Raw genomic sequence first — 144,179 nt, forward strand, 5'->3', positions numbered from 1 at the left:
TTTTGTGGGCTAGTTGTATTTAGTCCATATCCATCAAAATCTTTCCTAACCATTGTCGGGGGTGGGGGATTTGATGTGTGTGTGTGTGTGTGTGTGTGTGTGTGTGTGTGTGTGTGTGTGTGTGTGTGTGTGTGTGTGTGTGTGTGTGTGTGTGTGTGTGTGTGTGTGTGCGTGTGTGTGTGTGTGGGTGGGGGTTGTGGCTAATTTTCTTTTTTTTTTTGACGGGGAGAATCCCACACATTCTGTGGGATACAATTCTAACACTGACCTCATCAACCACCTCTGATCCTACAAAATGGCAGAGGAAGTAAGTTATCTTTGATTTGACCCCAAGTGGCTGTCTGAGAAGATCATTCTTCACAATAGAATTAAAATCAGACATATTTTAGGTCAATAGTAAATCAGAGACTCAATTAACAATATTTTCACTAATACATGGTATTATTTAAAATGTTGATATTGCAGAGATATTGTAAATTTTACATTGGTATATTTTTCGCTACCCATGATATGCATGTTTATGTTCTCAGGTCAAAACGTGAATTATTTAATTTTCATAATGCAGGTAGTGGCATATCGAGTGGGTTGAAACAAATACACAGTGGGTCAGACAGCATCTGTGGAGGAAATACACAATGCTTTGAGTCAAGATGCTTCTTCAGACAGGTACATGGATCGGAAAAGTTTAGAAGAATACGGTCTAGCTGTGTACAAATGGAAAGAGCTTAGAGTGTGCATCTTGGTCGGCATGGACGAATTGAGCTGAAGCTCTGCTTCCTTGCAGTTTCACCCACTCAGTTCTATATTTTCATGTTTTCTACCATGGAAGAAGCTGTTTCTGAATCTGGTGGTGCGGGCTTTCAAGCCTTTGTAACCTCTACCCTAATGGAGAAAAGAGAACAGAGAATGGACTGAGTTACAAGATGTCTTTAATCATGTTGGATGCTTTCCAGAGGCTGTGTAACATGTAGATGGAATCAATTGGGGGTGTGGGGGGGAAGTTAGTTTGCTGTTGAACTGGCCTGTGTTCATAACTCTCTGCAATGTCTTGCGGTCTTGGACGAAATAGTCGCCAATTCAAACTGTCATGCATCCCAATCGGATGCGTCAATATCTGCAGTCATTGGTAAGAGTCATTGGAGACAAGCCAAATTTCCTGAGTCTTTTGACGAAGTAGAGGTGTCGTTGTGCTTTCTTGGCCATAGCATCCACGTGGTTGGATCAGGGCTAATTGTTGGTGATATATACACTTCACATCTTGAAGCTCTTGACTATCTCAAGGAAGCATGGTTGATCCCCTGCTCTATCATCTCTACATCATGACTGCGTAGCCAAACAAAGCTCCAAATTCGTCAATGTTACCAGCTTTGTTGGATGATTAGAAGTGGGTAATGTTAAATCAGAGTACATCAAAAAATCAGGTTGAAGGTTGCCAGAACACCAATCTTGCAAAATTAAATAGTTTATTGTTAACTTCAGGAAGGGAAGGTTGGGGATCCATGAATGTGTGTTCATTGGCAAGAATCAGTGGAGAGACTCAACAGCTTCAAGTTCCTGGGCGTGAACATCTCTGATGACCTGTCCTGGCCCCAGCACATTGATGCAGTCACAAAGAAAGGAAACTGCTCCAGTAGACCGAGTGTGCGGGTGGACCAGACTTTGGAAATGGCACCAAAACATGGCGGCGCCTGCATGTGTAAATATGCAAAAAGAATTTCACTGTGCAGGTGCTCATGTGAGAAATAAAGCTCAATTTAACCATTGAAAGAAAGATCATCAATGCCTCTAATTCCTTAGACATTTGGGGAGAATCGGCAAGCCACTGAATGGTCTTCAAATTTCGACAGGTGGAAATGATAGTAACTGGTTGCATCATGGCCTGGTGTGGAAAATTAAATGCCCAACAACAAAAGGGAGTTGTAGAAAGAGATGGGCATTGCCCGATCCATCACAGGTACCGACTTCCTCACCAATTAAGGGATCTACAGGAAACACTGGCTCAAGAAGACTACTAAAAACATCAAAGATCCATACTGCCTTGGCTATGCTGTAATTTAACTGCAATGATTGGGAAGCAGGTACAGGTCTGAAAACTGTTATCTCCAAGTTCAGGAACACCTCCTTCTCATCTACCATCAGGCTCTTGAAACACACTGCACAATCCTAACTACAACCCTACCTCAGTACCAAACTACTGTGACTTTAGTAAAGGTTGCACTAGGCACTTTGGCTGGCATTATCATAGCATGGTTATCTAATATAACAAATAATTTATTGCATTATTGTTTTATTGTATATTTATTTGTTGTGTTGCTGCGTTAATACGTCAGTAAAGCTGCAGCAAGTAAGAATTTCACTGTTCCTTTCCCTGTGCATATGACAATTAAACACTCTTGACTCTCGAAGTTATTGTTTTGTTTCAGTTATTGACTTGTTTAAGCTAGTATTTAACTCATCGGGTTAATTCAGCATCTCTGGAAACATGGATAGGTGATATTTTGGGTTGGGACCCTTTAAATGGTTATTAAGCATTTCTGGAGGACATGGATAGACAGGTTCAGACCCTGAAGAAGAGTCCAGACCTGAAACGTCGTCTATCCATGACCTCCAGAGATGCTGCCTGACCCTCCGAGTTACTCCAACACTTTGTGTTTTTTTTGTAAACCGTCATCTGCAGCTCCTTGTATCTGTTATTGTTTAAGTGCCTGGATATTGTTGTTAGTTGATTATGAGAGTGTAGAAAAGATGTACAAAGATGATACCAGGACTTGAGGATCTGAGCATTAGGAAGAAATTAGGCAAGCTAGGACTTTATTCCTTGGAGCCCAGGAGGCTAAGGGTAATCTTCTAAAGGTGTATAAAATCATGAGGGGGATTGAAAGGGTGAATGCGCAGTCTTTTGCCCAGGGTAGGGGAATCAAGAACCGGAGGACATAAGTTTAAGGTGAGAGAGGAAAGATCTAATAGGAACCTGAGGGCAACTTTTTCACCCAGAGGGTGGTGGGTATGAAATGAGCTATCGGAGTGGTAGTTGAGACAGGTACAACAATAGCATTTCAAATTCGGTTTAACTTGCAGTTTCTTCGTACAGCATTTAAAAGGACACTTGGACAGGTACATGAATGGGAAAGCTTTCGAGGGATATGGGCCAAATGGGACTGTTGCAAAACCTACCTTAAGTGTCGCTGCAGATATGTCCAAGCCCGTGTGTGCGATTTTGGCGCCGTTGAGAGGTGGGCGGGTTTAAAACGCGATTTTCCCTAGGCTATTCAAATCGAGGCTGTTTCAAACTTAGTTGTTGATGAAAAATCGCTGGGAGATTATTTCGCTGGAGCTATTTTTAAATTTAATTGGCTAATTTAATTGTTATAGTAGGTTAAAAATTATCCTCTAAACCCGCGACCGCCGACAACGGGACGGATCTCATACAGGGGACAATGGAAGGTAGGTTGTTTATTTTTACATTAAAAAGGGCTTCTTAAGATCCATTTATACAAAGTTTTATGTTGCGAGTAGCCACATTAAATCCCGCAGTATTTTTCTGGGCATTTGGGGTACAAATTCACCGCAATGGGAACGTTCTAAACCAGTGCATTCCACAGAGTTCCACAGGATCCCACTCGAAAGCTGATTTAAATGGCCATTAATTTACAGCAATTGAACACTAAATTCCTTCCATTTAGCCTATAAATTAATGTAAATGAGATTTAAAAATCATGTTTTATTGTGAATTCTTTGTGAATGTTATTTGGACACTTAGGCTATTTAAAAATGTTAATCTTTTCTTAAGAAATGGATAGATGTTTAGATCTAGTAATTGAAGTTTGGAATTAGCTACAATTGGGTAACTAACTAATTATATACTTTAATTTCAGGTCATCCAAGTAAGATGGTTTCATATTTGTTTCAGAATGCTTCAATCTATAATAACTGAACATTTCTTTCAGTTCTCTTAATTTTTAAGAAAGTTATAGCCATTTCACTGTCAATCACAGCTTTTGTGTTACTGGAAAATCAATAGGGAACAAGATGCTAATTTCCGAGTATGAAAATGGCCATAACTTTTTTAATACTGAAGATATGAAAGTGAATTAGGTGTCAAATTAAACTTATTTTTTGTGCTTTATCTGATAGGATAAATTGCAGACTTGATTTTTAAAATCTCAAAATGTTGTAACATTGCTACCAAATGGGACTGGCTTTGATGGGACATAGTGGTTGGCATGGACAAGTTGGGCCGAGAGGTCTGATTTCGTGCTACATGACTATAATTGTGCACATTACCTCCACAGTGTCCATGTAGCGAGGGTGACTTGCATCGAAAGCACATTGTTTTGGTGATAGCGCCACAAGCAGCTGGTGCTTGACATGGCAGCAAATCCCTGGCAGGGGCGCATGCTCAGACCTCCCCACGTCATGGTGCGGGAGAGAAGGAATGCTCCGTTGCCTGGTAACAGACCCAGCCCTGACCTGTCGCCATGGTTACGGCCGCCCCTCGCGCGGTTGCCATCGTTGCCACCTCGCCTGACGCATGCGCCCTTTGAACCGTGCAAATCCTCGACCTCACCAAGATGGCGGCCGCCCGGTAACCAGGGAGCCGCGTTGGCGCCTTAGTAACGCGGGCCGCGGCTCGCACCATGAAGCCGAGCAAGGTAAGAGAAGCGTGAGCGAAGGAACTGCAGATGCTGGTTTACACCGAAGATAGACACAAAATGCTGAAGTCGCGATCCGTAACGTCACCCATTCTTTCTCTCCAGAGATGCTGCATGACCCGCTGCGCTACTCCAGTATTTTGTGTCTATCTTCAAGGTAAGAAGAGGCAGATCTGAAAGTGGGAAAATCCGCTGGCCATTCTGAACGGTGGCAGCGCAGGTCGGGGTTGAGGAAGAGGCAGTGGCGGGAGGCAGACCGGAGCGATCCTCGGCTGGCGGCCTGATCTTTTATAAACCAGCATCTGGCGTTTCTTGCATCTGAATCTGACTCTAATCTCCCTTAAATAAATGTCCTAAATAAATGTCCGGCAGCAACCATAATGAGGCCAGGCTCGTTCCCCCCCTCTCTCTCTCTCTGCAAGACTGGTCTCGATCAACCCAATCGATCCAATTTGTGATCCCAGCTACAAAGACAGATGTGTACAGCAATTCGTTCTTCCCCCGCACAATTAAAGCATGGATAATCTCCACCCTACTATAGTTACCCAACCAGATGCAACTAAATTTAAAGCTCTTTCTTCCCAATAACCCTTTCTGGCTTAAGCCCTCCCTTAACCACCTCCAGTTTAAATTCCATTTGGAATATTTTGGAGGACCAAGAAACCAAGAAACCAAGAACCAAGAACCCAACTACATAATGAGTTACAGAAACATAGAAAATAGGTGCAGGGGTAGGCCATTCAGCCCTTCGAGCCTGCACTGCCATTCAATATGATCATGGCTGATCATCCAAATCAATATCCCATCCCTGCCTTCTCTCCATACCCCCTGATCCCTTTAGCCACAAGGGCCACATTTAACTCCCTCTTAAATATAGCCAATGAACTGGCATCAACTACCTTCTGTGGCAGAGAATTCCACAGATTCATCACTGTGTAAAAAATGATTTTCTCATCTCGGTCCTAAAAGATTTCCCTCTTATCCTTAAACTGTGTCCCCTTGTTCTGGACTTCCCCAACATCGGGAATAATCTTCCTGTATCTAGCCTGTCCAACCCCTTAAGAATTTTGTAAGTTTCTATATGATCCCCCCTCAATCTTCTAAATTCTAGCATGTACAAGCCGAGTCTATCCAGTCTTTCTTCATATGAAAGTCCTGCCATCCCTGGAATCAGTCTGGTGAACCTTCTCTGTACTCCCTCTATGGCAAGAATGTCTTTCCTCAGATTAGGAGACCAAAACTGTACGCAATACTCCAGGTGTGGTCTCACCAAGACGCTGTACAACTGCAGTAGAACCTCCATGCTCTTATACTCAAGTCCTTTTGCTATGAATGCTAACATACCATTCACTTTCGTCACTGCCTGCTGCACCTGCATGCCTACTTTCAATGACTGGTGTACCATGACACCCAGGTCTCGTTGCATCTCCCCTTTTCCTAATCGGCCACCATTCAGATAATAGTCTACTTTCCTGTTTTTGCCACCAAAGTGGATAACCTCACATTTATCCACATGATACTGCATCTGCCATACATTTGCCCACTCACCCAACCTATCCAAGTCACCTTGCAGCCTCCTAGTATCCTCCTCATAGCTAACACTGCCCCCCCAGCTTCGTGTCATCCACAAACTTGGAGATGTTGTACTCAATTCCCTCATCCAGATCATTAATATATATTGTAAATAGCTGGGGTCCCAGCACTGAGCCTTGCGGGTACCCCACTAGTCACTGCCTGCCATTCTGAAAAGGACCTGTTTACTCCTACTCTTTGCTTCCTGTCTCTATCCACATCAATACTGAACCCCCAATACCGTGTGCTTTAAGTTTGTATACTAATCTCTTATGTGGGACCTTGTCGAAAGCCTTCTGAAAGTCCAGATATAACACTGGTTCTCCCTTATCCACTCTACTAGTTACATCCTCGAAAAATTCTATAAGATTCGTCAGACATGATTTACCTTTCATAAATCCATGCTGACTTTGTCCAATGAATTCACCACTTTCCAAATGTGCTGCTATCCCATCTTTAATAACTGACTCCAGCATTTTCCCCACTACCGATGTTAGACTGACTGGTCTGTAATTCCCCTTTTTCTTTCTCCCTCCCTTTTTAAAAAGTGGGGTTACATTAGCTACCTTTCAATCCTCAGGAACTACTCCAGAATCTAAAGAATTTTGAAAAATTATCACTAATGCATCCACTATTTCTGCGGCTACTTGCTTCAGAACTCTGGGATGCAGCTTATCTGGCCCTGGGGATTTATCGGCCTTTAATCCATTCAATTTACCTAACACCACTTCCCGGCTAACCTGGTTATTGCACAGCCCCGTCGAGTGAGTGCGTCCCGCAATGTCAACACCCACAAGGACCAGTCTCTTTAGAAACAATAAAAAATAGGTGCAGTAGTAGGCCATTCGGCTGATCATCTAAAATCAGTACCACGTAATCACTACCCCGTTCCTGCTTTTTCCTCATACTCCTTGATTCCTTTAGCCCTTAGAGCTAAATCTAACTCTCTCTTGAAACAATCCAATGAATTGGCCTCCACTGCCTTCCATGGCAAATAATTCCACAGATTCACAACTCTCTGGGTGAAAAGTTTTTTTTTCACTTCTCAGTCCTAAAAGGCCTACCCCTTATTCTTAAACTGTGACTCCTGATTCTGGACTCCTCCAACATTGGGAACAATTTTCCCTGCATCTAGCCAGTCCAATCCCTTAAGAATTGTATATGTTTCTATAAGATACCCTCTCATCCTTCTAAATTCCAGTGAATATGTCCAATTGATCCATTCTTTAATCAAATGTCAGTCCCGCCATCTTGGAAATTAACCTGGTGAACCTACGCTGCTCTCCCTCAATAGTAAGAATGTCCTTCCTCAAATTAGGAGACCAAAACTGCACACAATGCTCCAGGTGTGGTCTCACCAGGGCCTTGTACAACTGCAATAGGACCTCCTTGCTCCTATACTCAAATCCTCTCGCTATGAAAGCCAACATGCCAATTGCTTTCTTCACTGCCTGCTGTACCTGCATGCTTACTTTCAGTGACTGATGTACAAGGACACCCAGGTCTTGTTGCACCTCCCCTTTTCCTAATCTGTCACCATTCAGATAGACACAAAAAGCTGGCGCATCTCAGCGGGACAGGCAGCATCTCTGGAGAGAAGTAATGGGTGACATTTCAGGTTGAGACTCTTTTTTTTCAGAAGGGTCTCGACCTGAAATGTCACCATTCCTTCCCTCCAGAGATGCTGCTTGTCCCACTGAGTTACTCCAGCTTTTTGTGCCTATCTTTGGGTTAAACCAGCATCTGCAGTTTCTTCTTACACCATTCAGATAATAATCTGCCTTCTTGTTCTTGCCACCAAAGTGGATAATCTCACATTTATCCACATTATACTACATCTACCCACTCACCCAACCTATCCAAGTCACCCTGCAGCCTCATAGCATCCTCTTCACAGCTCACACTGCCACCCAGCTTTGTGTCATTCAAGTATAGATTACCGACCAAGGTGTCCCACCTGCCTATTTAGGCCATATTCAGTTGTCCAGCTGTTATCAGGCAAGTGAACCTTCCTATCATAACTAGAGAGCAGTCCTGAACTACGATCTACCTCACTGGCGACCCATGGACTATCTTTGATTGGACTTTACTGGTATTATCTTGCAATAAACGTTATTTCCTTATCATGTATAAACATGGTCTGATTAGGAACAGTCAACATGGATTTGTGCCTGGAAGGTCATGTTTGACTAATCTTCTTGAATTTTTTGAAGAGGTTACTAGGGAAATTGACAAGGGTAAAGCAGTGGATGTTGTCTATATGGACTTTAGTAAGGCCTTTGACAAGGTTCCTCATGGAAGGTTGGTTAAGAAGGTTAAACTGTTGGGTATAAATGCCGGAATAGCAAGATGGATTCAACAGTGGCTGAATGGGAGAAGCCAGAGGGTAATGGTGGATGGCTGTTTGTCGGGTTGGAGGCAGGTGACTAGTGGGGTGCCTCAGGGATCTGTGTTGGGTCCTTTGTTGTTTGTCATGTACATCAATGATCTGGATGAAGGTGTGGTAAATTGGATTAGTAAGTATGCAGATGATACCAAGATAGGGGGTGTTGTGGATAATGAAGAGGATTTCCAAAATCTACAGAGTGATTTAGGCCATTTGGAAAAATGGGCTGAAAGATGGCAGATGGAGTTTAATGCTGATAAATGTGAGGTGCTACACCTTGGCAGGACAAATCAAAATAGGACGTACATGGTAAATGGTAGGGAATTGAAGAATACAGTTGAACAGAGGGATCTGGGTATAACCGTGCATAGTTCCTTGAAGGTGGAATCTCATATAGATAGGGTGGTAAAGAAAGCTTTTGGTATGCTAGCCTTTATAAATCAGAGCATTGAGTATAGAAGCTGGGATGCAATGTTAAAATTGTACAAGGCATTGGTGAGACCAAATCTGGAGTATGGTGTACAATTTTGGTCGCCCAATTATAGGAAGGATGTCAACAAAATGGAGAGAGTACAGAGGAGATTTACTAGAATGTTGCCTGGGTTTCAACAACTAAGTTACAGAGATAGGTTGAATAAGTTAGGTCTTTATTCTCTGGAGTGCAGAAGGTTAAGGGGGGACTTGATAGAGGTCTTTAAAATGATGAGAGGGATAGACAGAGTTGATGTGGACAAGCTTTTCCCTTTGAGAATAGGGAAGATTCAAACAAGAGGACATGACTTCAGAATTAAGGGACAGAAGTTTAGGGGTAACATGAGGGGGAACTTCTTTACTCAGAGTGGTAGCGGTGTGGAATGAGCTTCCAGTGGAAGTGGTGTTGGCAGGTTCGTTGGTATCATTTAAAAATAAATTGGATAGGCATATGGATGAGAAGGGAATGGAGGGTTATGGTATGAGTGCAGGCAGGTGGTACTAAGGGAAAAAAGTTGTTCGGCACGGACTTGTAGGGCCGAGATGGCCTGTTTCCGTGCTGTAATTGTTATATGGTTATATGTATCTGTAACTGTGAATGGCTCGATTGTAAACATGTTTTGTCTGTCCGCTGACTGGTTAGCATGCAACTAAAGCTTTTCACTATAACTCGGTGCACGTGACAATAAACTAAACCGATATTCTTCTAAACTTTTCTTGTCCAAACTCTTTTAAATGTTGTTATAGTACCTGCCTATGGCAGCTTATTCCATATACCCATCAGCCACCCTTTGTGTGAAAAGGTTGCTCCTCAGATTCCTATTAAATCCTTCCCGTCTCACCATAGGTTTATGGCCTCTGGTTCTTGATTCCCATACTCTGGATAAAAAGACTGTGCATCTACCATATCTCTTCCTCTCATTACCTTGTACACCTCTATAAGATCACCCCTCATCCTCCTGCACTCCAAGAAATAAAGTCCTAGTCTGCCAAACCTCTCCATGCTGCTCTGGTCCTCAAGTCCTGGCAACATCCTCCTAAATCGTCTCTGCACTCTTTTCAGGTTAACAACATCTTTTCCATAAGGTTGATAATGTTCCAGATGTGGATGCTGGTGTCCGAAATGAAATACTGGCAATGCTGGAATAATATAGAATTAACTACACAAGTACAGGTGCACAACCTTTTATCCGAAAGCCTTGGGACCAGACACTTTTCGTAATTCGGAATTTTTCGGCTTTCGGATTGGAAGATTTTTAGCGTAGATTTTAACGGCTGGCTCAGTGGTAGAGTGCTCGGCTCATATCCGCAAGGTCGCGAATTTGCGCCTCGATCCCGGCAGCTACTCGATTGCGAGTTAGAGTCTTCAATGTAGTTTTTTCTTGCAGAATAGGAGAGAATAGAGAGGGTTCGGCTGGGATCATTCTCTGCGAGATAATCTTAGTGCGGGAGACAAGTATAGGAGAGGTGTACTGACTGTGTGGGCAGAACTTTGGAAGTGATTGCCCACCATTCTCAAAAGCCGCTGTGTCTCCCTGTCCCTCCAACTCCAGAGGAATCCGCTCCCCGATGGGCCGCTACGGCGACAAGTGGCAGTTCGCCCACAGCCCGAGCAGCGCCACCCCAAGAACAAGACATACCTTGCACACCATCAGCTTCTGCCCCTCTGGAGTTGGAGCGGGGCTGGGTTGGAGTTGCTGATCTGGGATCTCCGTGCTTGCAGTGGGCCTGGGGTTCGGTGTCCCGATGAGGGGGCGCAGCTCGGCATGTGGGCGAACTGCCACTTGTCGCCGTAGCGGCCCATCGGGGAGCGGCTTCTGGTGGTCCTGACGTCTCCGGCCACCCCCTTGTACAGGAGCTGAGACTGGGAACTGTACCGCCCTTGCAAGTGAGCAGGAGCGTGGGGTTGTTTGCAGTTGCAGAGGGAGGGGGCAAGGGCGGTACAGTTCCCAGTCTCAGCTCCTGTCCAGGGGGGTGGCCGGAGACGTCAGGACCAACAGGAACCCACTCCCCGATGGGCCGCTACAGCGACAAGTGGCAGTTCGCCCACAGCCCGAGCTGCGCCCCCTCATCCGCAACCCGGGTTCCTCTGGAGTTGGAACGGGGCTGGGCTAGAGTTGCTGCTGGCTGTGAGTCTCTGGGATCTCCGTGCTTGCAGTCGGTGTCCCATTGGTCCTGACGTCTCCGGCCACTTCCCTGGACAGGAGCTGAGACTGGGAACTGTACCGCCCTTGCCCCCTCCCTCTGCAACTGCAAACAACCACACTCTCCTGCTCACCTGCAAGGGCGGTACAGTTCCCAGTCTCAGCTCCTGTACAGGGGGGTGGCCGGAGACGTCACAGCCCGAGCTGCGCCCCCTCATCTGCAACCCCAAGAACAAGACGTACCTTGCACACCATCAGCTTCTGTCCCTACGGGAAGCGTGTTCCTCTGGAGTTGGAACGGGGCTGGGCTGCTGCTGGCTGTGGGTCTCTGGGATCTCCGTGCTTGCAGTGGGCCTGGGGGTCGGTGCCCCGTTGGTCGTGACGTCTCCGGTGACTGGCATTGACGTGAAGACAGTGCAAAGCCCCCGCGCCGGTGCAATGGGCGGGGAACTGGAGAGGGGAGGGAAGGGGTCACACACATGGCCGGGAAGCAGAGGGGTGTAGGTGGGGTGAAACTGAAGGGAGCGACAATCTGCTGCTGCCTGCCAGCTGAGTTAAAACGTTCCCACGCAAGACTCACGATACACTGTGTATCGTGAGTCTACCGTGGGAACTTTTTAACTCAGCGGGCAGGCAGCAGCAGATTGTCAATTATTAACCCTCCCGCGCATTATACCCTCACCTAGAAACATAGAAACATAGAAATTAGGTGCAGGAGTAGGCCATTCGGCCCTTCGAGCCTGCACCGCCATTCAATATGATCATGGCTGATCATCCAACTCAGTATCCCGTACCTGCCTTCTCTCCATACCCCCTGATCCCCTTAGCCAGAAGGGCCACATCTAACTCCCTCTTAAATATAGCCAATGAACTGACCTCAACTACCCTCTGTGGCAGAGAGTTCCAGAGATTCACCACTCTCTGTGTGAAAAAAGTTCTTCTCATCTCGGTTTTAAAGGATTTCCCCCTTATCCTTAAGCTGTGACCCCTTGTCCTGGACTTCCCCAAACATCGGGAACAATCTTCCTGCATCTAGCCTGTCCAACCCCTTAAGAATTTTGTAAGTTTTTATAAGATCCCCTCTCAATCTCCTAACTTCTAGAGAGTATAAACCAAGTCTATCCAGTCTTTCTTCATAAGACAGTCCTGACATCCCAGGAATCAGTCTGGTGAACCGTCTCTGCACTCCCTCTATGGCATCTCCCTCTATACCTCTTTTATGAATGGGGATTTAGTTCCCCTTTCTTCGAGGACCGACCGGAGGTTCCGCTGTCACCTCTGCGGGCCGCCCTCGGTAAACGTCTTCAAGGACCTTTCTTCAAGAACTGAAAAAATGTCCGCTATTCGGAACTTTTCGTTATTTGGATCTTCGGATAAAAGGTTGTGCACCTGTAATTACTTTCATTAGAAATTGGGAATGCAGGTGGGTTGTTGGAATAAGTGCCAGTGACCATAATTGTTTTAGATTCAGCATGTTTGCAGGAATGGACAAAAATAACATTTCTAAATTAGCGACAGGTCAACTTTACTGGACTGAGAAATCATAGTTATCTGGAAGTAGCTGGTTATAGCAATGGAACATATTCAATGGGTTCATTGTAACCCACAAAGGAAAAGAATAGGCTTTCCAAATCACAACTCCAGGTTGTCACGTGGACCTCCTCTGGATCGTCGATGATCGGAAAAAAACATCATGTTCAGCACAGGCATTGTGGGCTGAAGGACTTGTACTATATTCTAAAAGCTGCCCAAGCAGAATATTAAGTTCTGCTTCATAATAGCCACAATAAGCATAATTTCTGGAGCTTCTTTAATTATCTTGGTTAGATGGGAGCAATTTTCCACTTTCTTTTGCTTGCTTGCTTCTTTGTTTAGGAAAACTACCAATTGGATTTTAAAAGATTCCAGTTTTAAAAAAAAGGGAAGTTTAGTGTACACCAAGGTGAGTTGGGGTATGTGGCAAGGAATGATTTGTCACAGCTAAGACTGAATTGTTGCATTAAACATTAACCAAAAGCAGAGCGATATTTTTGTAGTAATTACCACATGCAGAGCAAAACATAATGATTGCCAAATCCATTCTGGTGGTTTGTTCCCCTGCTAAGTCTATACAACGTTTGGTTGTGTTGCCTTAGCAAAAATAATAAAACATCTATTTACTGTGAGTTGCCTGGAGTGCCATCCATTCTCTAATTTGAGAGAATATTTGAAGAATGTGGCAAAAAACAAATCTCTGAGTTGATGATCTGAAGAAAGGTCCTGACCCAAAACGTTGTCTGTCCATTCCCTCCATAGACCCTGCCTTGCCCGCTGCTCACTATAGATTTTGATCTGATTTTCAAATTGGTCTGTTCTGCATTCAAATATCAGTAACACTCAACAGACATAAGTGAAGTAATTTTCAAGAAATATCTAGATATAATGTAAAATTGAATAGAGAAATGCCTTAACAATACATATGCGTATACAGTGGGAGTTTGTGTAAATAATAAAATTAATTTGGTCAGTGTTTAGTTTTATGTTTTTGGAATGTTTTATTATCTCGTTACTTAAACATGTTCAATTTTATTTTCATTTTAGGGGAAAACCAAAGAAGATACCTGGAAAACAGAGGAATTGCTCAAGCATATTAAAGTAATTACTTTTATTTTCAATATAAAGTGAAAAAAGTCTAGTAACAATAGCAGAACTTACTGTACTTTAGCCAGTTTCCCAAGGCAATCCAAACAAATAGATATACATATATATTGCATCTCCTGGCTCAACACTAGATACGAATGGCGCATCAACTCAGTAGAATTGAGCACGACTGCCACAGTGAGAGTTCAAGTGCTTTGACATTTAACTTCCAGCAATTTCCTAACTTCTGCCTTGCAGTAAGAATGTGTGTAAATTAGAATTGCTGTGACCAATACAGTGTAGTTAGCCAGCACATCTCTACTGAATGACTGTGGGTCATCAGCAAGATCTGGTCTATAAATCTCACACTGCGTTCAGTGGAAGCCCGTTGCATGCATATAAACCAGTAATTTTCCTCTACTACAATACCGACTACACTTCAAAAGTTTCTGAATTCTTGTAAAGAACTTTGGAATATTTTGAATGGAACGTGGAAGATGTTATATAAATGCAAGTTTTAAAATTCTTATTTCTAGCAGATATTTAATTTCTCAGTAAATTGTGCATCCAATTCAGTACAGCCAGTTTGAATCTCGTGTTCTCGTGGTCATCCCGCTGTCTGCCTTTAAATATGGCGGCACAATGGCGCAGCTGGTACAGCTACTACTCACAGTGCCAGAGACCCGCGTTCAATCCTGACCTTGGGTGCCGTCTGTATGGCGTTTGCACATTCTCTCTGTGACCCATGGGTTCCTCCAGATGCTCCGGTTTCCTCCCATAACCCGAAGATGTGTGGGGTTGTAGGTTAATTGGCCTCTCTGACTCCTCTGATTCAAAAGTGGGATGACAAAACTAGTGTGAATGGGAGATCGATGGTTGGTGTGGATTTGGTGCACTGAAGGGCCTGTTTCCAAGTTGTCTCTCTAAAGTAAACTAAACTATATTACAGTCTACTTTTGAACAACATTCTGCGGGGCTTTACAAGCACCCTTTTCATCAACAACTCCCATTTTTCATTTCTCGCTTTTCTTCAGGCTGCCCATGGAGATCATCCAGATGACAGTGAGAAAAAGAGCAAAGCAAAGAAAAAACATAAGGAGGAGGAAGAGTCTGAAGAGCGTTTACATAGGCAACGGGACCGAGATAGACAAAGGGATAGTGATAGACAAAGAGATCGAGATAATGACAAAGTGAGAAGCAAAGCAAAGGAGAGTGATGGAGACCGTAATAAAGACCTGGAACATGAAAAAGTGCACAAAAAAGTTAAGAACGAAGAAAGAGATAAAGACCGAGGAAAGAAAAAAGAAAAAGAAAGTGAGAAACGGAAAGTCAGGGATAGAGACAAAGAGTCAGGCCACAAAATTCGTGATGAAGTTGGATGTGATTTTAACCTAGAGAGTTCTACAAAGCGGGTCCATGAATCTGAGAAGCACAGAGATAAAGAAAGAGATAGGAGAAAAGAACAAGAAAAGCACCGAGAATTTGGGAAAGAAATTGATGGGATTGGTGACCAGCGACTGAGCCATCGGCAGAAGAAGGAGAAAGGTAGATGCATGATTAATACTTTTCATTTAAAAAACAATCTGCAGTTTTCACCTTGTTCCAACATGATAATATCCTGCCTCAGTTTGGTTCAACCAACTATTGATGGAGGTCATTCTGCTTTTCTCAGGTAGTTTAGCTGGAAGGATCCTCAGGTTGCCCATTGCTGCATTATTTTAGTTTGTGATAAAGTTGTGTCTTCCATCACTGTGCTAAACCAATCCAAGTGATCAATAATCTGGAAAAAGTCTGAAAAAGGGTCTCGACCCAAAACGTCGCCTATTTCCTTTGCTCCATAGATGCTGCCTCACCCGCTGAGTTTCTCCAGCGTTTTTGTCTACCTTCGATTTTCCAGCATCTGCAGTTCCTTTTTGAACAATAATCTGGAAAGACTATCTTCACAATATTAGCCTGAAAATTAACAGTTGCTGGTTTCAGGTCATAAAGTCATGTGATAGGAGTAGAATGAGGCCCATCAAGTCTACTCCAGCATTCAATCTTAGCTGATCTATCTCCCTCCTAACCCATTTCTCCTCCCTTCACCCCATAACCTCTGATACCTGTACTAATCAAAAATCTATTTCTCTCTGCCTTAAAAATATCCACTGACTTGGTCTCGACAACCTTCTGTGGCAAAGAATTCCACATGAAAGCACTAGATTAAATTTCCTGTTGTAATAATTTACCAGTCATTTTTTCAGGAATATTTTTATCATGAGTGAATAATCCAAAATTAAAATTATTTGCAAAATAAATATTGCACATTTTACTACTAATGTATGTTTTATGTTTTCCTCTATTAAACTGAATATGCCCGATTCTTTTAAATTATATTAAATGCCCAGTTTATTATCCAATTCTGAGCTGCCAAGGCCGATTTGACCATCTCTTCATGTATAAACACAGCTGCAATTTGTACATGGTGAAACCAAAATGTATAAAAAAAAACTTTAATAAAATCTGACAACGTGCACTTTAACCACATGTGATTTTTTCTATTACAAATCTCAAAATGTGGAGTACAGAGGCAAATAAATAAATGATGGGTCTTTGTCCCAAACATTATGGAGGGCACTGTAGAGGCCAATTAACCTACAAACCTGCACGTATTTGGATTGTGGGAGGAAACCGGAGCATCCGGAGAAAACCCACATGGTCACAGGGAGAACGTGCAAACTCCGTACAGACAACACCCGAAGTCATTATCGGACCTGGGTCTCTGACGCAATCAGGCAGCAGGGCTACCCCGGCGGCACTATGCCGCCCTTGTGCTCCTTCATCATAGTGTTCCTTTGAAGAACAGCAGTAGAGTGGCTGCTTTACAGCCGATCATGACTACGGGTCTATCTGTACCGAGTTTGTACCTTCTCTGCATGACTGCGTGGGGTTTCCCCGGGTGCCCTGGTTTCCTACCACACTCCAAAGACGTACAGGTCTGTAGGTTAATTGGCTTTGGTAAATATTGTAAATCGTCCCTACTGTGTAGGATAGTGCTAGTGTACAGGGGAATTGCTGGTCGGCATAGACTCGGCGGGCCGAAGGGCCTGTTTCCATGCTGTATCTCTAAACCATACTAAACTATCCAAATTCCTTCCCCTCACCGATGCGGCCTGTCTTGCTGAGTTCCTCCAACAGTTTACTTTTGCACCAAAATACAACTTTTGCTGTCTCTTGTTTGCAAAGATCTCTATCTAGGCAATTGTCATTTTCACTCTTGCCTCTATCAATAACTTGGAAACTGAACCACGTTAATATTCTTCGGTAGATCCAATATCTCCTACCCAATATCTACTTTTCCTTGATATTAATACGTTCTAGGATATCAGCATATCTGAAGAAAGGTGCCGATCCGAAATGTCACCTATCCATGTTCACCAGAGATGCAACTTGACCTGCTGAGTTTTCCAAGACTTTCTGTCCTTGAGCATACCCCTCCCTGATTTCACTACAATAAATGGATATTGTGCTTAACGATGTAACATTTAGTTAAATCTTCTGATCAAATGAGCTTAAAAAAAATTACTGTGCTTATTTTTCGTGATAGCTGTTATATGCCATATGATTTTAGTCTATGCTATCTCACTCAGAATTTTTTAGTGCCATTTGCATCTTGAGGCATTGTTACTTCAGTGTTCAGGTAACTCTATCCCCTATTTAATGTATTAACTAAAATAATACTGTTCAGTTGCATGAAAAAGTTGGGATTATAGTGTCCATCTGTGTTTCAGGGAATTTGGAATTGTCGAAAGATGAAGAAAAGGAAAGAAAACACCGTGAACGAAAAGAAAAGGAAGCGAAAAACACTGAAGTGAGCATGTGCTTTTAGTCTCATTTTTAATAATTTATTTTTAACTTTGTTCTGTTATTCTCTCTTCGAGGAGTATTAGCCATTCCTTGACAACCAGATTATTTTTTAGATTAGATTAGATTAGATTAGATTAGATTAGATTATTGTCATTCAGACCTTTTGGTCTGAACGAAATTTTGTTTCCCTGCAGTCATACATATAATTAAAAAAATGACAAAAACACACAATCAACACAAATTTAACAGCCACCACAGTGAGTTCACCAATCATCTCCTCACTGTGGTGGAAGGCAAAATCTTAAAGTCTCTGTCTCTTCCCTCTTTGTTATACCTCTGCGCCGAGGCGACGGTTCAAACTCCGCGGGTGGTCGCTGCAGCCGCCACAGCTTCGGGGCCGAGTCGGGTCTCCGCTGCTGCTGCTGCTGCTGCCGCCGCCGCCACAGCTTCAGAGCCGAGTCGGGTCTCCGCCACTGCTGCCGCTGCTACAGCTCCGATGCCGCCAGCTCCGCCATTAGGCCTCGGCGCAGACGAAGATGGGGACGGGGAATACGACCGAAGAAAAAGTCGCATCCCCTGAAGGAAGAGACCAAAGCATGTTTCTCCCACCCCACCCACACACATACACAACTTAATAAAGCAAAATTAACTAAAACATGACAAGGACCAAAAAGAAAGAAAAAAAAACCAGACGGACTGCAGGTGGGCCGCAGCTCTTAAGCCAGCGCCGCCATCCTATTTTCAACCTTTGCTAAAGTTATCATGTTAGAGGAAAAAAAATGATAAAGCCTTGGTGGTGAAGATAAGATAGGTGTTACCTAGTTTGAGCTACCTTGTCTTCAGTTGGACTTGTGTGCCATGTCCCCCTTGTACAAGTTCACTATTATTGCTCTTGCCTTTTGTAGCTGTTGTGTCATTGAGGCCTTGTGCAGTAAGGCCTCTTGAAGGCCTTCAAATTGCTTGTGCTGCACAAAGGCTTTTTCCACTGCCTTTAAATGTTTCTGATGATCAGTGACATTGAGAGAATGAAGATACATTTAAAGGAATAAAAAAATATTAGCCACATTAGGAAACTAAGATAAATTAATTGAAATTATAGTTATTGTTAAATTTCTTTGAAATCTAAAGAAAAATTCATACGGATTTTCTTAGCTTTTTAATGGTTAGTGATCTTGTTGAAACAAACTGTGCCCTGATAGATGCATCAAATGTAAAACTGAAGGGTCAGATGCAATGTGTGACTGGTTCCTCAGCTTAGTAAAATGTTATGGACGCAATGCTAAAATAAGGGAAGAATAGCAGGTCATATCTGCCTGGATCTGATTGCTAGTACATTCCGTATGCAGTCACACAAGTCCAGAATGTGAAGACCCATCCAATGCAAATAGGTGACGTTCTGTCCGGAACCACGAGTTTTCCTTCAACAGAGTTTCAATAACTTTTCCACTACTGATGTAAGGCTTGCCCGACTGTGCTTCCTGGCTTATCCCTGCTACCCTTCTTAAATAAAGGCACAAGATTAACGATTCTCTGTAACTCATTTGTGGCTAACACATCTCTACCAGGATCCTATAAATCTCCTCCTTTGATTCCGATAACATTTGAGATACACCTGGCGAAGCTCTTGGAATTTATCCACCTAAATGCGTTTCGAGATCTCCCATCTCCTCCTTCTTCATCGTGTTGACATGCTCCTGGAACTTACTGAACTCACTCACTTTCATGTTCTTCCCCACAGTAAATACAGACCATAAGTATTCATGAAAGACCTCACCCCTTCCCATTCCTTCGCATATAGATTGACTCGTAAGGGAACCGACTTGTAAATGCAAGTTTTTGAATTCTTATTTCGAACAGACATTTAATTTCTCAGCAAATTGTACATCCAGTACAGTACAACCAGTTCGAATCTCATACTCTCGAGGTCAACCTGCTGTATGCCTTGAAAGAAGGCAGCACAATGGCGAAATTGGTACAGATACAACCCACAGTGCCAGAGACCCATGTTCAATCCTGACCTTACTGACTCATAAGGGGACCTACTCTCCCTAGGTACCTTTTTACTTTTATACAAATGTAATCTTTTAGGATTTTTAAATATCTTATGTGCCAGGGACATTGCAAGACTTCACCCTCCTAATACCGTTCTTGCATACTCCTCCATTTCTTATATTCCTCAAGGGATTCATTTGATCCTGCTGCCCCTATAGACCTACTCTTTTTTTCTTGACCAGATCCTCAGTATCCCTGGTCAACTAAGCTTCCATAATGTTGTCAGGCTTCCCTTCATTCCAATATAAACGTGCTAGCCTCAACCCTTCCAATCTCATTTTTAAATGCCTCCCACTTGCCAGACATCCATTTACCTGCAGGCAGCCTCTCCTAATCAACTTTTAGGAGTTTCTATCTGATATAATGAAATTTATCTTTCCCCAAATTTCAGACTTCAACGAGGACCAATCCTATCCTTTTCCATGACTGTCTCGAAATTAACAGAATTAAGATCACTGGCCCCAAACATCAACCACTTGCTCAGCCTCATTTTCTAAAAGGAGGTCAGGCATAGACCCTTCTCATATGCCATCTACGTATTTCTTCGAAAACTTTCCTGGATACACTTCACAAATTCTGCCCCATCAGAACCCTTAGAATTTATACCTTCCTACCCATAGATAGACACAAATCCTGGAGTAACTCAGCAGGTCAGGCAGCATCTCTGGAGAAAAGGAATAGGTGACGTTTCGGGTCAGAACTCTACGTCAGACTAAAATATAGAGATCCCATCAATCTCCTCCCTTGATTCCCATAATGTTTGAAGATACACCGGATGATGCTCTCAGGATTTATCAACCTAAATCTCCACCTTCTTCAGGATCATTCATGGTTCTAGCTTCATATGTCCCCAAACTGCATCACCTCACATTTATTTGGATTAAACTCCATCATCCATTAATCAGGCTATCTCACCAAATATATTGATATCTCTCTGCAACCTAAATCTACCTTCCACACTATCAACAACTCTGCCAATCTTCGTGCCTTCTGCAAACTAACTGATCATGCCTCCCACGACAATATCTAAGTCATTCGTGTATATTACAATTCGTCAGGTCATTCACATATATTGCAAATTATTGGGTCATTCACCTGTTTTACAAACCATCAAGTCATTCACATATTCCCATTCCTTCTCTCCAGAAATGCTGCCTGTCCCGCTGTGTTACTCCAGCATTTTGTGTCTACCTTCAAGTCATTCACATATATTACAAACCTATGACATGTATATCACAAACTATCAAATGATCTATATATTATTAAAACTCTCATCTTGTTTGTTTGTTTGTATGGATGCGTGTGTGTGATATTTCAAAACCCCGCCAAAACGATACACGATAACATTACAATTTTTGGCCCACATTACTCACCATTGTCCTGGGATGTAAAAGAAACACGTTTCGTTCGGATTGATGTTATCTTTTACGTTATTGACATTTTAAACTTTACAAAAATCACTTTGCAAACCACTTTTCCACTTGCTCTGCCCGCCAGCCGCATTTGACGTCACAATGATGTCACAATGGGATCCCGAATCTCATTTACATTAAAAAACACGATTTAAAAACAAAATCCATTTAAATCAAATTCTTCAGTTTTCATTTACAATTACGTCACAATGCGATCTCATTTTCATTAAAAAAAACTGCAATTTAAAAAAAAACTCAGTTTTAATCAAATTCTTCTGTTTTCATTAACAGCTAACATTGTGTTTAGGTTATTTTTAAGAAAAATTGTGATTTTCAGTGTTGGGGGGGGGGGGGTGGGATTGGGAGGAGGTTATATTAAAAAAAACATCGCAATTTTCATTGTGGTGGTGTGGGATAGGGAGGAGGTGAAGAGTTGGAGAGCAGGGGGATAGAGGGAGAGGAGGGGGTAGGGTGAGGAGAGGGAGGGAAAAGTGGGGAGGTGAGGAGGGGGGAGTGGGGGAGGTAGGGAATGGGCGATAGAGGGAGAGGAGAGAAGTTTGTTGGAGATGAGGAGGGAGAGTGGCGGAATGGGATGGGGGGGTGAGGAGTGGGGGAGCAGGGAGATAGAGGGAGAGTAGGGAGGGGAGAGGGGTTATGGAGGGAGGGAGTGACTGAGGGTAGGGGAAAGGAGAGGGAGGGAGATGTAAGGGAGGGAGGAGGAGACAAGGGGAGGAGGAGAGGGGAAAGAATATCGAGGGTGAAGAGGAGGGGGAGGGAGTGCTGGGGGATGAGGGGGAACGGAGGAGGATAGCGTAGGAAGAGGGATGATGAGGTGCAATTGGGGGAGGGTTGCCGTAGGACTCGCATCACAACGGGGATCTCTTGCATCACAACGGGAACCACTCAGCCACGCCTGCGCATTTGGGGGCTATGGGTCAGTGGTGGAATATTTTTTTGGGGGACGGGGCCCAGCGGGTCCACACTTGGTCCAGTTCACATATATTACAGACTGTTGGGTCATTCATGCATTTTACAAACAATTGAGTCATTCACATATATTACTAACTGTCATGTATATTACATACCGACCTTTGTTTAATAGCAGATCATTATTATATTAAAGATTGATCTTTCTACTGACAGTAAATATTGTTCTGCAAATTTCTTTGTTTTGTAATTAGTTTTTTAATTAAGTTTGCAGTACATTTTTAATTATCTGTTTACTCCACTTGATTATTATCAAAGATCTATTGTAACAATGTTGCTGACCGGGGTAACAGTCATTGCACCAAAACAAGAGATGAAAGTGCAATGAAAAACACTGTGTATTAACTAAAATTTGTGTAGCAACTTAAATACTCCCTTGCGTTTGCAAAGGTGGTGAATGTTTATTTTAATAAATGGAAACAGTTGTTCAGTTTTCAGACTAATTAAAGTGAACAGTGCGCTATTAAAAACATGCTTATATACTGACAGAGTAATGAAGAAGGCAAAGAGAAGAAAAGAAGATCTTCTGATTTAAAAGATGATGATTCCGAGTGCCGACACAAGGAGCGTAAGGAGCATGGACTTCGTGATATACATCGTGAAAAGAAGCATAGGGACAAACATGAGTCTGGTCTGGAGGCCAAGGGTGAGGACGTGGAAAGGAAACAGAGAGAGAGAAAAGTCAAAGAATCCAAAGAAGATAAGAGAAAGCATCAAAATAAAGATTTTAAAGATCCTGTTAGGGAGCGGGAACACAAGGAGAAAGAAAAAAAAGATTTGGAAAGAAGGGAAGATCGAGAGCGAAAACACAAACATAAGAAGGGAAGGGAAGAGCACGGAAAACAAGGAGAAACTAATAAGGTTAGTCTTTTTTAAATTATTCATATTCTTTTCTAAAATTAATTATTTGAATTATAGAATTAGGGTTGTCTGAATTTGTGGTATTTTACATAGAATAACCAAATACATCAAACTTATGATTTATGCAGATGGCAATATTTGGAAATCTCATTTGGATGGAGAACAAACCTAAATTGAGCACATTTCCATTTTATCATTCTTAATTTAATTGTCTTTTTAAATTAGGTTTTCAATAAGGGCCATAACCAAATTTTTACTTTAGGGTCAACTCTGAAGTTAAGAAAGAAAAAGTGAGCCCTCATGAAAGTATCAAATATTGTGAGCAACATTTGTAAGCTCAGGCCTTATCTAACTAATTGATTTTTTAGAGAGGCCTATGGGTAATAATAATAATAATAATAATAATAATAATAATAATAATAATAATAATAATAATAATAATAATAATAATAAACTTTATTACGGACTCAAGGTCCAGACAAGTGGCAACATTACATTAAAAATGCATTGCATATCAAATATCATAAATATATATAAAATAGTAAGATTAAACGAGAACTTACCAGTTTGAAGTTTGATCTGTATTTTATGAGGAGTTACGATGAGGGATTACGTGAAGAACCTGCTTACAACGCATGTGTGTCATTCTTCAAAGCGGCGGTGTGAGGTCACAGGAACCTATAATGATCTAACATAGTAAGATTATCAAAGATATACCAGTTTGTGATATGATCATAAGAGGGTGGGAGCGGAGGGCACGTAATCCCTCATCGTAACTCCTCATAAAATACAGATCAAACTTCAAACTGGTAAGTTCTCGTTTAATCTTACTATTTTACTTCGGAGTCACGTGAGTGACTTCGTGAAGATTTCAAAGCTCTGTGACCTCATGCCGTGGAACGAGTCCATGCTTCACAACTGCCTTGAGTATTGGGAGAGAGCATAATTAGTAAGTTTAAAACACACTTATACAAAAAGTTGTGTGGTATAACGAAAAATATATACATTTTTTACATGGAGAATCATAGCCCTGTAACCTTTCGGGCAAATTATATTGTTGAACGTAAAATGTTTTCTGAATACAATGATGGCTCCAAAAAATAACTGGTTTATTATAAAACCTGTGGAAAACCCTTTTTGGATGACCATCCTGCGATTCTGAGGATTTGGTCTGTGGGTACCTGTACAATTTTTGCTGCGGATGTTGCTGCAGCCCTGGTGGAATGAGAGTTAAAAACATTAGTGTCTATTCCTGCCATCTTTAGGACATATTTGAGCCACCTTGATATAGTTTGAGTCGTGACCCTTTCATGCGGTTTCTTGTAAGAGATAAACAACGCCATTCTCTGACCTCGAATGCTCTTAGTATATTCTATGTATTGTTAGATGTGTCTTGCTATACACAGTCGTTTGTCATATGGGTATACCATAAATTCAAACACTTGACCCGATGAACCTGGTCTGTTTTCTTTTATTAAATCCTGTATGACAAACACCAGTTTCTCGGGTGAGATGATCAGGGAGTCCAGGCTCAGTTTGCTTAATGGCTGGACTCGTTGTGCGGTAAATAACACCATGAGCATAACCATCTTCCTGGTCCGTTGCTGAAGTGACAATGCTGTTATGAGCTACAAGCTCCTCAGCATGTTGAGAAACGACACCCACGTCCCAGATTTCGGAGTACCTGGTTTTCTTACCAGGGGTGCGTTCCCACCGCGTGCCGCTCCGTTCCTTGTGATAGGTAATTGGAGAGTGCACTTGTGGCACTATTGATGGCACTGTAGCTCCATCGATTATCATAATGGAGGCTTGTTAAAATTCCAATACGGCCAGAATGTTCTTGGCCTTTTGGTCGAGGTTGTTGTCCAAGCAGTATATGCCCCATTTCTTGATGTGTCCAAGGTACTGCTTCCGTGTTGACAGTCTTAGTACAGATGAGATGAGATTCATCGTCCTGTCTGACAGCCCAATGCCGTGTAGTGGGTCTTTTAGACTCTACAAATCAATAAATCCATAGTCTTATGGCATGGATGACTGCCTCCAGTCACTGGATAAATTAATAATTTTTGGCTATGTTCATTAGGGAACATGGTTCTAACACCATCCCCTGTATGACCGAATACCATGATTTAGTAGGTCAGTCGGGTACTCTGAGAATTCCAGATGCCGAGTGTAGTTGAATTTTCCCTAGTACCCCATTGATGGGGCCGAACGGGGGAAATACATCACCCTATGGCTTTGTTTACATAACAATGCCAAGCTGGTTTTAGAATTTTAGTAAATAATATTGGGGCTGATGATTGCCCCTTTTGTAAGCTCTATATTACCAAAGTTCCTCTTTTGAGTCAATGCCTGCCATATAGAAAAACCCAGCTGACACCAAGTCTTTATCAGTAATAAGAGTATCCATCTTAAAATGAATATCTTGAACGAATGTGTTTAGGGTTGAAAATCAATGATAATCCTGCAACCCCACTCCATTTTATTTTTAATAAATATGTTTGATACAAATTCTAATGTTCCATGAAAAGTATGCTCAATCACACCTTTTGTGTACAATTTTTGTAGCACCATGTGGGTTTTTAGATTGTTTGGTTTATGTAAGTACAAAATGCCATTCTGGTGTATGTTGTACTGTGGTTATTGGGATGAGTAAATCCTATCAGATAACCCTGAATACTGCTGAGATTATATGAATCTGTAGTGATTATATACCATACATAACTGTAGTGTTGCAACCTCCCCTCCCCCACCATCGTAGGTCCCTTTTTTAACAGAAGAAAACCACACCCACCTATCTCCATGGTTACCGGTGGTTGTGTTATTTCCTTGGTTTTTTGAAAAGGAGGTTCTGGTTTGATATCTCTTGTTCGGGGTTGTGTGGGAGGTTGAGGCTTCCGCATCTTCCCGGGTGGCCGCCCTGGCCATACCCTAAAAAAGGATCCTGCGGGTTATATTGATTTCTGGCACTACCACTGGTATGAGCCACATTTTTTATGGCCTTGCCTGTGGCTGGTATCGTGCTCCAAAATAGGCCCTTGCGCTGGCCTTGATGAGCCCCAGTGTCTTGGCTTCGTCCACACATGGTTCTTTGTTTGCAAATGGTAGCATTTTTGGGGTCCCAGTGCTGGCTGAATGGCAGCCTTCCACATGTAGTTCAGGTCATATTGCATATTACTAAACAGAGCTAGTGCGTCTTGATGGTCTTTGGTTACCTACGTTTAGTCCAGGGTGCGGGTGTATGCTATGATGCCTTCCGTCAATTCCTTTAAGGTTCTCTGGATCTTGAGGTCCTGGTTCCTGATGTTCGTCCCCATATGCTGCCAAATGCATTGGTTTACACTGGGCACCTGTAATGCCTCACCGTTGCCAGGTGGCAGATGTCTGGCCAGTCTCTGTAAATATTTCTTGTTGGCGTTTGTGGCCAGACATATAGTAATACTATTGCCATCCTGGATCCGAGTCTACCCATGTTTGACTTGGTTAAAGTAATCAGCCACCATGTCCAGCAGAGTCCCTGCTGTGTTAGGATCATGGGATGCTGTATTACCAGGCTCTGGCCCATCAGGGTCCTGCCTACTATTTTTTAGAGTTAGAGATCTCTAGGGTCCCGCACGGGGTACCCATGTGGGGCTTAACTGCTGCCCACTTGTCTTTTGTTCTGCGGACCCCTCTTGCAGGTCAGCCCAGAACTGACCCACAGTGCTCCCCTCTGATGGGGTAGAAGCATTGTGCAGCCCTCAAAGAGGTACTGCTGTGGGTTTATCACGTTGGAGCAAGGCTCCATACACCGCTTCTCCCTGCTCCAGCGCACTCGGGCGCTGGTTGCCGGCGGTTATGCAAAGTCGGACCCTTCTGAGTCCACTACCTTGTTTGATTTGTGTCTAGCCTTACCGCTCGGCCGCATGGATCTGGCCCGTGCGGGGCCGACATCGGGCACAGCTGATCCCACTACGGTTGATCCAAGTGCCGCTGGCTGCTGCTGGCTGCCCGCTGTTCCACGGTCCTCCTTCTCCAGCTTTGTCCTTCCTTCCGTGGAGTGGATATGGCCGGTGTGGAGGACATCTGGCACAGCTGATTCCATCTATTCCATTTCTTTAACCCGGCTCCAACGCTCTCAGCGCTCCTGGCTGCTCCTTTATCTCAGACCCCTGGGACCGACCCCCGTACTGACGGTACTGGTCCCTTGCGGTCGTTGCAGCCGGTCAACCCCACTCTAATGCCCTCAATTCTGGGCACTCCTACTTATATGGTCCTTAGATAAGGGACATATAAGATATTAAAACTGATAATAACAGCTACTATAGTTGATCTTAGTCAAAAGGCCCAAGAAGCGATATCTGTAACTAAAAAACCCGCTGGGACCGACCCCGGTACTCACATTACTGGTCCCTCGCGGTCGGTTGCAGCCAGTCAACTGCACTGCAATGTCCTTGGCCTCGGCGCTGGCCGTTAGCGCTGCTTCAAGCCAGACTCGCTTCCAAAGCGAGACTGGCATACTGCCCCAGAAATGAATTTGCCCCCTGTTGCGGGAGCGAAGTCGGGCACAGGTGTTTTCCCCTCCGGGAATCGAAGTGCCTTTGCTGCTCCTGCCATTGTCGGCTGCCGCTGCTGCTCCTGCCGCTGCCGCTGCCGCTGCTCCTGCCGCAGCTGGCTGCCGTTGCTGTTCTCCTGCCGGCTGCCTGCACTCCGCGGTCTTTCTGCAGCTTACATGGACCCGGTCCATGTCTGCACCTAAAGGGTAAGTGGAAGGAAACGCAGAGTCTCTTACCTGCTGTTCCCGACTTTTTAATTTTTTCCCCTGGTGAACGTCGTTCCCTCCGTGTCGGGTTCGAGCCGCTCGGACCGACCCCGGTGTTTACGGGGCTGGTCCTTCTCCGCTAATTTTAAAAAGTGCCAGAGCCCTAATACAACCCACTGTTTTGTGGGTTGTTGGCTCTGTTTTTCCCTCCACCCCGTATGGGGTGAAGTTGGCACTCGCTCCCGTTATGGGAGACAGTGGTGCCGACTTCCGTTGCTGGCTGACTGCTGCTGTAGAAACGGCAGCTCGTCAGCCTTCCTGGAAAGAATAAGAAAAGGTAAGGAATTTTCTTACCTGTTGCACAGCCCCAGGCCCATGTAGCGTCGGTCTTTGGGGCTGTGTCGGCTCCGGAGTGCTCCCTTGTCGGTATTTTTTTCCCGGAGCTGAAGTCGCACGAACTCCCGCTAAGGGGGACTGTCGTGCCACCGGCCGTCGCTGGCTGCCTGCTGTCCTTTTCGGCGCTTGCAGACTTCTCCCCCGCCAGCTTCCAACAGCCTTCTGTAGAAAAAAGGTAAGTAAAGAACGATGTTCACTTACCTTACTGTTGCAGGTTCGAAAACCCCGCCGTTTGGGAGGAACGTCCTTCCTCCCGACAATGACGAGTTGCAATGCGTTAGCGTAATGACACGCATGCGTTGTAAGCGGGTTCTTCACGAAGTCACTCACGTGACTCCGAAGTAAAATCATGGTATATCACATAAAAACATCATAATTTATATATTTTTTAAACACACAATACTTAAGTTAAAAATCCAGATTAAAAGATGATCAATGTCCTATAACGAGACAACGATACCAATGTCTCCACAACTGGGATTCGTAGCGTGTAGTGCTAACCCTTATGTTTGTCAAGGCCACAATAAGCACATTTTTAGAGTAATTTATCCTGCCAATGAATTTATACATGTGGTGTCTTAGGATAGCTTCTAAAGTACTGACTCCTGCAGCCACACACATATTACTGGCACTACACCATCTAGGTTTCCTTAGCAGTGTTCTCATGGCATCGTTATATGCCACCTTTAGTCTCTGCTTACTTGTCTTTAAATAGTTCTACCACAGGTGCACAGTGTAGAGTGGTGTGCGGTATGCTCTAAATAGTGACATCTTCACCACATGTGCATACGCACCAAATTTACGCAAGAGAATATTTGCCTGTACATACAGCATGCGTCGTTGCCTATAAATATCCTCATCATCTGTCATTTGTTCTGTAATAATATGCCCTAGATATTTTATCTTATTACAGACGCTAAGATTGTTGTCAGACAATTTAAAAACAGGATATTTTAGGCATTTGATTCTACAGACCATAACAGCACTCTTACTAGCATTATATTTAATGTCATGTTCCATACCATGCACGGAACATATAGTAAGGAGCTACTGGAGACCAGCGCTAGATGGACTAAAGACCACAAGATCATCTGCATACATAATATGGTTCACTAAAATATTACCAATCACGCACCCATTGTTACAGGCTTTCAATTGTTTAGACAGATCATCAATATATAGATAATTAGGGATGTGATCAGAATGCATTTGTTGATTTATCTTGCGAGATTATTCTAACATTGAATGGGCATGAAACTGGAGGTGACGTTTAGACATGGATGTAATTCAGTCAGGAGATAGAAAATGGAGTAGTTAAATAGAGATTTATCCGATTGTTGAATATTACAAGTAATGCAAAGATTTGTTGCTTTATGGCGCCTTCATGCCCACGTTGTTTATGCACACAGCCAGTCACCGCTGGCGACTCACCAGCATGGTAGAAGAGGATGGTTTATTTTGTGTCACGAATGGTGCATCTTCCAATTTTAGGGCTGTATGCGTAATGGATAAGATCAGGGTCAGTATGCTGCGCGCGAGCCATGGCATCAAAATCGATGAGTGTGGCCGCATTCAGAACATCCACCTCCAGTCTTGATAAGGTGTCGGCAACCGGATTTGCTTTTCCATGGCTGGTCTGCTTACACATCTGATCACTTGTGAAGACCGGTTCACAAGATGGCAAGATGCTATCCCAGTCATCGACATTTCAGCGTAAACAATAGCCCGCGCTTTTGTTGACCGATGGATTTCGATCTTTGGGGTCCCAAGTACGATCACAACAGACCAAGAACCGCAATTCGAGTCTGCACTGTTTTAAACACTAACCGACCTCTTGGGCACGAACCGGATTCGAACGACGGCGCATCATCCACAAGTGACCAGCCTGATTGAACGGTTCCATCGCCAGTTGAAAGCCGTTCTGGCACCAGGAGGAGACGCGTCAAACTGGAGTGAACGGTTGCCTCTGGTTCTGCTTGGCATTCGTACGGCAGTGAAAGCAGACCTAGGATGTTCGTCGGCGGAAATGGTTTACGGCACAACTCTGAAGCTGCTGGCGAGTCGCCAGCAGTGACAGGCTGTATGCAAAACCAACGTGGGCGTGAAGGCGCCACAGCATTTTAACCAAATATATTAATGACCTGGATGAAGGTTTGGAGAGTTGTTTGCAAATTTCTAGGTGACATCATTAGATGACAGTTGAACAGGCAATCCTATGGACAGGGCAGAGAAGGATATGGAGTGGATGCAAATGGGATTAGAGTAGATGGGCCAAATGGTCAACATGGACATAGTGGGTCAAATGGCCTGTTTCTGTGGTCAATTAATGACTATAATAGGAATCCCATCCTTAAGACATCTAGGGCCCCATACCTGACAGTTTTTAGGCTCCAATCCCAAGCCATTAATCTGGCCGGTGCTAGGTGGTAAAGTTCTCAAAACTCCCTGGCATTATGTGTAGGAAAGAACTGCAGATGCTAGTTTAAATCAAAGTTTGACACAAAATGCTAGAGTAACTCATCGGGACAGAGGGTATCTCTGGAGAGAATGAATGAGTGACGTTTTGGGTTGAGACGTCTTCCTGGCATTATGTTCAGCAGGCTAAACTGTGTTACCAGCATTTTGGTGTTTCCCAGCTGCTAACCACATGTTCTTTTCCCACCGTCACATAAATGTTTGCACCCAGGGTGCTTCTTGATTTCTTCCATGCAAGGTTTTAATTTTAGTTTTTTAGTTTGGAGAAACAGCGTGGAAACAGGCCCTTTGGCCTACCGAGTCTACACTGACCATAGATCACCCATTGACACTAGTTTATGTTGTCCCATTACTGACAAACTCAGAGGTAATTTACAGATGCCAATTAACCTACAAACATGCACGTCTTTCGGATGTGAGAAAGTGCAATCACCACACAGGCAGAACCCGATGTCAGGATTAAACCCGGGTCTTCAACGGTTGTTGGTTGCAGATGTCATTCTTTGCCTCTTGGCTAATTATATTATTGACTGAGACTCATGGTTATTTTCATTTACAGGAACAGTCTGGCAGGAGGAAAAGGGAACAGAGGCATCTGCCTGAATTTACAGATGAAAGCAAATTAAAAGGGTAAATTTCCACAGTTTTAATCCTGTCAATAACGTGACTTATTTTTCTTCAATTTTGTGACAAGGCTTATGTTTATTGCTTTCCCTAACTGTCCTTGAGTAAGTGATGGTGAGACTTCTTGAAATGCTGTCACTGATCGTATGAAGGGACACCCGTAATGCTGTTGTTTAAAGAATTCCGGGATTCGGACTAATGTGAATAATGATGTATTTCCAAGTCAGATGGTATGCCGCTTGGAGAGGGCCTGCAGGTGATGGTGTTCCCACGAACCTGCTCCCCTTGTCCTTCTCATCTTCCTTGATGATAGAGGTCACAGGTTGGATTATCAAATGGAAACTATATTGGTTCTATGTCAACTCTGTGATTGGGAACATCAGTTCTGTTAGTGTTCCAGTTTGGACTTTCATGGTGTAAAGTGTTGTATGTCCATTTGAGTAATCCTTGAAATGATTTAAAAAAACTAGCAGAAATGCTTTTCAGCAAAATGTTTTTGATAAACACGAAGAAACGAATAAAACATACATGTGTAACAAATGCAGGTCTGGTTAAAACAAAATTAATGCTTCAGATGATTTATCTTCCATTGGAAGGAAAATTCAAGGGCAGGAGGAAGATAGGTAAGAAACAACCATGAGGAGCAAATAAAAAGAATAGTCCTGTGGAATGAAATAGTCAATATCTGAGTTTTATCTTAGAGATGCAGTGTGGTAACATGCCCTTCGACCCACAGACTCCACACTGGCCAGCAATCACCCATACATTAGTTCTATCCGACACACTAGAAACAATTTTCAGAAGCCAATTAACCTACATCTTTGGAATGTGGTTCGAAACCGGAGCACCCGGAGAAAACCCAGATGGTCACAGAGGGAATGTACAAACTCCTAACAGACAGCACCCGCAGTCAGAATCGAACCTAGATCTCTGGCGCTGTAAGGCAGCAAATGTACTGCTGCATCACTGTGTCGTCCCTTTAGCTACAAAAGTGTTTGAGCCAGTGCCCTGACCCAGAGCTATTTGAACATTTTATATTTCTTGGTTTGTAATAGGACAGTTACATAGTTTTAGCTATCTAGAGACTCTTCACATTGTGAATTTCATATTTTACAAAATTTGTACCATGAAATGTCGTCTTCTTGAAGTTCGAAAATACTTTGTGCTTGCTGTGGAATTATGCTGACTGAAGAATTATTGCAGAATCAGGTTTAAAGGATCAAGTCTGAAGAGTTGAGATTACTCAGTTTGCGGATTAGTTGGTTAATACATTATGCAGCTGAGTCAACCAGATCAGCGTGGATCCATACTCGGTGGTAAATTAGCTCACATCTGAAGCAATGTAAAAATAACTCAGTGGCTGTTGGGTTAGGAAGGAAACATTTGGGTTTTTCTATCCAATGACCACTGTTGGAATTGTGAAAAGAAAATTGAGCTTAAGAGTTATGCTAAATTTCCATTCCTATATGGACAAAGAATGATGATTCGAGCCAGTACAATTTGCATACTGCCACACCAGGTCAATGTAGGATACAATCTCACTGGCTCTCCACTCCGCACTGGACCACTTGGACATTAAATCACATACGTCAAGCTGTTGTTTATAGACTACAGCTCGGCATTCAATACAATCATCCCCACTAAGCTGATTAGAAAGCTCACGGAACTGGGTCTCTGCACATCCCTCTGTAACTGGATCCTCAACTTTCACATCAACAGACCACAATCTGTACGAATTGGCAGCAACATTTCTTCCTCGATAACCATCAGTACGGGAGCACCTCAAGGCTGTGTACTCAGACCCCTGCTCTACTCATTGTGTAGAAACATAGAAACATAGAAAATAGGTGCAGGAGTAGGCCATTCGGCCCTTCGAGCCTGCACCGCCATTCAATATGATCATGGCTGATCATCCAACTCAGTATCCTGTACCTGCTTTCTCTCCATACCCTTTGATCCCTTTAGCCACAAGGGCCACATCTAACTCCCTCTCTAATATAGCCAATGAACTGGCAAAAGAGTCAAAAGCTTCTTCAAATTCCTAGGTGTGCATATCTTTGAAGATCTTTCCTGAGCCAAGCACACTGATGCAATTATAAAGAAAGCCCATCAACGCCGCTACTTCCTGAGAAGTTTGCAGAGATTCTTTATGTCAGAGAACACACTCTTGAACTTTTACAAGTGTACAGTAGAGACCATATTGACTTGGAAAGAACTGCAGATTCTGGTTGAAATCAAAGGTAGACACAAAATTTCGGAGGAACTCAGACTGAAGAAATGTCACCCATTCCTTCTCTCCAGGGATGCTGCCTGTCCCGCTGAGTTACACCAGCATTTTATGTCTACCTTCGACCATATTGACTAATTTCATCACGGCCTGGATCAGCAACTTGAATGCCCAGCAGCGAAGAAGACTGAAAAAATTGGTGAACACTGCCCAATCCATCACAGGTACTGATCTCCTCACCATTGAAGGGATTTACAGGAGTCGCTGCCTAAAAAAACGAAGCCAGCATCATCAGAGACCCACAAATGCAATGCCGAGGTTCAGGAACAGCTTCTTCCCGACAGCCACCCGGCTATTAAACACTACAAACTCCAAATAAGTTCTGAACTACCTAGAATTGGGGGCATTAGTTTTGTCTTTTTACACTATTATTGTTTGTTTTTATTTGTATTATATATATATATATATATATATATACACACAAGGACAGACACAGACACAGACACACACGTGTGTGTGTGTGATCTATATATATCATGCACACACATATATATATATATATATATAAAATGACTAGGCTAGGCTCAGATCAGATCAATTAGGGCTGATTGAATGAGGTATTGGAAGTAGGCTTCAGAAAATCATCACTGGCGATCACTTAAAGATGAGTATGATTGCCCTCCGGGTGGGCCGTTCCCTCCATGTGCATGGCATGGGATGGCGGGACATATGCTGAGAGAATGGAGCGTCTGGGCTTGTACACTATGGAATTTAGAAGGATGAGTGGGTATCTTATTGAAACATATAAGATCTTAAGGGTTTGGACACACTAGCGGCAGGACTTGTGTTCCCGATGTTGGGGGAGTCCAGAACCAGGGGCCACAGTTTAAGAATAAGAGGTAAGCCATTTAGAACGGAGACAAGGAAACACTTTTTCTCACAGAGAGTTGTGAGTCTGTGGAATTCCCTGCCTCAGAGGGCGGTGGATGCTGGTTCTCTGGATACTTTGCTCGCCCTAGCAAGTGCAAATGCATTTTTTTTAAGTCACAGTACACTGAGTTCTGCTAGCTAGCCAGTGCAAATGCATTTTTTTAAGTCACAGTACACTGAGTTCTGCTAACTAGCAAGTGCAAATGCATTTTTTAAATGTCACAGTACACTGTTTTCTGCTAGCTAGCAAGTGCAAATGCATTTTTTTTAAATGTAAAAATGAAGGAGGGTGCAAAAGCCGAATTGAGCAGTTGTCGGCTATGGGTGAGTGGTGGAAAATTGCGTTGGGGAATGGGTTGCGTTGGGGGACCAGGCCCCCCGTGTGACAGGGACCCAACAGGTCCCACTTGGTCTAGTGTATAATAAAATTGTTTGGGGTAAATATAAAGGGGAATAGGATTAATTTAATTGATCTGGGAGCCAATGTCGACTTGATGGGCCAAATGACTGCCTTCTTATTCATACGAAAATGAGACATTTGCTTCCTGAATGTGTCAAGAATGGTGCAGGTGAGGAAATTATAATTCCAATCAATATGAGTTTAGTTCCTGTACTCATCTCCAAGTTATTAAAATCATGGTGTTATGTTAAAATATAGAATAAAAATAAGGAAAAAGGATGGTCTATAATTATAACTATTTAAACCTATCTTTTATTTAAAAAGACACTTTAGGCTGTGATAATCCTTTGTTAATATGTATGATATTTTCTCAACATTAATTTAGGATTTCAATGGATCAAGAAAAGCTTGCAGGAACTCTCTCAGAAGAGGTAATTTTCATAATATGTTAAATTTCCAGAGTAATTCATTTTTATGGGATTTGATATAATTGAATAATATTACTTAAAAGGTTATTGCCATTCCTAATATACACAAATCATTTTGGTTTGCCACTGGAAGAATGAGGTAGTAAAATTCTTCGATGTAGTAAAATGTTTTAACATTTCTCATAAAACTGCTACTATGAATTCATTGGTTTACCTAACCTGCTCCTTATCTCGACTTCCATTCAGTATGTACCCCCTATCTATCTATCTATCTCCCTATCTCCACCATCCATCGTGTTAGTGTGCGGGATTTGCTGGTTGACACGGACACGGTGGGCCGAAGTGCCTGTTTCCGCGCTGTACCTCTGAACTAAACTAAACTAAATTAAACTGGTTTTATTTAGCAAGATTATCTGTCTGACTAAAGCCATGAATGTGATGCACTCTTCCGCAGATGGACATTGCGGAGATTGAAAATTATTTTTACTTGCTTCCTAAAATCTGCTCTCTTGCTCTTGGTTTCTGTCTCTTACTCACTATTACCATGGACAATGCCAGATCATTTAAAACCTTAATGTACAATTCAAAGAAGAGTGGAAGTACAAACTCCATTACAGTGTTTGACAAAAAACATTTATTTACATCTCCAAAATACTGCCCACTTCCACTCTTACTTTAGTCCTTGCTAACACTGCATAATTTCTTGTTCTACTTCTTTCAGTTCCAATTCGTCCAAAATATAATCACATGTATCTGCAATAAAAGCAAAGTATGCTCAGGATACTCATTAAGTCAGGCAGTATTTTGGAGAAAAAAGCAGCAATGGTTCTTCTGATCATTGGCTGTGGTATTCTTGGATATTCTTGATTAGTAAGAGTGCAAAGGTTACGGGGATAAGGCAGGAGAATGGGGTTGAGAGGGAAAAACAGCTTAGCCATGATCAAATGGATGCGCAAACTCAATGGGCCGAATGGCCTAATTATGCTCTTGCGTCTTATGAACTTATGAGCCTCTCTTCGGAATGCATGTTTGTCTCTGTGCAAATTATGGGCCACCACCGTCAAATTACCTTGAGCAAAAATCATTTAAGGCTGCCTCATCCTGTTTTCAGAACTCTCACCGTTTCCTCTTTCTTGGAGATAGGTATAGATAATAAATGTCTTATGAATGAATAAATTAACAAAATAAAAATTGTTGTTATATTGTTGCGGTAGGGATGAAACCAATTTACTTCCAGCTTCCTATTTCTCTTGTCTATCTCTTCAAGGTTCTGACAGTTCTCATTTGTATGTTTGTTACTCCACAACAGAAGTAATATGTGTACCAAGTCACATATTGCACCACCTATTTTCCACTGCCAGTCATTCATTGTGATCGGATACAAATAACAAAATTCTTTGCATGTAGGGTTGTGACATGACTCATTTGCCTACTGGAGCAGGAGGAGTACCTTCCAGGATCTCTTCCATTCACATCCCTTGGATTGCCTCTCTTTGATCTGCTTCATTGTGCTGACACACCTAACGTGGTTCTTGATTCAGTGTGTTTACCCACCCATCAGTCAATGCAGGGCATCCGGATCAAGAAATGTAAAGATTTGCATGTTTAGGAGTGTTTAGTTTTCAGTAGAATCTTCATTTGTGGGCTCACTGCTGGGAAATTCATGGGGGAGGGACCTGGATGAGTGCATCACATAAAGGGGACAAATCTAATACAAGCTCTCACTACTATTTCTGAATGGGTGGTCCAAGGACCATAAGACCATAGACACATGAGGACAATGAGGCCATTTGGCCCATCTAGTCTACTATGCCATTTGATTATGGCTGATCTATTTTTCCCTCTCAACTGTATTCTCCGGCCTTCTCTCCATCACCCTTGACACCCTTACTAATCAAAAATTATCTATCTCCATTTTAAAAATACCTAATGACTTAGCCTCCACAGCATCTGTGGCATTGAATTCTACAGATTCACCACCATCTGGCTAAAGAAATTCCTACTCACCTTTCTAAAGGTACGTCCTTTTATTCTGAGTGTGCCATAGACATGAACTGGATGCCATAGTATGTGATGGGGTTACATAATTGCATGACATACTTGGAGGACCCAGAAGGAAAGCCAAAAACCTTGTAAGGATTTTCTACTTTTTATTTACATTGAGTTTGAATCTTAGAATGCTGAAAAACATGACACTACATAATCCAGTTCATGAAATGAATTGATAATCTTGGCCATCTGGCTCAACCTGCACATCTGTAATATTTCTGGAACCAATTTAAAAAATTATTAATGGAGGCACTTTTCAGATCCGTTTTATCTTCCCCTTCAAATCACAATGTCAGCAAAACATTAATCTTTGTAATTACATTCATGAGCTTTCTGCAGTCTATTACGTTTTTACGTCCATGTGTCAGATCCCAAATGACGAGTGGTGAGATTCACTAATTTTTCTGTTTATGATAGTTTATTCATGATTTTTAAATTGTTTAGCATCAATATGCATTCCTGCTTTATTGAAATTATGTTACTGAGCAGGAGCTGGATCAATTGAGTTCTTACTTGCCTTGCAATTGATAAGCCTTTTCTACCTGTTTATACGAACAAATAAAATATTGCTATATTTTTCATGTTTATCACTATATAAAACTGCCTGAGCTGCTCTTGACTTCTGCAATAAATTATCAGCGAAGCCAATTATAAAACATAAATAGGCAAGAGAGAATTAGATGTCAAGATTAAATTTAATTTAATTGAATTGAATCCTTCATTTGTCATTCAGACCTTTCGGTCTGAACGAAATGTCGTTGCCTGCAGCCATACATGTAATAATAAACAACACACAATAAACACAAATTAACATCCACCACAGTGAGATCACCAAGCACGTCCTCACTGTGATGGAGGCAAAAGTCCTAGGGTTGCTGTCTCTTACCTCCTCTTCTCCCTCTGCGCTGAGGCGATACCCCACCGGGCGATGGTAAGTCAGTCCTGCGGTACAAGCTCGGCGGCCCGGGGGCGGTCGAAGCTGCCGCCCTCCAGCAGTTGTTGCCACAGGAGCTCCGGAAAACAGGCATCAACCTGTGACCCGCGAGCTCCCGACGATGTCATCCACTGGCCCGCGGCCGAGCCCCGGATTCAGGTCGCCGCCGCCAGAACGCTGACTCAGCCACCGGAGCACCGTCTCCGCCCCGCACCGGGCCGCCCACACGGGAGCGTCTCAGCCCCGCACCGGGCCGCCCACACGGGAGCGCCTTCCAGCCGGGAGCTGGGCCGCCCACACGGGAGCGTCTCAGCCCCGCACCGGGCCGCCCCCACGGGAGCACCTTCCAGACCGGGTCGCCCACACGGGAGCGCCTTCCAGCCGGGAGCCGGGCCGGGAGCCGGGCCGCCCACACGGGAGCATCTCAGCCCTGCACCGGGCCGCCCCCACAGCAGTGCCTTCCAGCCGGGAGCCGGGCCGCCCTCACAGGAGTGTCTCAGCCCCGTGCCGTCCACCCTCACCGGAGCACCGAGCCGTGCCGCTGCCCGAACGCCGCGGCGGCTCGAAGACGGCCAGCCTCGCGTTGGTAAGTCCTGGCTGGCTCTACCTCCGGATCCTCGAGGTTGGTCGCAGGTTGGAGGCCGCCAGCTCCGCCATTGGGCTTCAGCTCAGACGGGGGAAGAGAAGGGGGATACGACAAGAAAGTCGCATTCCCCCGAAGGGAGAGACAGAAAGCCCTGTTTCGCCCCCCCACGCATAACACAACCAAATAACCAAAGGTTTAACTGAACAAGACAAAAAAAACAACACGAAAAAGTAAAAACAGACAGACTGCAGGCGAGCCGCAGCCGTTTCACAGCGCCGCCACTTCCGGATTTTGAGGAATATGTTGAAAGTATAGGTAAAACAAAATAAATCAATAAGGGATGAATTTTATGGGCCTACTTGCTTCTCTCTTTTTTCTAATATTCATGTATATATGTAAGCATGTTTGACTTTTTCATTTCTTGGAAATAGATCTATTGGTATGGTCTAATTTAACCAGAAACAAGTAATACATTAATAGGATTTTAGTTTGATCATAAAAAATAAAGCAGGAGCAGAATTAGGCCATTTGGCCCATCAAGTCTACTCCGCCATTCGATCATGGCCAATCTATTTTTCCCTCTCAACCTCATTCTCCTGCCTTCTCCCCGTAATCTTTCACACCATTACTAATCAAGAACCTATCAATCTCTGCTCTAAAAATAACCAACGTCTGGCCTTCACAGCCTTCTGTAGCAATGAATTTGTCAGATTCATTATCCTCTTGCGAAAGAAATTCCTCCTCATCTCTATTTAGTTGACTATTTATTCTTTGCAATCCAGGTGACACCTCATTCAATACAAAATTATTGATCATAAACAAGTTACAGATGGGAACTTTGATATTTTTAGGAGCCAGATGTAAAATCTTTCAAATTGGAGCACCACGATGTGCACCCAATGGGTGCCTCAAGAGCTGCAATTTGCAAGGAGTTCAGCTGTCCTGTAGTGGAAGGAACAGGGAATTGAATCTCATTGTATTTTTCAGATTTTACTCTAAACCACTGGGATTGCTCAGCATAATAGCCTGTAGGTTTTGGGAATGGAAATGCCCCTGGCTTGCTAGCCAAGCTCAGTCGCCAGTTTTCAGCTCCATCCCACTGTTAGTAATGCAGTCGGCTGTAATTTGCTGATATTCCCCTAATTTGAAAATCAGCTCGTAGATCCCACACTAGGTTAGATCTGTGTGCACGCTTCTTACAATAAGCATTTTGAAGACTGGGAAAGAAATAATACTTAATATCTATTGATGATTAAAATATATTTTATTATTTTTGAAGTGTTTTTGGCTGTTTCCTTTAAACCTATTGAAAATTATTTTTTTAATATTAGTCTTTTCCCCATTTTTGTTGTTTGTCGTGTATGTATAATGTGTGATGATGAAACTTATCTATCTGCTCAACACTATCTCTGGCATGATCTTAGAGTACAGGTAGACTTCAATCAACATGGCGGTCCAGTCAGGTCGCAATGAGTGATGATGATGTAAGAATTTGACCCTTCATAAAGCTGTTCAATTAAGTTAGTGTTTAGATTATTTTTGTAATTAGAATAAGGACATGGTAAATAGAAGCAAGCATAGTCCAAATAGCCCCTATAGCCTGCTTTGCCATTCTGTATCATAGCTGACCTTTGACTCAATTCCACTATCTTGTTTAAGTCCTATAGGTCCTTCATTCCCTGGAGTCTAAACACCTTTTGATATCAGCTTTGAAATTACTTAAACATCGAAGTTCTGTAGTCCACTGGGATACAGATTGCTAGATACTTAACGGGAAACTGGTAGAAGAAAAAGGATAGTTTGTTTCAAGTTATACAAAAATATGTTATTATCCGAGTTGAATCCTCGTACTTTCTTTCCTTTTATTAAGCTGATTTTGAAATAAAATAAATCTTGGTACAGGTGCACAACCTTTTTATCCGAAGATCCAAATAACGAAAACCTCCGAATAGCGACATTTTTTCAGTCCTTGAAGAAAGGTCCTTGAAAACGTTCACCGAGGGCGGCCCGCAGAGGTGACAGCGGAACCTCCGGTCGGTCCTCGAAGAAAGGGGAACTAAATCCCCATTCATAAAAGAGAAGGTGAGGGTATATTGCGCGGGAGGGTTAATAATTGACAATCTGCTGCTGCCTGCCCGCTGAGTTAAAAAGTTCCCACAGTGTATCGCGAGTCTTGCGTGGGAAATATTTAACTCAGCGTGCAGGCAGCAGCAAATTGTCGCTCCCTTCAGTTTCACCCCACCTACACCCCTCTGCTTCCCGGCCATGTGTGTGACCCCTTCCCTCCCCTCTCCAGCTCCCCGCGCATTGCACCGGCGCGGGGGCTTTGCACTGTCTTCACGTTGGAGCCAGTGCCAGTCACCGGAGACGTCAGGACCAACGGGACACCGACCCCCAGGCCCACTGCAAGCACGGAGAACCCAGAGACCTACAGCCAGCAGCAGCCCAGCGCCGTTCCAATTCCAGAGGAACACGCTCTCCGCTGTCCCCGTAGGGACAGAAGCTGATGGCTCGGGCTGTGAAGTCTCCGGCCACCCCCCTGTACAGGAGCTGAGACTGGGAACTGTGGGGTTGTTTGCAGTTGCAGAGGGAGGGGGCAAGGGCGGTACAGTTCCCAGTCTCAGCTCCATTCCAGGGGGGTGACCGGAGACGTCAGGACCAACGGGACACCGACTGCAAGCACGGAGATCCCATAGACTCACAGCCAGCAGCAACTCTAGCCCAGCCCCGCTCCAACTCCAGAGGAACCCGAGTTGCGGATGAGGGGCCGCAGCTCGGGCTGTGGGCGAACTGCCACTTGTCGCTGTAGCGGCGCATCGGGGAGCGGGTTCCTGTTGGTCCTGACGTCTCCGGCCATCCCCCTGGACAGGAGCTGAGAGACGTCAGGACCACCAGAAGCCGCTCCCCGATGGGCCGCTACGGCAACGTGGCAGTTCGCCCACAGCCCGAGCTACGCCCCCTCATCGGGACACCGACCCCCAGGCCCACTGCAAGCACGGAGATCCCAGAGACTCACAGCCAGCAACAACTCTAGCCCAGCCCCGCTCCAACTCCAGAGGAACCCGGGTTGCGGATGAGGGGGCGCAGCTCGGGCTGTGGGCGAACTGCCACTTGTCGCCGTAGCGGCCCAACGGGGAGCGGGTTCCTCTGGAGTTGGAGGGACAGGGAGACACAGCGGCTTTTGAGAATGGTGGGCAATCACTTCCAAAGTTCTGCCCACACAGTCAGTACACCTCTCCTACACTTGTCTCCCGCACTAAGATCATCTCGCAGAGAATGATCCCAGCCTAACCCTCCCTATTCTCTCCTATTCTGCAAGAAAAAACTACATTGAAGACTCAAACTCGCGATCGAGTAACTGCCGGGGTCGAGGCGCAAACTCGCGACCTTGCGGATACGAACCGAGCACTCTACCACTGAGCCAGCCGTTAAAATCTACGCTAAAAATCTTCCATTCCGAAAGCCGAAAAATTCTGAATTACGAAAAGTGCCTGGTCCCAAGGCTTTCGGATAAAAGGTTGTGCACCTGTAATTCCTTTCGAAATTAATAAAAACATGAGAGTTGACTGCAAATATCATCAATGTTATTAGAACAGAAAATAGATGCAGGGATAGGCAATCAGGCCTCTCTGACATGCTCAGCCATGAATTAGGTTATGGGTGATCTTCAGCACCACCTTTCTGTGTTGAAGTCATATCCCTTTATACAATATCTCAATAAAGATCTTGAATTTTTATTCATATTAGGGTTTTTTGTTTGCCCTAATATCTACAAAAAATAACGTTCATAATCTTGAATAAATTGAACATCTGAGCCTCTATAGTTGTCTTGACTCCAAAGATTCACTGCAATTTGCATGAAGAAATTTATTTTAATCTCTCTTCTGAATGGCTGACTCCTTATTTTGAGACTCGAAAATTGCAGATGCTGGAATTTTGAGAAAATAAAAGCAAAGTGGTTGCGGATCACAGTGGGTCAGGCAGTAACTGTGAAAGGAATGGACCGATGATGTTCTGGGTCAGGGACCTTCTACAGACTGTTTGGAGTGGGGAGATTAAGCTGGAAAAGAGAGATGGGGTGGGGCAATGCCTGGCGAGTGATAGGTGGATACTGGTGACGGAGGTGATGTGATTGGCAGATGGGTGCAGTAAGTCACAAAGGCTAGAGGTGAAAAGGAGACAAAGGGTATCAGATAAGGAAAGAATAAGAGGAGTGAAATGTCGGAGGGCGGGATATGGGTGGAAGGTGACGGGTAGAAGATAGTACGGGGATAAAAGGACATATGGGACTCTGGGATGGGAGATGAATGTATGGAATAGGGGAAACAAGCTGGGTGAATGGGATGGTGGGAGAAACGTGTCACATCAGGGTTTGGGGGGGGGGGTGGAGGCAGGAGAAAGAGGGGGGGTTATTACTTGAAATTGGAAAATTCAATTTTCATATCGTTGGGTTGTAAGCTCCCCAAGTGGAATATGAGCTGTAGTTCTTTCATTTAGCTTGTGGTCTCACTCTAGGAATGAATGAGACCAAGAACAGAAAGGTCAGTATGGGACTGTGAAGGAGAGTTAAAATGGATTGCAACCAGGAGTCTTTTGAGAACCTGATTCCTAGACCGGGAGATATCACACAAGGAAACATCAACACTGCAGGATCATCTCTCGTTCTTGTAAGCTCATGAGAGTTATGGTACAATTTGCTTAATTTCTCCTCATACAAAAAAATCATCCATCCGAGGAATCAACCTGAAGAACCTTGTCTAACTTCCTCGATTGTAAGCATATCCTTTTGCAGTTAGAGGAAACAAATCTAAGTACAACTAGACTGTGGGACCCGTTGGGTCCCTTGTTCACATGGGAGAGCTGGTTCCCCAACGCAATATTCCACTTCTCCACCAATTCCAATATTGGTGGCCAGTTGGGGGGGGGAGGGGGGTGGGGGGCTTTCTGGAGCGCTAGTATGGGTGTTGTTACCTGAAAGAGGCAACACAAGTAAAAAGGTAGTGAAGATGGCATATGGCGTGGTCATCTTCATAGGTTGGGACATAGAATATAACACTTGGAGTGTTATTTTGCAATATTACAAAACACTGCTAGTATTGCATGGAGTATTGTGATCAGCTCTGTTCACCACACTATAGGAAGGATGTTATTGTGCTAGAGAGAGTGCAGAAGAGATTCACCGTTCTCAGTTTTACCCTATGTTCAAGACACCTCACATGCTCTTCGTCTCCTCCATGACTTCCGTTTTCTAGGCCCCCACTCCCTCATCTTCACCATGGATGCCCAGTCACTCTACACCTCCATCCCCCACCAGGAGGGTCGTCAAGCCCTCTATTTCTTCCTCGACCGCAGAACCAACCAGTCCCTGTCTACTGATACCCTCCTCTGCCTAGCAGAGCTGATCCTTAGCTTTAACAACTTTTTGTTTGACTCCTCCTATTTCCTCCAAATCCAAGGCGTAACTATGGGCACGTGCATGGGCCCAAGCTATGCCTGCCTCTTTGTAGGGTACGTCGAACAATCCTTGTTCGAGGCATACCATAGCCCTTTCCCGAACTCTACCTCCGCTACATCGACAACTGCATTAGTGCGACCTCCTGTACCCATACAGAACTTACTGACTTCATCCAGTTCACCACTAACTTCCATCCGGCACTCAAATACACCTGGACCATTTCCGACCTCCCTACCATTTCTAGACCTCACTATCAGCTGCTCTAGATCGGTGAGACCAAGCGCAGGTTTGGCGATCGCTTCGCCCAACACCTCCGCTCGGTTCGCAATAACCAACCTGATCTCCCGGTGGCTCAGCTGTTCAACTCCCCCTCCCATTCTGAATCCGATCTTTCTGTCCTGGGTCTCCTCCATGTCCAGAGTGAGGCCCACCCTAAATTGGAGGAGCAGCTCCTCATATTTCGCTTGGGTAGTTTACACCCCAGCAGTATGAACATTGACATCTCCAATTTCAGGTAGTCCCTGCTTTCTCCTTCTTTCCCCTCCCCTTCCCAGCTCTCCCACAGCCCACTGTCTCCGCCTCTTCATTTCTTCTTCCCCCACATCAGTCTGAAGAAGGGTCCCGACTGGAAACATTGCCTTTTCCTTCGCCCCATAGATGTTGCCTCACCCGCTGAGTTTCTCCAGCTTATTTGGTACCATCACATTGTGGTCAGTTTGCTTATCTGTGCTGTAGTGTTTGTCTTATCACGTGTTAAACAGGTGCAAGGGCTGGGGCTTCTACAACTTACCTTCTAGATTCCTATATCTGCTGCACCAATTGTCTTTCCTTCCTGTTGCCCTTGATTAACTAGTTTTGCAGTAGTTGTGCCTTTGCAGATCTAAGTGAAGGTATTGCTTCTTCTTAATGTTGCATTCAATACTTTTTGAAAGGAATTATTCCATAATTGTTTTGTGAAAGAAATTTGATTTGGTTATACAACTACTTTCTCAATTTAAAATATGATTCAGATATTTTGCCAAACTAATTCTGGGGTTAATAAAGCTTGCAGTTATTTAGTTATATATTATAGCATCTGCACATAGGAAATAATGGGTGTTTATCTAAAGATTCCACTCCAGGGCACTTGTTTTTTGTGGGGAAAAAAGCATTTGGTATCTGTATCATCTTTGAAACATCTAGAATTGTTTTATTTTCATGACAGATGCCAATGAAAGTGTTGTCATTACAAACATAAATGCTCTTTCAGTTGTAAATCCTATTAATCCTGAAAATTAACTGTTGTAAATGTGGAATTTTATGCACTCAGATGTTAACTCGCTAATTAATATTTTAAAGCATTGTTAAATTTAAAATGTAATAGCCTACTTGCTTTTATTTATTAATTCAGTCTTCCTTTTATTCGTGTTCTCTTAATTCAATATTCTTTCCATTTATTTCTCTGCACCTGATTTGACATTGGATCCATCCTCCGTTTTTCAGTCCATGCACTGATTTGACCATGGTAGCAGAGGGAAGGAAATATTCTGTCTTTAACCTAGTCCAGCCTATATGTTACTGCAGAACTACCTTAACTGTTCTTTGAAGTGGCCTGGCAAGCCTGGCAAGCTTCAACATGTTGAAAATTCAGCGGCGACCAGAAAGACGCTACGACTCTTTGGACCATAGGAGAACTCTCATGACCATGGGTCACCCGCGACATGTCACCAGGGGTCACTTGTATAGTTGTGAGAGGTCTCCTATGGTCATGAGAGGTCTCCAAAGAGTCGTGGCGACCTTTGACAGTGCCGGCAGTCGCCTGTAAAGGTCGCATGTGGGACAGGCCCTTTACTCGCACACTGTGAACTTTGTTGACTCTTTGAGCAACTGATACATATGGCTAAGAGACCAGTTTCTCTTTTGGTAGAATTTCAGTAACTTCCTCACAATTTATATTAAACCGATAAATCTGGGGTTACCTATTTTTCTCCCACTCTCAAATAAGGGTATCTTCTTCTTCTTTTGTGTGGTGTGCACAGCCTAAAGTTGTTGGACAACTTGTTCTATTTGACCTTCCGTTTGTGCACGTCGAGTTAATTGCATTAGTCGAAACAGGGCGGACCACGTGAAGGTTGCAATCTTCCACCCCAATAAGGGTATGACACTTAGTAATTAGTCTGACACTTAGACATAAAAGTGATTTTTTTTTTGGAGTTGTACTATTGGTTAAATGTCATACTACTAAGGGTGACAGTACTGTCTTACTTCTAAGTGCCTTTGAATTTCTTACAGCTGGTTGAAGGAGAGGAAATTGTAATGGAAAACAAATCCACTTTTGAATCATCAAACTACGACGATGACTTTGAGGTATCATTCCTTCAGCTATAGCTATAAATTCCTGTAGCATAAATATAATATGCATGTCTGATTTGAACACTCAAAATAAGATTTTGGAATTATTTTAGTACCTAGAATACCATGTTTCAAATAGAATTATAATTAGCAAAGTCATGTGCAATGAATATTCATGTTAGTATAGGAAAGAACTGCAGACGCTGGTTAAATCAAAGGTAATCACAAAATGCTGGAGTAACTCAGCGGGACAGGCAGCATCTCTCTCTCTTGAGTGAGAAGGAATGGGCAACTTTTCGGGTCGAGACCCTTCTTCAGACTGAAGGAGGGTCTCGACCCAAACAAATATTCCTGTTAGTTCACTGTAAAGAAAGCAGAATCACAAATTGATTATTCCAGTCAATTATGTCAACAGAATTACATGTAGAGCTGCTGCCGCGGAGCACGAGAGACCCGGGTTTGATCCTGACTTTGGGTGCTATCTGTGTGGAGTTTGCACGTTCTTCCTGTGACTGCCTGGATTTCCACCGGGTGCTCCAGTTTCCTCCCACATCCCATAGATGTGTGTGTTTGCAAGTTAATTGGCCTCTGTAAAATTGTCCCTAATGTGCAGGGTTATGGTCGACGGTCGACGTGAACTCGGTGGGCCGAAGGGCCTGTTTCTATGCTGTATTTCTAAACCTAAAACTAAACTAAATAAATTGCGAATCTGTCCAAAATGGTGGTAATTTCACCCTGAAATTCAAGTGCTGTGTTATATAAAATAAAATAAATTAAATATTTTTTATGGTTTTTTGTTAAGACACAGAACGTTTTGATAGAGGATCACTACAGTACTGAGAATAGGTAAAAGAAGAAAACCAAGGATTATTCACAGCTTAATGCATGCACCTGTCTGTATTTGTTTATTATGTGTATGAAATCAAAATGAAAACGGCTACTCGCAGATGAGAAATGGAGATCGGAATAGGGAACATTAAACTGATGCTAAATGTATTCCAATGGATCATTGTTCTTTGCTGCATTATCGATAAACTATCGATAAAGGCATGGATATATTATTTCCACATTCATGTACAAAGGGAATGTAGGAACAAAATCGCAGTAGGTGTTGAGAAAGTGAGATTGTTTTATAGCTGACGAGGTTCATTCATTTATAATTCATGTAAAACTAATGTTACAGTATACTCTTGCATTTATTGTCTTTTTTTAGTTTTAACTGGGCATGCAATTTCTTTTTTTCATTTCAATTGCTTTTCTTTGATGAACAACTGTGACATGCAGGAAAAGGTAATTTCAAGCAGTCCTTGAATAATGTGGATCAATATGCTATACATTTTAAATGATTGGCAATTGAACAGTAAGGTAATATCAGAGCTCCCACTAAGCAGAGATTTTCTTGCGCATCCTCGGCAAGTGAATAAAGCACCGAAATCTGGAGAATAAAAATCTAATTTCCTGCAAATTACTTCCTCCTTAATGACAACATTAGTTTGCTTTAATTACACTGAGCACTAAATTCTTGGGAAGGACAACAAAAAAATGCTCCTGACCATTTATTTTCTTAAAGCACAAGGGAAACTTGAAGCATTGAACTGTTAAACAGGAATTGAATATATACTTAATTATTTTGTAGTATTTATCAGAGCTATATATGACCATGTCCTTTATTTGTATTGTATTGCATTTGTATTATAACAGTGTAAACGCAAGGCAGGATATCAAGTTCTATAAATAGGAAAAATGAGATAAATGCTCCAAGCGGAAAAAATAACACTTGAAAGCTACATTATAAAAGACAAACCTTTTATGCTCCTCTACCTAAAGGACTATGACGATGACTTTGAGTCAGGTGAATGCGAAGTGGAGGAGGAAAGGGAAGATGAGGAAAAAAAACAAGAAAAAGAGGAAATGCCACCACGGCAGCGAGCTGAGATTGAAGCAATTCAAAAAGCCATTACTGCAGAAAATGAAAAGATCAGCGCAACATGGGTTAGAAGCAATCAAAAAACATCCAAGGAAGAACCCAAAAAAGGTATCACCAATGTTTATGTGGATGATCATACCCTAAGAATACCAGCAGATTCATTAGCTGAGGAGTTGCAGATGCAACTAAACGTTGTCAATCATCAATGAACATTCCCACTTCTGTCAGAAAGGGCACAAAGTACTGAAGTAAGTCAGCGGGTCGGGCAGCATCTCTGGAGAACATGCATAACTGATGTTTTGGGTCGGGACCCGACTTCAGAGATGCTGCTGGACCCACTGGGTTACTCCAGCACTTTGTGTCCTTGTGTAAACCAGCTGCAGTTCCCTGTTTCTACAAGGTTATTGGTGAAGCTGTTGAAGATGATTGTGTGTAGGGCAGTGCCAAGAGGAACTCTGGAATGATGTCTTGGGGATAGGGATGATTAATCGCCAACAGCTGCAACCATCTTCCATTGTACTTAGTATAACTAACAATTGGAATTTTTTTATCCTGATGTCCATCAGCTTTAGTTTCACCATGGCGCCTTAATACTACACTTGGTCAAATGCTGTCCGTTGTCCATGCCAGTCACTGATACTTTATGCATGGCACTCAACTCATTGGTCTCTGTTTGGACTAAGGCTATAAACCTTATTGTAAACCAGTATCTGCAGTTCTATGTTTGGGAAAGAACTGCTGATGCTGGTTTAAATCGAAGGTAGATAGACACAAAATATGGGAGTAACTCAGCGGAACAGGCAGTCTCTGTATCTCTGTATCTTTATCTCTTTACTGTCCACTCCCCTGACATCTGTCTGAAGAAGGGTCTCGACCCAAAACGTCACCCATTCCTTCTCTGCAGTTCCAAGTGTCTCTAAGGCTATAACAATTGTAGATCCAGGTGTTCTTGCAGAAACCCAACCCGGTATTGGTGTACTGTTTATTAGAGTCAAGGTGCTGCTTGATGGTGCTGTTGTTTTGCTAATTTATTGAAAGGGTAACAAATTGAATTTCCCTCTATTTTATGGAAAAGACCCAGTCTTTACACAATATATTTATTTTCCTTTTAAATATTCTTGCTTTTACAATACTGATATAATATTTGCATAAACCCAATTGTTGCTGATTTTAGATTTAGAAGCATCACAATCTAGAGGACCTGTACGTGGAACATACATTGATTTTGTGGCAGCAAAGCAGAGGGAGATCAACTCGAAGGTGGCCTGTAAACAAAAGTAGGTCGCTGAAAATATGTTCATCGTTTACATTCAAAATAGTGCATTTTTTAAGAGTCATTACCCTGATGCCTCATTAACGATGAAGGCATAGGTTTTTGAGTGTGGTTGTGGATATTTAAATACAATACGATACGACACGATAAACCGTATTCATCCCCGGAGGGAAATTGGTCAAATAAGATTGTACAAGAATTTTTAGAATGATTTAGAGATACAGTGGCATTGAAATAATTACAAATTAAATAGAATAGCAGTAGATGAATGATAGTGTGTCAAAATGGTGATGATTTTAGTTTTTAGTTTTAGAGATACAGCGCGGAAACAGGTCCTTCAACCCACCGAGTCCACGCCGACCAGCAATCCCCGTACACTAACACTATCCTACACACACGATGGACAATTTACAATTATACCAAGCCAATTCACCTACAAACCTGTAGTTCTTTGGAGTGTGGGAGGAAAGTGGTGCTCTCAGAAAAAACCTGCAAAAGGAGAAACCCACAGGGAGAACGTACAAACTCCATACAGACAGCACCCATAGTCAGGATTGAACCCGGGTCTCTGGAGCTGTAAGGCAGCAACTCTACCGCTGCGCCACCGTGCCACCCCTGAACAAGAATAATTCTTGAACGTACTACATGAGAGGTGAAATTATTTTGGGCTTTATGTTTAGATGAGTCCAGGTTTTTATTTTGAGTGGCGTACAGTGAAAATAAATTGCCCCTGTCCAGTTCTTTCCTTCTCCAGTTGTTGCTTGAACCTCTTCACGACTTCCACTTCAATGATTTTCACTTTTAATTTTAAGTTGGTATAGAACTTGTCACCAATTATTATCTTGATAGTTGGTGATAAGTAGATAGGCACAAAAAGCTGGAGTGACTCAGGGGGTCAGGCAGCATCGCTGGAGAGAAGGAATGGGTAATGTTTCGGGTCGAGACCCTTCTTCAGACCAGTTAGCCAAAAGGGAAACGAGAGAAATGGACGATGACGTAGAGAGATAAAGAACAATGAATGAAAGATATGAAAAAAAGTAAAGATGATAAAAGAAATAGGCCATTGTTACCTGTTTGTTGAGTGAAAATGTGAAGCTGGTGCAACTTGGGTGGGGGAGGGATAGAGAGAGAGGAAGAATGCCAGTGTTACTTGAAGTGAGAGAAATCAATATTCATACCATTGTAAGCTGTAAGCTGCCCAAGCAAAATATGAGATGCTATTCCTCCAGTTTGCATTTAGCCTCACTCTGATAATGGAGACCTAGGACAGAAAGGACAGTATGGGAATGGGAAGGAGAATTGAAGTGTTTGGCAACCGGGAGATCAGGTAGGTTCAGGCAGACTGAGTGAAGGTGTTCAGCGAATCGATCGCCCAGTCTACGTTTGGTCTCGCCGATGTATAAGAATTCACATCTTGAACAACGGATACAGTAGATGAGGTTGGAGGAGGTGCAATTGAACCTCTGCCTAATCTGAAAGGCCTGTCTGGGTCCCTGGACAGAGTCAAAGGAGGAGGTATACGGACAAGTGTTGCATCTCCTGCGGTTGCAGAGGAAGGTACCTGGGGAGGGGGTGATTTAGGTGAGAAGAGATGAGTTAACCAGGGAGTTGCAGAGGGAACGGTTTCTGTGGATGGCGAAAGCAGTGGAGATGTGAAAATGTTACTAGTGTTGGAATCCTGTTGGAGGTGGCAAAAATGTCAGAGGATTATGTGTTGTATGCGACAGCTGATGGGGTGAAAGGTAAGGACTAAGGGGACTCTGTCTCTGTAGCGACTAATGGGGAATGGGAGCAAGGGCAGAGCTGGGGGGTACCAAGGAGACATGAGTGAGGGCTTCATCTATGATGGGAAAGTGGAACCCCGTTCCCTAAAGAATAAGGACATCTCGGATGTCCTGGTATGTTCCATTTAATTTCATTTATTGCAGGAAAAGTTACTTAATTGTGGCATTTTTCTAGGTCTCCTTTCATAATTAATGTTTTAGAATTAGATTTGCTTTCTTTTGTTAAAGCACAAATTAAACAATGTGATTTACATGTGTGGGAACTGTAGATGCTGGATTAAACCATAGATAGACACAAAATGTTGGAGTAACTCAGTGGAGAGGAATGAGTTATGGTTCGGGTCGAGACCCTGCTTCAGACTAGTCCAGGGAAAGGGAAATGAGAGATATAGACAATGAATGAAAGATATGTAAAAAACAAATCGAACAAATGAATAAAAGATATGTAAAAAAATGGAGAATAAAGGAACCAGTCCATTGATTTACATCCTATTTTTTGCAGAAAGCGCAGTGTTGAGCTGCTCAGACTGATTGACTTGGATTTCTCAGTTAGCTTTTCAATGCTTGATATGCCTCCAATGAATGAGTATGATGTGTACATCAAAAGCTTTGGGCGAAGAAACACCAAACAGGTTTGTCTTTTTGCAATGTTTTTAAATGTTTAAAATAAGATTTTTATGCTAAAAGTCAATAACTACATATTTTATGGTGTATGGAAAGATTGCCAATTAACTCCCGAGTAGTGCTCCTAGAATGTGTGATTCCATAAGGTAAATGTGATATGATTGTTGAATTAGGCAACACTATTTATTTTATGCAAACCAAACTGATAAGATAATTTCTATTGGAAACTAGAAGCTCAAGATTCCAGTGTCTGAAGTTGTTGTGACTCCTAGTTAATCTCTTCTGCACTCTTTTTAATGCTACCGCATTCTTCCTATAATGTGATGAGTAGAACAGTACACAGCACTCCCAAGTATCACCTCACCAAAAGTTCTGTGCATCTACAACTTGACATCCCATCTCTTAGACTTGGTGCCTCAGTATACGAAAGCAAGCATGCTGAAACCCTTCTTCACTATCCTATCTAACTGAGTCACTATTTTGGGGGGCGATATGAACTTGTACCTTAAACTTATTTTGTACAACTACACTCTTGAGGTCATTGTCATTTACTGTTCATGTCTTGTTGGTATTTCATATCCCAAACACCAACAAGACTTGTCTGTGTCCATGCAACTTTCCAACTGATCTGTGTCCCTCTGTAAACTTTAACAATCATCTTCACTATCTTCACCTCCCCACTTCTTCCGTTGTAAGCACACTTCCTAATCAATCCACCTACAACTAGGCCAAGTGGGACTGTTGGGGCCCTGTCACATGGGAGGTCTGGTCCCCCAACTCACCCACAGCCCCCACGGGAGGCCTGGTCCCCCAACACAACCCGTTCCCCAACACATTATTCCACCACTCACCCGTTCCCCCAACGCAACCCGTTCCCCCAATGCAATACTCCACCACCCACCCATAGCCCCCAACTGCGCAGGCACGGTTAATTTCCTCTCATCCCCTGCACTCCCTCCCCTCCTCTTCACTCTCCCTCTTCATCCCCTCTCCTCCTCCCCTCCCCCAATCCCCCATCACCTCTCCCTCCCTCTCCTTTCCCCTACCTTCAGTCACTCCCTCCCTCCATAACTCCTCTCCCCTCCCTACCCTCCTCTTATCCCTCTATCCCCCAACTCCCCCACTCCTCATCTCCCCTATTCCCCCGCTATCCCTCCCCACCTCTGCCACTGCCCTCCTCTCCCTCTATTCCCCACTCCCAACCACCTCCACTCCTCTCCTTTATTACCCCCCTCTCCCTCCTCTCTCCCTCCGCACCTCACCTACTTTCCCCCCTCTCCCTCCCTACTCCCTCCTCTCTCTCAATCTTCCCCACTCTCCCTCTTCACCTCACCTCCCCAGGATCTTGAGGGTGCCGCTCCTTTCCCTCCTTGCGTGCCCTGAAAACACGTGTGCCTGAATAGCGTAAGTTTCACCATGTCTGTGCAATTGAAGAATGTTGTAGTCAAGTACTTTTTGATGTCTCTGATCCTCGGCGCGGCCTCTCCCCGCCCCCGTAGCCCGCCGTGCGTTCATTAGTGATTTCTTATTTTTGAAGGAAATGTTCTTACACTTTATGCATGCATTTGATATTATCACAATAAAGTTTTGGTTTATTATTGTCACGGTTACCGAGGTCCAGTTTTCATTTGCATGCTACCCAATCAAGTCAGATAATACTATGCATGATAATACTATGCAACCAAGCCAAACTCAAGTACAAAAGGTAGAGCGAAGTGAAAGATACAGAGTTTTTAAAAGGAAATGCAGATGTTGGAAAATCGAAGGTAGACAAAAGTGCTGGAGAAACTCAGCGGGTGCAGCAGCATCTATGGAGCGAAGGAAATAGGCAACGTTTCTGGCCGAAACCCTTCTTCAGACCTTCTTCAGTGAAAGATACAGAGTTTAGAATATAGCTCTCACCATTGTATCATTTCCAGTAAAAAAGCATAATGTTTGCCAAGAAGTAAGCTGGAGAATCAGGATTGTATCCCATTTTATTGAAAAACTGTTCAAAAGTATGGTAACAGAGGAGATTAAGCTGTTCATAAGTCTGTTGGTGCACATTTTCAAGCTTGTATATCTTGTGCCTGAATAGCGTAAGTTTCACCATGTCTGTGCAATTGAAGAATGTTGTAGTCAAGTACAGTTTTCAGTGAGGTTGAATTCACTGGAAATTGTCAGTGACGTTTCATTGCATTAAGGAACTAATTAATAGATTAAGGCTCAAGAGAGACTGCTCATGTTGTAATCTAGAACAAAAAAGAAGTTACTGGTGAGACTCAACAGGTCAAGCAGCATCTGTGGAGGCATGGGGGTGTCGACATTTCAGGTGTTGATCCTGCATCCAGAACACCCCTCAGCCCCCTAGATTCCAGTGGAGATTCTTGCAGGGTCACAGTCTGCAATGCTTACTATCCCTTTACCACCGCAGATGCCAACTGACCCATTGAGTTCCTCCAAAAAATTGATTTTTAGAAGGATCTAATCTGTTTTATGAAACACACTACTTATCTTTTGAGTGTATAAACTCTCCCAAATATTGTATTGAAATTTTGTAAATTTGTTTAAGAACTCCAGTTTTTCATCTAAGAAAGCAATGCCTTATTTTTGTAGTTTTGTTTGCTTGTAGGCCTTTGTGCAGAGCAATGAAGATGATGTGGACAGAGACATTCAAACAGATGAGATTGAAACAGTTGACAAATGGACGCAACATCCTGGAGAGGGTATCCTGGTGTGTGGCGGTGAGCAGTTTTTTAAATTCCGGACGTTGTTAGTTCTAAAATCTAACTTTAGAAAGGAACTTGCTTTTGTCTGTTTAACCGCATAAGAGTTCTGGCATCTTGACAAAGATTAGTGAGTTTGGTATTCGTATCTTGACCTTGTTATATAATATCTTATATTTTACTAACTGCTTTGCACTTTTATATGATTGATCAAAAACGCAGATTGAAATCTGCGCCATAAAAAAAATGTGCATTTGTGGCTTATTTATGAATCCAGTGCACCACTTCATGGTTTATTCTGCTCTGTTCTTAGTTGAAGTGGCATTGATTTTCCTTTACTTTGAAATAAAATTATGCTTATTCATTGGAAAATAGGAGGGAGCAGAAGCTATTTTACATTTTGCAGGATTTATTCGACAAAATAGAATAATGCCTGACCCACTGATTACTCCAGCATTTTCTGTCTATCTTTGAATAATCAACCTTAATTAAGCATAAAGTACTTTTTGATGTCTTGAGCAAGCAAAAACTAATTATATAATTAAAAAGACTGTATCTTTATGTTGCAACAACATTCAATAAGGAAAGTAAATTATTATTTGTTACTTTCATGCTTCTTCTTCAGGACTTCCCAAACCCGGTGGGTATATTCATTTCCTTTATTCATTGATCTTCTACTCTTATTGATTGCACAAAATTAAGTTAAATCCACCCAAACACTAACTTATTTTTTAATTACATATTAATGCAGTTTTCTTTCTTCGAACAGGAGAAAATATTGATACCTTTTCCTCAGAAACATTGATTAAGAATATTGACTCTCGAAGGCTGACCAACTTCCTAAGATCTGCTTGCCAGGTGTTGTATTTCACTTGTCTAACACCATGCAAAATAAAGTTTTGTGTTGTAATTATTTTTACAGAGACGTCTGCCTGTCTATTTCTTTTTAAGTCAAAGTATCTTGTATGTGTAGATTTTAATTAACAGCAGTTGATTAAAACATGCAAAGTAGATCTTCAGTATAACATGTATACAGTGTTTTACACAAGTACGTGGAATAGCTTAAATATAACATTGTTCATGTTTGTGATTGGAAAAGAAGCTGTCTCACAAGCTTTCACTCACTGAAATACTAGCTCTTGGCCAATTATTTAAACTAACAACTGATCTTTATTTATGTAAGAATGTTCCTTGTGCAGGACAGCATTTTAGTCTTTGTCTACTATTTCTTGATCCCTTTTCCCTTTTTATCCATCAATACTCTTTATGATTTCCATAACCTATCAGATTTCATGAGGTCTCTAGTTCCAGGGAGAACTGCAGATTCTCCAATCTATCCACATAAGGCCCTTAGAATTTGGCATAGTTGAAATAGTCTGGTATATTTTTTCAGCACCTTCTCTAAAGCCTTCACCTCTTTTCTAAAATGTCAGGAAATGGACAAGATATTCCAAAATGTCAGGAAATGGACAAGATATTCCAGTTGTAGCTAAATCGAACATAAAACAGAAGAGAGCACAAGAACTGGCCTGTCGGCCCATAATGTCTATGTCAAACACAAAGCCAAGTTAAACTAATCTCATCTACTTGCACATGATCCATATCCTTCCATTCCCTGTATATCCATGTGCCTATCAGAAAGCCTCTTAAAAGCAAATATTACATCTGCCTCCACCACCTGCCCTGACTGCGCTCCAGGCACCCTCAGTGTTAAAAAAAAAAACTTGTCTCACGCATCTCTTTTAAACTTTGCCCCTCTTTCCTTGAAGCTATGCCCTCTAGTCTTTCACATCACCACCCTGTGAGAAAGGTTCTGATTGTGCACGCTATGTCTCTCTTAATTTGATATACTTTTATCAGAATCAGTGTGTTATTAAGACTTGTTATGTTTCCTTACATGTGATATTACAATATTATGTGCAAATGGTGCTGAAATGAATTGTTTGGTTAAAATATTATTGTACAGACCCTCAAATGAGAAAGCTATATTTTTGCTGTAAATCTCTAATCACTCTAATATCATGACAGGTCATTGCTGTGTTGCTTGAAGAAGATCAAGCAGAAGACCAAACCAGCAAGAATATTCTGTCAAAAGCAACCAGTTTTTCAGTCAGTGATGGATGCTCTCAGTTGAACACAAAGTTGCCTTTTTTACATGGTAATAAATGGTCTGAGTGGGGTTCAGTTTAATGCTATTACAGTCTGCATTGACCTTTCTACACATTCTGTTTTTCTTCTAACAATGCAAGTTGTTTTTAAGAAATATTGTTTTGGTGCTTATTTTTCAAAACTTCCACTTTAAAATGCATACCGATATATATTTTATTCTTCGTTCAAGTCTTGTTTTGACATACTTGCTTCAATATAAGTTCTTGCAAATTTAATGCCAGATTCTCAGTTAGCTTGTCCAGTAACAATGCCCATCTTACGTGGCCTTTCCTGAGTTACATGGACAATTATTTTCCCCTCAAACGTGATCTTACTTTACGTGAAACATTCAATTAGGCCGTGTCTCTTGATAGCTCTTACAGGGAATGAAGGATTATGAATAATGTGTGGGTACAGGAGATTAGTTTAACCTGGCATCATGTTCGATGCAGGCATTGTGTGCCAAAGGGCCTGTTTCTATGCTTCTATGTACTAGTTAAAGCATTACATCACTAATATTTAGATACATTACATATATTATTCATTCTACAAGTAATTCCAAAATAATATGTTTAAGATTATATTTCAGTAATCCTCCAAATAATAATCCAGTATCTTTGTTTTTCTGTAGGTCGTGAAGTGTTATACTTACATTTCTCACGAGTGCAAAGACAAATACTGCTTTCAGTGCACAGCCTTCCTAAAGAGCCTGGCTTGGCCCAGGTTGCCAGCTATTACATAATATGTGTTTGGAATATCTGGGAGGCATCGTTTCCTCAGAAAGTCCTCATCTGTGAATCCGAGGTCTGTGAAACTGTAATTGCTTATGTTTGGCGAATCTCTCTGTAAATAATGCATTGATATTCCACACAGTCAATGAGGCGAGCAGAAACTCACACTCCTACCAGTGTGTATTCCTGATCTGGATTCTCATTCCTTAAAGCAGTGGATAATGAGAAATATTACAAAGTACAATTTTTCTTAATCTGTCTCTTTCTCTCGCTCTCTTTGTAATGTATTTCTTTGTTCTTTTCTTATGACTCTAACTTGATTTGCCATTGGATTCACTACAATGAATCAATATATTTGTACACCATATCCATATACCATGCCCTATTATTCTAACTGCTCTTTTATTCAAATTAAACTTCTTGAGTTTAGGAAAAATAACTAATTCAATGGATATGAAAAAACCCTCTCCAGCAAATTCTGGCGTATGGACGGAGACAAATATATTCCTTGTCAGATCGCTTCATGGTTTATCCTGATGAGTCATGAAAATTGATCAAACTAATGTTATTCCCAGACTAACCAGTGCAAATGCTTATCATGCAAACACTGGAATAAATTTCTCTAACGTTTTCAATTTTCGAATTCAAAAATTAAATTAAGACAATTCGATGCTATTTCTTCAATCTGTTTCTTTTGAGCTAAGGCCATTCAACGATGATGTTAAAACTTCATGAAAGATGATGTTTAGGATTTTCCAATAGTACAATATGAAGAAAAGCCACTCATCTGAACTCTCAGCGATTCAGATGTGGATTTTCTCCATATTATACTATTGTTCATGGAAAATCCTAAACATCACCTTTTATGAAGTTTTAACATCATAATCTGAGCAAATTCATTAAAATCCATAATTTCACTTTACATTTTCCCCTGTTCCAAAACTGGAGCCAACTCCACATCTTTCTATTTTCTCCCAAACTGTTAATAATGTTTTCCAAAGCCAGCTAATTGCTCCCTTCCTCTGAGGATTAGAAAGCACAGAACACAATAAAAGAATAAATAGAGGTGTCGCCATTCATGCTGCTGGATCAATCTGTTTACATTCATAAGGGACGTTGGCTTAAGAAATCTCTCAATTTATGGCTCGATAGAATAAGTGAAGTAGAATTCAGTAAATTGTACAGATTAGTTTCTCTAAGCATGGTTTGCTTTGCTGTCAGGAAAACAAGAATTAATCACGCATTTGTGATGGTGCCTGTTTATACTTGTGACTTCACAAAGTTCACTCCAAGTTACCCACTATTTCAACTTGGAAATGTGTTGTTGGAACTTCAGTGTTGCTGGATTTAAATAATGGAATTCCCTATGTTGGTCATGTAACACAGAAACAGGTTATTTGCCTACTACGCTGACCATCAAGTACCCATCTATATTACTCCCTCTTTTTTAACCGGTATTTGGTTGCAGATCTCTTTGCTTCAACACTTGAATTTCCAAGGTGTAGAAGACTGTGGCCAATATGCTGGTAAATGGGATTATTATAGATGTATACTCAATGGATGGCTGAAGATTCCATGATTCTTAAGGGGCTGTCCCGCTTGGGTGACCTAATTTGCGAGTTTAGAAAAGTTTAGGAGAGTTTGAAAATATGTCATGTTGAAGACCTCCTTCGACTATTTAGAAGACCTCCTTCGACCTCCTTCGACCTCCTTCGACTATGTTGAAGACTCGCTACAACTAGCTAAGACTAATTTCGGCAAAATTGGACACCGAATAGTGGAGAGTGATGACGACCTCATTCGATCTCCTCCGACCTCCCTTCGACTATGATGAAGACTATCTACGACTACCTTCGACTATCTTCGAATACATTCGACCATCCTCGATTACCTATGACTAATATTCCGACCTACTACGACCTACCCCTACGACTAAACCTACGAGTAAAAAAAGCATCGATTTTTTTTCCATGGCGACCTTTTTTTACTTGCGGGCATTTTTCAACATGTTGAAAAATACGCCGCGACCTAGCTGAGGCCTCGAGTACACGGGGACTACTCTTGAGCATGAAGGAGAGTTACAGCGGACGGCGGCACCGGGAGCCTCGCGGTCCTGGAGGGAGACCACTTTTCAGGGCTCTCGCAACGGCGACTTCCCCCGACCTGGAGTCGACCATGCTGCGAGTATGAGGGACTCGCGGGCGCAAACCGGGGGCGCCAGAACTCGCGGATTAGGTCGCCCAAGTGGGATGGCCCCTTAACTGTTCCTTTATTTAACCCCGACGTCAATAAAGCTCCATCAATACATTTGGAAGTCAGAATAGTATGTAACTTGAAGGGGACGTTAATGAAGTCACAAGTATTTTAGGTCAGAGGAATAAGCTTAATCACCTGGACTGCAGGATTTAAGAAAGACAGTTCGTCAACTTGAAAGATAATAGAGAATGGGTCAGCACTACCCACGTCCTGCAAATTTATTTAAAAAAAAACATGGTCTTTATTTACTTTTAACAAGCTTAGTTTGATAAAATTTACACAATTATCCAGCATTGACGGAACGTTACATTTTGCCAGTCTTCAGTTGCTTCAGTTAAAAGAATACTTTCTGCTTTCCGATGCCAAATCTGTTTTAAATCCAAGTGACAACATTGATAGCTTAGTAAGTAAAGAAAATGCTGATATTTTATGCCATCCCACTACAGGTGCAATGTTGTTGCTTTGGCCCAGGTAACGTATTATCTGTGTTTGCTGGAACGATGGATGGTTCAATACTGGCTTGGGATCTACATGAATGCTCCATTATACACCAAAATCTTCAGATTGGAGGGCAGGAATGGACACTTAGGTTACCAACATACACTACTGGTGAGTCAATGATCCAACAGTGATTAAAATAGACTTCTAATGGAAGGTTACAAAATAATAGTGTTTGTAAATGATCCATGGCAACATACATCATGACAACATACATGGTAAAACATAGGTTTTTATTCCATTCAGAAATACAGAGCATTTAAGTTGCACAGCCATGCTCATGAAGCTCAGCATACGTTCTGCTAGCTGGCTGTCAGCGTTAGTGTAGTACCGTAATACCGTGTAATGGGTGGCATGCATTATATGTGTAGTGGAGATTATAAATGGCATGGATTAATAAAGGTTAATGGCAGTTGTCCACAGCCCGAGCTGCGCCACCCAAGAACACCTTGCACACCATCAGCTCTACTGTGGGTCCTCTGGGATCTCTGTGCTTGCAGTGGGCCTGGGGTCGCTGTCCCGTTGGTCCTGACGTCTCCGGCCACCCCCCTGGACTGGACAAGGTAATGCCTGCAGGTATAGTTTACATAAACCTAGAATATATCTGAGAAGCAAGAGTGCTTTATTGTCAGGAAGGAACTGCAGATGCTGGTATAAACTGAAGATAAACACAAAATGCTGGAGTACTTCAGCGGGAGAGGCAGCATCTCTGGAGAGAAGGAATGGGCGATGTTATGGGTCGAGATTGCAGGAGTCTTGTAACATCACCCATTCCTTCTCTCCAGAGATGCTGCGTGTCCTGCTCAGTTACTCCATGATTGTCTGTCTATCGTGTTGTATTGTCATATTTTCCACAACAGAACAATGAAATTCTAACTTGCAGCAGCACGATAGGTTTGTAAACACAGTGACCAATAGAAAATATAATAACCAAACAGAAAAAAAGTTAATTAAATATAAAAAAAACAATACAGTACAAAAAATAAATCAAAGCCCAAAGTAACTCCTAGTGCAACCCAGGCATTTCATAGTTTTGAGTTTAGTTGGAGTTTGTAGTCTACGATTGCCTTATGGATGTTGGAAAGAAGCTGTTCCTGAACCTAGGCATTATAGTTTTCAGACTCCTATACCTTCTTCCCGATGGCAGGAGTGAATTACCAGGGTGGTGTGGATCCTTGATGATGCTGGATGCTTTTTTGAGTCAGCATCTCTTATAGATCCCTTTGATGGTGGGGAGGTCAGCACTCGTGATAGACCAGGGTGTGGTGAGGTTCCACATAAAAGACGGCTAACTCGAGTTAATGCTCATGGATCTGAAGTCAAATGACTGATTTGTAAAGGGAGTGGAAGGCAAGAGAATTAGTGTGATAGATCTATGCTCAAATTGGAACGATCTAACCACTGATGTCTTGCAAGGATTTGTGCATGGATTTCAACTGTTCTTTAAAGAAATTAGCACATTCAGAACCCAACCAAGCTTGCTATAGATTGGATAATAGGGCAGACGGGAAAAAAAATTTTACAGGGAAACATTCATTTTGTTAAGTGAATACACACAATTAAATGTTTAAGAAGAAACTGCAGGTGCTGGAAAATCGAAGGGAGACAAAAATGCTGGAGAAACTCAGCGGGTGATGCAGCATCTATGGAGCGAAGGAAACAGGCAACGTTTCGGGTCGAAACCCTTCTTCAGACTACACAAAATTAAATAGCTGCTTGATGGTCAGCACTGCCTCAGTGGCTGAAGCACCTGTTTCCAGCTATATGACTCCAAGACTATGAAAACTGGCAGATGGATTTTAAAGAAGACATTGTAGGATTTTAATCAAAATATAGATATTACTCGAGAGAGAGACAGCCGATGCTGGAATTTGAAGCAAAATCGATGTCCTCCGTCCCCTGCATCCCTACTGACAGATGCTGCTCAACCTGCTGTTCTTCCGTCAGATTGCTTGTTTCTTGTACATATCACCAACATATCACCATATCATCATGTAAAGCACATGTACTATATGTAATCAAAAAGATATGTTCAATGGAGTTCTTGGAATCAAAATGAAAGTGGTGGGATATACACACACCTTTAGTTACATTGCAAAATGGTTTCAAATTTTTAGTGTAAATCTGGTCTCATGAAAAACAATTTTTTTTAGTTAACCAAATACAGTGCTGTATAAAAAAACATGTATGTGGTGTGGCTCATCTGCAATTAATTTAAGTCTAGTTATTTAAAAAAAAAACCTGCTGGCAGCACTGTTTGTAATTTCTTTAGAATTGTAGACATTAGACTTACAGCGTGGAAACAGGCCCTTCGGCCCAGCGAGTCCCCGCTGACCAGCAATCACCCTGTATTCTAACATTACCCTACACACTGGGGACATTTTACAATTTATATAAGCCAATTAACCTACAAACTTGTATGTCTTTGGAGTGTGGGAGGAAACCGGAGCACCCAGAGAAAACCCATGTGGACACGGGAGAACATTCAAACTACGTACAGACAGCACCTGGGTAGTCAGGATCTCTGGCGCTGCAAGGCAGCAACTCTACCGCTGCACCACTCTGCCGCCATTTTTAATTTAGCAGATTTGTGATGAATGTTGATTGTTCCTGAGTTTCTTTTCTCATAATTAGAAATTTGGGAGGAGGCTCATGTGGAGGATGATCAATGGCATAAAACAGTTAGCTAAAAGCCTTGGTGCAGTGCATAGTTCCTGATGATAAATGCATTTGAAGCAGAATAGCCAACATGATGCCTCTTAATTAAATACTCCTTCTGAAATAACTTTAGTTTCAATAAAACATAGATTGGTAGCTATGTAAAGTAAAGATGAGAACAGAGATTAGGTGTTAAAAGTGTATATTGCTAAGTTCACGTAAGGAGATACAGTATAACATTGAGGATGATTTTGCATGCAGCATTGACAAAAATCCTTCAGATGGTATAGCGGGCAAGAGCAGCTATATAAAGCAGCTAGATGCTGTAGATAAAATTTATGTGAAGGCAGGCTTTTATTTAAGTGAACTTTCCTTTCAGATGGGATTCTGACAGCAGTAAATCACTCCTCTGCAGTGAAGGCTATTGATCCAGTGTCATCTGCTTCCTATGATAATTGTATTGGGCTTTCACTCTTGACATCCCAACAAGGTAAGCTCTGTAGTTCTTTCATAATTTTTCTGTTAAGAACCTTAATTTGTTTTGCTTGACAAACATCATTTATTTTATCTTCCATTGAGCATAATTTAATGTTATTGAATATTTTTTAAAGGTCATGTGATAGGAGCAAAATTAGGCCATTCGGCCCCAAAGTCTACTCCGCCATTCAAACATGGCTGATTTATCTCTCTCTTAACCCCATTCTCCTGCCTTATCCCCATAACCCCTGACACCTATACTAATCAAGAATCTATCTATCTCTGCCTTAAAAATATCCATTGACTTTGCCTCCACAGCCTTCTGTGGCAATGAATTCCACAGATTCATCATCCTCTGACGAAAAAAATTCCTCCTCATCTCCTTCCCAAAGCAACACCTTTTAATTCTGAGGCGATGACATCTGGTCCTAGCCTTCCACTAGTGGAAACATCCTCTCCACATCCACTCTATCCAGGCCCTTCACTATTCTATAAGTTTCAATGAGGTTTCCCCTCTTCCTTCTAAACTCCAGCGGGTAGAGGCCCAGTGCCGACTTTCTGATGATTTGCATGTAATTTTCAGTTAAATATGTTTTATACTTGTTCCAAATCTTTATGGCAGCTGAACAAAATAATGTCAGACTGATATTAGCTATTAATGGTGAAATGAGAACTGCAGGTACTGGTTTACAAAAGAAGACACAATGTACTGGAGTAACTTAGTGGGTCAGGCAGCATTTGAGGAGAACATGAATAGGTGACGTTTTGGATCAGGACCTTTCTTTAGACTGATTATAGGGGGAGGGGGAAGACCGCTGGAAGTGAGGAGGGCTAGGCCAAACCCTTCAGGTAATAGTCTGATAATGATGAGGAGAGATTTTTCATGACAGATGGTTGGATAAAGGTCAGAGATGAAAAAACCCGTGCAACAAAAGGATTGAGGATACACAAAAAAGCTGGAGAAACTCAGCGGGTGCAGCAGCATCTATGGAGCGAAGGAAATAGGCAACGTTTCGGGCCGAAACCCTTCTTCAGACCCTTCTTTCGGCCCGAAACGTTGCCTATTTCCTTCGCTCTATAGATGCTGCTGCACCCGCTGAGTTTCTCCAGCTTTTTTGTGTACCTTCGATTCTCCAGCATCTGCAGTTCCTTCTTAAAAAAAGGATTGAGGAGATGTGAATTGTGAAGCTAGATGAATGAATGTAGGTGGGAGCGGCAAGGGGAGAGTGATACTTAATAATTAGCTATTTAATAATAGCCCTCACCATTGGCAATGATGTAACTAGATTTTCCTATTCCAATTTAGATGAGGGCTGCTAAAAATAGTTCTATTTCCGTGGCAGTTCATCTATGTGTAGGAATGTATACTGTAGTTACCTGCTATGAGCTACAGATGGATAATGCAAATTGATGTGGTTGTGCTTTAAAAAAAAAATTAGGCACTCTCCTTTGATAATTTGCTTGAGACCAAACTTGGTATCATGGACATGTGTAGTCTAAACAACATGCTCATCTTTTTGTGCCAAGGAAAACATAGAGAAACGTTTTAGTTTATCTTAATTTATCTGAAAGGTTTCCAAGTTGCATGCTTTTAATGCCTTGCTGGTGCTGAATTAACACAGCCTTGGTTTGTGGTATAGGTTTCATAATTAAGTAGAACCTCTATGTTGGAAAATTACTAAAACTAGCTTATTACTACCCAGCAATCACCAGTATCATTTTCATAATGGACCCGATGGTGATCACAATATCTGATTTGCAAACTATTTTTTCCAAAATCACTTGATTTGTGCATTGAAATAAGATTGATTTGGCAACAAGACTTTACAATCAAACAGCAATGAAGCTCATTCAAAGTGTGATTACCATGATCCCATTCTAAGGACAAAGCTGTCTAAATAATAGAATCAAGGAATTACAGATGGTGGCTTACACAAAAGGAAACAAAATGCTGGTGTAACTCAGCAGGTCAAACATCATTACTGGAGAAAAATGGATAAGTGACGCTTCTGAAGAAGGGCCTTGATCCGAAACGTCACCTTTCCATGTTCTCCAGAGATGCTGCTTGACCCGCTGAGTTACTCCAGTACTTTGTGTCCTTCCGTCAAAATGATACCCGTTTCCATGAAAATACAAGTCTTGTCTCATATGGACACCAGCAGTGGTGTTGCATATGGAAGGTCTGCAGTGGTACACCCTGAGTGAAGACCAGAGTTAGGAACTTCTGTGACAATCCTGTGCTTGAATTATTTTCATCTCTCGGAGCTGAGGCCTAATGGGGCGAGGAACTGGACAGTCTTATAGCATGTAATGATATTTTGCTTGGGAGAGAAATAAATTAGTTGATAAACTAATGAAAGTCTTTTTTTAATTCTATCAGTTAAAATTATTCTGTGTTTTTTTTTAATTATATTCAGGAAGTAATAAACTCAATATATTAACAGATTTTCCTGGATAGTTTTTTTGCTTTTTCTAATTAATAAAGATTTTTTTGTATCTATCTCAGGAAGTTCTGGACTGTCATTTCAGCTGGCATCACTTGATGAAAGTGGTTTGCTTAACCTGTGGGTAAGCATAAGACTCCTCGTTAAGTTTTGAATATTTATATTTTAAATTCGAATAGTTATCAGAAATAAACACACACTATTCATAGTATCGGCTGGTGAGGTTGCAGTAATTTTATGATTCGGTGTCAAGCACAAAATAATTTGTTGAGACATCTATTATTCATATCTGAATGTTTATGAAATGACATGCAGAGGAAATTAACATTCTGTGTTTTGAGCATTTGGAAATTAATGCAAATCTTAAATTCAGTAGAGAAAAATGTTCTATGTCTCAGCAAATACATTTTTTAAACTTTTTTTAAATTTCAAAATAGACTTTATTCAATTGATAAATATATACAATTCATGAACCATTCGAACAAAAAATTCATCTGACATTTTCGGAGACTATCCAAATTTTTTTTTTTTTTTCAGTACAATATTTTTACATTTGCCAAATTCCACCAAAACTGTCCCCCACCCGTGCCACTCTGTGGCCCCTGTCCAAGTAATAAATATATACAATGTGTGCAGTTCGAAAATTCCATCCGACATGTTTTTAGGCTATAGAGATTGTTCAATACAGTTTATGTCTTTTAAAATCAGCAAATAAAGTATACATCTTATCCCTGTAGAATGCATCACTATCATTCAGAAGGATGATTTATAGTCTTTACAAAGTTATACAACTCACATTCGAGTTATACTTGTTAGTAATTTATTTTAACATATTATAGCGAGCAATATAGCAAGCCACGTGTTGTGAATCATGGTAATCTTTATTGGTACAATACAGAGAACAGCACACATGAGACTGGGGATGGTTCTCCCAGAGTTCTATATATATACCAGGGCACACCCCTAAACCACGTGACGACTTCTTCCCACCAAACACAGTCATGTGACCCTGCCAGTCCTGGTGCCAAGGATTCGCTCAGTAAGTGGGCTAACCACCAGGTGGCGCCACAATATAATTAATTCTGTTCTTTCTGTACAATAGTCCAATTTTTTTTCCAATTCTTCAAACCACTGTTGATTTATTGGAACCTATAAAGGCATCAAATTTGTAAATGGATTTTCCATGTCCTTCCCCCCAAAATAAATTGTCCTTTATGACTGATCCTTTGCTGTTGAAGGCACACACTATAAATAATATATAATGGTTATAGCTTTTTAATGATTTGTTTTACTTATGCCTTTGCATTTATTTTGATGAAAACCGGGTATTGTTTAGATAGATATTTAGAATTTGATCATGGTAATCACACTCTGGGTGAACTTCATTGATATTTATATTTTGTTAAGTTTTTACACCAATCTCGTTAAGTTTTGAATATTTATATTTTAAATTCGAATAGTTATCAGAAATAAACACACACACGTCTATTCATAGTATCGGCTGGTGAGGTTGCAGTAATTTTATGATTCGGTGTCAAGCACAAAATAATTTGATGAGACATCTATTATTCATATCTGAATGTTTATGAAATGACATGCAGAGGAAATTAACATTCTGTGTTTTGAGCATTTGGAAATTAATGCAAATCTTAAATTCAGTAGAGAAAAATGTTCTATGTCTCAGCAATCTTAGTTCAGAAAGCAGACCATTTTAGAAATCAAGTTTGCTGTTCACAGAACACGAGGCAGCATAGTGATACAGCAACAAGCAGTGCTGCTGCCTTAATGCTCTAGTGACATAGGTTCAATTCTGACACAGTGAAATCTGTGAAGAGTTTGCTCCTTCTCATTGTGACCATATGGTCTATTCCCAGGTGCTGCTCCAGTTTCCTCCCACATCCCAAAGACACACTGGTTAGTGTTACATAGAAATAAATAAGGAGAAGAAATTTAGGAGATTGCTTTGAGAGCCAGCATTTAGATGGGATTTGAGAAAGATTATTTTCACTAAGAGTTTGCGAAAACCTTTTGTAATATAGGAGGCTGGTATTCTCATAACACAGAAGTATATAAGTGGCATAGAAGATTTGGGCTGAGTGCTGGGAAATGGGATTAGTACAGAAAGGCACTTAGTGGCTGGCATGGACTATGGTCTAAAGCACCTGTTTCTGTGCACTATGACTATCGCTGTGGACTCAGTTGGCCAAACAACCACATCTCTATTAAAAGGAATTATGAAAAAATAGAAATATGAATCATTGACAAAATAGAACTCATGCATGAAAAATGTATTACTGCATTAAATATGTAAAAGGAATTAGATAATTGCTTGAAATAACTTTGGTAAGTTTTACCAGAATTGTAGAAAATTGGCAAAGTTGCAGACAGTGAAGGCAGTGAAGGATACCGCAAGATATAGTTCTATTACATATATGAAAGGAGATGCAGCTTAATTGGGGTAAGCGTGAGGCGTTGCACTTTGGGAGGCTAAATGTGAGGAGAAAATATACAGTTATTGACAGGACCCTTAACAACATTGATGTACAGAGGGATCTTAGGGTGCAAGTTCCCTGAATATAGTAACGCAAGTAGATAGAATGATAAAGAAGGTGTATGTTGTACTTACCTTCAACTGCCAAGCAATGGAGTATACAATATCCAGGGAATTATGTTGCAGCCTCATAGAAGTTTTGTTCATCTGGATTTGAAATATTCTGGTCACCTCATTGCAGGAGGATGTACAGACTTTTGATAAGGTACAAAAGATGTTTACGAAGATGCTGCCTGGATTAGAGGGTGTTAACTATAAGAAGAGGTTAGACAAACAGGGATTGTTTTCTCTGCAAGCTGAGGGGAGACCTAATAGAAGTTGAGAAAATGATTGGAGGCATAGTTGGGGTAGGCAGTCAGAACCTTTTTCATTTGGCAAATACCAGAGATCATATCTACAAGGTCAGAGTGAGAAAGTTGGAAGAAGATGTGCAGGACAGGTTTTTTACACAGAGAGTGGTGGGTTCATGGATGGCACTACCAATAGTGGGAGTGGAAGCGGATACAAGTGTGGCGTTTAAGAAGCATTTAGTATGAATATGCAGGAGGCGGAGGGATATGAATTATGTACAAGCGGAAGGGAATAGTTTTAAGTCTTCAGCATGTCTGGCACAGACATTGTGGGGAAAACGGCCTGTTCTTTCATATTCTATGAAATAGCAGATTATAAAATGGTACACAGGTAATGAGACTATCTTGGTGAGATCATCTTACTGTGCCATCAACAAAGAAGATTAACACCATTCAGGACAAATGTTATTGGCACATTCTGGCAGCAATGTCTATCATTTCTATAACTGTACTGACACTCGCCAAAGTTATTTCAACAGCAGCTGTCTGTCTTGCAGCCTTGATTAGGTTTTCTACCTTTGGCCCACTGAGTCTGTACCAACCAGCGATCCCTGCACATTAATGCTATCCTACACACACTAGGGACAATTTACACTTATACCAAGCCAATAAACCTACAAACCTGTACGTCTTTGGAGTGTGGGAGAAAACCGAAGATCTCAGAAAAAACCCACATAGTCACGGGGAGAATGGACAAACTCGTTACAAACTGCACCCTTAGTCAGGATCGAACCTGGGTCTCCGGCACTACAAACGCTTTAAGGCAGCAATTCTACCGCTGCGCCACCGTGCTACCTCGCATTTTGACATTAAAATAAGCAGATTCCTTACCTAGCGTCTTTGAAGAACATTCTCAGCCTAGATCATTCAAAAATTGAAAGAAATCTCATCAGTACTGAAATCAACGTTTTGGCAATGGACAATAATTACAGATTTGTGAGTGTCCCCATCCTGACCAGCAATGGCAAAATTTGCCTGAGATATGTTGGCTGTATCGTGTGTATATTTCATGAATTCCTGAACTTCCTGGGTTTATAATGATGATTTGATGACTGAGTTCTCCATGGAGTTCAGATGTCCAGTACCAATTTCTTGCAGTTAAGCTAGAAAATGTGTTTGCACAATATTTGAGCAGCTCCATTCATTTTAATGGAGTAAAACAGCTATAATGAAAGGGAGGTGATTTGTAGGAGCTTGCTTTTTTTTTAAAGAATTGATTGAATATGTGATATGGGTGTTAAGGTTAGGCTGTTGTGGCATTGAAATGTGCAATGTAAATGCAAATTCTTTCTTTCAGGTTGTGGTTGAACTCCAAAAGGCAGACCTTGCTGGTTCTCTGACTGATTTAGGTATGTATGAAAGATAATACAGTAGGGAAACTAATTGAACAGAAAATTGTATTGAAATGTCACCTTTTGAGCTGGTAGATTTCTTGTCATTGAGTTAAGAAGTCATGGGTTCAAGAACAAATTATGGATGTGAGTACAATGTTTAGGCTTGCGATGTTGAATTAAAAATGCAATATTTTATGTAAGATGTCAATACCTAACCCCATCTGTCATTAAAAGGAAAAGATTCCTTGGCAACTATCAAAAAAAGAGCAAAGCCACTATTCAAGGCCAATATTTATCCTTGAAATGATATAATCAAAAAACATTAGATCTTTTGGTTGCACCTTATTAAGTAATAATTGCTTGCTATATATTTGGCACTTGGTATTGGTTTAGTATTGTCACATGTACTGAGAAATCCTTTGCTATTAAGTAATTAGTGGTTAAGTGATTTATGGCATCCTGAAAAATGTGATTAAATATGTTCATGCTTGTCTTAAGGACATTGAACGTTGAATTACTGAGTGAGGGAGCAAAACGGAAAATAGGTGGAGGGTTGTGGAAAGATAGATGCAAAAAGCTGGAGTAACTCAGTGGGTCAGACAGCATCTCTGGAGATAAGGAATAGGTGATGCTTTGGCTCGAGACGCTTCTCTTGACCCGAAACGTCACCTATTCCTTTTTTCCAGAGGTGCTGTCTGACCCGCTGTGTTACTCCAGCTTTTTGTGTCTATGGTTTAAACCAGCATCTGCGGTTCCTTCCTACACACAGTGTTTGGGAAAGATTGTCTAAAAAGGGGATTTCAGGATCATGTTTTGGAGAATGAGGAAATGAGGTTTATGGGGTTGGTAATGAAAAGTAGAACACTGACTGAACACTTAGTGGAGTAGAGAACAAAGACTCTAAAGTTGGAGAAATGAAGAGTAAATTCAGGAATGTAAGATTGTATGGAGAGGTAATGGAAGAACTTAATATAAAGGATAAAAATCTTCAGCTCAATCTAGAAAGTAGGTGGGAGAGATGGAAAATGAAAGATTACATCTGTTTCCTTCATCCAGTAAAGCGGAGAAATCAGAAGAATTTAAGGGACTCATTGATGATGAAGAAAATAAATTGGGGTGTCATCGAAGTTCTCATGGAAAATCTTGAGCTATTGGCTGGCTATGGCTTCATTATAATTGTACTAAAAATTAGAGATAAGTGTGTTAAATTCATATATTCTATTTAATTTCAGGACTGATTCCTGGTGGAAAGATGAAGTTGATCCACAGCTCTTCTATTGATGTAACCAGGTAAAACTGGGCAGTACAATGTTAAGGTGTTCTAATTGTGCAAATGCTAGTGATTTATTTTGTGTGTTCTACCATGATGTGGGCCAAAGACCCATTGAGGGGTGCTGAGGTCAAATGTAGACCACTCAGAAGCTTCTGTGATTGCAGAAAGCTGTAGACGAAACAGATTTGGAGATCTTATTGCATGATAAACAAAATCTATTGCAGAAGTGTAGAAGATAGTTAGAACATGGAACCTTACAGGAACAAGCCCTCTGGCTGATTATGTCTGTACCGAACCTAATGGCAAGTTAAACTAATCTCCTCTGCCTGCATGTGATGTACAGTATATCCCTTCATTCCCTCCATACCCATGTGCCTTCCTGAAAGCCTCTTAAACACTGTCATTGTATCTGCTTTTACCACCACCCCTGGCAGCACATTCAAGGCATCCGCTATCTCTGTGATATAAAACCGTGTAAGGAACTTGATTATAACAAATAAGGAAACCTCAGGGACTGTTGGCCCTTATTTCAAGGGGATTGGATAGATACATAGGAAAGTGTTACTGCTCTTGTATGAGACACAAGTACATTTTTTTTCTCTATTTTAGAGAAAGGTATTATTTTGTGTAGGAAGAAACTGCAGTTGCTGATTTAAACCAAAGAATTACACAAATAGCTGGAGTAAGTAACTCAGCAGGTCTGACAGCATTTCTTGAGAAAAGGAATAGGTGACGTTTCCGGTCGAGACCCTTCTTCAGACTATTTAGTTGCATACAGTTCAGAGAATCATGGAGTGTTTTCCCTAAAAAGGCATATTAAATAGGTTGTGAATCTTTCATTAGAGTAGATGGATGACCTCGAGGGGAGGGAGTAGGCAGAGAGTACAGGGGACCCTCTGTGGCCATTCCCTTTCAAAACACCTATGCCCTTTTGGATACTGTTGATAGGGGTGGTTAACTGGCTGCAGATGAGGGTGGTTTGATGGGTGGATGGTTAGTCAAAGGCCTGGAGATGAAGAACCAAAAGGTTGTGAGATAAGGAGGGAAGAGGTGTGAAATGTGAAGCCAGAGGAAGGGAGAAAGGTGGAAAGGGACAGGGGGAAGAGGAAAGTTGGGCAGAATTGTGGGAAGAATGGGTGCATATCCAGATGGGGCAGAGGGAAGAGGGGACAGGACAGGAGGTGATGTTTTTTGTCAACCAGCATCTGCAATCCTCTGCGTCTACCTATGTGAGCTTACTTGTTTACTTGCTGTACCTGAATCAAGCACTCAGACTCTGGGAGCCCTCTGCATCTCTGTTGTTTCCCAACCATTTAGTTAAAATGCCGTTTTTATTTTTGCATTGCAACCATAATATGGAATGCTAAATTGGACTGATTTAAATATTACTCTAATATAGAGCTGGCATAGATAACTTGCTGATTCAAATTACTCCTGTGACATAAGTTTTATATTATCCTTAACTTGAAGTTTGTTAATTACAAATACTTTGCCTTTTAAGCAAATTGTCTGATGTAACAGACTTTATTTAAAATCCTGGGTCCTTTTTGCCAATATTTCCTTTGTTATGTGAATAGTGTCTTATTCCTACATCATTTCTAAAGCAGGTTTTAGTTTGCTGAGCAAAGACAGATGGAAGATAATTATCTAGTAACACATTATTCTATGCTATTGGCTTCTTGCTATTGGCTTCTTGAGTAATTTTTAATTGGACCAATCAATACATTTCACCAACTGCTTACTACATGTACAGATGAATAATCTTTTGCTGTTCTTAACATTTTGTTTGGTGTTTCTACTAGTGATTTATCATCTGCTTAATTTCAATGGTTATCCAGTCTTCGTATCTGCTGAATCCCCCTTATCTATTGAAAGCTTCTTGCTTATCCATTGTAGGTTGTTTTAATATACTTTTCTTAACCACATTGTTATCTAGTCCTGCATCCATTTTTTATTGATTATTTGTTTCCCATTTTGATGTGGAAAGTAGACAAAATAAGGTACTTTTACTTGCTTAGATTGAAAAGAAGTGAAGCTGATCATTGCAACAGATTGTGCGAGAGAAGTATTGGCATTTTGTGAATGCCAGTTTGAGAATTTGTGTCTCAAGTGCATTGATTTAAAAATGATTACATACCCACACTTTTAACTGTTTGGATTTAGAGAAAAATGATTACATATCCACACTTTTAACTGTTTGGATTTCGATAATTTAGTTATTTAGCGTCATATAATGGCATTTTGATGACAGTCTTTTGGTGTACCTTTGTTAATAAGAAACCTAACTGGCACAAAATGTAATGTTTCTGTTGTTTCACACACACCACAATTTTCACTTGACAATTTTATTGGTCTTTCTATTTTTTCTTTTGGTTTTGAGCAGCTTTTTCCCAAAAAATCTGATGCAGCTGGGATGTCCTCGGACCCTGAGTATCAAGTTTCTGCCATCAGATCCTAATCATTTCTTTATTGGAACAGATATTGTGAGTAATGATTTGTTTTGCAAAACCAATAAAAAGCTATGGAATCGCGGGTATAGTTATCATGCTCCATTTGGTTTCCCTCGCGTTAAAATTAAAACAGATTAAAATATGCCACAGCAATGTCAGGCAAAGTGAGGTGCTAACCTGATGAATCTACAGTACCAAACAATAATCTTGTTGAATAGTAGAAGCAGCATGTTATGAACAGAAACTGCACAATTGGCAGCATCTGTGTGAAGAAAAAACAAATTTTCATCAATTTGACTATAACTTGCCTCACCCTGCCATGAATGGTGGTGAATATCTAAACAATTTATGGAAGGCTGGTGCACGAAACAAACTTTTTCCACTTTGTTTTGGCACACCTGACAGTAACTACCTAGTAAGTATATTCTCTTATTAAACATCGCAGAAATCAGTACAAGTGGCAAAGATGAGGCAAACACCGTTTGCAACTACCTTTAGTTGAAATTGGATGACCCATTTTGGCCTCCTCCTAACAGATCACAGATATCAGTCATTTGACTCACTCCATGCCTTGTAAAGTAGGAATTGAAAGCACTAGAAACAATGGCTACTAGCCTAAGAAACACTATGCCTATTTTGCTGGAGACCTGTGCTCCAAATCTAGCTGAATAGACAAGCAGTACAAGCTACAGTGTTAACACCTACCCTGTAATATGGGAAGTTATCCAATGTATTCTGATACCAAAACTCAGATCTGATTAAATCTGGCCAATATCCAATTTATTAGTCACTGGGAAAGTGTTGGAAGGCATTAGTGACACTGCTTTCAAATAGAGCTTTCTTTTCAATTCATTGATGCTTGTTTTGGCTATTGCTAGAACCACCTGTTCCCATCACATTTTTACACTGGCAGCAAGAAGCCCGAATGAAACTAATGTCAATGGAAATTAAGGATACAACTCTCCAATATTTGCAGTCAGGTCTATTATAAAGGAATGGCTTTTGTTGTTGGAGATCATAGATTGGAGCTGGAAGACTTTTTTCGTTTGTATGGATGCTGGTTTAGATTTCACATTTGCTGTTTCAAATCTCTGATATTATGTGGTTTTATTCTTTCTCCTCAAATGCAGCAGCTCAATTTATTTTATACAGCCCTAATCTGCCATCCAAACAGAGGATTGGCTTAGGAACACATCCGGCAGCACATGATGCTTATGCCAAACATGCCACCAAGTTAAACTAATCTTATCTGCCTGCACACGATCCATATCACTCTATTTCCTACATATCCATGTGCCTGACTAAAAGCCTCTTAAATGGCATTTATTGTACCTGCTTCCACCACCAACACTGGCAGCACATTCCAGGCACCTACCACTCTCTGTGTAAAAATAAAATCTTCTTCAAACTTTCCCCTTCTGACCTTAAAGCTATTCCCTCTTGTCTTTGATATTTCCATCCTGGGGAAAAAAGTTATGTCTATGCCTCTCATACTTTTATATCCCTGTATAAGGTCTCCTCTCAACCTCTGACACTCCAGAGAAAATAATCCATGTTTGTCCAATGTTTCATGATAGCTAATACTCTCTAATCAAGGCAGCATACTGGTAAACTTCTGTTAAACTCAAATCTCTAATATCTCTGGTAAACTCTCCAAAGCCTCGACTTGTTTTGCTATCTTTTGCCAGATCCATGACCATAAAAGATGGAAAGGGTCATAACCTTTGATAATTGGATGTCTCTTTTACCTTTCAGGTTTCAACTTCTTCCTTCAATTTTGGCTCTAGTCCACTTTCCTTATGCTGTCCTTGGGAATAATCATAGCTTCACCTCTATCCCCTTTCGCAAAGAAGTTTGGATTTTAATCCCTGCCATAATTCCACTTTAGACAGTAACGTTGAGCATCCTTCTCGAACCACTAAAGTGCTTTAGATGAAGTTGTGTGAAATGACGCTTCTCAGTTTCACTTGTGTTATTGTGAAACATTGGGGTAGACCCCACATGAATCATGGATGGGCCTCCCTTTTTGTAGAGTGAGTAATGTAACTTTTGTTCCACGCTCACTCTGTCCCCTCCCTGACCTTTTCTCCCGGAAATGTTTTCAGTTCTATTTTGGTATTCCATGGAAGGGAGATTTTGTTCTACCAAATAAAATTGTTTCAATAAAGTTCAAATCACTCCTGATTATAACAGTCAATGTAATCATTTCTATTCTTTTAACAGGGTCTTGTGAGCCACGGTACACGTCATGGCTTGCAAGCAACTCCTAGACTGTACAGACCTCAGACAAGTGGTGCCAGACCTATTCAAGTCACTTGTATTGACTTCTGTAATTTTGAAAAAACAATGTTCTTGGTAAGAACACCATCAGTCTTGGTTTCATATCTATCAAATGCATTATTCGTCTTTGACTTTACCGCCAAGGATTGTTTTTATTTTCCCCTCTCCTCGATGGAACCAGGTGCGGAGGGGATGATGGGCAGATGGAGCCAGTTGGGGGAAGGAGGATGGGACAGAGGCTAGTAGGTAATGTGTGGAACCGGACGGGGAGGGAATGATAGGAAGATGGTCACGGGTGGGGAGAAGGAGAGGTAAACAAAGGAAGAAGAAAACTCGGTGGACAGGTGAGTGCGTGTGTGGAGAGGATAAGACCGGGGGCGTGGGTTACATGAAATTGGAAAATTGAAATGTCTGCTTGCCTGAAAGGGCTGCTTATGTCTCTGGGTGGTGGTAAAGTGATAGCTGTTAAACTTCGTCCTTGGATGGAAAGGTGCTAGGGGATGGGAGGAGTGGATGAAGAGGATTGAGCAGACCAGAGAGTGGTCCCCAGGGACATGGAGTCATAGAGCTGCATGGCCCTTTGGCCCATCTTGTTCATTCCCACCAAGTTGGCATATTGTGCTAGACCTATTTCCAGCATTTGGCCATAGCTCCTTAAACCCTTCCTAACCATATAGCTGTCCAAATGTTTATTAAAAGTCATAATTGTATGTACCTCTATACTTTCTTCTGGCAGCTCATTCTAGATATGGACTACCGTCTCATTAGGAAGGTTGCCCCGGACATCCCTTTTTAAACATCTCCCTTCTCACCTGAAGCTTATGCCCATGTGTTTTAGAATCCTCTATCTGGGAAGAAGATTGTGAGCATTCACTTTATCCATAACAACTCAATAAGGTCACTCCTCAGCCTCCTACGCTGCAAATAAAAATGGCCGAGCCTATCCAAACTCTCCTTATAACTCAATCCCACAAGCCCAGGCAACATCCTGGTGAATTTCCACCTTAATGACATCTACTCTTTCCACCTTAATGACATCTTTTCTCCAGCTGGTCGACCAGAACTGCACACACTACTCCACGTGGTCTCATCAATGACTTGTAATTTAGACTTTAGACTATCGAGACACAGCGCAGAATCAGGTCCTTCGACCCACCGAGTCCGTGCCAACCAGCGGTCACCCTGTACACTAACCTACCCACAATAGGGACCATTTTACAACTTGCTGAAGCCAATGAACCTACAAGCCTTTACGTCTTTGGCGTGTGTGAGGAAACCGGAGCAGCCAGAGAAAACTTGCACGGTCACAGGGGGAACAGACAAACTTTATACAGAAAGCACCAGTAGTCAGAATTAAACACTGGTCTCTAGCGCTGTAAGGCAGCAACTCTACCAAAGCGCCACTGTGCTGCCCTAGAGAAAGAAGAGTACAGTTGATGTTCCAGATGTTCAAATACACCTCTTCCAACCTGGTCTACGGCATTTTGTGCTCATGAAGTGACCTCCCCTACATTGGCAAGTCAGTGCAGACTAGGCTATCATTTTGTGGAGCACCTGTCCACTGTGGGCATTTTCAGTCTTAGGATATAAGGATAGCACAGTCATGCAGCTGGCATAATCTTGGGCATAGATATGGTGGGGTGAAAAGTCTGTTCCTGCATTCTACTGTTCTACTGTTCTAGGTTCTACATGTCCTATCCCTTCTGCATCTGGTTTCCAGCAGTGCCCACACCTCTGCATCTATTGCTGTATCTTTCTTCTTCTCATTCAATCCCGACATAGTGTCTCCTCCCGAAACATCAACTTGCGTCTTTTGCCTCCACAGACACTGCTTGACCCACTGAGTTCTTCCAGTGTTCTGCTTTTTATTCCAGTTTACAGCATCTTTGGTCCCTCTTGTCGTTAAGCTAAGGATAATTCTTTGCAAGCTGGGAAAGCTAATATTGATTTTAATGGTTGTTAAATATCTCTGACATTCAGAAACTAATCGACATTCAAATAACAATGCTCGTCATTTAGACCAGATTCACTGACAAAACTTGGTGAAGTCTGACGCTTTAACTCTTTGAAAAGCAAGGAGTCATGTGGCAAAAAGTGTAACCCCCCCAGTAAGGGACAATACATTTTTTTTTTAGATTTTTATTTAAAGTTTTAGTTGTTTAAAAGCCTGTGTCTGTCATGTTGTCTTGCAGGCTGGGTGTTCAGATGGAACGATTAGACTGCACTCGGTGACAAATGAGTGGCCCATTTTACAGTGGAATGAAAGTACAAAGGGCAGTCCAATCCGGAGCGTGCTGTGGGCATTAACACGGCCTGGCATGTTTTTTGTCCTCGACGCGGAATCGCATGTATATGTGTGGGACTTAATGCAAGATGTTTCCAAACCGGTCGTAGAGGAGAGTCTTCAGTCCGATAGGTGAGTAGAACGATTCTAATAAGGAGAAGCCATTGCTGTGATTTTTCTAGTAAACTGTAAATATTCTGTTGCTGCATAAAGTTTGCCTTGCCTTTCAATAAGATAAAGGGTGATTTGGTCATCGGCCTCAACTTTGTTTTCTGCCTGGTTGGTGCAAGCCTCCACTCCCTGAAGTTTGCAACCCAGTCTTTTATAAGCAGATTGAATGGAGTTGGCAAAACATTCTCAAGATGGCAGGAGCCTGTGGCGACATTTTGCCAGCAGCTCAACAGAAGAGGATTATTTACAGCTACAATCAACTCACCTGGATCAGAAAAACGGCAGAAATCAACGCCATAACGGAAAGCTGCTAGTGCACTTGAAGGCACTAGCGATATCGCGATCTACCGCAGCTGCGGGAGCCCCCGACTGCAAGCGTTCCCTCGATCGCTGGAGAACACACGATCCGACTGAGGATCACAGGTAGTGTACCTGGAAACACCGGGAAGACCTCTGGAGCCGAGGGGTAGGATCTCACAGCAGCAACGGAGCTGAAGCTGCCGTCTGCAAGGGAATCCCCGTTCCAGCGCAGGTTCTCAGAAACAGTCGGTGCAGTAAGTTCAGTGCCTGGAAACAGCGGAGAGGCCTCCATTGTGTCCGGAAACGTGGCTGACAGGCAGGACTTCAGGTCAAACTGAAGCGTAGGGGATTTCGACCCCCTCTCCTTACCATCCTACTGGTCAATGTACAGTCCTTTGAAAATAAAGTGGACTTAAGGGCAAGGCTGCTTTATCAAAGGGAGCTGAGAGAATACTCTGTGTTCTGTTTCACAGAGACATGGCTTTCCCCAGCTCCCCAGACTCTGCGGTCCAGCCTGAAGGTTTCTCCATCCATCGCATGGACCGTACACTGGCATCTGGGAAAGGGAGAGGAGGGGGCATCTGCCTCATGGTCAACTCTGCGTGCTGCTCAGACGTGGCAGTCCTATCCAACTCCTGTTCTCCACACCTCGAACATCTGGCTGATGTCCGTCTGGCACTGGAGGAGCTGCACGCCATGGTCAACAAGCAGCAGAAGTGTTACCCTGAGGCATTTACCACCATTGCTGGGGACTTCAGCAAAGGCAACCGTCGCCCCCACTTTGGTAAATCCGACCATACCGCGGTGCTGCTTCTTCCTGCCTACAGGCAGCAATTGAAGAGCACACACCCAGAGGTGAGGACTGTACAGAGCTGGTCGGGGGGGGGGGTCTTCTGATAGAAGACCCCCTGATAGAAGTGATAGACTGATAGAAGTCTGAAGAAGGGTCCCGATCTAATGCATCGCCTGTTCATTCGCTCCACAGATACTGCGTGATGCACTGAGTTCCTTCAACACTTTGTGTTTTCCTCGTAATTCCAGCATCTGCAGTTTCTTGTGTCTCCAACCTTCCAGCAGAACAAGTTTAAGATAACGTGTAAAATGCAGGGAGAGGGAAAAAAACAGAAGATGTCAGTGCTAGGATGGAAGGCAGGAAGGATGAAAAGACAGAGTTCCAGTGGGCCAGTTTGATCCTAACTTTGACTCCTGCCCATATGGGATTTGTATGTTCTCCCTGTCATCCTGTATGACACCCATATCCAACACTGGCTGGTTAATGGGCTGCCATAAATTGCCTCTGCTGTTAGTGAATGGCAGGGGAAACAGGGAAGAGTTGATGGGCAATTAAATGAGCAAAGATAACAGACAAGGGTGGCACAGTGATAAGGTTACTGCCTTAAGGTGCCAGAAACCTGAGTTCAATCCTGACCATGGGTGCTGTCTGTAGGGTGTTTGTACGTTCTCCTTGTGACCGCGTGGGTTTTCTCCTAGTGCTCCGGTTTCCTCCCACATTCCAAAGTTGAGCAAGTTTATAGGTTAATTGACTTCTTTAAATTGTCCCCAGTGTGTAGGATGGAACGAATGTACGGGTGATTGTTGGTTGTCGCGATCTCGGTGGGCTGAAGGGCAATATCTCTAAACAAAACCAAACTAAGATCATGGCTCATCTCCCATCTTAGTACCGTTTTTCTGTATTAACTCTTTAACTTCATAATTCCTTGATTCCTTTAATATCTAAAAATGTAAACTAAACAAGGCTAAACTAAACTAAAATGAATAAGAGGAGGATTGAGAATGATGGAATTGTTCTGGGATCTGGCCTAGATTTGATGATGGGTAACTGGAAGCTTGGGGCCAGGCATGTGGAGTCGACGACTGCTGTACGAGGAGAAGACCAACATCTGTGTTTATCTCCTTCCGAGGCAGGTCAAATTGAAACAAAAACTACTGAACTTCTCAGGTGAAACACAGACAATACTTTCCACAGATGCTGCATGACCTGCTGAGTGTTTCCAGCATTTCCTGCTCTTATTTCAGATGGAACACTGTTTCTTCTGGAGAGGGTGATGTTGATGCCCTGCATATTGAGAAGTGTAGGGTGGCTGCAGCACCTTCTGTAAATGCACTGGAAGGTGCTGTGAATGGAGAGAGCGAATGTTGGTGGTAATTGACAGGTGAACCAATGTGTCATAGAATGGGGTCGTTCCATGAGATCAAATCTATGGGAATTTCTGAAAGTTGTGTTTATTGACTGTTCAAGTTCGAGGATAAAACACAGAATTGTGAATACTAGGAAGCGTTGGTTTATGGGGAATGAGCAGGAAAGTGGAATTGATGCATTGAGTGCCAGTTACAAGGGAACAGGTTCAAGGATCTGACTAGTAGAGCAGAAAAATGCTCACTCGTCTGCTAATTACAAATCAGATTTATTGGTAAGAGAGAGAACAAAAACGATACATGTTTTGGTATGAGCGGGGTCCGTTTTACAGCAGCACACCTCTTTCTCTCCCTGCCCCCGTCCGCGGTGCTGATCGCGACTCAGCCCGTCGGTGAGCCACTCTGGTACATGAACTACCTCATGGCTTATCGGTGCCTGCCTTTATACAGGCAGGAATCAGCCGTTGAAATAACCGCCGGTAAGTCCTGGCCAATAGTGCTGCTCCCATATTCAAACTGCACCAAATGGCAGGGGACTGCATCCTAGCAAGAGCCGGCCGCAGACTGCCGTGTAAGCGATACACACATGCTACAGATTTGGCATGCAAAGGAAATCCACACGCGCTACAGACTTGGCAAGCATAAGTTTAAACAGAGCGTTGTCGGCTTAGCGCGTGGGGGTTTAAAACAAAGTGCTGTCGGCTGCAGCCCTATGGGTTCCAAATATAGTGCTACTGGCTTTAAATATAGCATTATTGGTCACAGCGCTATGGGCTTTAAACATAGTTCTATGGGCTTTAAACTATGGCCACATGTTATGGTTCACAGACTGTTCGGGCAACATTCTTGTATAACAGTGCCCAGTAGATGAAGTTCATGGGCCCTTTATGTGTTGTGTTGACCTTTATACTTTGCTCTAAAAAACAAATAGCTAAGGGATAAATGTTATGTTTTTGAATCTGAAATGTACTATTTGAATTGATAATGCAGTGAAATATAAATTAACTGCACGCTGGACAGAATGTTTAGATGTCCAGTGTATTTTGCTGCATATGTTTTGGAAAGTGTTGTTGGTACTTGTATACTTTATCCTTAAAATTAGCCATAGCCATTACATATTCAAATTTTCCTCTTCTTATCTCCTCCCACTCGTACTCCCCACTCAAACAGGATTACAACCATGGCCATTCTAGGTGATCCAGAGAAACCAAATCTGTCTTCAGGCCTGATGTTGGCAAAGCAATCTGGAGTAATTGAGATGCAGTACCTACAGAAGAGGTGGTCAGAACCTCATCTCAATGAACTAGAGACTTTGCAGTATCTTTTGCAAAAAATTGTGTAGAATTGTGTACAGACCATATCATTGAACTGTAAGAATGTCCACAGACGGTTTGTAAATGTACAAATTATTATAGATTTTTGTAAAAGTTATTTATAAATTTTCATTATAGCAAATATTGAACAAGTCTATAAAGAACTTATAACACAACTTGGTTTGTATGATATTTTTTCATTCTAATTCAAATAGTATTTTATTTTATAGTTCATTGTACATGCCAGATTGTTTTTGGAGTCAGTATTCTGAGTTCTGAATCAACATTTGGGGATGAAAGGAATTAAAATGTAATATGGATTTTCAAATGGTGATCTGCAAGGTGCCATACAAAAGCCTACTTCACAGGATAATAGCTTGTGGATTTGAGGAAATCTATTCATATGGAGCAAAACACAAAGTGCTGGAGGAACTCAGCAGTTCAGGCAGTATCTGTGAAGGGAATGGACAGACAACGTTTCGGGTCAGGACCCTTCTTCAGACTGAGTTAAACTACACTAAATTGACAATTCAGGAATGCTTTTCTGGCTCCTATTAAATTGTAACCTATCCATTTTTTTTTGTGTTGTCCTTTTTTAACTCCTGAACTAAAATTATCATCCACAATATTTCAAAATCTCCATATAAAACTTGACCAAAACTCTTATCAGGCAACAATTCCATGCACCCTTAAAGGCCTGTTCATATGCTATTATGTTCTATGTTCTCTAAATAAGATTTTGTTTTCTGGAATTAACCCAATAAAGTTACACCTACAGTTAATGAGGCCCTACCCCTGGCTTAGTAGAATGTGAAGACAAACTTCTGTGTTAATGCTGAGATCTTTGTGGTTCTGGTGTCAAATAAACTATTTAATAATAATCACACCTGTAATTTTGCCCACAAATGCAATTTTTTTTTTCACCACATTCTCTCTGCCTTGGTGATGCACATCATTAAAAACAAAAGATGTATTGTAACAAGGTTAATCCTGAGCCAGTAACGTGAAGAAAAGCTGAAAGCACAAATGGGAACCGACATGTAATATTGAAGAGCTGTTTGACAATGCGTTTACAGCTGAAGAGTAAATGTCAGTAATGTCTGTTAATCACTGTTAATGGCATTGTGTGACCCTTGAAATCTGTACAGCTGCTTAATAAACTCCACATTTCTGTCAGCCTTTGGAATAAACAATATTGAGGGATCTCAGAGGTCAGGCTTCAAACTTACGGAATTCAACATGAGAACAAGTTAAATGGGAGTTGAGATTACTCTTTTTGCCAACGACTGTTTCAAAGTCACCTAATTCTAGCTGATGGGAATTGCATAGTATAGTCTAGACTACAGGATAAGTATTCAGAATCTTGGAAACCCTTCCATTTATATATCATTCTATTGTATCCCACACAGCTGCCTCAAACTGTTTCACAAACCATTCAGTTATACTTTAACAAGGTATAGCTTATGAAAATAGATTTTGGACCTGCTTGGAATGAGTTTAGTTTAGTTTTGAGACAAAGCATGGAAAGAGAGCCTTCGGCCCACTGCTTCCACAGTGACCATTCAACACCCATTCACACAAGTACTATGTTATCCCACATTCTCATCCACGAGGGGCAATCTACAGAGATCAAACAACCTACAAACCTGTATGTATTTGGGATGTGGGAGTAAAGCACCTGGAGGAAGCCCATGCCAGCACAGGGATCATGCAGGAATTTAGGTCTCGACACCAAATCTTGTTATTTAACATCCAGCCAAAGAAGTACAATCTTCCCTGAATGATGGGATTTCAGACAATTTGCTAGTCTTTAAATAGATCAGAATTTGATACCAATGGCAGAGGTGCTCACCTACACGATAATCTACAGGGCGGCACAGTGACGCAGTGGTAGAATTGCTGCCTGTCAGAGATCCAGATTTGATTTTAAATATGGGTGCTGTCTGTACAGAATTTGTATGTTCTCCCTGTGACTGCATGGGTTTTCTCCAGGTGCTCCGGATTCCTCCCACACTCCAAAGACCCTCAGGTTTGCAGGTTAATTGGCTTCGGTAAAAATTGTAGATTGTCCCTAGTGTGTAGAATAGTTCTAGTGTACGGGGATCGCTGGTCAGCGTGGACTGGGTGGGCCAAAGGGCCTGTTTGCACGTTGCATCTCTAAACTAAACAAAGCATGGACTTGCATCTTCTGTGCCCACTGCTGTCAGCTTGTTGCTGAAAGTTATCCTGATCCTAAATGGTGTGCTGCATGGTGGCAGGTCATTGTGCGACACATTGCAGCCATGTGGGTGGGCAGGACAATACTTCCTCATGTAAAAAAAAAGCATATGACAGCGAGATTTCACACTACAGTACAATGCCCCAGGCTGGTCATCAAACCAGTTGAGGATTTTGAATGGAAACACAAGGAACTGCAGATGCTGGGTCATTGAGCAGAACTCAAAGCGCTGGAGGAACTCAACGAGTCGAGCAACATCTGGAAGGAATGGGTGGGAGACGGCTCCTTCAGACTGCATGGGGATATTTATGACATTCTGATTGTGCAAATTTATCCAAAGACTGTTAAAAGTCAGTAAAACAAAAATATTTTTAAAACGGGAAGATTATTTAAAGACACGTAAAACATGTGAACAATAAGCAAAGTAAACTCTTAATTAAGTTCTGATACCCATCTCTCACATAGGTCGATGAGGATTTCAATAGCAGGGAACAGTTGGCAAAATATTAGTGAAGACCTAGCAGTAAATTTAGGATCTCTGCATTTGCAAACCTATGGGGAGAAATGCCCAAACGTCCAAGTGGAATTAGCAGCACTTGCTAACAAGCCTTGGCTCATAATAATGAATGAGCATCGACTCAATTTTTGTGGCAAAATGTCCATGATCTGAAAGAATGAGTGTTACAAGTTGAACCAAACTGACACCAAAAGAGATTTTGGGGAGGTTTTGCAACAAAAACTTCATCTGTTTTTGAAACTGATAACCAAATAAGTCAATTAAATCGAGTTGTAAGACGGCGTCAAAAAAAGTTGGTCAAGTCGGTTGTGGTAAATCAACAGGAGTTGACTCTAAAGATAGACCCAAAATGTTGGAGTAACTCAGCAGGCCAGGCAGAATCTCTGAAGAAAAAGGATGGGTGACTTTTTGGGTCAGACCCTTCTTCAGACTCATTTTTCAGACTGAAGAAGGGTCCCGATCCGAAACGTTACCCATCCTTTTGCTCCAGAGATGCTACCTGGCCCGTTGAGTTACTCCAACACTTTGTATCTATCTTTGGTGTAAACCAGGATCTGCACTTCTCTGTTTATGGTATCAGATGACTCTTGTTCCTAAATAAATCATATCTTCTGCATATGTTAGAATACATTTTGTGGAAACTACACCACTGTTGAAATCTAATTTTCTTCCATTTTTTAAGTCTGTTTTCCAAGTTTATACAGATTCATGCCAGATTTAACATTCTGTTCATGTTACCTCACTTGTGACTCCTGTTTGTTATAGCCACTGTTGCCAGCAGAGGGCACCTTTGCTCCACGACGCATTCCTGACTTAGCACTTGCAATGATTAATTCACTTAAATATTTCAATGTTTGCTTCAACTTTTACACCAAAGACTTTCCTTGTTTAAAATTTTTGGTAATGTCCCTTGTGTGACCTCCCGACGGTATCCAATTCCCACAGTCGCAACTTGCCGTGGAGCCCCACTTGTCCAGTTGTGCTCAAATCCTTCCTGCTGTGAAAACAGAGCGACTCACAAGCAGCTTTTTGGCCATGGGTGATGGATCTTAGAGGCCCCATTCCCAGCCCACACTGATAGCCATTTCACAGCACATTACTGTCACAGCTCTTTGAACATTTGTTTAGATGTCCGTGATGGATAGGGACATTTAAAAACAGATCAAAAGAATTTTAAATAATTAAACAAAAACAAAAAAATCATAAATTTAGTTAAATCATTTTTAAGTGCTGTCGAGTGCCATCACAATTTAAGTTAAAGGAAAATAGCAGTGCGATGGTTCAACTAGTGGATCTGCCTCACAGCTCCAATGACTTGGATTTATTCCTAGCCTTGGGTGTGAAGTTTACACGTCCCCCCTAGTGATTGTGTGGGTTGCCACCCACATCCCAAAGGTGTGCAAATTAATTGCTAATGTCAATTGCCCTTAACTGCAGGCGAGTTGTATGATCCGCAGGGAGTTGATAGGAATAAAAGAAGAGTGTGTGAGGAGAACGAGAATTGCTTTGGCTCTGTGGTGGAGATTTAACACTTTTGAATGATTTAGCACAATAGAATCTTACAGCTTGGAATCAGGCCCTTTGGCCCAAATTGTCCATGCTGACCCTTCTGTATTTATCCCGTCACCCAGTACTTGATCCATTGCCTTCTATGCTGAAGTATTCATCCAGAAACCTCTTTAAGTGCTTTTATCAACCAGCTTTTAGCCCTTTTTTTGTGGCAGTGCATTTTAGGTCTGCTCTCACCCCAACCATGGACTGTTTACCCTCCTACCATCCGGGAGGCGCTACAGGTCTCTCCGTTACCGAACCAGCAGGTCAAGGAACAGCTTCTTTCCGGCGGCTGTCACTCTACTAAACAACGTACCTCGGTGACTGCCAATCACCCCCCCCCGGACACTTATTATTTATTTTTTATTCAAATCGTTTGTACTGCACACTGACAATGACAATTAAAATTGAATCTGAATCTGAATCTGAATCTTAGGTACTTATCACTGTCTGTATGTAGGTCCCATAAGGTCATTAGTGATAGGAGCAGACTTAGGCCATTTAGCCTATCAATGGCCCATTTACTCTGCCATTCAATCATGGCTGATCTCTAAGAATGAGGTGTAAGCCATTTAGAACGGAGGTGATTAAAAAAATTTTCGCACAGAGGGTTGTGAGTCTGTGGAATTCTCTGCCTCAGAGGGCGGTGGAGGCCGGTTCTCTGAATGCTTACAAGAGAGAGCTGGACAGAGCTCTTAAAGATAGTGGAGTCAAGGGATATGGTGAGATAGCAGGAACGTAGTACTGATTGTGGATGATCAGCCATGATCACATTGAATGGCGTTGCTGGCTCGAAGGGCCGAATAGCCTACTCCTGCACCTATTGTCTATTGTCTTTTATCTCTCCCTCCTAACCCCATTCTCATGCCTTTTCCACATAACCCCTGACACCCGTATTCGTCCCCCTCATATCCCCTCTGAATCTATTTTCCTTTGCCCTATGATGTGGGGGAATGTTACCTGCATTCTTTCCGATACACTTCAATCATGCACCCCCCCCCCCCCCCCCCCCCCCCCCCCCCCCCCACCTTTAAAATCCACCTCACCATTCTCCAGTCTCTACTTATAACTAAACTGCTCCATTCTAGATGACATTCTGATCAATCTCCTCTGCACCAGAGAGATTAGAAAAACAATGCGGAAACAGGCTCTTTGGTCCACCAAGTCCGCACCGACCAGCGATCCCCGCACATTAACACAATCCTACACACACTAGGGACAATTTTACATTTACACCAAGCCAATTAACCTACAAACCTGTAAGTCTTTGGACTGCGGGAGGAAACCGAAGATCTCAGAGTAAATGCATGCAGGTTACGGGGAGAACGCACAAACTCCGTACAGACAAGCACCCGTAGTCAGGATCGAACCCGGGACCCTGGCACTGTAAGACAGTAGCTCTACCACTACCCCACCGTGCCACCCTCCATAATCTTCTCTGCCATTGTGATTTTAATGCATATCAGGATGCTTCTTAAATGTTGTGAGAATATCTGTCTTCACCACATTTTCAAGTAGCATGTTTCAGATACCAACACTCTCTGCGTGAAAAGTGTTCCTTCTCAGAGCCTTCTAAACCTCTTACCTTAAACCTATGCTCTCTTGCCTCAGATACCCTCACTATGGGAGAGAGATCTTTACCATCTTCTCTATCCATCTCTCTCATAATTTTATACACCTCTATTAGGTCACTCCTCAGCTCCGTGGAAAACAAAGCCTATCTTTATCAATCTCTCCTTAGAACTTAAATGCTCCAATCCAGGCAACATCCCAGTGCATCTCCTCTATGCTTTCTCCAGCTCCGTCACAGGAAGTGGATTTTATAATAATAGTTTATACAGAAAAACGGTACTAAAACAGGAGATGAGCCATGATGTTAGAAACATAGAAAATAGGTGCAGGAGTAGGCCATTCCGCCCTTCGAGCCTGCACCGCCATTCAATATGATCATGGCTGATCATCCGACTCAGTATCCTGTACCTGCCTTCTCTCCATACCCCCTGATCCCTTTATCCACAAGTGCCATATCTAACTCCCTCTTAAATATAGCCAATGAACTGGCCTCAACTACCTTCTGTGGCAGAGAATTCCAGAGATTCACCACTCTCTGTGTGAAAATGTGTCATCTTACTTTAGTTTAGTTTAGAGATACAGCTTGAAAACAGATCCATTGTCCCACCGAGTCCATGCGGACCAATCATCACCTGTACACTAGTTCTATGTCATCCCATTTTCGCACATCACACTCGGGGTGATTTACAGAAGTCAATCAACCTACAAACCTGCATGTCTTTGGAATATGGGAGGAAACCCACGCAGTCACGGGGAGAATGTAACATTTCCATAAAGGCAGCACCCGCAGACAGGATCGAACCAGAGTCTCTGGCGCTATAAGGCACCAGCAACTTTACCACTGCACCGCTGTGCCGCCCTTGACCTGAAATGTTCACTGTTTCTCTTTACGCAGATGCTGCCTGACCTGTTGAGTTTTACCAGCATTTTCTGTTTTTCTTTTGGATTTTCAGCATCTGCATATTTTGTTTTTTATCTCCATTCAGATTTCCTGGTGCGTGCATTGAAGTACATCACCTACCTTGAACTCGCCTTCTCCCTTTGTAGCTCTGTCAAAAATGTTCCAGCTCTCCAAGTGCACTTGACAATTTATCAGTTGAAACAGGTTAGTTCAACAAAAAATAATGAAGATTGCAGAAATTAATGTTGATTGAATATGATTTAACCTATCACTGCATTCCTTCCCTGACCACTTGCCTTTCATTTTTTTAGCCAATTATACATTTAAAACTGCCTACAGTTTATTACTACAGACAAGATTTAAAGTCTATGTAGAAAACAAGGACTATAAATGATGTTGTGCAGGAGTAACTTAGCGGGTCAGGCAGCATCTCTGGAGAACAGAAATTCTGGGTTGGGACTTCTTCAGTCTTTTTTTCTCCAATATTTCCCCTTCCCCCATTATCTCTTTCTACCCACATAACTGCTACCTTTCACTCCTCTTCTCCTCTCCTAATCTGTCACCCTTTTGTCTTCTCCTCACCTAGTCTTTACTCCACCCATCAGATAATCACCCCTCCCATCCTCACCTCACTATCACTTGCCAGGTTTTGTCCCGCTCTCACCTCTCCCCCCCCCCCCCCCCCCCCCCCCCTGACAGGTGGAGAACAATCCAAGGTGTAGCAAAGGCAAGGCTATCTTGTGGACAACTGCAGCTGGGCTTGTGTGCTTAGACTTGCACAACCATCAGTGTTTACCAATGAAGCATCAATACAGCCAGAAGCTTTTCATCTCTCCCTCTCCATTTTGTGGACCGTTTCTAACTCCAGCAAAGTCTACATAGTTTCCGTTGGCTGTCAGAGACAATACGCACACTACATTCATTGAGTTTTAAATTACAGTCAAGCAGTTCAAATTTACTCTTAGCTAGACACAAAAAGCTGGAGTAACTCAGCGGGTCAGACTGTCTGAAGTCTGAAGAATGATCTTGACCCGAAACATCACCCATTCCTTTTCTCCAGAGATGCTGCCTGTCCCGCTGAGGTACTCCAGCTTTTTGTGTCTATCTTTGGTTTAGAAACATAGAAATTAGGTGCAGGAGTAGGCCATTCGGCCCTTCGAGCCTGCACGGCCATTCAATATGATCATGGCTGATCATCCAACTCAGTATCCCTTACCTGCCTTCTCTCCATACCCTCTGATCCCCTTAGCCACAAGGGCCACATCTAACTCCCTCTTAAATATAGCCAATCAACTGGCCTCGACTACCCTCTGTGGCAGAGAGTTCCAGAGATTCACCACTCTCTGTGTGAAAAAAGTTCTTCTCATCTCGGTTTTAAAGGATTTCCCCCTTATCCTTAAGCTGTGACCCCTTGTCCTGTGACCCCTTGACCTTTAAATCAACATCTGCAGATCCTTCCTACCTAAATTATTCTTGATGTTTTGTGGCACATTGCCAACAGTAGGAATGCAACCAAAACCCCATAATAAAAAAATATTAAAATGTGGTAACGATGACATAAATTAAAATGCACATAGTCCCGAATAGCCAGAAGAAAAAAAAAAAACATTGTAATCTTTTCAAACCCACTTGTGAGCATTTGCTTCAGATAAGGGGTAAGGTTAGCCACAAGGGGTAAGGTTTGCATTTGCTTCAGATAAGGGGTAAGGTTAGCCACAAGGGGTAAGGTTTGCATTTGCTTCAGATAAGGGGTAAGGTTAGTCACAAGAGATGAGAGAGGAAAATTATTGCATAAAATCAAGATTGGAAATAAGCAGGTGGAATTGTCATCAACCCATTACGAGGCACTCACACAAAGTAATCCAGGTAATAGAATCAATTGAGGAGATCCATTCACATTTAGATTACCTCATTAAAGGGAGCACGAAGTAAAGAATGGGAATGAACTCCCATAATATCTTCACTTTAATGTTATAAGCATATGAATGCAGATATTTTCAAGACTATTGTGATGTTATGTGAAGGCAAGACAAAGGTTTATTTATTCCGGTCCTTCACGATGCCATTATCAAATAATTTATTCCACAACTTAGCACACATGTTAAAAGGCAAAGTTGTTTTTAGCCGCTTGCAAATGCAATTTGATGCCCTACGCCCAGCAAAACTGGGGCCATTTGGTGAAAATATGACAAAATTCATGCATTTTATTGACCCATGCAATCATTTTACATCTCAACACCTATAACTAAGACTTGAAAAAGGCCCCAAATCTGGCAAATCTGTATAATGTCTCAGTGTGCTATTACTATACACTCGTACGGTATCGGAGATGCTTATCTAAGATGTATCTAAGTGTTCATGTACAGTGATACCTGTACTGAACTGAACTGTATACAAAAATGAATTTCACTGTACAAAGTCCCATTGACCATTTCATTAATCTTTGTAGATATGAGAAACTGAAGATGCTGGAATCTTGAGCAAATCACATAGTGTTGGTCTCCATCTGTCTGAAGAAGGATCTCGACCCGAAATGTTGTCTGTTCATTCCCTCCCCAGATGCTGCCTGACTCGCTGAGTTCCCCCAGCACTGTATGTTTTGCTCTTGCTCTGCTATTCTTGAACCTGGTGGTTTTCAGATTCCTATACCATCTCCCCGATGGTAGGAGTGAGATGAGAGCAAGGCCAGAGGGTGGTGTGGGTCCTTGATAATGCTGGCTGCCATTCTGAGGCAGCGAATTCTAGAAATCGCCAATGGTGGAATAGGAAAAGGAAAGGGGTGACACAGAGATGTTTGATGTTTGTGATAAACTTAAACGACTTGGATGAGAACATGGAAGACATGATTATTGTGTCTGCAGATGATGCTGAGCAGAATAGTCAAAGATGCATCATGGCAGATTATATTTAATCCTTCTAATGTAAGGCGACGTGTTTTAAGAGTGAAAACAAGGCTTGGATATGTACATTTAGTGGTCAGGCCCGAGGGAGTGTTGATGAACAAAGGGAACATCTGGTACAAGTAGATAAACTACAGAAAGTGAAAATGAAATAAAAAAACAAATAAAACTGCAGATGCTGGAATTGGGGATGTTTTCTTCCTCAACTCTGGGTCAACTCGGTCACTGCTGGAGTTCCCTGCTTAAAACTGAGGGGGGATCAGCGTAAAGTCATAGTCACATTGCAGGCCCTTCGGCCCAACTCATCCATGCCGACCAAGATGCCCCATCTAAGCTGGTCACTTTTGCTTGCATTTGGCTCATATCCCTCAACACCTTTCCTATCCATGTACCCGTCCAAATGCCGTTTAAATGTTGTTATTGTACCTGCCTCAGCTATCTCCTCTAGCAGCTTGTTCCATATACACACTACCAAGTGGATCGCAGATCGTGGAGAAGATCTGCTAGTTACTCAATGTATCTGGCGTTGGACAGCAAATTTAGCCCTGACAACTGTTTTTCCACATCTTAGTTTAGTTTAGAGATGCAGCATGGAAACAGCCCCTTCGGCCAGGATCACGTTGACCGTCGATTACGCATTCGCACTAGATCTGTTATTCCACTTTCTCATCCCCTCCCTACTCATTCGGGGAAAATTCGCAGAGGCCAACTAACCGCTGGAAGCCAGAGCACCTGACGGAAACCCCCGCAGTCACAGGGTGAAGGTGTAGGCTCCCGAGGGCGTGATCGAACCCATGTCTTTGATGCTGTGAGGCAGAAGCTCGACCAGCTGCGCCACTGTTGGTGCAAGCTTGAGAATGATTTTAAGCAGAGTATCAGGGAACCATAACTTAATTTGACAGCTGAACAAGTTGAGCTGAGGTAGCGTGGTGGATCTGGTTAAGAATCAAACTATCACCGTTGCTCTCCTGGCTTTGTGTCTTTGGTATTAATTAAACTTCCCAGCTTTTCCTGTGGACAACCTGTTGAAATAGGTTTGAATAATTGCTTTCAACGTCCCTTTAAGAATATCAATATCTCAGCCGCCAACTTCACGATAATTTTATTTTGTAGTCAAATGAGAATTTGCGTTAGTTTGCAGGGTGTTTTCTGAATGGCCGCCATTTTGGCAGAAAGAATATTTTCTGCGTAGGATAGTTTTTTTAATACAATCACCTCATGTGCTGTCATGGATCCTAAAAATAGTTTCCACTTGAAGCAGAAATGAAAGAATGAATTTACATTCTTCTTGCTGCTCAAAGGCTTTCATCAAAATGAAAGTTTTTTTTTTTTTACTTTTTTTTCCACATTTATCATGAAACCTGGGATAATGCTATAACAGCGGGAGTAAGAAAATAACTGCAATCCATCTGGAAATGTTATTCCAACATCACCACCACATTAAACAGAAGGAGCAATTCCAAAACTAAAAAATGCAACCAGAGAGCCAAGATTGAAATAGTCAGATGCGCCAACACACTTCTATGCCTTGGAGTTAGCGAAGTGTAATCTGAGAGTCCCACAGGAAACTATAATGGAGATCACACTTTCCAATAGAAATCTTTAAATGGAGGATCTGGCTGTGCTTTGATGTTTGGGTCAGTGAGGCTCCTTAGATGAAGACCCATTGAAAGTATCTATCCGGAAAAATACTGACTTTCGATCAAAGTCGACAGTGATTGGAGAATGATTCCGGTGACTTGTGGTGGAATGTCTTCCATGGGTTGGCGGGTTGCCCTGCTGGGAGTGAAGAATTTCAAGCATAAACTTAATACAGAGCTTAACACAAATTAAGTGGCGGGTTACCAACTGGCTCTTCAAAGCAATCGCAACCAAAGCATCAGAGGAATTTCAACCTTTACTTTAGTCTTTGGAGATACAGCGCTGAAACATTCTGCACCGACCAGCGATCACCCCGTACACTAACCCACACACACTAGGGGCACTTTTTACAACTTAACAAAACAAATTAACCTACACACCTGTACGTCTTTGGAGTGTGGAAGGAAACCGGAGCACCCGGAGAAAACCAACATGCTCACTGGGAGAACGTACAAACTCTGTACAGACAGCACCCGGAGTCAGGATCGAACCTGGGTCCCTGGTGCTGTAAGGCAGCAACTCTATGCCACCGTGCCTTTGGGGGGAGAGGAGGGAAGTCACCAATCCAATTATAGAAAATTACCAGTGGAGAAGTTGACTGCCCATTGTGCCTGTGCTTGTGCCAGTGAGAAGGAATGGTCATGAAATGCAGTAGATCAGAAGGTTCAATGAAGGGATTAAAGGAGGACCTTGCCCTAGATTGCTTGCAGTAAATGTACGTGGACTGTGGCAGCTGGTCTTGTGTCCTATTATTTAAATCTGGTTCCACTGACATTACGGGAGCTGAGTTTCCCAAGCAGAGTAGGTTTGCATGGGGTTGTGTAATCCAAGGCTGATTTGGAGTAAATGACTTGGGTGGTACATTGGCACTGGTACCACAGCATCGGAACCCAGAGATCTGAGTTCAATCCTGACTATAGGTGCCTCAGCACCAGTGACCGGAATTCAATCTTGACGTCAGGTGACATCTATGTGGAGTTTGCACGTCCTCCCTGTGACCACGTGTATTTCCTCAAGGTGCTCCGGTTTCCACCCACATCCCAAAGACGTGCGGGTCTGTAGGTTAATTAGCTTCTGTAAAATTGCCCCTAGTTTGTAGGGAATGGATGCAAAAGTGGGATAACATAGAACTAGTGTGAAAGAGTGATCGATGGTCGGTGTGGAATTGGATGGCTGAAGGTCTTGTTTCCATGCAGTATTTCTATACAAAACAAGGCTAAACATCAAATTTGTGCCATTTCTGATATAAGAATGGATACCTTCGCCACAAGGGTGAGGAGGTTATTTTGCTGTTCCTCATATGAAATATCACCATGGGAACTTTTACATTGACCTGCAACAAGAGTCTTGGTTTAGTGTTTCATTTGAAAGATGGCACATCTGCATTACAAGTCTTCCTTGACCATGTGCTCACTGCTCTGGAGTGGAAGATAAACTCAGAGTCATTGAACTCGGAAGCAATGGTGCTACCCATTGGTAGGTAATATCACAGCTGATATTAATTGAAAATAACCCTGTCCTCCCTCCCCTTGTTGAATGATCCTGGAAACTGTTGGCATTGAGTAAGTAATCGTTGGTATATTTGTGGTAGGACAGTTGTCAGAGAAGAATCTGAGGGATAAGATTTATGTTCATTTGGGAACGGCAGGGACTGATGAGGAAAGTTGGGCACGGTTTTGTGCAGGGGATTGTGGGGCAGCACAATGGCACAGTGATAGAGTTGTTGCCTTGCAGCGCCAGAGATCCGGGTGATGTCTGCACAGAATTGGTACGTTCTCCCTGTGACCGCGTGGGTTTTCTCCAGGTGCCCCAGTTTCCTCCCACATCCCAAAGACATACAGACTTGTAGATTCATTGGCTTTGATAAAAATTATAAACTGTCCCTAGAGTGTAGGATAGTGCTAGTGTACAGGGTGATTACTGGTTGGCAGGGAGGGCCTGTTTCTGCGCTGTGTCTCTAAAGTCTGATGTTTAAAGGGAGATGATAATGCCCATATCTGATTGCGACTTTTGAGGAGGTAAGTAAGAAAATGTATGAAGCCAGGAACTGATGTGACTTATCCTCTCACTTTAAAGCTTATGCCCTTTAGTATTTGATTTTTCCATCCGGGGAAAAAGGTTTTGACTGTCTACCATATCTATGCATCTCAAAATGTTATATACTTCTGTCGAGTCTCCCCTCAGCCTCTGCTGTTCCAGAGAAAACAACCCAAGCCTGTCCAACATCTCCCTGTAGCTAAATCCCCCTATTCCAGGCAACATTCCGGTTCCGGGCTCTTGGCTCCGACAATGACACCCACCTACTGAGCTACTTTAGTTTGGTTTACAGATACAGCGCGGAAGGAAGCCCTTTGGCCCACCGAGTCCGAACCAACCTGTGATCCCCGCACACTAACACTATCCTACACCCACTAGGGATAATTTATAATTTTACCAAGCCTATTATCCTACAAACCTGTACATTTTTGGAGTGTGGGAGGAAACCGGAGCACCAGGAAAAAAAACCCCACACTGTCACAGGGAGAACGTACAAACTTTGTACAGACGGCCCCTGTAGTCAGGTGCGAACCAGTGTCTCTGGTGCTGTAAGGCAGCAACTCTACCACTGAACTACCATGCCGCATTGGTCTCAGGACAAAAAACAATTCATTCTTGTGTATTTTTTCCTTTTAAAAAAAACCAAATGGGTAATTACCAGATCAGGAAAAGTATGCAGCTTCTGAAGTTGTTATTGCTCTGAGATCAGTCTGCAAAGCTGACTCATCCGAAGCACGCCACGCAGTTCTCCAGAACCCTCGTGCTGAGCAGTAGAGAGGGTCAAAGAACTCTGTGGGTGTCCTGCCTCTCCAGATGTTCCCACAGCTGTCTGATCCTCTTGGCAGTTCAGGCCTCTGCTGTGACATGGATTGTCCAGGTCACTGTCACTTACATAGAATAGCCCGCCTCATTCCCTTGTGCATGGGAATGGGTTAGAAATGGTGCATGTGGATGTTAATGTGATGATCTGCCACTAGTGTACACTGAAACCGAGCTAAACACATCAAACAAGCAGGACAATAGTAATGGCCAAGAAAGTAAACCAACCCCTCTACTTCCTTAGAAGGTTTAGGAAGTTTGGCATGTCCCCAACTTCTACACAAGCGACATGGAAAGCATTTTATCGGGATACATCACAACATGGTTTAGGAACAGCCCCATCCAAGACCACAAGAAATTGCAGCGAATTGTGGACGCAGCCCAGACCATCACACAAAATACTTTCCCTTCCATTGACTCAATTTGCACTTCATGCTGTCGCGACAAGGCCAGCACATAATCAAAGATGAGTCTCACCCTGGACACTCCCTATTCTCCCATCAGGCGAGGGGTACAGAAGTGTGATAATGCACACCTCCAGCTTCTTCCCAGCTGTCACCACGCACCCGAACCATCCTCTCACCAACTTGAGAGCGTTCCTGACCTCCCATCCTTCTTCTTCTTTCGTGTGGCGTGCACAGCCTAAAGTTGTTGGACAACTTGTTCTATTTGATCTTCCGTTTTTTGTGCACGTCGAGTTGATTGCGTTAGTCGAAACAGGGTGGGACCAGGTGAAGGTTGCAATCTTCCACCCCACCTCCCATCCTGACCCCATTGGAGAGTTTACTCGAACTATACTGGATAATATCGTGCGCTAGCTTTATTGGTATCATGTATACTCTTTTCCCGGACGCAAAACAGCTTTTCACTCTACCTCGATACATGCGGTAATATTAATAAACTAAACTAAAACATGTGTTAGGAGCAGCAATTGAACAGGGTGAATTTCCAGTTGCCAGTGTAAATTACATTAGCCAGGAACACTGGGGTTAAGTTTAGTTTAGAGATACAGCACGGAAACAGGCCCTTCGGCCCACTGAGTCCATGCCGACCATTGACCACCCGCTCATATTGTTCCTGTTATCCCACTTTTCACCTCCATGGAACTTTTAGAGAGGCCACAATTAAGTTACAAACTTGCACGTCTTTAGATTGTCGGAGGAAACTGGAAAGCCATGCAGTGACAGGGGAGAACATGCAAACTCCACACAGATAGCACCCGAGGTCAGAATCTTCAGTCTGAAGAAGGGTTTCGACCCGAAACGTTGCCTATTTCCTTTGCTCCATAGATGCTGCCTCACCCGTTTCTCCAGCATATTTGTCTACCTTTCCCTGCAAGTTATTGTTTAATCTCCCGCTGTGAGATTTGTGAATTTATGAAAGCAGGTGTGGAAGTGAAGTTGAGGGATGTGTGAAAACACAATTCCTGTGACTGGAGGTGAAGCCGGCTGCACTTTCTGAGGCCAGCAGAGGGCGCATCATACCCAGAGGACAGTCCAATGGTACTTTAGTGTCACCTGCGCCTAGGTACAGTAAAATTCTGTTTGTTTTGCATAGTTCAGGGACAATCCTATTATACATGAGGCACAATCATACTAAGTACAAGAGTGTAAGATAATAGGCCACACTGAATCAGTATACTAAATTTGCCATGTTTCAGGCACCACTTTGTATCCTTCAGGTCCAGAATATTAAAAAAAATATTAGAGTCTTAACTTGGCCACAAAGGCCTGTTGCTCCAGCAGCGACAATGGGTTGGAATTACTGGGTCCTTTGTAGTTGCAGTGTTGCGATGTATGCTCCCTGGAACCAGCTTAGTGCACCTTTGCTGCACCCCTCATGGTACATAGAAGTGTGCCCCACCTTGGAGAAAGCTTCAGCTTGGTGGAATTAGCCAGGGTACTGAGGTAAATATGCTGAGCTGATTTACCCTGCCCTGTTTCTGCCAAACCGTGCAAGTGATTTCCCCAGCCCGACATCTTCCAAGGAAGTCCATGGGGTTGGAGGAAACTGCAGTTGGACACAAAAAGCTGGAGTTACTCAGCAGGTCAGGCAGCATCTCTGGAGAAAAGGAATAGGTGACGTTTCAGGTGGAGACCCTTCTTCAGACTGTGTCAGGGGAGCGGGAGACACAGAGATATGGGAGGGCAAGGTGTGAAAACGAGACATCAAAGGGCATGAAGCTCAAGGAAAATGTAGGATACATCATCGTTAGCTGAGAAAAGTGAGCCAGAACTAAATTGATTCGTTATTTCCAGGTGAGGAGTTTGCATGGTGTCCATTTGACTGTGTGGGTTTCGTCCAGGTGTCCCGGTTTTTGCCCACATCCCAAAGACTTGTGGGTTTGAGGATAATTGGCCTCTGTAAAGTTGCCCACTATGTGAGGGAGTGGATGAAAAAAAATCCATGTGGAAGTAGTATGAGCAGGTGATCAATGGTCGATGAAGACTCGGTGGGCCGAAGGGCTTCTCTTTCATGCTGTTCAGGCACCTTGCTTTATACGTGGTGGTTACATACTTGAAAACTGGGGTGCCAACATTGGTTGAGAGATGAGAGTGAGAAATTGCGAGGGAGCATAGCGACCGAGGAGGGGAGGGTGTGGGAGAGGAGTGTCCCCCCCTCCCACAGTAGGGAACTTTCGTATTTTTCAGCTTGAAATTGTGCAATCTGGTGCATACTGAAGCGAGTCTTTTAACTTACACTTGAATGCAACATTTATACTTTAAATTGGATTTGGTATGAATAAGGTTATGCTAAATTATATTCCTAATTACATTCCACAGTAGAGCCAGGTTCTGATCAACAGGTGCAGCACATGAATGACCTTAGTATATTCATGTATGGAAATCAGATTATAATTCATGCTGTTATGCATATATATAGAGAAAAAAACAGAGAAACAAGGCAAGAGTCGGACTTCCATCACTTTTCTGCACAAATAAATCAATCAACCTTACCCTTTGACTATAAAAACAAGACAAAAATAATGCCACATATTAAATCGTATATCATTCAATGAAATTAAGATATATATGTAAAACATATATATGGAAACAGGCCCTTCAGCCCACCAAGTCCACACCACCCAGCAATCCATCATACACCATCCTGCACACCAGGGACAATTTACAGAAGCCAATTAACCTACAAACCTGCACTTCTTTCGGATGTGGGAGAAACCGGAATATCCAGAGAAAACCCATGTGGTAGTAAGGCAGCAACTCTACTGTTGCGCCAATCCTGCCACCCCATTAAATTATTTTTTCTGCCCTTAGTTGGATAACACACATCTCCAGTCATTGTGTTTTATGGCTGGTTTTCAACCTCTTCAGTCTAAAGGTCTCGACCTGAAACATCACCCATTCTTTCTCTCCAGAGATGCTGCTGAGTTTTTCTAGTTTTTAGTGTCTATCTTCAGTTTAAACCAGCATCTGCAGTTCTTTCCTACAATCTTTGTTCAGCGAACAGGTCCTATTCTACTGCAGTTGTACAGGGTCTTGGTGAGACCACACCTGGAGTATTGCGTATAGTTTTGGTCTCCTAATCTGAGGAAAGACATTCTTGCCATAGAGGGAGTACAGAGAAGGTTCACCAGACTGATTCCTGGGATGTCAGTACTTTCATATGAAGAAAGACTGGAAAGACTCGGCTTGTACTCGCTAGAATTTAGAAGATTGAGGGGGGATCTTATAGAAACGTGCAAAATTCTTAAGGGGTTGGACAGGCTAGATGCAGGAAGATTGTTCCCGGTTGGGGAAGTCCAGAACAAGGGGTCACAGTTTAAGGATAAGGGGGAAATCTTTTTGGACCTAGATGAGGAAAACATTTTTCACACAGAGAGTGATGAATCTCTGGAATTCTCTGCCACAGAAGGTAGTTGAGGCCAGTTCATTGGCTATATTTAAGAGGGAGTTAGATGTGGCCCTTGTGGCTAAAGGGATCAGGGGGTATGGAGAGAAGGCAGGTACGGGATACTGAGTTGGATGATCAGCCATGATCATATTGAATGGCGGTGCAGGCTCGAAGGGCCGAATGGCCTATTCCTGCACCTATGTTTCTATGTTTCTATGTTTATATTCTCATAATATTATTCACCTCATGTCTGGGACCACCGCCGTGCCTCGCCTATCACACCATCTGCACGGGAGAAACTAAACTACTTTTTTTCCCCCCAAATCATCCCGCGAGCCAGTAGTTTGACAGCCCTGCTTTAAACCAATGCCCTCTAGTTCTTGAATCGCATATCCTGGGAAAAAGACTATGCAGTCACCTTATATATTCCCCTCGTGGGTTTTACTCACTTCTAAATCAATTGTTGCTTTATTTTGAATTTCCAGTCCATACAGATTTTTGAGCGTGAGAAATTTGTGATCAGCCTGAGAGCGTGAGAATTTTGTGAGAATTGGCAGCCCTGTTGAAAAGCAGAATGTAAATCAAAATCACATACATGCCAGACACTGCAAGCAATGACTGTATACTGCCATCCAGTGCCAAACATAAATATCAGCAGTGTTTAAGAAGGAACTGCAGATGCTGGAGAATCGAAGGTACACACAAAAGCTGGACAAAAACTCAGCAGCACCCGCTGAGTTTCTCCAACTTTTTGTACCATAAATATCAGCATGTTATTCCAAAATTAGGAGCTTGTAAATTAAACTCTGGCAATAATTAATTTAGTTTAGTTTAGATAAGAGATACAGCATGGGAACAGGCCCTTTGGCCTACTGAGTCCACGCCGACCAACAATCACCCCGTATACTAAATTAATCCTACACTTTTGGGACAATTTATGGAATCTACATACATTGTACATTAATCTACAAACCTGCACATTTTTGGAATGTGGGAGGAAACCGGAGCATCTCGAAAAAACCCACGCGGTCACGGGGAGAACGTACAAACTCGGTACAAACAGCGCTCGTACTGAGGATTGAGCCCGGGTTTCTGGTGCTGCAAGGCAACAACTCAACTACTGCGCCACTCTGTCACCCAATTAGACAAGCGGGTTATTCTAACAATGCGTAAATCAAGCAGGCGTAAGATGTTAGATATGACGAGCAATGCGGACGTTACATAGATCAGGCAACAGCTCCTGAGAGTGAAACAGAATGACAAGCTGGGACCAGGGCTGAGCATTGGTGAATGGCCATCGCCCTGAAACATTGACTGTTACTGACTGGGGTCCATGGATAGGAGAGCTGTAGAGATCCATGCCACCTCTACTCACATGGCATGGATCCTTCTGAGTCAGAGACAAAATGCTTACCACCAAAATGAGAAACTAATTATCTCACAGTGACGTAGCGGTAGAGTTGCTGCCTTACAACGCTTACAGCGCCAGGGACCCAGGTTCGATCCCGACTACGGATGTTGTCTGTACCGAGTTTGTACGTTCTCCCCGTGAGTTTTCCCCGAGATCTTCGGCTTTCTCCCACACTCCAAAGACGTACAGGTTTGTGGGTTAATTGACTTGGTATAAATGCAAATTGTCTCCAGTGTGTGTAGAAGGAGAGTGTTAATGTGCGGGGATCGCTGGTCGCTGCAGACTCGGGGCTGTCTCCGCGCTGTATCTCTAAACTAAATTTAAGTGTACTTAACTGAACTAAACTAAATTGTCACCGCTGCTCTCTCCCTTGGTCAGTCTGACCAAAAGTCACAGTAGCCTGGCAAAGAAATGGCGGCAGGGGCTTTGAAAAGGTTCTGGATTGTTATCTATGAGGTAAATATTCGGACACTTCATCAAGCCTATCATGAGTGGCCGTGCTTCATTAACCACAGAATCACACACTGGGAGAGACTTTACATGCAGCAATCTACGGTGAACTTTACAAAATAATCAAGGATCACAAGAGCCGCCTCATTTCTCGTGCCATTTCTATTAATAATGGAACCTAATAATACAGTACTTCATCTTGATGGAATGAAAACCAGAGAAACTTTTCTTTTCAATTCACACCCATGAAGCACTCTAACAAACGATAAACATTCATGTCTTTTTTATTTTTTTTAATTAATGAAAATATCAAAAGAAATGAGAAGAATTACATTTTCCATTTATTTCACAGTACGTATACAATAGGTGGTTGTCACCTATTCAGACCAATGACATGGGAACAACACAATAGTAAGAGGACTATGTTTGACAGGCTATTTCATAATGATCAGCCTGCACTTATAAAATGAACCTACTAAATGTCATGAAGTCGAACTTCCACCAGGAAGGTTAAATGAGTGGAGAGAGGCCGGGTAAAATCTGGCAGCATGTGAATTGCATGAAGGTAATATAAAACTGAAACCTACCAGGTTGATGTATATGTGTAGGAAGGAACTGCAGATGCTGGTTTAAACTGATGATACACACAAAAAAACTGGAGTAACTCAGCGGGACAGGCAGCAACTCTGAAGAGAAGGAATGGGTGATGTTTCGGGTCGAGATAAAACATCTCCAAAAGCGCCTCTTTAAGGATATATCTTTAAGGTATATGAACTGGCCATGTGGCAATGCGCAGAGTGAGTAAGAGTGTATGTGTGCAGTTTGGCCGCCCCACCACAAGGACATGGATGTTTTGGGTAGGGTGCAGAAGAGGTTTAACAGGATGCTGCTTGAATTCGAGGGCAATAGCCAACCATAATGAGAATTTAGTTCAGTTTAGAGATACAGCGCGGAATCCAGACCCTAATACCAACTGGGTCCGCAGCGACCAGCGATCCCCGCACATTAATACAATCCTACACACACTAGGGATGATTTTTACATATATCAAGCCAATTTTCCTACATATCTGTATGACTTTAGAGTGTGGGAGGAAACCGAAGATCTTGGAGAAAACCCACGCAGGTATCGGTTAGAACATTCAAACTCCATTCTGAGAGCACCCGTAGTCGGGATCGAACCCGTGCCTCCGGCGCAGCAAGCGCTGTAATGCAGCAACTCTACCGTCGCGCCACTGTGCCGCACACAAGGCATTGGACAAACTTGGATTGTTTTCTCTGGAGCGTTGGCGGGAACAGCTGATGGAAAGTTTATAAAATGATGAGCGGCTCAGACAGGGGAGAGAGGCAGAATCTTTCCCCCAGGAGGGAAGTGTTAAAGGCTGGAGGGCTTAGTTTTAAGTACAGAAGGGGAAAGTTGAAAGGAGATGTGTGGGGCAAGTGTTTAACACCTGGAACACGCTGCCAGAGGTGGTGGTGGAAACAGATACGATAATGATGTTTAAGAGGCTTTTAGATAAGCACATTGATAAGCAGGGAATAGAGGTATATGGAACACCTGGAAGCGGAAGGGATTAGTTTAATTTTGCATGATATTTGACACTGTTCCTGTGCTATACTGTTTTATGTTCAATGTTCAATGATCTATGATTTGATGTTATTTCTCAACCTTGTTTCTCCACTAATCTTTGTTTATTTCCCTCTCCTCCTCCACTTCCCGATACGCGGTGTATCCAGAAATACCTTCAAGGATACATAACCATATAACCATATAACAATTACAGCACGGAAAAAAAGGCCATCTCGGCCCTTCAAGTCCGTGCCGAACACTTATTCTCCCCATGTCCCATCTACCTGCACTCAGACCATAACCTTCCATTCCTTTCCCGTCCATATGCCTATCCAATTTATTTTTAAATGATAAAATCGAACCTGCCTCCACCACTTCCACGGGAAGCTCATTCCACACAGCTACCACTCTCTGAGTAAAGAAGTTCCCCCTCATGTTACCCCTAAACTTCTGTCCCTTAATTCTCAAGTCATGTCCTCTTGTTTGAATCTTCCCTACTCTCAATGGGAAAAGCTTGTCCACATCAACTCTGTTTATCCCTCTCATCATTTTAAAGACCTCGTCCATACGATACATAGTCCAACTCTCCCTCATCTCACACTTACTATTCCCATGGTTCCTTTTCCCCACTCTCTGCCTCTCACCAACCACTCTCCCCCCACTCCCACCAGCCACCCCACCCCATCCTACCCCTAGAATTAGGCCATTCGGACCATTGAGTCTACTCTGTCATTCAATCATGGCTGATCTCTGCCTCCTAATCCCATTTTCCTGCCTTCTCCCCATAACCCTTGACACCCGTTCTAATCAAGGATCTATCTATCTCTGCCACTGACTAGGTCTCCACAGCCCTCTGAGTTCCACACATTAACTACCCTCTGACTAAAGCAGTTCCCCCTCACCTCCTTTCTAAAAGAGCGCCCATTAATTCTGAGGCTATGTCCTCTGATCCTAGATTCTCCCACCTGTGGAAACATCCTTTCCACAACTACTCCATCTGCAAGCTTCTATGAGGTCCCCCCTCAACCTTCTAAACTCCAGTGAGGACAGGCCCTGTGCTGTCAAATGCTAACCCACTCATTCCTGGAATTATTCTTGCCAACCTCCTCTGAGCCCTCTCCAGAGCCAGCACATCCTTCCTCAGATATGGGGCCCAAATTTACTCATCGTACTCCAAATGTGGCCTGATCAGCGCCTTACAGAGCCTCAGCATAACATCTCTGTTCTTGCATTCCAGTCCTCTTGATATAAATGCTAGCATTGAATTTGTCTTCCTCAGATGGCACCTTCCAAACCTATGATCTCTGTCAGCTAGAAGGACAAGGGCAGCCAGAGTACAGGAACACCACCGCCTGGATGCTGCGTCCAAGCCAAGCACCATCCTGACTTGGAAACGTTTCACTCTTCCATCACCGTTGCTGGGTCAAAATCCTGGCACGCGTTCCCGGACACAGCATTGTATACAAAAACCTGAAGGTCTGCATCAGTTCACGAACAACATGCAGTGGAAGCATGTGAAGCCAGCATCACTCGAATGAACTTTAAGAAAAATGAAAGCAGGGTGCAAAGTTTATCGACAATATACTCATCTTGGAATCTTCAACGCGGAAAATGTTCACAATATCTTTCAAGGGCATCATTGGATAGAAACGCACGGTGGGCTAAGAAACAGGAACAAAGCCAAACAGGAACAAAACAAAATCTTGGTCAGAAAAGTTGGACACCAGAACATTCAGAGTTCTTGAGAGTGAGAGAGGGAGAGAGAGTTTGAGAAAATGCGAGTGAGAGTGAGAGAAAGAGGGAGAAAGGTAGAGAGAGAAAGATAGAGAGAGAAAGAAAGAGAGAAAAAAGAGAGAGAAAGAAACAAAGAGCGAGGCTATAAGGCAACAAGGGGTATGGATGAGAGGCCATGAAGCTATTTGACCTTTGATCTTACAGCTGGTTGTGACAAGACTATTCTGAACCTTTTGCGTTGGTCCCCATACCCCTTGATTCCATTAGCCCAAAGAGCTATATCTAACTCTCTCTTGAATACATCAATAGAGTGATACAGTGTGGAAACAGGCCCTTCGGCCCAACTTGCCCACACCAGGCAACATGTCCCAGCTACACTAGTCCCACCTGCCAGCATTGAGTCCATATCCCTCCAAACCTGTCCCATCCATGTACCTGTCCAACTGCATCTTAAATGTTGGGATAGTTCCTGCCTCAACTCCCTGCTCTGGCAGCTTGACTCCGCTCCAGATTCTCTTTAATGATGATTTTGGGCTCCACAACCCTCTCAGAGAGCCAGTTCCGTACCACACCGCCTACGTGCAATAGATATCTGGCACCTTGAAGTGGTCTTGATGGGTACCAGACAGCCATAAAACTTGAACCCAACCAGACAGAGAACTTAACATTAAAAAAAAATCTTCATTCATGTTGGTGCGTGTGAGCTAACTTTAAAAGTGTCAGTCATATGAAGAACCTATTTACAATAGAAACACATGCAGCATAATGTTTATGCGCTCCATATTTTTTCTTTCCTCTCAGTTTCTATAAACAGTCTGTTGGGGTAGACAACACTGGGCTAAAAAGTCAATTGGTTCTTACAAACACATCGTTCCCTGTGGATTACCAATTGGCAAGAAAAACTGCGGGAGATTTATCTATCTCTGTTTGAATTTCCTGTCAGTAATCAAAGTTTCCTCTCTTGAATGTACCAACTCATGATTCATTGGCTGGAGGTGAAATTCTGCTCAATGGCACTTGTTTGCCTCCCATATCTTTCCACGGCTCTCTCTGCAGACACCCCGTGAAGCTTGTTAACTTGTAACTTCACTGGGCAGTCCGTTTGTTCCCCTGCATAACAGTCAGCAGGTCATATCGCAACTTTATCGGACTTAAGCTATGCTGCATTCGGAGTATTGCGCGCAGTTCTGGCTGCAGGAAGGATGTGCAGGCTTTGAAGAAGGTGCAGATGAGGTTTACCAGAATGATGCCCGGATTAGAAGTTATTAGCAGGAAGGAGAGGTTGGACAAACTTGGATTGTTTTCTCTGGAGCGTCGGAGATTGAGGGGAAACCTAATAGAGGTACTGTATATAACATATAGGAGAGGCATAGATAACATAGACAATCAGAACCTTTCTACCAGGATGAAAACGTCAAAGACTTACATTAAGGTCAAGGGGAAAAGATTTCATTGGAACCTGAGGGGTAACTTTTTCACACGAAGGGTGGTGGGTGTATGGAACAAGCTGCCAGAGGAGGTAGTTGAGGCTGGGACTATCCCAGCGTTTAAGAAACAGTTAGACAGGTACATGCATAGGACAGGTTTGGAGGGATATGGACCAATGCCGGTAGGTGGGACTAGGGTAGCTGGGACATGTTGGCCGGTGTGGGCAAGTTGGGCCGAAGGGCCTGTTTCCACACTGTGTGAACCTATGACAATGAATGAGAGGGGAGGAAAGAGAATGCAGGAGTAATTTGAACTTGGAGAAATCAATGTTCATATCGCTGGGTTGTAAGCTGCCCAAGGGAAATATGAGGTGCTTTTCATTCAATTTGCGTGTGGCCTCATCTGTGCCCAGGACAGAAAGTCAGTATGGGAATGGGAGGGGCGTTAAAATGTTTGGCAACCGGGTGATCTGGCCTGTTATAAGTCATGCGTTTGGACCTTGAAATACATGAACAGCATTTCTGCCCCAACCTAAGGCTAAATGTCTGTCCAGATTGTTTGGCAGATGGTTCTCTGATGGAGACGGAATCTTATCATTATCCTTGAATGACTTCGCTTGGCGAGCGAGCATGTATAAAGTAGCGGCTAGAAATGGAGTAGTCAGTATTTTCAGAGACGTCTTTGTGCTCTGGAGGTAATGTGGTCACTGAAGCAGTTTGGAGATATGAACCCCCTTTCTGCTCAGAGGGTGGCACAGTGGCACAGCGATAGCGTTACTGCCCTACAGTACAGCGCCAGAGACCCAGGTTTGATCCTGTCTACGGGTGCTATCTGTATGGAGTTTGCACGTTGTTCCCTGTGAATTGTGTGGGTTTTCCCCGGGTGCTCTGGTTTCCTCCCACAATCCAAAGACCCGCAGGTATGTAAGGTAATTGGCTTCAGTAACAGTGTAAATATTCTCCTGTGTGTAGGATAGTGCTAGTGTATGATGTGATAACTGGTAGAGTTGCTGCCTTACAGCGCCAGAGACCCGGGTTCCATCCTGACCGGATGCATGTGTGAACAGAGTGTTGCACATTCACCCTGTGACCATGTGGGCTTCCTCCCACAGTTTAAAGAGGTACAGGTTTGTAGGCTAATTGGCTTGGTAAAATTGTAAATTGTCCCTAGCGTGTGTAGGATAGTGTTATGGGACTGTCCCACTTAGGCGACTTTTTAGTCATTTCCATTACCATGTACTTTAGACTGTAACTATTGTTGATTGCTTATGATTCATCACTATTACATGCGCAGCGACACGGTTGCTGCCTTACAGCGCCAGAGACCCGGGTTCGATCCAGCTTTCTGTGCGGAGTTTGCACATTCGCCCTGTGACCGCATGGGTTTTCTCCGGGAGCTTCAGTTTCCGTCCACACTCGAAAGACAGATAGACAATTGGTTGGCAGACAGGAAACAAAGAGTAGGGATTAACCCATCCTGCTTTCTGTGCGGAGTTTGCACGTTCGCCCTGTGACCGCATGGGTTTTCTGTAACTCCGGGAGCTTCAGATTCCGTCCACGCTCGAAAGACAGATAGACAATTGGTTGGCAGACAGGAAACAAAGAGTAGGGATTAACGGGTCCCTTTCAGAATGGCAGGCAGTGACTAGTGGGGTACCGCAAGGCTTGATGCAGGGAACGCAGCTATTTGCAATATACATTAATGATTAATATGAAGGAATTAAATGTAACATTAGCAAATTTGTAGATGACACAAAGCTGGGTGGAAGTGTGAACTGTGACGCAAATGCTATGAGGATGCAGGGTGACTTGGATAGGTTGGGTGAGTGGGCAGATGCATGGCAGTTGATAAATGTGAGGTTATCCACTTTGATGGCAAGAATGGGAAGGCAGATTATTATCTGAATGGTGTCAGGTTAGGAAAAGGGGAAGTGCAATGAGATCTGGGTGTCCTTGTACATCAGTCACTGAAAGTAAGCATGCGGGTATACAGGCAGTGAAGAAAGTTAATGGCATGTTGGCCTTCATAATGAGAGGAGTTGTGTATAGGAACAAAGAGGTCCTTCTGCAGTTGTACTGAGACCTGGTGAGACCACACCTGGAGTATTGTGTGCAGTTTTGGTCTCCTAATTTGAGGAAGGACATTCTTGCTATTGAGGGAGTGCAGCATAGGTTCACGAGGTTAATACCCAGGATGGCGGGACTGTCATATGATTAAAGAATGGAGCGACTGGGCTTGTATTCACTGGAATTTAGAACGATGAGAGGGGATCTTATAGAAACATATAAAATTATCAAGGGATTGGATATGCTAGATGCAGGAAACATGTTCCCGATGTTGGGGGAGTCCAGAACCAGGGGCCACAGTTTAAGAATAAGGGGTAGGCCATTTAGAACTGAGATGAGGACAAATCTTTTCACCCAGAGAGTTTTGAAATTGTGGAATTCTCTGCCTCAAAAGACAGTGAAGGCCAATTCACTGGGTGCATTCCAAAGAGAGTTAGATAGAGCTCTTACGGCTAGCGGAATCAAGGGATATGGGGAGAAGGCAGGAACGGAATACTGATTGTGGATGATCAGCCATGATCATTTTGAATGGCGGTGTTGGCTCGAAGGGCCGAATAGCCTACTCCTGCACCTATTGTCTAGGTATCTATGAAGTAAAGGTTTGTAGCGATTTGTTAAAGTTGTAAAATTGTCCCTAATGTGTAGGATAGTGTTACTGTACTGGGTGACCTGGACTCAATGGGCCAAAGGACCTGTATCTCTAAAGTCTTATGTCTAAATGCTAAGCCAGGATCCTTTACCCTGACAGCTGCTTTCTGGAAATGAGTCATTTTATTCAGTGTTGGCCGCACCAAATTCCATTACCATGTACTTAGCTTGGAAAATCCAACTTGTCATTGCTTGGTCTAATGCAAGTCCTTTTGCATTATATATATATATCCATGCTCTTAAGGCTTGCACAATGTTAATATATCATTGCCAAACATTTTAACATAGTGCTAACATCACAATCCTGGCCATTAATAAAAACCGGGAACAGTAGCAGGTTAAACACAGTAACTGCCTCCCGCTGATCACAGTTTGATTGCTATGTTTCAGTGGTAGGTTGGACCCAATTGCTCTCAAACTCTCTCTAATACCATCAGGGCCTTGTGAAGCAGATGTTAGGGGCTATGGGGGAAAGCCGGAGAATCGAGTTGAGAGGGAAAGATAGATCAGCCGTGATTGAAAGTGGATCCCTGTACGTTAGGCTCCAGTCTAAAGAGCCTGCCCCACTTGGCGATTTTTTCAGCGACTGTCGGCATCATTGCCTGACGTATCAGGTCACCGAAAAAGTCGCGGCGTGATTCGGCGTGACGAGGTATTGACGCGCGGTGTTTCTTCAAGTGTCGCAACATTTTTTTTGTCGCTGCTGGATTTTGAAATGTTTCGGTGACCCTGATACATCAGTCAATAACACCGGCAGTCGCCGAAACAATCGCCGTCGGTCAGGCCCGTAAGGGAGGAATTGTCAGTGCCTCTAGCCTGCCTTGGACATGTTTATATACCACTAAACCTTTCCTATCCACATACCTGTCCAAATATATTTTAAATGGTGTAATTGTACCTGCCTCAATTACTCATCCCACCCACTCACCATCCTCATGGGGAAAAATTTGAAAGCTTTCTACTCTCTCCTTAAACCCATACCCTTTGGTTCTTGATTCCACTGTTCTGGGATAAAGACTGTGCATTCATCCTATCTATTCCCCTCATAATTCCATTCACTTTGCCCTCTGCCCTCTGTGCTCCAAGCCTACTCATCCTCTCCCTGTAGTTCATGCCCTCGAGTACTGGAAGCATCCTCTTTGAATAGAATTCCAAAACGCAAGAAAGTATTATGCTCCCCTCTGTTTTGTTTCCCAGTGACTGTGCAGCAGTATCTCTGTCAAAGCCTTTGAAAGTAACCATCCTATGAGTCCGTGGTTAAAACTGAGTGAGTGGGGGGGGCTTAGACACTGAAATTTGAAGGGCGTGTGAGATGTCTTTGAAGTTGGAAGGGTTTGGACAAGGGGCGGATAGGCTAGAATCAAGTGGTTCTGGGTCTGAAAAAGGATCCTGAGCGGAAACGCCAACTATCCATTTTCTCCAGAGGTGCTGCCTGAAGCACCGAGTTGTTCCAACACATTGTGTCTATCTTAGTAGTCAGTCTTTTTGTTTGAAACGTGAATTAGCTGAGACCGTCATGTAAGGGACACCACCAAGGCAGGCAAGCAGTGGAGACACAAGGAACTGCAGATGGTGGAATCTTGAGCAAAAAAACAAAGTGCTGGAAGAACTCAGTGGGGCAGGCAACATCTCTGGAGGGAATTGTCAGACCCAATTCAGGTCAGGACCCTCCTTCTGGTGCAGAAGTAAAACAAATGTAAGAGTAATGCCCCTGTCCCACTTCGGAAACCTGAACGGAAACCTCTGGAGACTTTGTGCCCCACCCAAGGTTTCCGTGTGGTTCCCGGAGGTTGCAGGTGGTTGCCTGAGGTTCCAGGTAGTGGAAGCAGGTAGGGAGACTGACAAAGACCTCCGGGAACCGCACGGAAACCTTGGGTGGGGCGCAAAGTCTCCAGAGGTTTCCGTTCAGTTTTCCTAAGTGGGACAGGGGCATTAGCTGCTAAACCAGCACAACTTCCCTAGAAAGGCTGGAAGAATTGCACACTGGCATCCAGGTTTGCTGGCGAATGTTCAAGGAATAATATCAGTGGGAGTGGATGTGAAGGAATACACATGGGGCCAGCAATGCAGTTGCGTCACTCTTTATTACAGTATCAACATTGACTTTACCAAGGTGAACATGAAATAAAAATCCTGCTGTCATTCTGGAAATTCAACCTGCCATTTTTCAGCCGGATGTGATTTCCGTGTGAGATTAGAAGGAGATTAGTGTTTTCAGTAATAATTAATTCGCCCTTAAAGCTTTTGGAAGTATTTTGGACAAGTGTGAGATAATGCAAGTCAAAGCAGGAAGGGAGTTGCACAGTAAATGTTAGGGCTCTGGAGAGTGTTACAGAGCAGAGAGACTTGGGGGTGCAGCTTCCTGTAAGAGGCAACGCAGGTAGACAGGGTGGTGTAGAGGGTTATTGCCCTGCTTACATTCATCAACAAGGGTGTTGCATACAAGAGGTGGCACGTCACGTAGCAGCTGAACACAATGTTAATGAGACCACATATGGAGCTTGCTGTCATTAACCTTTTACTTCCATCTAGCCACTCTACCATAAAGGCCTGATTGGTGGAGTGCTGCAGATATAGTTGTCCTTCTGGAAGTTTCTCCCATCTCCACAGAGGAATTCTGGAGCTCTGCCAAAGTGACCATCGGGTTCTTGGTCACCTCCCTGACAAAGGCCCTTCTCCCCCGATTGCTCAGTTTGGCCAGGCGGCCAGCTCTATGAAGAGTCCTGGTGGTTCCAAATTTCTTCCATTTAAGAATGACGGAGGCCGTTGTTCTCTTCGGGACCTGCAATACTGAAGAAATTGTGTTATACCCTTCCCCAGATCTGTGTCTCAGCACAATCCTGTCTCTGAGGCCTACGGACAATTCCTTGGTCATCGTGGCTTGGTTTTTGCTCTGACCTGCACTGTCAACTGTGGGACCTTATATAGACAGGTGTGTGCCTTTCCAAATCATGTCCAACTGGTGGACTCCGATCAAGTTGTAGAAACATCTCAAGGATAATCAATGAAAATAGGATGCACCTAAGCTCAATTTTGAGTGTCAGCAAAGGGTCTGAATACTTATGTAAATGTGATATTTCAGTTATTTCTTTTTAATTACTTTGCAAAAATTTCAAAACAGCTGTTTTCGCTTTTTCATTGTGTGGTATTGCGTGCAAATTGATGATAAAAAATGTATTTAATCCATTTTAGAATAAGGCTGCAACGCAACAAAATGTGGAAAAAGTGAAGGGGTCTGAATACTTTCTGAATGCCGTACACTAGTTTAATGAATGAATCTCTTTATTGTCATTGCACATGGTACAACGAAATTTAAAAGTCAATCCCACGGTGCGATTCACAAGAGCAATTTTAAATATATAAGAAAAGGTAAAAATATATACATATATATTAAAAAAAAAAAAAAATTATAGATAAATAACAATAGCAGCTGAGGTAGAACCATTCAGTTGAATGTGAGTGTTATTTCTTATTTTGCATTGTTAAGTTCACGTATGGCTATGGGGTAGAAGCTGTCTCTGAGTCTGTTTGTGCGAGTTTTGAAAGACCTGTACCATCTGCCAGAGGGCAGCAGGTGGAACAGGTTGTGTCCAGGGTGGGAAGGGTCCTTCAGGATTGGGCTGCCCTGCCAAGGCAGCGAGAGCTGAAGATGTCCTTCAGGGAGGGCAGTGGGCAGCCAGTGATTTTTTGTGCGGTGTTGATGACCCTTTGAAGGGCTCTCCTGTCCGCTGCAGAGCATCTGGCATACCATGTGGTTATACAGTACGCCAGCACACTCTCGATGGAGCAGCGGTAGAAGGACACCAGCAGCTTCTCCTCCAGGTTGTTTTTCCTGAGGATCCTCAGAAAGTAGAGTCGCTGCTGGGCCTTCTTGACTGCTGTGGTGGTGTTTGTAGTCCAGGAGAGATCCTCCGTAATTTGTGTGCCCAGGAATCTGAAGTCTGAGACCCTTTCCACACAGTCCCCATTGATGAATAGGGGTTTGGGGGCTGCACTGTTCTTACAGAAGTCTATGATAATTTCCTTTGTTTTTGTGGTGTTTAGGATAAGGTTGTTGTCTGAACACCACGCTGCCAGTCTTTGGACTTCCTCTCTGTAGGCTGTCTCATCTCCTCCTGAGATACGTCCAACCACAGTCGTGTCGTCCGCAAACTTGATGATGGTGTTGGTGGGGTGGGCGGGGGCACAATTGTGGGCGTAGAAGAGGGGGCTCAACACACAGCCCTGTGGGGAGCCGGTGCTGAGTGTGATGGGGGTGGAGAGGTGATGGCCCAATCTGACAGTCTGGGGCCGGTTAGACAGAAAGTCCTTGATCCAGAGGCAGATGGGTTGGGAGAGTCCTAAATCCATGAGTTTGGTGACCAGTCTGCTGGGGATGATGATATTGAAGGCAGAGCTAAAGTCAATGAAAAGCATCCTCACATAGCTCCCCTGGTGTTCGAGGTGGGCCAGTGCAGTGTGAAGAGCAGTGGCGATGGCATCCTCAGTGGACCTATTTGCTCTGTAGGCAAACTGGTGTGGATCGAAGGTGGGCGGGAGGCTGGCTTTGAGTTCTATCCTAGGGACAATTTGCAGAGGCTAATTAACCTACAAACCTGCATGTTTTTGGATTGTAGGAAGAAACCAGAGTGCCCGGAGAAAACCCATGCGGTTACAGGGAGAACATACAACTTTCGTACAATCACCCTACGAATCACCATAGGTTTAAAGTGAGAGCGAAAAGATTTACAAAGGACATATAAAATTATTAAGGGATTGGACACGCCAGAGGCAGGGGAGTCCAGAGCCAGGGGCCACAGTTTAAGAATAAGGGGTAGGCCATTTAGAACGGAGATGAGGAAAAACTTTTTCTCCAAGAGAGTTGCGAATCTGTGGAATTCTCTGCCTTAAAAGGCAGTGGAGGCCAATTCTCTGGATGCTTTCAAGAGAGAGTTAGATAGAGCTGTTAAAGATAGTGGAGTCAGGGGATATGGTGAGAAGGCAGGAATGGGGTACTGATTGTGGATGATCGGCCATGATCACAGTGAAAGGCGATGCTGGCTCGAATAACCGAATGGTCTACTCCTGCACCTATTGTCTATTGTTTTACCTGCAAATATCTGTTCGCAATCTATTTATGCCAAGTCCTCCCTAGTATTGTGTTCCTTGTGCAATTGAGGAAATTCAGAGTGTCTCCGAGGATCCTCCAGTGCTTCTACTCAGCGGCTGTTGGAAAGCATCTTGCCCGGAAATATTACCATCTGGTTTGGGAATTGCTCTGCCCAGGACAAGAAGGTTCTGCAGAGAGTAGTGCGTTCGGCCGAACGCACTATGGGAACTTCACTCGCCCCCCCTGCAGGAACTATACATCAGGAGCTGCAACTCCAGAGCCAATAAAATCATGGGAGACCCCTTCCACCCCTGCAACGGACTGTTCCAGCTGCTACGGTCAGGCAAACGCCTCCGTTGCCATGCTGTGAGAACAGAGAGGTTGAGAAGGAGTTTATTCCCAGAGGCCATTCGGACTGGAAACTCCTATCTCACCAGGGTCTAACTTTACTGAACCTTTTTCCTTCCGCCCACAATATTTAATATGTAAAAGAATATGTGATTCTGTTTGTAGTTTGTTTGGTTGTTTGTTTGTTTGTCTTTTTGCACAAAGTCCGTGAGCATTGCCACTTTTCATTTCACTGCACATCTCGCATGTGTATGTGACGAATAAACTTGACTTGACTTGACTTGATCTGAACAAAACATCCAAATTGAAAGGAATTGTATCTAGTGTAAATCAGTTTTATCTGTTTAATTATATTTCCCACAGCAGTCCAATAAAATGTTCCTAAAATTTAAATAAACTTTCAGTAAATGGATTTCTAGGAAACGGCCTTGATACATTTGTCACCTTTTTAGGAATGGATTGGCTGTCTGGAAATGATTCAAGAACTTCTAATTAAAACAAGATTATCATTTTAAATTCCACTTTCTTGCAGGGAAATCCTGGGAATGGAGTAGCAGAGGGAGCCATTTTGGATGAGTAATGGAGACTTTAGATTTATAATCATATAAAGAAAACACTTCAGTAGATCACCATTTAAAGTGCCCTCCAAATTTGAGATTTGTATTAGAAAAAAAAAAATCACATGCGGTTAAAGTGCACATTGTCAGATTTTAATAAAGGCCATTTTTATATATTTTGGTTTCATCATGTAGAAATTACAGCAGTTCCCCCATTTCAGGGCACTATAATGTTTGGGACACAGCAATGTCATGTAATTGAAAGTAGTCATGTTTAGTATTTTGTTGCATACCCTTTGCATGCAATGACTGCTTGAAGTCTGCGATTCATGGACATCACCAGTTGCTGGGTGTCTTCTCTGGTGATGCTTTGCCAGGCCTGTATTGCAGCCATCTTTACCTTATGCTTGTTTTGGGGGCTAGTCCCATTTTGTTTTCTTTTCAGCATATAAAAGGCATGTTCAATTGGATTCAGATCGGGTGATCGACTTGGCCACTTAAGAATTTACCACTTTTTAGCTTTGAAAAACTCCTTTGTTGCTTTAGCAGTATGTGTCTGCCTTCCGCAAAGACCGCTCCCTCCATAACTCCCTTGTCAATTCTTCCCTTCCCTCTCGGTCCACCCCCTCCCCGGGCACATTCCCTTGCAACCGCAAGAGATGCAACACTTGTCCCTTTACCTCCCCCCTCGACTCCGTTCAAGGACCCAAGCAATCGTTCCAGGTGCGACAGAGGTTTACCTGCATCTCTTCCAACCTCATCTATTGCGTCCGCTGCTCTAGATGTCAGCAGATCTATATCGGTGAGACCAAGCGGAGGTTGGGCGATCGTTTCGCCGAACACCTCCGCTCGGTCCGCAATAACCAAGCTGACCTCCCGGTGGCTCAGCACTTCAACTCCCCCTCCCACTCCGTCTCCGACCTCTCTGTCCTGGGTCTCCTCCATGGCCACAGCGAGCAGCACCGGAAATTGGAGGAACAGCACCTCATATTCCGTTTGGGTAGTCTGCATCCTGGGGGCATGAACATCGAATTCTCCCAATTTTGTTAGTCCTTGCTGTCTCCTCCCCTTCCTCAACCCCCCTGCTGTCTCCTCCCATCCCCCAGCCTTCGGGCTCCTCCTGCTTTTCCCTTTCTTGTCCCCACCCACCCCCGCCCCCGATCAGTCTGAAGAAGGGATTCGGCCCGAAACGTTGCCTATTTCCTTCGCTCCATAGATGCTGCTGCACCCGCTGAGTTTCTCCAGCTTTTTTGTGTAACCTGTGTGGGATCATTGCCTTGCTGTAGAATGAACCACCGGCCAATGAGTTTTGAGGCATTTGTTTGAACTTGAGCAGATAGGATGTGTCTATACGCTTCAGAATTCATTATGCTACTACCATCAGCAGTTGTATCATCAATGATGATAAGTGAGCCAGTACCTTCAGCAGCCATACATGCCCAGGCCATAACACCCCCACCACTGTGTTTCACATGTGAGGTGGTATGCTTTGGATCGTGGGCAGTTCCTTCTCTCCTCCATACTTTGCTCTTGTCATCACTCTGATATAAGTTAATCTTTGTCTCATCTGTCCACAAGACCTTTTTTCCAGAACTGTAGGTGCTTTCTTAAGTACTTCTTGGCAAACTGTATTTTGGCCATCCTATTTTTGCGGCTAACCAGTGGTTTGCATCTTGCAGTGCAGCCTCTGTATTTCTGTTCATGAAGTCTTCTGTGAACAGTGGTCATTGACAAACCTGACTCCTGCAGAGTGTTTCTGATCTGTCGGACAGGTGTTTGGGGATTTTTCTTTATTATAGAGATAATTCTTCGAGGACTGGCCAAATGTTGTGCCTTCCACCACAGTGATGATAAATGCTGTGGTGGATGTTTGTGTTACAGTTTTATTGTGGTTGTGTGTTCATTATTATTGTACCGCTGCTGACACCCCAAATTTCCACCGACCCTGGTTGTGTGGCAATAAATTATATCTAAAAAAAAAAAAATCTTCTGTCATCAACTGTGGAGGTCTTCCTTGGCCTGCCAGCCCCGATTATAGTAAGCTCGCTAGTGCTCTCTTTCGTCTTAATGATGCTCCAAACTGTTGATTTTGGTAAGCCTAAGCCGGCCTTTTTTTCTACCGAGAGAACTAACAGTAGTGATTGTCACGGCCGTGTATATTCCACCTGACGCCAATGTAAACAAGGCGCTCTCTCTCCCGCTGAACACCATTAACGAGCAGCAGCGGGACCACCCCGAAGGTGTTCACATAATCGCAGGGGACTTTAATAAGGCCAACTTGAAGACTGTACTGCCGAAATTCTACCAACATGTCAAGTGCTCTACTAGAGGGGTGAACACGCTGGATCATGTCTACACCAATATCAAGCACGCGTATAGAGCCATCCCCCTCCCCCAACTCGGCCAGTCAGATCATCTCTGCCTCCTGCTCTCTCCAGCCTACACCCCCCTCAGACGCAGTGCCAGGCCCACCATAAGATCTGTTACAACCTGGCCTGAAAATGCACTCTTCAATCTACAGGACTGCTTTACCCAGACAAACTGGGACATATTCGAACACCAGGATCTGGAAACTCTCACAGAATCGGTGCTGGACTATATCAAGTTCTGCATCGGAAATGTGACTGTAGACAAAAACATACGGGTTTTCCCAAACCAGAAACCCTGGATGTCCAGCCAGGTCCGCACACTCCTCAGAGCCCGCGATGCTGCCTTCAGGTCAGGTGACAGAGCTCTGTACAGGGCTGCTCGAGCCGATCTGAAAAGTGGTATTAAAAAAGCCAAGGCGGACCATAAGAGGAGCATAGAGTCCCACTTGTCCAGCAATAATACACGGGAGGTATGGCGGGGCATACAAGACATTACCAACTACAGAGGCTGTGCCACAAAGTCAGAAGACCTGAGTGTGCCGCTGGCAGAAAAGCTAAATTGCTTCTTCTCCCGCTTTGAAACATCACAACAGCAGCACTCACCTGCTACAGCCCTGTTCCCACCATCACCTAGCTCCTGTACTACTACACTCACTGTCAGGGAACACGATGTCAGACGGGTGCTCCTGGCAGTGAACCCCAAGAAGGCTACCGGACCAGATGGAGTCCCTGGTAAGGTGCTCAAAGCGTGCGCCCACCAGCTCACTGCCATCTTCACCAGAATTTTCAACCTCTCCCTGGCCCAGGCAGTTATTCCGTCCTGCCTAAAATCAGCCACAATCGTCCCTGTGCCGAAGAAGTCTACCATCACCAGCCTTAATGACTACCGTCCTGTGGCCCTCACTCCGGTAATCACGAAGTGCTTCGAGAGATTGGTCCTCCAGCACATCAAGGACTATCTACCACCAGACTTCGACCCCCACCAATTCGCCTATCGCCAAAACAGATCCACAGAAGACGCCATCACCGTAGCTCTCCACTGTGCTGAACCATCTGGAGCAGGGGCAGAGCTACGTCCGGATGCTCTTTGTGGATTTTAGTTCAGCCTTTAATACAATCATTCCGGACATTCTCATTGGTAAACTGGTCACTCTCGGCCTCCCCACTGTCACATGTGCCTGGATAAAGGAGTTCCTCACTAACCGGCCCCAGACTGTGAGACTCGGCCCCCACCTCTCCTCCACTCGCAGGTTGAGTACCGGTTCCCCACAGGGCTGTGTGCTAAGCCCCCTCTTATACTGTCTCTACACCTACGACTGTAGTCCGGCCCACAACAACAACCGCATCGTCAAATTTGCTGACGACACTACTGTGGTCGGACTTATTTCAAAGGGAGACGAGGCAGCCTACAGAGAGGAAGTCCTGAAGTTGACAACCTGGTGCTCAGAAAACAATCTGGCTCTGAACACCAGGAAAACAAAAGAGCTCATTGTCGACTTCAGGAGGCACAGCACCGACTTAGCCCCCCTACACATCAACGGCGAGTGTGTGGAGAGGGTCAACACCTTCCGGTTTCTCGGCGTCCATATCGCTGCTGATATCTCCTGGACAGACAACACGACAGCGGTCATCAAGAAGGCTCAGCAGCGGCTGCACTTCCTGAGAGTCCTCAGGAAGCACAACCTGGACTCTAACCTGCTGCTGACCTTCTACCGCTCGTCCATCGAGAGCCTGCTGACATACTGCATTACAGCATGGTATGGCAGCTGCACCATGGCAGACAGGGAGAGGCTTCAGAGGGTAACCAGGACAGCGCAGAGGATCATTGGCTGCCCTCTCCCCTCCCTGATGGACATCTACACCTCCCGCTGCCTTAGCAGGGCAAAGAAGATCATCAAAGACAGCTCCCATCCTGCGTTTGGACTGTTCGACCTGCTGCCCTCTGGAAGGCGCTATAGGTGCATCAAATCCAGGACAAACAGACTCAGGAATAGTTGCTTTCCGAGAATTATATCTACTATAAATTCAAATTCACACATGCACTGACTACACCGCCCAACACGGACTTCCATCTGTATATATGTATATATGTATGTAGCACCGCAGAATTTGTGCACCTATTCCCCCCCCCCCATCTCCCTTCTGTTTTTTGTTTTTTCTGTTTCTTGTTTTTTGTGCTAAATTGTATGTATGCACTGAGTACGAGCAGCTTTCAGTTTCACTGTACATGTATAGTGACAATAAATGGCATATCTATATCTAAGGTTTGGCTGATGTCTATAACAGTTTTCTTCTTAGTTCTCAGTCTCATAATGGCTTCTTTGACTTTCATTGGCACAACTTTGGTCCTCATGTTGATAAAAGTTTCCAAAGGTGATGGAAAGACTGGAGGAAAGACTAGGTGCTGAGAGCTCTTATACCTGCTTGAAGGAGGCAATTAAACACACCTGAGCAATTACAAACACCAGTGAAGCCATGTGTCCCAAACATTATGTTGTTCAAGAAGGAACTGCAGATGCTGGAAGATCGAAGGTACACAAAATTGCTGGAGAAACTCAGCGGGTGCAGCAGCATCTGTGGAGCGAAGGAAATAGGCGACGTTTCGGGCCGAAACGTCGCCTATTTCCTTCGCTCCACAGATGCTGCTGCACCCGCTGAGTTTCTCCAGCAATTTTGTGTACCTGTCCCAAACATTATAGTGGGCTGAAATGGGGGGGACTATGTATAAACACAGCTGTAATTTCTACATGGTGAAACCACAATGTATAAAAATGGCCTTTAATAAAATCTGACAATGTGCACTTTAACCACATGTGATTTTTTAAAAAATTACAAATCTTAAATTGTGGAGTACAGAGGCAAATAAATAAATGATGGGTGTGTCCCAAACATTGTGGAGGGCGCTGTAGCTCTTAAGCCAATAACTATGCTTCAGAAACAAAATGTTATCCATTCACAGGTACTCAGTACATAATTAGTTGGGATTTAATCTCCCCGGCTGCTGTGTTGAGATCACATAGAACAGCACCAGGACTGCCCTTCGGTCCACAATGTTTGTGCTGAATATGATGCCTAGCTGATCTAATTTGCCTGCACGTGATAAATATCCTTCCATTACCTGCATATCCATGTTTATCAAAAAGCTTCTTAAACACCACTTTCATATTTGCTTCCACCATCATCCCTGGCAATGTCAGCCAGGCCGCCAATACCCTCTGTGTTAAAAAATAGCCCCGCACATCCCCATTAAACTTTTCCCCTTGAACCTTATAGCTGTGTCCTCTAGTGTTGGACAGTTCCACCCTGGGAGCAAGGTTCTGATTCCCCACCCTAACTATGGATCTCACCATTTTATATACTTGTATCAAACCTCCCCTCAACCTTCGATGCTCCAGAGTAAACAAACCAAATCATAGAAACATAGAAACATAGAAATTAGGTGCAGGAGTAGGCCATTCGGTCCTTCGAGCCTGCACCGCCATTCAATATGATCATGGCTGATCATCCAACTCAGTATCCCGTACCTGCCTTCTCTCCATACCCCCTGATTCCCTTAGCCACAAGGGCCACATCTAACTCCCTCTTAAATATAGCCAATGAACTGGCCTCAACTACCCTCTGTGGCAGAGAGTTCCAGAGATTCACCACTCTCTGTGTGAAAAAAGTTCTTCTCATCTCGGTTTTAAAGGATTTCCCCCTTATCCTTAAGCTGTGACCCCTTGTCCTGGACTTCCCTAACATCGGGAACAATCTTCCTGCATCTAGCCTGTCCAACCCCTTAAGAATTTTGTAAGTTTCTATAAGATCCCCTCTCAATCTCCTAAATTCTAGAGAGCATAAACCAAGTCTATCCAGTCTTTCTTCATAAGACAGTCCTGACATCCCAGGAATCAGTCTGGTGAACCATCTCTGCACTCCCTCTATGGCAATAATGTCCTTCCTCAGATTTGGAGACCAAAACTGTACGCAATTTTCAACTCAATCAAAAATCAATTCAACTTCTCCCTGTAGCTGAAACTTCTAATACAGGTAGCATTTTGGTAAACCTCCTTTGCACCCTCTCCAAAAGTTCCCCATCTTTCCTGTAATGGGGCGAGCAGAACTGCATGCCATACTCCAAATGCGGCCTAACCCAAGTCCTATAAAGCTGCATCAGGACAAGAGACTGTACAAATTTCATACAGGCAGCTCCTGGAGTCAGGATTGAACTCGGGTCTCTGGCACTGTAAGGCAGCAACCCAACCACTGTGCCACCCTTGTCTGTTGTCTTTGCTAATTTAATTGCCCATCTACTCTGCCCTGATTCTCCTGCCATCCACTGACGCCAGAGGCAATTGACGACAGCCAATGTCGGATATGGGTGCCAGGGACATCTCATAAGGGCAGCAGTCAAAGTTAGGATCAAACTGGCCCACTGGAACTCTGAGCCACCATCCCTTCTGCCATTTCACCCTTCCTGCTTTCCATCCTATCGCTGACATTGTCCGTCTTCCCAAGTCTCTATCACTGTAAGGTAGCAACTCTACTGCTGCGCCACTGGGCCGCATAATATCATGGAAGACTTTGGTAGACTCGGCATGGAATTTTATTTTTCCACTGACACGCATTATTAAGGATGTTAAAAGAGCTGGAGAAGAAATTAGGAGTCAAAGTCAGAGCAACAGTATATACCATGGAAACAGGCACATCGGCCCAATCCATCCATACTGACCAAAATTGGAGTCTGGGCTGGTGCCATTTGCCTGCATTTGGGCCATATCCCTCCAAAGCCTTTCTATACACGAGTCAAAAGTGTTTTATTGTCATATAGAAACATAGAAGCATAGAAAATAGGTGCAAGAGTAGGCCATTCGGCCCTTCGATCCTGCACCGCCATTCAATATGATCATGGCTGATCATCCAACTCAGTATCTCGTACCTGCCTTCTCTCCTTACCCCCTGATCCCCTTAGCCGCAAGGGCCCCAGAGAGAACAATGAGATTCTTACTTGCAGCAGCACAACTGAATGTGTAGCTATCCAAATATCCTTTAAGTATTGTAATTATACCCGCTCCTACAGCTTCCGCTGGTAGCTCATTTCCTATGCCTACCATCCTCTGAGAATAAGCTGCCCCACAAGTTCCTGTGAAATCTTTCACCTCTCACTTTGATCCTATACCCCTAGTTTTAGACTCTCCTGCCTTGAGAATGTCCTGAATGATGAAGGCATGTATTTAATTGTTATGTTCGGAAAATTGCTCCCAAAAAGTGTGTTGAATGAATAATCCTTCACTTGAAGGGGACGTATGTAGAGGCCGTTTGCTAGAGAGTAATACCCCTATCCCACTTAGGAAACCTGAACGGAAACCTCTGAGACTTTGCGCCCCACCCAAGGTTCCCGTGCGGTTCCCGGAGATTTTTGTCAGTCTCCCTACCTGCTTCCACCACCTGCAACCTCCGGCAACCACCTGCAACCTCCGGGAACCGCATGGAAACCTTGGGTGGGGCGCAAAGTCTCCAGAGGTTTCTGTTCAGGTTTCCTAAGTGGGACAGGGGCATTAGGATGAAAGCAAGTCCAGTGGTTGAATGCACCTTCTGTTGTTCTGCAGCTTTACATATAAAATACTGGGTGGCTGTGTGGCACAGCTGCACCTGCTTGCTGACTTACAGCGCCAGAGACCCGGGTCTTGAACTTGGATGCTGTCTGTGCAAAGATGGAACATTCTTCCCGCGACCGTCTGAGTTTTCTCCGGGTTCATTGGTTTCCTCCCACATCCCCAAGTTGTGCCTGTAAATTGGCTTCTCTAGATTGCCCCTAGTAAGATAGTTTAGTTTATTGTCACAAGTAGCGAGGTACAGTGAAAAGCTTTTGTTGCTAACCAGTCAGTGGAAAGACCATACATGATTACAATCGAGCCGTTCACAGTGTACGGATAGGTGATAAAGGGAGTAACATTTAGCGCAAGATAAAGTCCGATTAAAGACACAATTTTTACATGGAACTAGGATGAATGAGTGTACACAAAATTGCTGGAGAAACTCAGCGGGTGCAGCAGCATCTATGGAGCGAAGAAAATAGGCGACATTTCGGGCCGAAACCCTTCTTCAGACTGATGGGGGTGGGAGGGGAGAAGGAAGGAAAAAGGGGAGGAGGAGGAGCCCGAGGTCAGGGGGATGGGAGGAGACAGCTCGAGTGTTAAGGAAGGGGAAAAGACAGCAAGGGCTAGCAAAGTTGGGAGAATTCAACATTCATGCCATCAGGATGCAAGCTGCCCAGGCGGAATATGAGGTGCTGTTCCTCCAATTTCCGGTGTTGCTCACTCTGGCAATGGAGGAGACCCAGGACAGAGAGGTCAGATTCCTCCACTCCACTACTAGGATGAATGAGTGATCGATAGACAGCATAGACTGATGGGCCTGTTTCCATGCTGTAACTCTAAACTAAACTAAATCTTTCCATGTTTCTACAAAAGTAGTCGAGAGAGAGATATGTCACCTTAAGCCATCAGACATCGGCGACATTAATTTTCAGACACATGTCCTTTGTCCGGTACTAAATTCCCACTGAAGTCAGTAATATTCTCTCACTACGACGTATTTGTTCACAATTTTATTGCTCAAATGACACTTGAGACTCACATCACCGTACCATTAGAAACAACTTGAACTCCAGGAATGTATGAAAAAATATCCCACATATTTAACACAAGCGACTGACTGAATATTACGAAGATGTGATCATGGCAGAATTCCAAAGATTACAATTGACGGGGGATCAATTAAAAATTCACGTTCAAAGTTTAAACGTGGCTGTGCATCCCCCTGGGATCTTGCATGCCAGGATCCTTTCACTTCTATGAACCGGTGATGTACATGGCTTTTCCAGCGGGCAAAGTCAGTCTCCATCACAACACTTGGTGAATGCAATCTTCAAGCAGCTGATTACGTACACAGCAAGACACACGACAACAATTTCCAACACGTCCGTAAATGGTATTGCATCTGAGGCCGACTTGGGTAGCTGTCATGTGTCTTTTTAAAAATCATGCACACTTGATCAAGCGAATGGTGCAGCTCGAGGAAACAGCAATGTTCCATTGGGTTTCTCCAACAGAGCAGCACAGGCGAGGCAGGCCGGGTTACGTGCTGCCACTCACACCAGAGACGTTTCTGTCTGAAGCAATGATTGTGCCCGGGTATTCCTGTGGACAGTGCCGTTCCCAGACACCGACCCTCTGTGTAGACTGTAGTCAGAATATAGTCCACAACCTGATGCCAAGCTCTGCCATTTCCTTTTAAGTTCAACCTGAACCTACAGTTGAAGAACAGAGTGTCAATGCATACAACATGATTAACATACTTTCATGGCTGCTATCATAAGTGATAGGAGCAGAATTAGGCCATTCGGCCCATCAAGTCTACTCCGCCATTCAATCATAGCTGATTTATCTGAAGGACCTCGACCCGAAACCTCACCCATTCCTTCTCTCATAGAAACATAGAAACATAGAAAATAGGTGCAGGAGTAGGCCATTCGGCCCTTCGAGCCTGCACCGCCATTCAATATGATCATGGCTGATCATCCAACTCAGTATCCCGTACCTGCCTTCTCTCCATACCCCCTGATCCCTTTAACCACAAGGGCCACATCTAACTCCCTCTTAAATATAGCCAATGAACTGGCCTCAACTACATTCTGTGGCAGAGAATTCCAGAGATTCACCACTCTCTGTGTGAAAAATGTTTTTCTCATCTCAGTCCTAAAAGATTTCCCCTTTATCCTCCAGAGATGCTGCCTGCCCCACTGAGTTACTCCAGCTTTTTGTGTCTATCTTCGGGTTAAACCAGCATCTTCAGTTCCTTCCTACATATTTCATCTGATCTATCTTTCCCTCCCAACCCCATTCTCCTCGTAAGCCGACACCCGTCCGAATAAGGCAACCAAATTTGTATTCAACCCTGCTATGATCCTTATCCTCTTTCTGAACATTGTCCTGCCAATACATTCTCCAATTTTAGCAATGTTTCATCAATTTAGCAGAAACTGGATGGCACAGTGGAGCAGCATTAGAGTTGCTGCCTTACAGTGCCAGAAACCTGGGTTTGATCCTGACTACGGGTGCTGTCCGTGCGGAGTTTGCACATTCTTCCTGTGACGGCGTGGGTTTTCTTCGGCTTCCTCAAAATAGTTCCAAGCAAAGTTTACTGTGGAAGCATCGAAAGTCATCAGAATAACTCACCTCACTATTTAAAAAGCAGTACAGAATGGCAGCTATAAATCCCTGCAAAAGGAACAAATCAGAGTTTTAGAAAACATCTGAATAAATTCTGTCGACGTAAGAATTTAAATGGTGGGAAGGGGAAAGAAATTGATTTTTTTTACCTGAAAAGATCCGAAACACAAGTCAAATATGATCCGATACTTGTTCGAAACATTATCTGGGAAAATGGCAAACACGATGTAATGGACTCCCAGTAACGGGATCAGGAGCAAGGTGGATTTGGCAAGTCTCCTGGTAGATTGGGAAGAAGAAAGACAATCACGACCTTGGCAAATATAAATTTGGCAGCAGGGGCACATTTTAATGGATGAACTACTCAATGAGATAGCCAATACATGATACAAAACTTCAGGACCAAGGTTACCATTAAATGCTGTAACGGGAATGCCGAACATCCAGCTGATAGAACATGCAGCCGGTGCAGAGAGAGTAAAGTTTCAGCAGAGTGACTGAGCTGTGTGTTCCCATCAAGGGCCTTGTATTGTTGAAGCAAGGAACTGCAGATGCTGCTTTACACAAAAGGACACAAAGTGCTGGAGTAACTCAGCAGATCAGGCAGCATCTCAGGAGAACATTGTTAGTTGACCCATGGACTTCATTGGAGACCCTTGGATTATCTTGAATTGGACTTTACTGGACTTTATCTTGCACTAAACGTTATTCCCTTTCTCGTGTATCTGTACACTATGGGTGATTGTAATCATGTCATGTCTTTCTGCTGACTGGCTGGCATGCAACAAAAGCTCTTCACTGTATCTCGGTGACAGAACTAAACTAAACTAAACTAAACTAAACTAAACCAGGTGATGTTTTGGGTTGGGACCCTTCATCAGACCATGTCTTGTATTGTTCGAAGTTAGCCAGTCTGGTGGATGCTCAGGGAGGTAACAAGAGACGTTGTTGTGGGGTTTGGCAGTGTGAATTGAAGATGGCTTATGAGCGTTTTGGGAATCTCGCCTGGAGAGGAAAGACAACAGTTTTGCTGGTACTTGTGAAGAACACCTCAAGTTCCCACAATAATGTTGGATGTCTCCTTCTCTCCTACTCTCCACACATGACCACCTGCAAAACAGACCCAATTTAACATAAATCCAGGGCTAATGCAGCAATATCTGTAGGCCAGGAAAATAATGCATGCAACAAATGCTTTTCACTGTACCTCGGTACACATGACAATAAACTAAAGTCAAGATAAAATCAAGACCCAAGGATACAAATCCAATGTGTGCATCCCAATATTTTCAACAATGTGCATAGCATGAAGGAACAAATAACTTCCTTACTTGAATTGTGAGTGGTCCTTGCCACTATCATCCGGTGACCTTAGCTTCTGTATCAGTATTCGCACGATACTAATAAACAGGATGAAGTTTAGCTGTGAATTAAATAAGAATTTGCACATTAGCCACATTCTCTCAAAATAATGGAAAGACACCTTTCTTGTTTTGCTTAACTTTCAATTTCAAGCATGTTATTCAATATTTTACAATATCTAAATCATGCAACGCACTTCCCTCATACTGTTACATTTAATCATTGGAATACATGAAACTAATTTGCAATGTTATTGCTCCATGATCATCAGCCGCTATATCCGCATGTTTTCCAAAGCACTCCAGCTATTTCTCAGCACTTGACTACCTATACCTCACATTCAAAACTAGTTCCAATGTCGTCCCATCGTGACAATCGCTCTCGTTTCAAAACCTCTTACAAAAGTGAGATAAGTAGATGCTGGAAATGTGAACCAAATACAGAAAAATGCTTGCAATATAATGGGTGGAGAGAGTACATAGAACATACTGTAGGACATAGTGCAGCACAGCAATAGGCCCTTTGGCCCTCTTCTCCCCTCTCTCATCAGGCAAGAGGTTTAGAAGTTTGGAAATGCACATGTCCAGATTCAGGGACAGTTTCTTCACAGCTGCTATCAGGCCACTGAACCATCCTACCAACGACCAGAGAGCAGTCCTGAGCTACTTTTCTACCTCATTGGAGACACTCGGACTATCTTTGATCGGACTTTACTGAACTTTATCTTGCACTAAATGTTATTTGCGTTGTTCCCTTTATCATATGTTTGTACACTGTTGATGGCTCGAATGTAATATATTGTTTTTCCACCGACTGGTTAGCTGGCAACAAAAGCATTTCACTGTACCTTGCTACATGCGTTAACTTAATGTTTGAGTTAACTCGGTACATAAACTAAACTCAATGTTTGTGCTGAACATGATGCCAAGTTAAAGCAATCTCATCTACCTGTACACACATGATCCGTATTCCTCTATTCCCTGCAATTCCCTGTGCCTATCTAAAGACCATCATCATATTTGCCTCCACCTCCAACCCTGGCAATGCGTTCCGGTCCCATACCACCTTCTGTGTAAAAAACCTGCCCTGCAAATCTCCATTAAACTTTCCCCTTCTCACCGTACAAAGTTAGACAAAGTTACAAAGTAAATCAAAGTTAGTGCTTCATATTGATGAGTCAACCTGTTTCTCTCTCCTGAAATGGTTGGCTTGCTCAGTCTGACCTTCTCTCTCTCCCCCTACTGCTGTAACCAGTGCCCTAATTCATTTCTTAATGTAAAGAGCATTGAGTGCATCATCCTGCACCTGAGGGCTGGTTTATCGAGATAAACTGTTGGGATTGACGTCACTTGTATTTTCTATTACACTGAGAGCAGGGCTGAGTAACCAAGGTATACAGTCTGGAATTAATTGACAACAATTTCCAGAAGTATATGAGGGTTTTTTTTTATAACGCGGTGAATTGTTTTGACCTTGAACGCAGCACCTGAAAAAGGTGGTGGAAGCAGATTCAAGTCAGAAGGAGCTGGAATTCAATGAGTAAAGGGCCATTTTGCAGAGCTATTGTGGATAGTGCAGGGGTTGGGCTTAACCGAGAAGAGTTTTCAATGGAGATGCACTGGTACAATGGACGGCATCTTTTCTCCAAGGGATAAAGGTTATGGTTCAATGGTGCTTTATTATCACATGTACCCAGGTACAGTGAAATTATTTTTCTGCATAGAGTTCAGTGGCAATCCTGCTATGCATTAGGCACAATCAGACTAAGTGTAAGAGTGTAAGACGGTAGACCACACTATCTTGGTTGTGCACTAAAGTTGTCACGTTTTATGTGCCATCTTTGTACCCTTCAGGTTCGAATTATTTTAAATAAATAACTCTTGGTTGGATGTCTTCTACCTGTAGCTACAGCAACATTTAGCTCCTCTTCTGAAGTTCAGGGCTATCGAAATAGGAGGAAGTGAAATTCAGAAAAGGAGTTTTGCATAGGTTGCAGTATCATAGAAACATAGAAAATAGGTGCAGGAGTAGGCCATTCGGCCCTTCGAGCCTGCACCGCCATTCAATGTGATCATGGCTGATCATCCAACTCAGTATCCTGTACCTGCCTTCTCTCCATACCCCCTGATCCCTTTAGCCACAAGGGCCACATCGAACTCCCTCTTAAGTATAGCCAATGAACTGGCCTCAACTACCTTCTGTGGCAGAGAATTCCAGAGATTCACCACTCTCTGTGTGATAAATGTTTTCCTCATCTCGGTCCTAAAGGATTTCCCCCTTATCCTTAAACTGTGACCCCTTGTTCTGGACTTCCCCAACATCGGGAACAGTCTTCCTGCATCTAGCCTGTCCAATCCCTTAAGAATTTTGTAAGTTTCTATAAGATCCCCCCAAATCTTCTAAGTTCTAGCGAGTACAAACCAAGTCTATCCAGTCTTTCTTCATATGAACGTCCTGACATCGTGCATATAGCACAAACAACTGAGAACCAGTTTCCAGCGCAAAGATGAGTTCTGTGGCACAGTGGCACAGCCATAGTCTTGCCACCTTACAGCGCCAGAGACCGGGTTCGATCCTGACTACGGGTACTGTCTGTACAGGGTTTGTACGTTCTCCCTGGGACAGCATGGGTTTTCTCCGGGTGCTCTGGTTTCCTCCCACACTCCAAAGACGTACAGGTTTGCAGGCTAATTGGCATGTGTAAAATTGTAAATTGTCCCCAGTGTGTAGGATAGTGCTAGTGTGCGGGGTGATTGTTGGTCGGTGTGAACTCGGTGGACTGAAGGGCCTGTTTCTGCACTGTATCTCTAAAGTCTAAAGACCAAAGTGTGTGCTGCTTGTACATTAGACACTAATGCCTTTTAGGGACTGCACTCTTGGCGACAGCAACCAGATACCACTCCATGACAAGTGCAGGATTAATGCGATAGCATTTTTTAGATATGTAATCATTTTTAGGACAACTTCATGTCACCAAAACAAAATAATGTAAACTAAACAGTTGCTTCAAAGGCAAAAATAAAACCCTGGAACTAGGTCAAAAGAGATTTTTGTCCAAAATACTTTTCTGAATATCAAAGCAAATGACCCATTGAAGAGTGTCCAAGGATAGGTTAGCTAGCATGTTTCATTAGTAGTGGATGAGCTGACAGTTCAGTGAAGCACTTACAAGAACTGATAGCCACAGCAAAACTGGGCCACCCTAAAATGCCATACGCTGTGCTTTAATTCAAATTACAAACTTCAATTCATTTGGATAATGAGTTTCACCCATGGTTCACTGGCACGACTTTCATTCCTGAGTCATGGACCCATAGAATTATACAGCCCAGAAACAGGCCCTTCTGCTGAGCCTGCCCGTGCAGACCAACATTCCTTCCTGCATTAGTGCCATTTGACTACATTTGGCCCAAATCCCCCTAAACCAGGGGTGTCAAACTACCGGCCCGCAGGCCGCGTCAGGCCCGCGAAGGGGTACAATCCCGCCCGCAGGATGATTTGGGGAAAAGGTATATTCACGAACATTTAAACTTTAGACACACAACTGGCCCTTCAGCCCACCCAGTGTCGGCTAGACACGGTCCCCAATGGCCCCGGATCCTGTCCGTCGGCCCGGCCTGTTTAATTAAACTTGCTTCCCTGTGGTATATTTAGATTTACACCTGCTCTGTTGGACAGGCGCACTCACTCTCCTGAGCTGGCTTGTTAGTATCTAACGCTGGCCTGTGCACTTTCTCTCCTATTTATCTTGATGTAAGGTTGTTTGAGTCAGCTGTTTTGTATATGAGGTATCTGGGGGGGGGGGAGAGGGAGAGAGAGGAGAGAGAGAGAGAGGGAGAGAGAGAGGGAGAGAGAGGGGGAGGAGGAGAGAGAGAGAGAGAGGGGAGAGGGAGGGGGAGAGAGGAGAGAGGGAGAGAGGGAGGGGGAGGGGAGAGAGGGAGAGGGAGAGAGAGAGAGAGGGAGAGAGAGGAGGGAGAGAGGGAGAGAGAGAGGGAGAGAGAGAGGGAGAGGGATGTTAGCCTTTCCGTGGGAGGAAGCGGCGAGGGAGGGATGTGAGGAAGCTAACCCGGAGAATGAAAACCCACAAGCGCCTGGCGATCCAACCCTGAACACTGTGGTGACGGTAGGTTAGATTAGGTAGGTTCGGCGCATTAAACGCATTTTCCAGACGATATTTTCGATTTACGATGCATTTATCGGAACATAACCCCATTGTAAATTGAGGAGCACCTGCTAGTAGCAGTCAAATACGGGACAAGGGCGGTCCCCAATGGGACAAACCAATTTAGCCCAATAGATGGGATGCCCTGGCTAATACGGGACAGTTGGCAACCCTAGGATCGCTGGTCGATGGGCCGAACAGCCTGTTTCTGTACTATCTATAAACTAAACTAAACTAAACTGTGCCAGCATCTGCAGTTCCTTGCTTTGTCATACTGACTAAAATAGAAGATACTTTTGTGTCCACAGTATTAGAAGTTCTTCATAACATTGGGCACACTTTAGGATCACTTTAGACAAATTTCATTAACAGCATGGAGCTTCAAGATATTCTGAGGTCTAATCCAATAATGGTGGATGTAGCCTTTCCTCATTAAACTGTGGCCCCAGGATAAATGTTGTGCTCTGTTGAATGTGTACACTGTATGATGTTACAACACAGGTTTAGTGGACCCGGCTCCTGAAATTCAATCTAATTGGCTTCAAGGAAATCAAATCTCAATGTTAGTCCATTATACATTCAGCATGTAAATGACTACATTTTCACCACAGGCAACTCTCTATTTAACCCCCCCCTCCCCTTCCCCACACTGACCTTTTTGTTCTTGGCCTCCTCCATTGTCATAGTGAGACTCAGCGCAAATTGGAGGAACAGCACCTTGTAATTCACTTGTGCAGCTTACGCCCCAGAGGTATGAACATTGACTTATCTAACTTCAAGTAACCCTTGCTTTCCCTCTCTCTCCATCTCCTCCCCTTCCCAGATCTCCGACCACTTACCGTCTCCAACTACATTTTATCGCTGTTTGCTTTGTTGTCACAATGATCTATTCTGCATTTTCCTTGAGCCTCATTCCCTCTGTCCTATTTTCACACCTTATCTATGTACCTCCCACTCCCATGACATCAGTCTGAAGAAGGGTCTCGACCCGAAACATCACCCATTCCTCCTCTTCAGAGATGCTGCCTGTCCCGCTGAGTTACTCCTGCATTTTGTGTCTATCTCTATTTTCCCGTTCAAGTAGTCATTAAAAGAGAGCAAGTTGTTCTCAAAGTTCCCAAGGTACACAAGCCAAAATTCTTCCGCCAGCCGGCCCTGCCAAATCACTGTCGACTTGAGATAAATTGCACCAGGCCATGCATGCATTTGCCTAAATAAGAGACCCTGAACGACAAGTTAGCGTGGGATTAGAGGCATAGTTTTGGACATTATTAAGCAAAATGATAAGGCAGTGCACAAACAGAAAGCTTCCACCCTCCTGCAAGACAGCTCAAGGACGTTTGTCCGTAACCCCATGTTTTTGGTATTGGGGATTGGGGGAAATAATCAGCATTGAAGAGGGCTTGGTCAGCAGAGGGATTTTTCCAACACGGCGCCTATGAACAAAATCAACTTGCGCTCATAGGACAAATTTTCAATTTATTTTCCATGCCCGACAAGAAAGAATTGGAGATGGAAGCCTAAACAAATTGTTTAAATTACTCGTGAATTGAAACTTGCTGGGCGCGGGTGTCTTCTCATGGGAGGTGGTAGATTTCTGGACTTCTCAACCTCAGAGAGTAGTGGAGGCTGGATCTTTGGAGGCATTTGCAGAGGAGGTAGGCAGAACAGAGAACAGCACAGCATAGGAACAGGCCCTTCGGCCCTCAATGTCCCTGCAGAACATGATGCCTAGCTAAACTAACCTCCTCAGACTGCACGTGATCCATATCACTCCATTCCCTGCATATCCATGTGCCTTTCCAAAAGCCTCTCACATGCCATTATGGTATCTTCCTTCACCACCATCCCTGGCAGTGTGTTCCTCGGCACCACCCCACAATGCCTTCTTCACCACTGTATCTCCTTGTGTTACACCTGTTAGGAAGCGACCGGCTTGGGACCTCAAGATCCTGTTGTAAATCAAAGACTGTTCAGCTAGGCTGAAGAAGGGTCTCAACCCGAAAGGTCACCCATTCCTTCTTTCCAGAGATGCTGCCTGCCCCGCTGGGTTACTCCAGCTTTTTGTGTCTATCTTCGGTTTAAACCAGCATCTGCAGCTCCTTCCTACATTCTTACAAGAGTCGGTTTGTCAAGGAGGACCCTCTCTAACTTCTACAGGTGCACAGGAGAGAGCATGCTGACCGGTTGCATTGTGGCTTGGTTCAGCAACTTGAGCGCCCTGGAGAGGAAAAGACTACAAAAAGTAGTAAACACTGCCCATTCCATCATCGGCTCTGACCTCCCTATCATCGAGGGGATCTATCACAGTCGCTGCCTCAAAAAGGCTGGAAGCATCATCAAGGACCCACACCATCCTGGCCACACACTCATCTCCCCACTACCTTCAGGTAGAAGGTACAGGAGCCTGAAGACTGCAACGTCCAGGTTCAGAAATAGCTACTTCCCCACAGCCATCAGGCTATTGAACTCAACTCAAACAAAACTCTGAACATTAATAGCCCATTATCTGTTTATTTGCACTTTATCTGTTTTATTTATTCATGTATGTATATATTTATATAATGGTATATGGACACACTGATCTGTTCTGTGTTCATGCCTACTATATTCTGCTGTGCTGAAGCAAAGCAAGAATTTCATTGTCCTATCTGGGACACATGACAATAAATTCTCTTGTACCTTGTATCTCTTGTTCATCTATTATATATTAAAACTGTGTGGCTGCCGCCTGCCGCCTGGCGTCCGGCTGCCATTCTGCCTTTTGATTCGCTGCTCCTTCCTATCAGCTTCCAACACACTTCAAAACAAAGTTGCAAGACAGGAACACTCTGGACTTTTCACCTCAATGGGATACCACAGCAAGTGCTTCAACAGGAGGGGGAGGGCCAATTGGTATTGCAATTGGAACTGCTGCAGCAGGCAGGGGAGGTGAAATTGGATTTTTTTTTTAATCCACTGCTGAGGGAGGCAGGGGAGTGCTGGAATCTTACATTTGGGAACGGCTTCAGTTCCGTTGGAGGAGACGGGTGCATGGTGGAATATTGGGTTGGGGGATCACACCATTGGGGGAGCAGACCCAACGGGTCTGCACTTGGTCTAGTAAATTATAAGCAGCTGATTAACAGTGTTGATTGAATGGTCAGTGGAATTAGATGATTCCATAGCTCATGGGGTAGTGGCATTGAAAGCATTTCAGTACGTAAGGTGTTTGGGGTAAGTGGTTCGAGTGCTTACTCTGAGCTTTCTCCCACTCCTGTGCAAACTGACGGTGACACAAACTCAGCACCAGTTCACAGCTACCAAAGGTGTCACATACCCGTGATGGTGAGAACACTGTGTTATTCTTTTGATTAATATTTCACCCTTTATTTTAGCTCTGTGCCTCTAAATACATTGACATAAAGGCTACAATCATGCTGACCTGTCTGGTTTAGTTTAGTTGAGAGATGCAGCCTGGTAACAGGCCCTTTGGCCCACCGAGTCCGTGCCGACCAGTGATCCCCGCGCACCAACACTATCCTACCAACACTAGGGACAATTTACAATTATACCAAGCCAATTAGCCTACGAACCTGTACGTCTTTGGAATGTGGGAGGAAGCTGGAGATGGTGGAGAAAACCCACACAGGTCATGGGGAGATCGTACAATCTCCGAGCAGACTGCACCCGTAGCCAGGATCGAACCCGTGTCTCCGGCGCTGCAACTCTACCGCCGCACCACCGTGCCACTTGGACCAATCAGCAGCACATACTGTTGTGGATGGAGTCAGCTCAAGAAATGAATGATTGAAGAGAGACAGACCTTTATCCTTCGACTTACTATGATAGATGCCAGGATGGGTACTCTGATTGTCCACCACGGAACGCTGTGGTTATTGGTATCCCAGCAGCTAAATTCAAAGAAGAACATGCATTTTGCAGAAGAATGCTTCAAAACTTTACAGCACTGCAGTACAACATTCATCCCATTGTGTCTCTGCTGGATGAAAAAGAGTAATTCAATCCAATAATTCCGAGCGCAAGTTATTACATGTAATACCGGCACCATGGTGCAGTTGGTAGAGTCATTGTCCCTTCGCACCGATCCATGGTTTACGTACATCTCCTTTCCTCACACACTGTGCAGGAAGGAACTGCAGATGCTCGTTTAATCTAGCAGGACAGGCAGCATATTTCTCGGAGAGAAGGAATGAAGAAGGGCCTCGACCCGAAACGTCACCCATTCCTTCTCTCCAGAGATGGTGTCTGTCCCACTGAGTTACTCCAGCATTTTGTGTCTATCTTCTGCTTTCCCCACAATAGTCTTTGCATTCAAATAAACACAGCTTCACTATATTCTTTCCCCTCTCCCTGCATGTTCTTCTTTTGAGACTTACTTGTCCTAGCCTTTCCATTCCCATTGCCCCTTCCATATTCTGACCTACTACTCTGGCTCCCATCCACCTGTGTCTCTAGTTGAACCATCCCAATTAACTGCAAATATCATGGCGTGGGCTGTTTGGAAAAATACACATTTTAGTGCATTTTTCAACTGCCCACTTCTTGATAGTTGTGGTTTAACCAGTCAACAAATTCAATTCATTATAATAAACACACGGGATGTAACATTTGATGATGCATGGAAAAGTACAACATCTGTGGAGGTGGCATTGCATAATGTTTATGCATTTTGTCCAATGCAAACTACAAACCCATTTGCGGTTTTTAGTTGTGGACAGGTCTTGCAGGCAGGAAGGAGTCCCAGAGCAGGACTGAAGCCGCTGCAGTGAGACCAGTGCTTATGGCTGTTGCAGATCCTATGGATCTCATCCACCACATACATGCCAATTTAAGAAAAGGCAACATGTTGTAACTTCCAGCAATAGGACATATTTGCTCATTGTACGCATCAATAACACTAGTGTGAATGAATGATCGATGGTCAGTGTGGACTTGGTGGGCTGAGGGGCCTGTTTCTATGTTGTATCCCTAAACTAAACAAAATGAAACTTTTGGGCAGTCACAGTGGCGCAGCGGTAGAGTTACTGCCTTACAGCAAATGCAGCGCCGGAGACCCGGGTTCGAACCCGATTATGGGTGCAGTCTGTACGGAGTTTGTACATTCTCCCCGTGACCTGCGTGGGCTTTCTCCGAGATCTTCGGTTTCCTCCCACATTCCAATGACGTACAGGTTAATTAGCTTGGTAAATGTAAATATTGTCCCTAATGTGTGTAGGATAGTGTTAGTGCGCGGGGATCGCTGGTCGGCGCAGACCTGGTGGGCCGAAGGGCTTGTTTCCGCGCTGTATCTCTAAACTAAACTAAAAACTAAAAACTAAACTAAACTAAATTAAATTAAACTAAACTATGCTAAACTATACTACAAGCTAAAGCATAAACAAAACTAAACTATACTAAACATAGAAACATAGAAACTAAATTGAGCAAATAAATCACACTTTATTTGAGAGCATGTCGACACTAAACCAGGTCCTTTGAGGATCAAAGAGACTGGGAAAATCTGGGACTATTTTCCCAATACTGTCCTGTAGAAAAGGGGAAACCAGTAAAGTGAATATAAGATACATTCAAGGTAGACAAAAATGCTGGGAAAACTCAGCGGGTGAGGCAGCATCTATGGAGCGAGGGAAATAGGCAACGTTTCGGGTCGAAACCCTTCTTCAGATACATGCAAGCCTTGTAGTTAGTGAGTTGAATAAACCAGTTGGAAATATTTGTAGAGCTTTGCTTCTCCCTATACACTGCGTTCAACGAGTCAGAGGAAGGGAATGTATGAACACCCATGGTCATTACATGCTTCAGGTTTTGAGCCAAGCTATAATTAATTCTACAAGTTAAGTTATGGAAGTGCTAATGTATCACAACTGTACAGTTTCTTGGACCTGACGCACTATATGTCGGAAATTGATTTTGTTTCACCCTTTCATCTGAGTTTTCTTTCTCCCTTCAATGTGTTGGGTATTCCCCCTGTTGGGTTCTGGCTCAGACGGTTAAGGTAAGAATTACCGCCCCCAGCCCACCTCCTCTCCATCAACTCTAGTTGAAAAGCACGAGTTACAACTTCAGTTCGTATTGAATTAAGGCGGGATTAAAGGGTTTCAGCTACAGGGAGAGGTTGGATAGACTTGGACTGATTTGAGCAGAGGTTGAGCAGCGACTTGATAGAAGTATATAAAATTAGTAGAGGCACAGTTAGGGTTGACACTTATGCTCCTGACCCACTTAGGAAACTTGAACGGAAACCTCTGGAGACTTTGTGCCCCACCCAAGGTTTCTGTGCGGTTCCCGGAGGTTTTTGTCAGTCTCCCTACCTGCTTCCACTACCTGCAACCTCCGGCAACCACCTGCAACCTCCGGGAACTGCACGGAAACCTTGGGTGGGGCGCAAATTCTCCAGAGGTATGCGTTCAGGTTTCCTAAGTGGGACGGGGCATTAGAACCATTTTCTCAGGGTGGAAATGTCAGGGAAGAGCTAAAAGGTAAGACAGTTTTGTGTTGATGTGCGGGGCAATTCTTTCACACAGAGTGGTGAGGGACCTGGAAGGCATTGCCAGGATGGCGTTGGAGGTTGGATACGGAAGTGGCATTTAAGAGGCTATTAGACAGGGATATGGATCATGTACAGACATGAGATTGGTTTAACTTGGCATCATGTTCGGCACAAACATTGTGGGCCGAAGGGCCTTTCCCTGTGCTGTACTGTTCTATGATCTATGTTCCAAGCCAAAAGTTGAAGGTGTCCTCAAGTTTTTTGAGGAGGTTAAACCCCTCGCTCATTTCCCTCTAACAGTCGCTTTGTGCTTTATCTCTTTTAGTTTAGTTAAGAGATACAGCGTAGGCACAGGCCCTTCGGTCCACCGAGTCCACGCCGATCTGTACGCTATTCCTATCCTACACTCTAGGTACAATTTACAGAAGCAAATGAACCTATCAACCTGCTCGTCTTTGGAATGTGGGTGGAAATCGGAGCACCCGGAGAAAACCCACGTGGTCACAGGGAGAATGTGCAAACTCTGTACAGACAACACCTGTAGTCGGGATTGAACCCGGGTCCCTGGCGCTGTAAGGCAGCAACTCTACCGCTGCGCCACCATGCCTCCCTTTCTTGCGTCTCATTTTCCTTTAGATGCTGCCTTTCCTCGTGCGACTAGCTACTGTCGTTGTAAATGTTTCTCATTATTTGTAACGATGGCATTGAGCCAACTTCACCATTTGCCAAACTCGCGGCCACTGTTACTCCACACTGTCCCTGTATGAGCTTATTGTGTGATGGCTCCATTAGAGAACGGGGCCCACCGTCAGAACAGTAGATAGCATGTTGCCGACTCATGAAAGCAGGAGATGATTCCAAATACTGGAATTCGTTTTGGCTAAGACAACAGCAAAGTAGAAACATCAGCGTAGCACCTAATAAAATTTTGAACAGCGTATGTACCTAATGCAGAGGCAGCAATGTCCTATTATGGTACCGACATTGCAGCAGTCCTTCACTACACCTTCCATTTGGCAATTCAGAGTAAGATTGCCAGCTGCCTTATTTATACACCACACGTCATGTCACTTGCAGTCAGTTGGATTTTTTTGCTGTATTATAACGGCAAGATCTTTGCATGGAGTGACATGCACAATGGATACATTCCAGCACTGAGGCATAGTTATGTTTCAACTGAACTGAAGTACTCAAGGCTGTGTAGGTGCAATCTTCAGGGGGGATCATTCTCTGACACTGTCAATATTCAGTTACTTCCACTAATTTTAAAAATTGTCGGCACAGTGGCACCGCTGTTAGAGCTGCCGTCTCACAGTTCAAACTACTATATTATTATTTGTTCTTTGCACTATATTTGTTATTTATTGAACTTTTTCTTTTCCCCCCGTTATGTACAATGTTTACATATTCACATGTTCTGTTGTGCTGCAGCAAGTAAGAATTTCATTGTCCCATCCGGGATATCTGACAATAAAACAGTCTTGACTCTTGCCAGACACCTGGGTTTGATCCTGACCTCAGGTGCTGTCCATGTGGAGTTTGCACGTTCTCACTGTGTCCACGAAGGTTTTCTTTGGGTGCTCCAGTATCCTCCCGTATCCCAAAGAAGTGGGATGACATTGAACGAGTGCGAATGCATGGGCATGGACTCAGTGAGCCAAAGGGCCTATTCCCTGCTGTATCTCTAAAGGAAACTAAATGTCCTGACAATAACCGCTGGGTGAAATTCCAGGCCTAAAGATTGATGGACAAAACGTTTAGACGGAACAGGCACACTGCGCTGGTTCACTTAGAAACATAGATAGAAACATAGAAAATAGGTGCAGGAGGAGGCCATTCAGCCCTTCGAGCCAGCACCACCACTCATTGTGATTGTGGCTGATCGTCCCCTATCAATAACCCATGTCTGCCTTCTCCCCATATCCCTTGACTCCACTAGCCCCTAGAGCTCTATCTAACTCTCTCTTAAATCCATCCAGTGATTTGGCCTCCACTGCCCTCTGTGGCAGCAAATTCCACAAATTCACTTCACAGTTTATTTACTAGTTTTGGGGGGGTTATTTTTCAGTTGGCTAATGGTAAAGAGACTAAGCTAAAGGAAGGCATGAGGAGATGCACTTCATCCTCAGCTAGTCATTTTACAGGTTGCCAGACACATCGATGAGTTTAATAGTTAAGACAATATTCACCACTGCCATTTCATTGTGCAGCATCATGTTGGTAATTATTCTGTTTCTGATCAATGTCCTTTTCTCTGCTCACTTGTCCTTTGACCATTATCATTGCACCATGCCCATCATTGTCGTTTATTTCCTCTCGCTTTCTGCTCTTTCTGATGAGAATATATCAACCTGAAAAGTTAACTTTAGTACATAGAACCTGGACCAGCCCAGCACAGGAACAGGCCCTTCGGCCCACAATGTTTGTGCTGAGCATGATGCCAAGTTAAACTGGTCTCATCTGCCTGCACATGATCCATATCCCTCTGTTTCCCTGCACTTCTATGCGCCCATCTGAAAGCCTCTTTAATACCACGATCACACCTGCCTGCACCACCATCCCTGGCACACTTTGCTTCACTCCCCACTGGTGGCATGGGTTGTGTTGAAGAAAGTCGAGCTGTAAGCCTATACCCAGCAATGATTGGAGACAGAGGACACCTTCAGTTCCTGTTTTTGCTCGATTGCATCTTCAGCTTTGGTCAATTCCTGGCACTTTATTTTATTTTATTTATTTATTGGTGAGGTGGGGGTTAATGCCGGCGTTTATTGCAGGCTCCGAATTTCTTTGAAATTCTGACACCAATTAGGGCGGCACAGTGGCACAGCGGTAACGTCGCTGCCTTACAGCGCCAGAGACCTGGGTTCAATCCTGACTATGGGTGCTGTCTGTACGGAGTTTGTACGTTCTCCCTGTGACCGCGTGGGTTTTCTCCAGGTGCTCCAGGTTTCCTCCCGCACTCCAAAGATGTAGAGAATTTTAGGTTCATTGGCTTGAGCATGATTGTAAGTTGTCCCTAGTGTGTAGGATAGTGCTAGTGTATGGGGTGATCGCTGGGCAGCACCGTCTCGGGGGGGGCCCAAGTGTTTGTTTTGTGCTGTATCTCTAAAATATATATTTAAAAAAACAAGTGTCCAAGTTTTCAGAGGACTGTTGTTTGCTGTGAGACGAGACTCATGTGTGGCCAGACTAGGGAGGACACATATATCCTTCCATGAAGCCATAAAAAATCCATCTTAATTTTTGCAACATTTTTGCCACAGAAGGCTGCAAGTGCCAAGTCAATGGGTATATTTAAGGCAGAGATAAATAGATTTTTGATTGGTATGGGTGTCAGGGGTTATGGGGAGAAGGCAGGAGAATGGGGTGTGAGATGGAAAGATAGATCAGCCATGATTTAATCAGCATTACTTGATGGGCCGAATGGCCTAATTCTGCTTCTTTCACTTATGACAATACAATAGTTTCATATTCAGCATTTCTGAATATCCTATTAACATTGCAAATGGAATTAATTATTTTAATACAAAATTCCCATTGATTTGAACTCAAGTCTCCAGGAATGGGTGGGATAGGTCAGATGGATGCACAGGGCTGCTCGCCCAGTGTAGAGGAATTGAGAACCAGGATTAACCAGGACATAGGATTAAGTTGAAGGGGGAAATATTTAATAGGAATCTGAAGGGTAACTTTTTCACACAAAGGGTGGTGGGTGTATGGAACAAGCTGCCAGAGGAGGTAGTTGAGGCAGGGACTATTGAATCGTTTAAGAAAATATTAGACAGGTACATGGATAGGGCATGTTTAGTGGAATCTAGGCCAAATGCATGCAGGTGGGACTGGTGTAGATGGGACATGTTGGTCAATGTGGGCAAGTTGAGCCGAAGGGCCTGTTTCCATGCTTTATGACTCGATGACCCCAGTTCAATTATCCAAGCCTCTCGATGCAGATCCACATAACATATCTACAATGCTGCTGTGCCATTCTGGGCCATGTTGAGTGAATGCTAGGCTGGGGCTTTGGTTTCTTCCATTCCTGACATCAACTCTCTGATGGGATTCCTGATGCCTCTTTGGGATATAGAGATCCTGTTAAAGAACTGGAATTGTAGTCTACCTAAAATAAAATGAATTAAGGCACAGAGTTTGTCCGTGGCCCTGTGGGTAGTATACTTGTCTTTGAGTTGGTAGGTTGCAGTTTCAAAGACCGTCGTTAGCATGTAACCATGGTTGATACTCTAGTGCAGTGCAGTGCAGAGGGAATGCTGCATTGTTGGACGTGTTGCCTTTCAGACAACATTTTAACCTTAGGCTGATCCTTCTTCTCAAGGGAATGTCAAAGGTCTCTCAATAGGCTTAACCTTTCAGAGAAAGAACCTACAGTAATCGACTGGAATAACCTGTGTTCATGTTGGTGTGTGTCTTCCTGTCTCCAGTTGGAAAGGGAAGTTACATTTGTCTGGGGGAAATTGAACACTTGCCTCACTTTCCTTCCCTCTCATTCTGATAGGTGTCAGCTAAAGAAAAAAGGGAATAGAATCATACAGCATGGAAACAGGCCATTCCAGCCCAACTTGCCCATGCCAGCCAAAATCCCCATCTACACTAGCTTGTGTTTGGCCCACCTTTCTTATCCATAAAATAAAAATACATAAATAAAAAGCCTCAGATAGAGAAATGTATCAGATAATATCTGTGAATAGTCAGAAAGGATGGAAAGAGAGAGGGAGCGAGAGTGAGAGAGGGAGAGAGAGGGGGAGAGAGAGAGAGAAAAAGAGAGAGAGAGAGAGAAATGGAGAGAAAGAGAGATCGTATTTATACTTATGCATTTTAAATATGTATGTCATGTTTTATACTGGCAATATAACAATGTATATTTTATCATGCCAATAAAGTTTTTAAATTGAATTGAAAAAAAATTGAGAGAGAAAGAGAGAGAGAGAGAGAGAGAGAGAGAGAGAGAGAGAGAGAGGAAGAGAGAGAGAGAGAGAGAGAGAGAGGAAGAGAGAGAGAGAGAGAGAGAGAGAGAGAGAGAGAGAGAGAGAGAAAGAGAGAGAGAGAGAGAGAGAGAAAGAGAGAGAGAGGGGGAGAGAGAAAGAGAGAATGGATATATTTTCATTTAGTTGCATGATACTTTGCTAATACCAAACGTTGGGGTTTGGATGTTAATCAGAAACCTGTCAGCAATCTTTGCTTGAAGACAGTCCATACTCACTCAGTGTCGTCCAAATAGATTCTTGTAACAATCCACATAACCGTGAAGAATGCGGGGACACCTGCAGAAAATAGCGTCCCGTGAATTAAAGTCAAAAATAAATGGAGTCAATCTTTGCCGATTGAAAATGTCTTCTGGTTAATACAGAATAAGACTTACCCCAGCCTATCAGCATGTAGAGTGCAAAGTATTTGCTTTCAGAGAAAAAGACCATGAGCAATGTGTGCAGATACAAGCCTTCCACCAGTAACCAGCAGTAGTTTGCAGTGATGAATAGCTGGAAGAAAACCATAATAACCTTGCAGCCAATCTGCAATGAAACACAAGGGAGTGGAGGTTAGCTGCAATCAGAAAAGATGCTATTTCAAAACGGGCCACATGGTGGCACAACGCTGGTAGAGTTGCTGCCTTACAGCGCCAGAGACCCAGGTTCGATCCTGACTGACAGTTCTGTCTGTATGGAGTTTGTATGTTCCGAATGTCATGACGCC

At 43.3% G+C, this 144,179-nt stretch overlaps 2 protein-coding genes and 1 pseudogene across 4 annotated transcripts in view; 1 reads left to right on the forward strand and 2 right to left on the reverse strand.

Moving 5' to 3' along the window:
- The first annotated feature begins 4,500 nt into the window (after positions 1–4,500).
- On the forward strand, positions 4,501–83,479 carry dync2i1 (dynein 2 intermediate chain 1). Of its 3 annotated transcripts, XM_055664587.1 has the most exons (26): positions 4,501–4,652; positions 13,806–13,859; positions 14,879–15,389; positions 17,615–17,694; positions 22,631–23,002; positions 31,174–31,244; positions 35,181–35,226; positions 40,217–40,276; positions 46,519–46,593; positions 48,406–48,613; positions 49,680–49,782; positions 52,065–52,194; positions 54,798–54,909; positions 55,517–55,531; positions 55,661–55,749; positions 56,920–57,049; positions 57,671–57,843; positions 60,473–60,635; positions 63,562–63,672; positions 66,166–66,227; positions 70,302–70,353; positions 71,571–71,628; positions 73,995–74,094; positions 76,285–76,416; positions 78,534–78,757; positions 82,424–83,479. In XM_055664587.1, exons 1-26 carry the CDS (start codon positions 4,638–4,640, stop codon positions 82,593–82,595), a joined length of 3,318 nt encoding a protein of 1,105 aa, XP_055520562.1. In that variant the 5' UTR covers positions 4,501–4,637; the 3' UTR covers positions 82,596–83,479. The 3 variants fall into 3 exon arrangements, with proteins under 3 accessions (XP_055520562.1, XP_055520569.1, XP_055520578.1); XM_055664594.1 differs by lacking the exon at positions 55,517–55,531 and having other exon boundaries at positions 82,424–83,478; XM_055664603.1 differs by lacking the exon at positions 40,217–40,276 and having other exon boundaries at positions 82,424–83,478.
- LOC129716392 (U2 spliceosomal RNA) lies at positions 27,236–27,340 on the reverse strand (annotated as a pseudogene).
- A 40,681-nt stretch (positions 83,480–124,160) lies between the features above and the next one.
- vipr2 (vasoactive intestinal peptide receptor 2) overlaps positions 124,161–144,179 on the reverse strand; it is a 77,955-nt gene continuing 57,936 nt past the window's right edge. Inside the window, exons 7-13 of the mRNA XM_055664615.1 lie at positions 143,848–143,998; positions 143,689–143,749; positions 135,804–135,873; positions 127,788–127,879; positions 126,606–126,735; positions 126,463–126,504; positions 124,161–125,534 (exon numbers count right to left, since the gene is read on the reverse strand). Of these exons, the coding sequence (XP_055520590.1) occupies positions 125,376–125,534; positions 126,463–126,504; positions 126,606–126,735; positions 127,788–127,879; positions 135,804–135,873; positions 143,689–143,749; positions 143,848–143,998 (705 nt within the window). The 3' untranslated portion in view covers positions 124,161–125,375. The remainder of the gene's footprint in view (positions 125,535–126,462; positions 126,505–126,605; positions 126,736–127,787; positions 127,880–135,803; positions 135,874–143,688; positions 143,750–143,847; positions 143,999–144,179) is intronic.

This window comes from Leucoraja erinacea, chromosome 2 (assembly GCF_028641065.1).
Source record: "Leucoraja erinacea ecotype New England chromosome 2, Leri_hhj_1, whole genome shotgun sequence".
Taxonomy (NCBI): Eukaryota; Metazoa; Chordata; class Chondrichthyes; order Rajiformes; family Rajidae; genus Leucoraja; species Leucoraja erinaceus.

Excerpts from the sequence above, each read along its gene's own strand:
- dync2i1 (XM_055664587.1), top strand. Across the intron at positions 13,860-14,878 it reads AATTGCTCAAGCATATTAAA|GCTGCCCATGGAGATCATCC; the intron begins GTAATTACTTTT and ends GCTTTTCTTCAG. Across the intron at positions 76,417-78,533 it reads TTGAAAAAACAATGTTCTTG|GCTGGGTGTTCAGATGGAAC; the intron begins GTAAGAACACCA and ends GTTGTCTTGCAG.